The 117,638-nt window shown below is 35.8% G+C and overlaps 1 protein-coding gene across 8 annotated transcripts; it reads left to right on the top strand.

The window, feature by feature from the left end:
• Positions 1 to 20,700: 20,700 nt before the first annotated feature.
• UBR2 (ubiquitin protein ligase E3 component n-recognin 2) lies at positions 20,701 to 116,908 on the top strand. Of its 8 annotated transcripts, none has more exons than XM_032463086.1 (47): positions 20,711 to 21,129; positions 29,172 to 29,431; positions 44,098 to 44,176; positions 46,029 to 46,142; positions 52,582 to 52,712; positions 54,663 to 54,801; positions 55,407 to 55,469; positions 59,773 to 59,893; positions 61,687 to 61,794; positions 62,184 to 62,272; positions 63,214 to 63,312; positions 68,811 to 68,974; positions 69,064 to 69,163; positions 70,491 to 70,619; positions 73,140 to 73,323; positions 75,878 to 75,939; positions 76,900 to 77,010; positions 77,666 to 77,731; positions 78,948 to 79,070; positions 79,215 to 79,278; positions 80,284 to 80,408; positions 81,716 to 81,768; positions 82,801 to 82,903; positions 83,698 to 83,746; positions 84,336 to 84,490; positions 86,227 to 86,329; positions 89,981 to 90,090; positions 90,215 to 90,295; positions 90,550 to 90,728; positions 91,211 to 91,410; positions 93,407 to 93,500; positions 94,288 to 94,449; positions 95,944 to 96,047; positions 96,748 to 96,826; positions 99,157 to 99,305; positions 99,692 to 99,747; positions 103,293 to 103,389; positions 103,647 to 103,714; positions 104,978 to 105,113; positions 105,606 to 105,696; positions 106,757 to 106,887; positions 107,383 to 107,491; positions 108,989 to 109,045; positions 110,448 to 110,525; positions 111,261 to 111,431; positions 113,251 to 113,352; positions 114,670 to 116,908. In XM_032463086.1, exons 1-47 carry the CDS (start codon positions 21,052 to 21,054, stop codon positions 114,809 to 114,811), a joined length of 5,268 nt encoding a protein of 1,755 aa, XP_032318977.1. In that variant the 5' UTR covers positions 20,711 to 21,051; the 3' UTR covers positions 114,812 to 116,908. The 8 variants fall into 8 exon arrangements, 7 of the variants coding, with proteins under 7 accessions (XP_032318982.1, XP_032318981.1, XP_032318979.1 ...); XM_032463085.1 differs by lacking the exon at positions 63,214 to 63,312 and adding an exon at positions 63,383 to 63,481; XM_032463087.1 differs by lacking the exon at positions 63,214 to 63,312 and adding an exon at positions 63,383 to 63,481 and having other exon boundaries at positions 95,947 to 96,047.
• The last annotated feature ends 730 nt before the right edge of the window (positions 116,909 to 117,638 follow it).

Here is a 117,638-nt window from a genome sequence, read left to right on the forward strand (position 1 = left end):
TGCAAGCCGCATACATAATTTTAAAATTTCTAGTATCCACATTTAAAAAGGGAAAAAGAAACAGCTGAAATAAATTTTAATAATATATCATATTTATCCTCAATACATCCAAAACAGTATCACTTCAATGTGTAATTGCTATGAAACTTTATTAATGAGCTATTCTACTTTTTTTCTTCATACTAAGTCTTTGGAATCTGGTGCCTATTTTATGCTCACAGCACAAGTCAGTTCAGACCAGCCTTGTTTTAAGTGCTCAGTAGCCACGTGTGGTTAGTGGCTGCCTTATTGGACAGCACAGGGCTAGGAATAGGGGTCAAATGCAAATGAAGTAATTCCTCTAGGGCTCAGTCTCCCTAAAAATGGGGAGATGGTAGCTGCTCCTTGGCATTACTGTAAGGATAATGAAATGCCTATTATGATGCTGGCGGTTAGTGAGCTCTCAGCAATGTTTAGTTTATTTTGTCTTAAGGGGAAGAGACCCACCAAGTCAGGTGGTAAAGATGGACTGACTCCTCTTTTTCCTCTAAAACAGAGTTTTTTTTAACATTTAACCCATGTTCCCTTTTGCTAACCATTAAAAGCTCATGCTTTCTATGATATTTTTAAATTTCAAAATACAATTTTACAAATTCTAATATCGTGACCACAAATAAAAGAAAAGGTACCACGTATTGCTTTGTTTTCACTGTCCCTTCCCCCAACCTGAGAGCATGTGCCACCCCCATTCCCCTTTCTAGGGCGAATCCTGCTCTGAGACATCTTCCTCATTTCAAGGATGCTGTCTAATTTTCAGATGAGCCTTGCATTCATTTGGGGCTTTTAAATTTAAAATAAATTTTTAAAAGAATTACAAAAATAATACTTGCTCCCTGAACAAAAATCAGAAAATATAGAAAAGCAGAAATAACAAAATCGAGAGCACCAGGTTCGCACCCTCCACAGAATCAGAACTCCAACAGCTGGGGTGTAGCCTCACAGCAGGTATTTCCAACCCTGGCTGCACCTGAGGATCACCTGGGAGTTCTAAGATATACGATGCCCAGCCCCACCCCTAGAGACTGAGATTTAATTGGTCTGGATGCTACCTGGGCATCAGGATTTTTCTAATGCTCCTGAGGTGAATTCTGATGAACACCCAAGACAAGAACCCGTGTTGCAGAGCAGGGTCTCAGACTTTACCGTGCACACCAACCATGTAGCAATCTTGCCAAGATGCAGATTCTGATGGAGTAGGTCTGGAGAGAGGCCCTGGATTCTACATGTCTATGAAACTCCCAGGTAATGCTGATGCAACCAGTCTGCCAAACATACTTTTAATATTCCGGATCCTTAGCTATTTGTAGACAACTATATGTACTTTTTTTATACGTACTTTTTCTTCCTCTAAAAATTCCTACCATCACGTCCTGTTTTATAATCTACTTTTTCAATTCAATGATCCATCACGACCTCCTTTGCATGTTAAAAAAAAAATACATGTCTGCAAGATCATTTTGATTGGCTACATGAGATCCATTTTAAGGATATATGACTATAGGTCACTCAGCACAGTGCTTTTTGGAATGGGGGTTGCAGCTGGTACTATAGTCTGGGAAATTCAACCTCTGCCTCCATTCTAGTGACAGAGATCATTCCCCAAACAATTCTGACATACTGTCCCTCTCTCTCTTCCCAGACCTTGAGAACCACTGATTTAAGAAGTTCCTATTTCGGAGGCATTAGATTTCCAACTGTTTTTCATAACAAACAGCACACTCAAAAAAATTCTGAAAAAAAAAATGATCACATCAATCTAATGAGATAAGTGTTATTACTGTCCCCACTTTACAAATGAGTGGTTCCCCAAGACTGACGTTTGTAAAAATTTGCCCATGAGATTCTGCTATTCATTTGGTTTGAGAATCATCAAAATTCCAATTTAAGTCTTTTGTGCTTATAAGAAGGACAACAGTGTTTCCTGGATAGAACCAAGTGCACAGCACTGGGAACACCCATGGCCCTGCCACATCCCTGTGCAGAGGAGCAAAGCCCCAGACAGAATCACGTGTCTTCCAGGGCCACAGATGAATGGACCAGAGGTGGGAAACCAATGCAAGGTCAGCCAGTGCATGGCCCAGCCCGCAGCTCACAAGGAGCTATGCTATGAAAACTTTTGCTCATCAGATGGGAGGCAGTACCATGAGGCCATAGAAGCCACAGAGGCCCAGAACTCCTGATAAGCAGAAGCTTGGAGAGAAGAGAAGCCATAAGACAGAGAAAAGAAGACAGAGGTAGGCTGGTAGGAACAGAAGTGTGAAAAGCAGAGGCAGAAGGGGGCTGTGTAACCATAATGCCAAGGAGTGGGCAGTCTTCTGCCCAGGTGGGGATACGTCACTGTTCTTTGAGCTCTGGGGCCTGGACCCCATCTGGTCTCTGAGCTGTGTTCTAATTCCAGTGAATTCCAGCTGGGAAACTCCTATAGGTGCCTGCAAAGCCCTGATTCTGACGGGTCAGAAAGAGGCCCTCAGCTTCCATTTAACTCCCAGATAGGCCTGGATTTTACCCCTCTCTCCAAAAGCTCCTATTTAGTGGTATAACTGTCAGTCTCAGAAGGCTTATAGGATAATATTAACAGCAACAGCAGTAGCTCCTATGTAATAAGCCCTTCATGTGGGCCAGACACCATGTTAGAAGACTTATTCTCAATATTTCATTTCACTTTCACATCAGCCTTATGAAGTAGGTACCTTGATGTCCCCTCTTTATAGATAAGCTGACATCCAGAGAGGCTCATTAATTTGACCAATGTCATACAACTAATTAGAACAGAAGTAGGTTTCACACTGTGTCCGTCTGAAGCCAGAGTTTCTGTTCTTGGTCACTTGAGATGTACTGACTCTCTCATCAATTATGACAGTTAAAGGGAGTGTAGCGATGATCTAAGTGCAAAGCCCCATTTAAAAATACGAAGTCATCTTCAAAACACTCCCGTTTCATAGAGCTGTGGACCTTGGAGATTTGTAAAAGTCACCCAGTCACCCTGTTCAGCCACTGATGGTAAAGTAAAGCCACTAGAGGCAGCAACTTCCATTTGCAAACATAGCCAGGAGTTTCTCATTCATAACATACTGAATTCTTTCCAGAATCTTCCACCTCAGCATTTTTCCTGGTGGTAAACTGAAAAGCCATTAGGTCTTGAATCAGACAGCCAAATCAAGCTGGCAGAATGTATCAAACACCATCTTTCATCAGAGAAAGGGGTCCTCAAGTCACCAAACCAACACAGAGCTTTTCTGTTTGTCAGCATGTGGTTCCAGTGGCACAGAGAGGGCCTCATGTATTCCCTCTGGAGAAGTGTCTACAAAGGTGACTAGGGAGACCACGGAACTGTGGGGCCAAGTCTGAGGACTGTGGAGAAAGGAGCAGTAGAAATTCCTTTCACTTTGTCCTCTGTTATCAGGCCCTGCTGAAGAGAAACACAGTCTGTTGAACTCAATTCTTATCCAAACAATACAATTAACTTCCTCCTCCTCCTTTTCCTTTTCCTCCTTTTCCTGCTCCCTGAAGCTTCCAGAAAGTAAATTTTACATCTTTCATTCAGTATTACCTCTGCAGTGCCTGCCGGGACTACAGCTTAACCGGGTGCATCTGCTCAGAGGCAGGCATCACCCTTCAAAGGCTCATCTGACCTAAAGGGATGGTGGAGACCCAATCTGTCCAGGTACAGAACACGGTTATTTTAAAAATTTACTCACCAGATAGTTTCAATGCTGCTAAACGTTCAAAAGCATAAGAGAGAGAACAAGCTTTCAGACTTCGTTTTATAAAACCAGTATGACATTGATACGAAATCCTGAAAAATACAGCAGCCAAAAGAAAACTACAGGCAAATTTCAGTCGTGAATACAGATGTTGTAAGTCTGAAAGATTTGACATTAATTTCTTTTTTTTCCTCAGTCTGAATCTTTATTTTTTAAATTGAAGTACAGTCATTTATAATGTGTATATCTCTGGTGTACAGCACAATCAACATTAATTTCTGATAAAAGTTTCTTAATAGAAATGAGGAATATTTCGGGGGAGGGTATAGCTCAAAGTAGTAGAGTACATGCTTAACACTTTAGTACTCCTCTAAAAAGCAAATAAATAAATAAATAAATAAATAAACAAATAAATAAATCTAATTATCTCCTCCCAAAACCTATAAATAAATAAGTAAATAAATAAAAAGAAATGTAAAAAATAGAAATAAGGAATATTTTCTTAACATAATAAATAAACACAGTCAAACTAAAACCAGTGTCATACTTAATGGAGAAATATTAAAAGACACCCAGTTAATCTAGAAAAAGACAAAGATGCCCACGTTGCCTCTACTATTTCACGGTGTACTGAAGGTGTAAGTCAATGCAACTATAGAAGGGAAAGAAATAGAAAGTGTAAAAATTATTAAGGGAAAGAAAATTTTCATTCTTTGCAGATGTTATGATTGTATACTTTAAAGACTTAAGAGTAAGAAAATGTACTATGGTGTCTAATCGCAAAATAAATGTGCAAAAATGAACAGCTGTTCTATAAGTAAATGACTCAGGCCTGAGAAAATAGAATTCTAAGGGAGCTATGGGAAACATAATCAAACCAATTTGCATTACAGAATCCTCCAAAGGCTCGGGACTTGGTGAAACTAGTTACCTTTAGGGGTTGAAGGAGGGATAAAACAAAGAAAACTGGTTGAAATACTAAAGAGGCAGTTAGAGCCCTAAACACTCTCCCAACTACCTGTCCCACCACAGCAGAAGACTGGAGGTTTAATCTCTGTAAACAGAAAACCTGGGTGAGTGTGGGGAGGGGGGTTCTAATCTGGAGGACATTAGGCACACTTGAGGGCAGGGGTACCAGACAGAAAACAGGATTAAGTGTATGTATTGAATGCTGAAACCTCTGCCCTCTTCTGCCTCTGCTCCTGCCTGCCTTTCACTATCCCACAAGACTGGAGGAGACTTATGTAGGGAATCTGTCCAGTTCACAAGGAAAGACATAAAGATATATCAAGAATTCCTCCCATGAAACCAGCCAGCCAGAACACCCTACAAATCCTTCCTTACACTGTCAAAGCTTCCAATCAGCTTAAATAGGAGCCGATGACCAAAGATCACCAGACATCTGAGGAAAACTTCTAACATGCGGCATAGAAACCAAAATGTGCAAATAGAAAAAGGAACTTGGAGGAAGTGGATTATGCCATTATACAAGGAGGTGAAAACGAAACCAAGCCAAACAAAAACTGTTATTAATATCCTTAGGAAAATGGAAAGCTATTATGATATGGCACCCATAAAATAAATAGAATGCTATAGAGAAAAAAATATGCATCAATAAAAAGAGTGAGAGAGAGCTCTTGGAAATTAGACATAATACCAGAGATTTGTTTTTAATCTACAGAAGGTCTGGAAGATGATGTTAAGAAAACCTCCCAGAGTGCAGAGTACAAAGACCAGGAGATGGAAAATAGGAAAGATAAGAAAATTAGAAGCCTGGTCCAGGAGGTCTAATACCAAAACAATACGCACTCCAGAAAGAGTAAACAGTGAACATAAAAGAGAGGAAATAGTTATAGAAATAATTCAAGAAATTTTCCTAGATCTGGAGACTGTGAGTTTCCAAATTAAAATGATTCAGCACGAAGAATTAAAACAGACCTGTAGTAAGGCATATCATTCTGACATTTCAGAGCAAAGGGAACAAAGAGAAAAATTCCTCCGAATTTCTAGAGAGGAAAATAAAAGACCCACATAAAAGATCAGGGGTAAAAATGGCTTCTAATTTCTCCAAGAGGAAGCTAGAAAGCAACAGAATAATGTCTTCAAAATTCTGAAGTAGAGTGGTTTTCCATCTAGATTACCATGCCTAGCAATACCATTACTCAAGCATGGGAGTAAAACAGACATTTTTTAGATGTTAAAAAATTGACCTCCAAAGCACCCTTCCTTGTGAAGCTATTGAAGGATATGCTTTACCAAAACATGATAGTAAACCAAGAAAAAGAAGATCTAATATCCAAAAACTGGGGCTGTATCACAGGAGAAAGGCCGAGGGAATCCCCAGGACAAATGACAAAGAAAGACAAATATGCATCAGGCTTACAGGCAACAAGTCCAGATTTTTTTTTTTTTCAGGAAGATAAAACTGATAACATAGTTAATCTTGAGAAGACATTTATAAATTGGAAAATAATTTGAAGTGAGTTAATGATAAAGACATTAAGAAGAACAACTAAACAGATGTGGTAGGGGGAGGAAGTAGCAGTTATTAACTCCAGGGAAGACAAATATTGAATACTAAGCCACATTACAAATCTCCCATATTTGAAATAATTTGGTGCTGGTTCAAAAATACACAAACAATTATAACAGATTAAAGAGTTCAGGAAAAGTTCCATGTACAAATGAGGATTTAAAATGTGATATGGGTGGCACTTCAATAAATCGTGTTCACTAGTCATTTTGGGCAAAAAAGGTAGATGTTTTTCTTACTCTATTCCCAAGTAAATCCTAGATGGCTTTAAATAGACAAAATAGAGCTATAAAAGGCACTAGATGAAAACATAGATAGTCAGCTTCTAAACATTGTGAGATAACAACTTTTTAATAAAATACAAAATCCAGTAGAATAAAGGAAAATATTAACAACTTTGATTACATAAAAATGTAAAACACTTCTTCAGGGGAAAAAAGCATTAAAAAGTCAAAGGACAAACAAAAATATCAGGGATAATCATTGCAATACATATAACAGCCAGAGAATCATTTTCCTTAATATATAAAGAGTATTAACAAATCAATAAAGACCAACAATCCACTTGACAAATGGGACTAGGGAATTTACTTACAGAAGAACATACTGCTTTATAAACACATAAGATGTGCTAGGACCAGGCAGACTACTGTACATGCAGTGTGGGTCTGTGTTCCACAGGAGGGACCCTCATGCCCTGAGGGGCTCCTTTCTTTTGAGGCAAGCATGAGAATCACCTTATCAATAAAGCACAAGCTTGGACAATGTGCCACCTGGATATGGTGCCAGCCAGAGTTTAGACATAGGGTGAGGCACATGAGGCACTCATCTCTGATGCAAAATTTAAGACGGCACCAACAGACTCAGTAATCAAATTATATTTTTTTCATGTCAAAGTAGTTATTTTATTCAATAGGGGCTATATTTTTGACACAGATTTTAAACCTTAATCTTTTTTTAATTTTTGAAATTAATTTTTATTTATTAAAAAAAATTTTTACAGTCTTTTTATTGAAGTATAGTCAGTTTACAATGTTGTATCAATTTCTGGTGTACATAATGTTTCAGTCATACATATACATACATATGTTCTTTTTCATATTCTTTTTCATTATAGGTTACTATATGATATTGAGTATAGTTCCTTGTGCTATACAATATAAACTTGTTGTTTACTTCAAATTATATTTTAATTAAATATTTTAAAATAAAATTAATGTATAATCCACTAGGACTTGGCATTGCACAATTACTGGTCCTATCTTCATTTAAAATTTTGATCTTTTGATCATCATGGGTTTTTTTTGGCAATTAACATTAATTTTTAAAATATTGCATCAAATATTACTTTCCTTGATTACTGAGATCTGCATGCCCTCTTAATTTTGCATCCAAGCACCCTAGCCTCAGCCCTTTTGCCATTGTTTACTGTGTTCTCTGGGAAAGCCAGCTGCCAGCACCTGGATAAGGGAGTTCAGTTGCAACCCTGCCCACTGGGAGAAGTAGGTGGAGGGAAGCTCCAATTTCTGACTGGCTCATTGTCTAGACTACTTTTGGACAATCCTTGCAGCACAAAGATGTTCACTGAAGCAGTAATCAGATAGGAAAGTGTTGAAAGTACCCTAAATGACCATCAGTAGAAACTAATTTTTTAAAAGGAATTCTATGCATCTGTGAAAAAGAATATGCAAGACACAAAAAGTGAACAAAACCAAGGTCTAGAACAATTCATACAGCATGTCTCCATTTGAATTTTGAAGACATGATACATGATATTAATGATTAATAATGATCATAATTGACAACAAATAATCATTCAGTGCCTTCTGTGTGCCAGACTCATTTAACCCCCCTCAACAGTCTATGAGGTAGATATTACTGTTAATTCTCCCCATTTTACAGATAAGGAAACTAAGATCCAGAGAAATTGGATAACCCTTCCAAGGTCACCCAGTTAGCAACTGGAGGAGCCAGGATTTGGGCACATGGATAGTATATTCATGAATAGTTTATGGAAAGACATAGCCAAAAACCCTTAATGCTGGTTATCTCTGCCCAGTGAGTGTCTAAGTTCTTTTAGATTGTTTGAACTTTCTTTCTACAGTTAGGGTTGCCAGATAAAATACACAACACCCACTTACATCTAAATTCCAGGAAAAAAAAAATTGACCTTTACATTTGAGATATATTTATACCAAAAAAATTATTTGTTGTTTCTCTGAAATTTAAATTGAACTGGATGTTCTGTATATTTATTTGCTAAATCTGAAAACCTACTTATAGTGAGCCTTCATTTTGCAAGGCGAGTTATTCCCTAGGTCCTGCCACCATGAAATATCAGTTCCCCAGCAAAGTGCCATATCTGATAAAGCCAGATAAAACAGGTGACTATTCATAATTAAAGTTACTCGATTAAATTATGACATAGGGAAGATTCAGAAACCACTGTGCCCCTGAAGCTCTGTCTTTCCTTGATTTTTCAACTGAAAAGGGATGTGATACCAACCAGGAGAAAATTCAGGGGCCCCTAAAGATACAGTTTGGCTCTATGTCTGGATGTAGGGGAACTCACCCTGGACCAGGCAGAGACTTTTGCTCTTCAAGCCCCCTGCCACTGAAAAGCAGGCATAGATTTTAATGGGCATGTTGAGCTTGGAGACAGCAGCCCCACCCTTGGGCATTGTGGTATTGTATCAGCATCCGTATAGGGTCTGAACCACACACTGACTCGGAAACCTTACAGAGAGCTGACATGCTGCCTTTCCTCTGGGTCCCTAGCACCGATCATAACAGAAGGTGTGTCTTCTTGGTGGATGGAGGCTGGAGACTCTTTGGGATTCCTGTGGGAGAGGAAGGAATTGGCCTCAGACTTCCTGTCCTGCAGATGCTGAACCCAGTGCTCCCTTTGAATGCCAGTTACCCGCTGCTTATTGAATCCAAAACAACAAATGGACATCAAGTATTTCTGCGTCCCAAGCTGTGCAACGGGAACCGGTCATGTTCAAACAAACGCAAGCTCCATTGTTAAAGAAGAGGAACCCCAGGGATAAGAAAGCCCAGCTCCACCAATGTTCGGCCCTCCTCCCGGCGCTGCAGAGGCCAGGCCTGGGCAAGAGTGCCCCCTGCAGACACCCAGCATCAACATCAAGGAAGCACTGTCTTCCTAGAGCCGCTGCTGGGTGTGGAAGACTCTGCCACCCTCACTTCTAAAACCGCCCTGAGTAGCAGTCATCCCACACCTAGTCTGAGGGGCTGTTTCGAGAGGAAAATGAGGGGTCTCATCCCAGTGCAAGACTAAAGGCAGTCCCATGACATGATCCTGGGCTCTAGAGACAAAACAGAACATTCTCTCATATATTCAAATTTCCTGGAGTGTGAATAATGTTTATACCCTTGGCTTGGCTGCCTGATTCAACTGACCAGCAATTCTGACAAAATTAAATTCTTAATTCCTCTTGTGGCTGCCACTAAATCCCTGGTAAGGAATCCTGCTGGAACAAAGCATCTTGTTCTGACAAGATGAGGGAGGCAGGCAAGTGGACATAAGAACAGAGTGATCACAGAGGGATGAATGCTGTCTTGACAAGAGCAAGGGTCCAAAATATTTAACAACCAATGTGCTATTTTCAACAGCCCTATGAGGTTGGCCTTACTTCTGTGCCTGGAGGTAACACCCTGACCACTGCTGAAAGGTAGATTATTTTCCTTGCTGTCCAGCCCGTCAAGGCCAAAAGACCAAACAATTAATGCTTAATTATGTTATAAAGGCCATTATGGAATTAATTCTCAGGGAGCTTACTTAGAAAGTTGAACAGAAATAGGACATTCCTGATTCTGAATATCTGGTGATGCCACCAATGAAGGGACCTGGTAAGTACAAATAAGGAGTTTTAAACTTACCTTTGATAAAGCACAAGTGAAGGACTGGGGCAAAGAGTGGGAAAACAACTATGAGATGGGAAAAATAACAACTAAACATATGAGTCTAAAATGAAATTTCCCTCTGCTTTTTGGGTTTTACACAATGTGGGCGACCAGTCTGATGATAATTCACTGAGTAATCTGGGACAGGGAACTTATGATTTCACAATTCACCAGAAATATTAAAGTAAGAGTGAAAACCTCTTTTAACCAAATGGTAGGTAAATTATGAACTTACTATCTGGCAATCAAATCATGAAGGTGAGAAGGAGGGAGGCCCCAAGTCATATGAAGAATGTTTGATTGAATTTTCCTTTTCTAGCGTAATTCCTCTGATCTTGTTTCTTTTCACGAGGGCTCCTGCTGGTCAAAGACCAGCCTATGACGTATGCAGGATTATCCTCTCTGTTGGGAAGCAGCATAACCTACAGTATGAAGTGGCTCCTCATGCACCAATTGTGGACAAACTGAACACATAAGAACCTCCCCAACCAGAGAGGGATGTGTAATAGAGAACAGCCACTTACTCTAATTAATAACACTCAATTATCCAGTCTTTGCAGATAGAAGATTGTATAGGTATAAGCTCAGCAATGGAAGGAGTCAACTGCTGTAGCCATTGGCAACAATAAGTAATGGACTGAAACAAATGCCAATAGTAATTGGTGTATGTAGACCCTAGATCACTGGGTATAATTTTTTTTTACAAGGATGCTAGTGTCCTTTTAGCAGTAAAAAGTAAACACACCTACAATGTGTTCTTCTAGTCTACAATGAGTTTGTTTAACTGACTCGACTTGGGAGGCTGGGAATTCTGTTCCTGCAGGTTCTGACAGTGGGTGCCATACTGAATTACTCCACTGACAGTGGGATAAGATAGGACCATTTATCATCCAGGCAAGAGACTAAGTGTCTTCTATGAAAACTCTGACTAGACTAAGAGGAAAGACCTAAATATACTGACATCAGAGGTTTCCCAGCAAAACATCCCAGACAGATCACCCTACAGCAAATTTCACAATTGATAGGTCCTACCCATGCTTTCAGAGCATCTCGTCAGATTTTTAGTCTCCCATTCTTAAAAATGACCCAACAACCACAGATTACAGCCTCTAATATGCGAAACAGAGACCAAAACTAACAGGAAAGAAGGAACCTGGATAAAACAGAAGCTATACAGGAGGGAAGAAAACTCTTCTTCCAGCAACAACAAAACAAAACCAAAAACCACACCTATAATTGCTATCCTAAGAGACACGCTATTGAAACCATAAAATAAGTACCAAGTGTTGTTTAAAGGAGTCAATGAATAAAACTGAATTCCTTAAAATTAAAAATAGAAAGGAGAAGTGAAAAATTCATTAAAAGGACTGAAGAGAAAGTTCAGGAAATCTCCCAGAAAGAAAATCAAAGAGGCAAAGAAATGGAAATAACAGAGAAAAGATACGAGAAATAGAAGACTAGCCCTGGAATTCCAGGCAGAAGGAAAAATAGGAAAGAACATTATTTTTAAAAAAACAAATTCTTTAAAATTTCCCAGGCCTTAAGGGCATGAGTTTTCATACTGAAAGGGCCCACTTAGTGCTCAGCATCAATGAATGGAAATTGACCCACATCGAGTCACATCATTTTCAAAACTCTAGGGATAAAAACAAGATCCTTTAGATTTCCAGACAGAAAGCTGAACAGAAATAAAGAATCAGGGGAGGGCACAGCTCAGTGGTAGAGCACATGCTTAGCACGCTAGAGGTCCTGGGTTGAATCCCCAGTACCTCCATCAAAATAAACATGTAAATAAATAAACCTAATTACCCCCCAAAACAAAAACCAAAAAATAAGCAAAATAAAAAGAAGTAGAGAATCAGAAATAAGAATAAGCAATTTTTACATATACATAGTACTGTTTTTAATATAGCTACAGGATTAAGCAGAATTCTCATAAATTCTATTTATGTTTCCTACTAAAAAGAAAAACTGTAATTAACACAACAATGTAAATTGACTACATTTCAATAAAAAATATTAAAATTAAAAATTAAAACAAAACAAAAAGCTATGTACATTTATATTTGTATGTGTTGCATTATCCCGTATATTCCTGATAGGAGAAAACTAAATTGCTGGGAACTGAATTCATCACTTACAATTTCCTATATCTGATGAATGAAAAAAACTTTTCCACAGACTAACTTCTGGCTTTTGACATTCAGACCTTGTTTCTCTGCCCCTGCTCACCTACGTCCACTGCCAGGCACCATAGCACACTTTCATACCTTGTAACCTCTGACCCTGCACCTTCATGTTACAAACCAGGGTGAGTTAGCACAGTAGAAGGTAGGAATATTCCAATAGCAATTCCTATGGGGATGACTTTTTACAGATGTGACTGCAAACTACATAAATAAATCTAATTAAATCCAAACTGAATGGATCTCTAAGTTACCTACTCTTAGCTGGATCCCAAAACTGCAATTTGAGAGACAGTGTGACAGAAGGAAAGTTGGATGGGAAAGAGACAAGGTATTTAACCAATCACAGTTAAAATACCTTACTTTGCAAATTTTACAGAACTCATGATCATGTGGACACAACGCTAAGGCAAATGAGGGCTCCTGAAGCTTAAGCCTCATTAACTTCACAGGAAATGCGCTGCTGGCTCCAGGCTAACAGAGAGTAGGTCAGAATACTCCATGAGAGATTTCTACAAGATAAAATTTGTAGACACTGGATGTGTCTCAGTATAATGAGAGATTTAGACAATTGGTGGAGAACTGTGGGGATGAACATTCTGGTGAGTTCAGAGAAAACTATGAAAATGAAAAATAAGACAATTATTACTCCATGGAAATTAAAATGTTGTTCAGGAAAAGAAAAGCCATCGTAATTTACTGTATGGCTCAACTATAAATGACTTTTACAGTATAATAACGTAAAGTCTGAAAGTGTGCCTAAATTACAATATAACTACATCGGGAGGATGGGGGAATACAAAGGGTATATAAACATGGCAGGAGGCAGGGGCTGAAAGACTGAAATCCTCATCTTTCATAACAGGAAGTGCGTAAGTGCTGCCTAAAATGGAAAAAAAAATCAAGAAGCAATACAAGGAAGCTATTTTGAGATATAGAAGCAGCTAAAATAATTCAAAGTGATTGCCTCTGAGAAGGCAGAAATCGGGGGAGAGGGACTAGGGATTGCTTTGCTTTTTTTCCTTTTTCTTTTCTTTCTTTTTTTAAAAGAAAATTTCTTTCTTTTTTTTTTTAAAAAGAAGGACATACAAGAAAATGGAAACAGCAGTTGTCTCCAGGAGGGGGAACTTAATGGCTAATGGAAGGGGTTAGGAGGGTGACTTACTTTTCATTACTATTCCCTTTCATAATTTTAGAATTGCAAACCATGTGACAATATTATCTATTGAAAAATAAAATTTTAATTTAAAATATTAATACAAAGTGGAAAAATATAGAATTAATTAAATGAACCCAATTGGCTGTCATCACCATCAGTTATCTCAGTATAAAACAGGGAAGTAGATAACCTTGTCCCCAAGAAAAGCAAGAGTGTGTATCCACAGACTTAACCATAGATGGACCTATGTTGGTGTAACACTTCTAAGATAGGAAGACCTCAGTTCAGTGTTTTGAAACAATTCAAGAACAAAAGTTCTCAATCTTTTTACCCATGGCCTTTAAGAAGAGTCAATTACTTAAGGATCTGTCAAGGAAAAGGGAGACTGGATTTTAGCACTCTATTCCCAAGCTTGGTCACTTTTATTATTAAAGAATAATAATAATAAATTAATTTCCCTAGAAGTCGGTCCCCAGGGGGGAAAACATGGCATGGAAAGAATATGAGACTTGGAGAGGGGAGGGTATAACTCAGTGGTAGAGCATGTGCTTAGCATGCACAAGGCCCTGGGTTCAATCCCCAGTACCTCTATTAAATAAACAAATAAATACATAAACAAACAAACAAATTACCTCCTTCTACCCCCAAAAACTAATAAAATAAAAAAAGAATATGAGCATTGGAGACCTTGGAACTCAGGAAAGAACTGAGTTCAAATGCCAGCACTGCTACTAATCTACGTGACTGAAATGATTAACTGTTTCTACATGTAAAACCATGCAGAAATTCAATGCCTTAAAAATTCAGTGGCTTAAAACCACAATCACTTAGGTCACAATTCTGCAGGTCAGCAATTTAGGCCTGTTCTGCTGGTCTCCTGGGACTCCCTCAAGAGCCTGCAGGTGCCTACAGGTCAGCTAGGTGGCTCTGTTTCCAGGGGCTGGCTGGCTGTTAATCTGTGTACCTGTTTCCCTTCCTGTGCTCTCTAATCCTTCAGCAGGCTAGCCCAAATGTGTTCTCACAGAGAAAGCAGAGGTCCAGAGGAGGGTGGAACTGTGGAAGACCACATCTAGGGATCTATGTATGGCACTCATGTACTGTCACTTCCACCACATTCTGTTATCTAAAGCAAGTCACAAGGCCAGCCCAGATTCAAAGGACAGGAAAATATTCCACTCAAAGACCTGCAGAGTCACATTGCAAAGGAAGTGAATACAGGAAAATCATTAATAAGGGCCATAAAGCTGAATCATTCTACCACAGTGACTTTGGGCAAGTTACTTTATCTTCATGACCCTCAGTTTCATCATGTTAACTGAAAATAATAACATCTATCTGAAAAGGTTTTAGTAAAGAACAGAAGTAATAGAATGGCTACTATCACTAGTGAGCATAACATCTATTAGTTTATCAGAAAAATTTCTGTCATAAAGCTGTGGTTTTTTTATTCTTCTTGATCCATTTCAAGTCTATTTCAGCCTCAGTGCCTTTGCACTTGCTATTTCCTTTGTCTACCGTGTGCTTGTCCCAGATCGTCACGTGGCTAGTTCTTTCTTTTCACTCAGGGTTCAGCACAATTCTCCCCTCCTCAGATATGCCTCCCTGACCACTCTATCTGATGACTGCCCTCTTACTGTGAAGAGACACCAGACATACCTTTTTCTTCACACACACACACAGAGGAAATGCCATGGGAGGACGTAGTGGGAGGGTAGCCACTTGAAAGCCAAGGAGAGAGGCCTCACCAGAAACCAACCCTGCCAATCCATTGATCTTAGGCTTCTAGACTCCAGACTGTGATAAAATAAATTTCTGTTATTTAAGCCACCCAGTCTGTGGTATTCTGTAAGGCAGCCCAAGCAGTCTAATATAGGGTCCCACACCTCTGACAGATTTTCTTTCTTTTGGGCTGCTCAGTCTCTCTGGAGAAGACTCTCTAAACTCCTGCCTGGGAGGTGTAAGCCAGCCACAGGTATGCTCAGAATCAAGGGGGAGAAATACACTGGGGTGAACCTGTTTAGTGTATAGACTTTGAACCAGTGCCCTAGTATTCAGTACAGCATCCCTGTCCTTAGTTGTGTCTGATGTCTCCCAGTACAAAGACCCTAAGGAGCAGCCTCTTCAGAGGAGAAACTTCCAGTCTTCTTCCAGGTTGGGAGATGAGGTGATCTAACTGCTTGTTATACAGATTTTCAAACAACATTCTTGTGTTTAGCACCATCCTCACCCACTTTCAGAGTAACATGGTGCTTTATTTTTCCAAGCCTTCTGGAGTTCTGGATATACAGTAGCTTGAGTCTGGGTTGCTCTACTGCTGGCTTGGGTCTCAGCATTCTCTGATTGCTAAGTCATTTACTTCTCATCTATTTGCTGCCCACCTTCCAAAAGTTTGGCACTGCCATCCCCACACCTACTCTTTCTTCTTCTCCTCAAACTCCCTCTTTACTGTCATTAGGTTCAATATGCTATGTCTAAGTTGGAGCTTAGGTTTTAATGCCCACATGGGAACATAAGACAAGATCTTGGGTCCAAGAAACATGAATTGAAAGTGAGATCCTCATGTCAAGCCAGAGCTTTCAAAGAAATGTAACATCAGTGAAAGGACAGACTAGAAAAAAACTCACTGACTGCAGAGGAAAATGACAAAGAAGCTTTTAAACATGATTCTGTGTAGGAAAAAGACCTCTCCCTTAAGAATTTGTAACTAAGGACAATGCAATGCCACACAAATAAATTAATACTATTAGGGAAACCCAAGCCAAGAAACTGACATAAAATTTGGTCCTGGGTATGTGATACTCCTAGGGAGCCTGGTCCCAAGTATATAATATTCCTAGAACACCTAGCTTTGTAGAAGCAAATGGAAAACTCCTTTGAAGGTACATGCTCTTAACACAAGCTTCTCAAGATTCCCATGGCTAATGCTAAATGAAAATGATCTCAAATTTGATAATCACAAAGCACAAGGGAAACAATCATTTGTTCGTCAGCACACAAACGAAAAGATTCAATTTCCAAGGTCTTTATAAGTACAATCTACTGACCACTACTGAATAAGCATTTTCCTAAGTATTAAAGATATAAAAGAAAGATTCAGAACCATAAATAAGACATTATGAAAGAAGACGAGGAATCTTTGAAAATGAATTAAATATAATTTCTAGAATGAGAAAGAAGTCATTAAAAATACAAACTCAATAGATAGTTAATATCCATTGAGGCCTTCACAGGTCCCACCCTGTCCATGGTTTAAGGTTGCTATCTGCTTCATAAAGCAAGGTAGAGGGTTTGTCTCCTAGGAAGACAAAATCATCTTCTCCTCTGATAAAGCCTGTCACGTAGTTGGCTTTGGCATCTTCCAGGAAAAGGAGTTCAGGGATTGAGGTCTCATGCATCTAGGTTTTCATTTGAGATAGAGAAGGCAGTGGTTATAATCAGAACGTCCTGAGTAGGGTATAGTGACCTCCAGAGCTTGTCATTATTAACCCAGCCTGGGCTTTATGACGGTCATAGAAGTGGATTCCTTAATAATAATAAGATAATAATAATTTCCAAAAAATCATTAATATTAGATTAGACACAGCTGAAGAGAGAATTTGCATAAGATAAGATATATCCAGAATGCAACATAGACAATCAAAAATATGGGAAAATGAAAAAGAGATTAAAGTCATGGAGAATAGAAAAGGAAGTCAAACGGAAGTTCTGAAAAGAGGAAATAAAGAGAATGGAAGGATGGTAGTATTTGAAGAAATAATGGCTTTGGAGAATTACTTGACCATATATCCTACTCCACAAAGCAAATGTCATCAAATACCGAAGAATCTATATCATACAGACTCTGTTCTCTGCCCACAATATAATACAATGAGAAATTAGTAACAAAAGATAGCAATGTCAGAAGTGGCCAGCTTGGCAGAGTAGGAAGACCTTGAGCTCGAGCTCACCTCCTCCCATGGGCACAGCAAAATTACAAAAAAAGAGCAACTATTGATAAGAAAGATCAGAAGACCAACAGAAAAGATCTTCTACAACTAAGGATATAAAGAAGGAACCACACAAGACAGGTAGGAGGGGCAGAGATGTGATACATAGAGTCAATACCCATACCCCTGAGTGGGTGACCCACAAACAAGAGAATAATCACAACTGCAGACTCTCCTCAAGGAGCAATGGATCCATGTCCCACATCGTTCCCCAGCACAGGGGTCCTGTACTGGGAAGATGAGTTCCTAGAATGTTTGGCTTTGAAGGCAAGCAGGGCTTACTTCCTGGAGAACCAGAGGCTATGAGAAATAGAGACTCCACTCCTAAAGGTGCACACAAAAATCTCACACTCTGGGACCCAGGACAGAAGCAGTAATTGGAAGGAAACCTGGGTCAGACCCACCTGCTGATCTTGATGAGTCTCCTGAAGAGGCAAGAGGCACATGGAACTCACCCTAAGGACACAGACACTGGTGACAGCCATTTTGGGGAGCTCATTCAATGACTCTGGTGCTGGCAAGCGCCATTTTGGGGAATGCAAATCAAAACTACGCTGAGATATCACCTGTCGAAACAGCTATTATCAAAAAAACAATAAATAACAGGTGTTGGTAAGAATGTGGGGAAAAGCAAACCCTCATGCACTGTTTGTGGGAATGTAAATTGGTGCAGCCACTATGGAAATCAGTATGGAGATTCCTCAAAAAATTAAAAACAGGACTACCATATGATCCAGAAATTCCATTCCTCAGGATTTACCCGAAGAAAATGAAAACACTAACCAGAAAATATATATGCACCCCTATGTTCATTGCAGCATTATTTACCATAGCCAAGATATAGAAGCAACCTAAGCACCTATCAAGAGATGAATGGATAAAGATGTGGTTACATATATACAATGGAATATTAGCCATAAAAAAGAATGAAATCTTGCCATTTGTGACAACATGGGTGGACCTAGAGGGTATTATACTAAGAAAAATGCCAGATAGTGAAAAAATACTGTATGATTTCACTTATATGTGGAATTTAAAGAACAAAACAAATGAACAAATATAACAAAACAGAAATAGTGTTATAGGTACAGAGAGCAAACAGGTGGTTGCCAGAGGTGAGGGAATAGGGGGAGGAAAGACATAGGTGAGGGAGATTAAGAGGTATAAATGCCCAGTTGCAAAATAAATGTCATGAATATGAAAAGTTAAAAAAATAGATTACTGTGCTATACACATTTGAAAATTTAAAAAAAATACTCCATGGATCAAAGAAGAAATCAAAATAAATTAGAAAATACTTAGAAATAAATGATAATGAAAACACTACACACCAAAATTTGTGTAATATAATTAAAGCAGTATATAATGGAAATGTATTGCATTAATAAATCTATGATCCTTAAAGTTGGCCCCCAGGCCCACAGAATGACCGAGGAACTTGACAGAAATGCAATTTTTAGTCTCCATCCAAAACCCATTAAATCAGTAATTCTGAGAGTGGGGTTCAGAAATCTGTATTACATCAAGATCTCTAGGTAATTCTGATGCATGCGCAAATCTGAACACTACTACCTTAGATGTACTTACTGAAAAAGAGAGAAAGGTTAATAGCAAACATCCAACTCAAAAATTTAGTAAAAGGAACATTAAAATCAACCCAGAAATAATAGAAGGAATAAAATAATGACGTTAAGAGCAAGAATTTTCAGGGCATGGGGTTATAGCTCAGTGGTAGAGTATATGCTCGGCATGCACAAGATCCTGGGTTCAATCCCCAGTGCCTCCATCAGAGAAGGAAGAAAAAGACCTCAAAATACAAGAAAATAATTTTTTTTGAAGAGCAAAATTTTTCTTTACAATGTATTTTAATGGCTTTAACTCTACATTAGGACCCTTAAAGAGGCATTATCTTTGCTTCTGGGTTATAACAGCCCCCGTTTTCCTCCAGGTTGAATCTGACTAGCGAGAGTATGAACGCAAGGAAGTTGAGCAAAGAAGAAAGTAACATACAGAAGAACATTTCAAGATGTCTCATTCTCGATGTCCATGCAGATATATGTATACAATTCTTTTTCTGGACAGAATCATAAGAAAAGTATTAAAAATGCTTTTCTTTGGGAGGAGGGACTTGGGATAAGGTGAGAGGCACAGTTTTAATTTTTCCCTTTAAAAATCTTTCCGTTGAGTTTGAATTTCTAATCTTATACATATATTATTTTTATTTTTAAAAGTGGTAACAAAGCTTATTTGGGCTGTGAGATTAAGGGTAATTTTTATTTCCTTAAAAAAAACTTGGTTAATATTATAGTATTGTTAACAACAATAACAACAACAAAAACATGTCCCAAACCTGGACTGGATCAGAACTTTTTTTGCCTAATGTAATCCACAATCTCTGTATGGGAATAAATTAGCACACTTAATAAAACGAGAAAGCAATTTTCTAATAAACTCTAAAGGAACTGAAGACTTGTTCTAAGAAACCCACGCACCTAACTGTTATTCAGGAGTCTCATTATTTCTATCCAAACATAATTTTCTTTTGAATCTAGTCTAACAAAGATTATCTATTTCTATAAACTGTCCCTATCAAGAGTAAATTTTTGTTCCCTTTTCCTGTGCAGCTAGATTCGTAATAAACTTTAATAAATGGTCACAACTAGCTCAGTTGGAAACGTTTCCTTTAACAGCATTTTAACGTGTTTTTAAACCTTCAAAAACCTGGGAAATGTACACCTCCGTTACCAGTGTAGAGAATGAGAGTTTGATGGATGACAGGGCCATAGAACTATAGGGATAGAATGCAACTCATCCGTTCTACAAGTATGTGAGTGCGTACATATGCCAGGCTTTGAAAAGTACTCGCGTTCTACCACATACCAGGCAGCGTTCTAGGCTCTGAGGATACAACGAACAAACGGTGTTGAGGGAATAAAAACTACGGTACCCCACAGTATCTCGCGCTTCTGCCTCTTCTCAGGTAGGTGCTTCTCGCCACTAGTCTCTTCCCATGATTCTACCGGTACAGAAAAGCCCCACCCACTTATATGCCATTTGCCAATTCACTTTGAAGGAGATGGACTACAACTCCCACAATGCCAATGGTGGAAGAACTCCTTATAAGGGCTCCACCTTTTCCCCGGCGGTGCGGAGGATGACTACAGTTCCCAGAGTGCTCTGCTTCCTCTTCTGGGTGTTACTGCCCCTTTCCCGGTGCAGGACGCGGTAGAAGCGGGCAACAGTGCCAGGCCCTGGGTTCTCCTTGTCTGTCCCCGGGGCAGGGACGAGGCGGTGATTTGACTCTTGGGCGGAGAGCCCGGGAGGGAGAGCAGGGGGCGCCGTCCCTCCTGTCGGGCTCACCTCACGCTACTCTCCGTCTTCTCTGCCCGCGGCCGCCTGGACGGCTCCGGACCGCCCGCCCGGGGCAGAGGTGGCGGTCTCGGCCGCCGGGGCTGTGGCGAGGCCGCGGCCCTCGGGACGGCGGTAGCGGCGTCAGCGCTGGGGAGGCGAGGGAGGGAAGATGGCGTCGGAGCTGGAGCCCGAGGTGCAGGCCATCGACCGGAGTTTGCTGGAATGTTCGGCTGAGGAGACCGCGGGGGTGAGTGCCGGGACCCGGACGGGGACGTCCAGCGGTCGCAGGCCGCGCCCCGGGGGAGGAACTGGCTCCTGGAATTCCCGGAGCGGCCGGGCCCAGACTTGGGGTGATGACCGCCCCAGCCCCTCAGGCCTCGCCTTGTGGGTAGCGGCCCGGGGAGGCCCCAGATCTTGCCCTCTTCTCTCTTTATCCACAAATAGCCCGCAGTGCTGCTGGGTGCACCAGCCACCTTAACGTTCCCTTATTCTTTTTTCCCTCCTTTCCACCACACACCCAGTAAGCCCCTAATACAAGGGCCTTTGCCCTTTATGCCAGCTCTTGGAAGAAAGGAGGGGAAGACGCTTCCTGGTTCTTTGGGTACTTTATCTTCCTGATTCCTTTTTCCGGAGCTAAGCGGAGCCTTACTTTCTCCACTGAAACCTGCTACCTTACTTTGTTTCTGGGACTGCCCTAGGCACTAAAGGATGCAAACGACACTGTTGTGTCTCTTTACCTATTTCTGTGCATTTTTGCACTGGTTTGGTCAGTCGACAACATTGGTCAATGTGCCGAAGTTAGTGTCTTGACACGTTTACTGGGTGTGAGAAAGTAGTAGTGGAGACTGGGAGATTTAAAAAATAATTTTTCTAGGAGTTAGGGGTAGTTGGATGAAGGACAAATATTATATAACTTTGAGAGAGCAGCTCTCAATAAATAGAAGCTAATAATCTGAGAGTTGGTCACAGCATACTGGGAGCAGCTATGCCCCAAACTTAAAGCACTCAAACCCAGTATTGTACTGAAACTGTAGTATGAATATGCTCGTATAAGTAGCAGAGTTGTAAAATGATTAATAAACTCGTTGGCATCTTTCCTTAAGAAGGACTGGAAACAGCCATTGGAACAGGTTGTCCACAATGATTATGAATGGGCCAGAACGGCTTAGGCCCCACCTCTAAGGCCTCCAATTTAAAAAGCTGCTAGGAAGGGAGTGACCTTTGAACACAAGTCAACAATCTGAATGTTATGAACAAAATTTTACGGACACTGTGGGGCTGTTGGTTAGTCAGGAGTTATTGGGGATGAATTGAAGAGGACCCTAAAGTCATAGCAGAAATAAATGGCAGGAGTAGAGGTGAAAAGTATAAAATACGTGTTGAATAATGAATCTGTTTATTTGCTTTTAAACCAACTTGTTTAATCTATTTCTGTTTTCAGTTTACTTTCTGCTTAGTATTTCAACAACCCAAGAATTTTCCCCATTTACCTTTCACCTATCAAGAGCTTGAAAAAGAAAATGAAAGCAGTATTAAAGTAAATAGTAAAATAGTAATGTCAGCTATTTCCTGTGCATGTCATCCTATCAGTATCATTTTCATATCTAATGTGTTATTTACCTCAAAAATTGTTTTCTTTAGTCCCCCCAAATTTTGTGTCTGTTGACCCAGTAATATAGAGTAACACAGTAATACTCTATTTTCCCAAATCTAAAAGTGTCAGTTATCAAGTGATTAGAGCTGCTCCAATTTATTGAGGCTTCTGAGGAAACTAGTTAAGAAACCATTGCTACAGACCAATGTTCCTAGTTCTTATGCAGTGAAATTCTCTAGCAGGTGTAGTGGCGGAAAATAAGGGAAATGGGATAAAAATGTATTACTTGGACTTAATTTTTGAGTTTGCGAAGATCACAGTCAGAGCTACATTTTAGTTTTGCTCTGTTTACTTTTCAATGGCTTTCTGAACAATAAGATGAAAAAAAATTTAGTCTGAAGGCCAACAAAATTTCTTAAAGAAGATTTAAACTCATTAAAATAGAAGATTCTTCCAGCAGTATAATTTGGACTTACTTTGTGAGGGGTTTGTTGTCGCTATTTGGGTAAAACAGAATAACACTTTACTATTCTTAAAGATTAGGCTCCAGCCAGCCTTTTATCACAGATTAAAAATTAATAAAGTTTTCTCAGGTTGAAGTAAACTTTAGAGAGAGAAAGCAAGTAAAGCAGTTATTGCAGGCTTTAGACCTCTGTTACTGGTGACTTGTTGGGATCACATCCATCTAAAATTACTTAATAAGCACTAGTGTCATCTTTCCCACACTTTATTTACACGCTTGCTTTTCTTACTTGTGTTATGAGGGAGAAGGACTTTTTGTGATTCCCATCTACCCTAACTAGAATGCCTAAATAAAAAAAATATAATACTTGCTTCAATAATTATAAGTTTATGATGATAAAAGTGGCCCTTGTTCTAGTTTTCTCTTTTCCTTGGTACAGGTACGATTTTTCTCAACTCTTCTTGAGTTTATCTGCATTTCATGCTCCACAGATTTGATTGTATGTTCCAATGGATGATTATGATTTAAGAAGTACATATATTGTTTTTGCCCCAAGTATAAAAGAAATACATCCTCATTTTGGAAGTTTTATGTAGTTTTATATTTATATTGGTTATTCTTTGCTTTAAAATATTCAACAGTTTTACATATAATTCACATATCTTACAATTCAATTCACTGGTTTTTATTATATTCACAGAGTTGTGCAACCATCACCACAGTCAATTTTAGAACATTTTCATCACCCCAAAAAAGAAATCGTATACTTATTAGCAGTCACTCCCCATTTTCCCCTGACCTCCCAAACTCTAGGAAACTGCTAACCTTTTTTTTTTCTTTTTTTAGTATTTATTTTACATTGTTTTTGTGGGGGGAGGTAATTAGGTTTGTTTTTATTAATTTACTTTTTTTAAAAACCAGGACGTTTTTTTCAACCCAGGACCTCATGCATGCTAAGCATGCACTCTACCACTGAGTTATACCCTCCCTGCTCTGCTAACCTATTTTTTGTCTCCATAGATTTGTCTATTCTGAAAATTTAATATAATATGTTGTCTTTTGTGACTGGCTTCTTCCACTTAGCATGTTTTCAGGGTTCATCCATGATGTAGCTTATGTCATCAATACTTCATTCTTTTTTATTGCCAAATGCTATTCCATTACATGGAATGGAATAGACCATGTTTTATTTATCCATTCATCAGTTGACGAATATTTGGGTTGTTTCCACTTTTTAGGTACTACGAATTGTGCTACTCTGAACATTTGTGTATGGTTTTTTGTGAGGACATAAAGTTTTCATTTCTTTTGGGCATATACCCAGGAGTGGAATTGCTGGGTCAGGAATTGCTAAACTGAAGTGGCTGCATCATTTTACCAGTGGATATGAAGGTTTCAGTGGGTTTCTCCACATCCTTGCCAATACTTGTTAATTGTCTGTCTTTTTTATTATAGCCATTCTATTGGGTATCAAGTGGTATTGCATTGTAGTTTTGATTTGTATTTGCCTCATGACACATGATGTTCAACATCTTTTCATGAGCTTATTGGCTTTTTATATATCTTCTTTGGAAGTGTCAATTTAGATCTTTTGGTTATTTTAAAATTAGATTCTTTTGTCTTTTATATTTGAGTTTCTACATTATTTTGATTTGTGAATGCTTCTACTTCATTTCTGTAACTCTTAATATGATTTGTTTAAAATTTTTCTTGGCTCTAAATTTTTCTTAATATAGTCTCAAAAGCTCTATTTCAGCATTAGCAATTGTTTTAGATTGTTGTTTTATAATTAATGTACATGTTGGTTATCCTTGTTTGAAAGCAAAATCAAATATGGTTAAAGAATATAATTTTAATTTGGTGTAAAATAATAATTAGATTCTGTGATAAAAGGCTAACCCCTAGGGATTCTTTCATTTTTGTGTTTATTATACTTGCTCTCTATCCCAAGGCTGAACTTTAGCTTTCAAAAAAGGAGAGCTCCTGGAAACATTGTCGTAATGTATTTACTGTAATGGAATGAGTTGACAGTTTCTCTACTTCCCTTGTGGAGAACTTCTCATAAGGTAGTGCTTATTACTGGTGTGCACATTGGTGTGACAGCCACAAGTGTCTGAAATAAGGACAAATTAACATGCAGCCAAATTAGAGATCTCAGTAATTCTTCATGTTGAAGAAACAGTTACAGTTAGCTTATGTTGGTGAGAACTAATACGAAAAGCTATAGATTTTATTCTTTTGAGAAATATGTGAGCCAGTATTCCGAAAGGCAGCCAGAAATTTTTTCCTCCTGCTCATTTTCTCTTCACAATTTTTTCTTGAAACCTATACTGTTGTCAGTCACTAATTCAGTATCTCTGGTATAGAATTCTCATGTAAAGATATTTTGCTGTATTATTAAGTGTTAAAATTTAATAAAATTAAAATGCCTGTAATAGAGCCCAAATCTGTTAGGTAGTTTTAAATTTGGAGCATAGACCTGCCTTACTTGAACCAGATTTTTGTATCTTGTCAATAATTTATAATAATATATGATAAAAAGATATTTAGAATGAAATACCTGTTTTACTAATATTTAAATAAGTTGGCTGATTTTTTTCTTAATGAGAAGCTGATTTTTTTGTTTAAGAAATCTATGAGCAGACTTGACCTGTCAGTGTTGTTGAAGCCACAAGACAACATAACTTTTTTTTTTAGAAAGCATCACCTTTTATCTTCCTTGGATTAAAACTCTGTAAGAATCTTAAGAGAAATGAGAACATAAAATATAAGAAAAACAAAAAATTGCTTTTAAAATAAGACCTTTAAATGTGTTGTAAGTTAAAACTGAAGCATAGTTTTCTAGGATCATGTAGGTGATCATGTAGGTGAATCTTAATACTTAATTTTTCACCCATGAACAGTAAATTGCTTAGGGTAATTTGACTGCCTTCATTTCATATTTTGGAATAGGGCTACTGACAATGGGTGAAAAACCCTTGGATGTGGCCCCAGAAAGTGTTTTCTAGCTCAAGAGAATTAGATTCTGGTTTGCTTTTTGGGTGACTCTGCCTTTTACTATTGACAGACTTTTTTTTTTTAACCCATCCTTTTTATAATTAGTGAACTTTGTGTGTGTGTGTATAATTTTTTTTAGAGTCACTTTTTTTGGAGAGAATCCTTAAACCCATGGGATTGTACTGTTGTTTTAAGAGTAATTTAGTCTCTTTTCTACTTGCATAAAGCAAACACAACAAAATTAGTTAAATTTGAAAAGGATTGTTTCACTTCAGTGGTGAAAACTTTTTTACTGTTTTCAGTTATAAGCTTCTTAATTTATAAACAGCCCCTTAATTTATAAACAGAAGTTTTACATTTTTAGAAAAAGTTCTCTGAAAAATTTACTGGAAAGTTAATATATTCCACATCATGAATATTTAAAATTTCTCTCTATATATTATTTTTCAGAGGACAGAAGGGGGCTGAAGATTGTAAAAGTAATAGTTAAAATGAGGACCTTGTATGGTGTTAGATTTCACTTGAACATAAACTCTTTTAACAAGGATGCAATTTGAAACTTAGGTTGTAATCTATAGGTAAACATTGGACCTATGAGTTAGTAGTTGAGTTAACTGCATTTTTGTAAAAGTGAGTTGTTTCATGTTTTATCATTTGACATTTTTACTTTTTTTAGAGCCAAAATGAGTCAGTTGTAATTACACAAAGAAGTATGGAGGACAAATAAACATATAAATGGAATTGGCATGGGAGGCCATAAATGTCAGGGAAAAGTCTTAAGACTTAAGGAAATAGAAAGGGAAGAGGAGGAGGTTTGAAGGATACCTTATTTAGGGCTTATTTGGTTTGGTTTTTAAAGACTGCAGGCCTAGATCTGCCTTATTTATGCTTAAATTAAAGCCAAGTGGAGCATCTTTCTGTAATGTCAGTGTTACGTGACAGTCAGTAGTATTAACATATTTGTAGTCATTGTGGGCATTCAGCCCACTGGGGCTTAGTTCTGTTTCAGACCTGGCGGGGTATGGGAACAGGAAGTGGTGGGAAATGAGCTGAGAAGGCATCTTAGAGAAAGTGAAACAGAAACTAAAATCTGAAGAATGAGTAGAAAATAACCCTGTTTAGCAGAGAGAGGAGCAGTGCAGGTCAGGAGGAGACTGGAGAGTAGGATACAAGGCAAAGGACCCTGTAAACCACGTCAGGGTACGTGACTTGTTCCTGAATAGAAGGGGGAAGCTGAATGACATGATCAGATTGGCATTTTGCAAGAATCATTCTGGTAGCGAGATTGGAAAATGGACTGTAGAGGGACAAGACTAGTGGGGATTACCAGTTAGGACATGGCACTAATCCTTGTAAAAGACAGGAGTGAGGAGTTTAGACTAGGGTGGTGAAGGTAGTGCCAGTGGAGATGAACAGAAAGAAATGGATGGATCCAATAGATACTAAGGAGGCCTGATAATAAGACATAATGATTAATTGGATGTTGGGGTGAGGAAAAGGATGATTTCTAGGTTTTTCTTATTTGGATACATGGGTAGCTGCTGGTGTCTACAATAAGGAAATGGAGAAAATAGCAGGGGTGTTTTTGGTGTGGTATAGGAGATCATGAGTTCAATGTCAGACATATTGAGCTGTTATCTGAAAGGAAAAACTATTTCTTCTGTTTCTCGCTATACTCACACCACTACTTCTGGCTACCAAAAGTGGAGGTGGGGGGGTCCCACGCCAAGCAGTTCTCTCATTCTCTGCTGACACCAACTGGGTGTCCTACAGCTCTGTTGATTCTGACGCTATACACCTGGAGTAAGCATCAGATCCCACAGATTAAGGACTCAGTCCCACAAGACTGCCCCCCACCACCACTTCAAATGCCAGTCACATGCAGTGGGTCCTCAAGTTACCCACAACTTACATTGCAAATGAGGGGATTCACACGACCCCCTTTTTTGGGTTTGATAATTTACTAGAATGGCTCACAGAACTCAGGGAAGCAGTTTGTTTGCTGGATTACTTGTTTATTATAAAATGATACAACTCAGAAACAGTCAGGTGGAATAGAACACGGTATATGGAAAGGGGTACAGAGCTTCCATTCCCTCTCTGGGCATGCCAGCACCTCTGTGTGTTCAGCAACCAAGAAGCTCTCCAAACCCTGCCATTTAGGGATTTTTATGGAGGCTTCGTTTCTCCATAGGCATGATGATCAAAGCAGAGGTCATCGGTGGTTAACTCTACCTCCAGCACCTCTCCCTTCCCCAGGTTGGTTGGGGGCAGAGGCTGTAAGTTCTGACCTACTAACCACAAAGCTAGTTCCCCTGGCAACCAGCTCCCCATCCTTAGGGGCTTTCCAAAAGTCACCCCAATAACATCAACTCAGGTCTGGTTGAAAGGGGCTTTTTATGAATAACAAAACACAATCCTTTTATCTTTATCTCACTTATCACTTAGGAAATTTCAAGTTTTAGGAGCTCTGTGCCAGAAATAGGAAGAAGACCAAATAATGTATTTCTTATTATAAATTACAGTATCACAGTATCTGTTAGATATCTAAGTATAATTATCACAGGTAGTAGGGCATGAAATTTTGGCAATAGGAAAAGTGGCTTTTTAAAATGTTTTCAGCAGGGACAGCAAGGGAGAAAGGGCTTATCGAGAGGTTGAGCAGGGGAAAAAAGGCACAACTGACATAACAAAGTCTCTTGTGGACTGACATCCATAAGAGACTGGTGTGACATCTCATTTATTAATCAGTGAAAAATACAATTAGTGTATTAGCTGTCCATGTTCACTGTATGCTCTTCCTATCAGCAAACTGACAAGAGAATCCAAATGACAATCAGAATGCCATTTGAGCAAAGCATTAGAAATTGGAAAGGAAATCAGAAGGGCTCAGTGGCTGGTGTCTTATCTGGTGATTTTTTGTAGTTGTTTTCCTGTACTACCTATAGAAAATTGTTTCAGGACTCATTTTGAGAAGATGGGCACATTTACATTTACCTTTACTTTCACTTTAAGTAAAGTAGAATTCTAAAATACTAGGCATTTTGGTAAAATCCTAAATGAATTTTAGTCTTTTTGGAAAGAAGTCATTGATGAATGTTGCCAATAAAATAATTTATAAGACTCTTTTACCATTATTTTTGTACCTAAAAGAAAATAGAATAAGTTTATTCAAGTTAGCAGTTTATTGACATTGTTTAAAACTGGTTTTTTTTCTTTTTTTTTTTTTTTTAAGAAATGGCTGCAAGCAACTGACCTTACTAGAGAAGTGTACCAGCATTTGGCCCACTATGTACCCAAAATCTACTGCAGGGGTCCCAACCCTTTTCCACAGAAAGAAGACATGCTAGCACATCAAGTTTTGTTGGGACCAATGGAATGGTACCTTTGTGGTGAAGATCCTGGGTTGGGATTTTCAAAACTTGAACAAACAAACAAACCTTCTCATCTTTGTGGTCGTGTTTTTAAAGTGGGAGAGCCTACATACTCTTGCAGGTAAAATATTATAATTTCTTTTGTTTCTTTCTTGTTTTTACTTGACTTTTTTTCCCCTGAAACCTTACATTTTTGCTTCTAAATTATGAAATATTACATATTTGTATATATGTATGTAAGTCTATATTCATAAATAAATATATACAGTTTAGTAAGTGATTATAAACAAATATTATATGATTATTTTCCAGGTCAAGAAATAGAACATCAACAGCATTCTAGAAACCCATTGTGTGCTTTCTTTCTCCCCCATAATTAACTGCTACTTGACTCTTATAATAATCACTTCCTTGCTTTTCTTGATACTTACAGTGATTCTTTCTGATGTTCAAATTATCCCACAATTGTATATGTGGAATCTAAAAAAAGGACACAAATGAACTTAACTACAAAACAGAAACAGACTCACAAACATAAGAGAACAAACTTATGGTTACCAGGGGGTAAAGGGAGTGGGAAGGGATAAATGGGGAATTCAAAAATTGCACCTCTTGGGGAGTGATGGAAGTGTTAGCTGTCTTGATTGTGGTGGTGGCTTTATGGGTGTGTATACATCTATCAAAATTCATCAAATTGTACATCTGAAATATGTGTAGAACCATACCACAATAAAGGTGTTTAAAAAATTGTCCCACATTCGGCCTTTGCGAGCCCCATCACACTAGCTTCTTTCTCTTTTTCACATACCTTCATCAGGTTTTGAGTGCTTCTTTGCTTTCTGGCACAAGGTATCAACACCTCACTTTGTGCTTACTCTCACCCATATGTGGAATCTGCCATTTCTGCAGGAAGTTTCCTTTTAGTTGGGAATGTTAGTTAGGAACCATGATCTGGGTGCTATGTGTACTTACTGCTGCTAGGATGACTTTACCCTTCTTTTTTTTTCTTTTTTGATTTCTTGTTGGGAATTGAGTATATATAGATAGAAGATGGTGAAGAAAGTGCTCTGTCTCCCTTGTGACTGCCTACTTGTATTTCTCAGAACTAATCATTGTTATGTATCCTTCCAGAAATTTTCTATGCATATATGGGGTTATCTTAAACATAAATATATGCAGACATACATAGAAAGGGGAACATGTAGTGTATACTGGGCTGTTTTCCTTTCTCTATATAACAAAATCTTGACATTGACATCTGTCCATATCAGCCGATATAGCTAGATAATATTCCATTGTGTAGGTAATACTATTGATAGAGGCATTGTGTAACATTTTTTTCCTTAAGACATTTTCCTGTAGAATTTAAGTTTAATAAGTTTAATTTTGGTTAAGGCCTCTAGATGTCTGTGATAATCTTTCAGCATTGTTAGAATACCAGTAGAGATCTTTTTGTATATTGAAAGGCTGTTAGATACAGTTTTTTGTTTTTCTATGCAAAAACCTCTTTGAGTCCTTTATTGATGTCTGGAGCTATAGATCTAGTTTAACCTCATGATTTACAGACAAGGAAGTTGAGATCCAGTTGTTCCAGTAATGTCCTTTGTAGCAACAGGATCCAGTTCCAAAGCAAATTGTATGTCTTTTTTTTTAAATGAGAGTACTGGGGATTGAACCCAGGACCTTGTGCATGCTAAGCACATACTCTGCCACTACCCTCCCCCTTGTCCTGTCTTTTAATCTTCAGTCTGAAACATTTCCTCAGTTTTTCTTCGGTTTTTATGATCTTGACAGCTTTTGAAGATTACAAACCATTTTTTTCTGTAAATGTCCATCAGTTTGAGTTTGTCTGATACCCAAATTGTTCAGTAACTCTTTAACTTTGATCACTTGATTAAGGGGACGTCTGCAAGGCTTCTCCACTGTAAAGTTACTCTTTTTCCCTCTGTAATTAGTAAGTATTTTGTGGGAAGGTACTTTGAGACTATTAAATACCCTGTTTCTTGTCAAATGTTCAGTTTATTAATTTATTTGTATCAGTATATACTCATGGAGTCCCGTTATTCTTGTGCTCAAAACTGTACCAGATTTGACCAGTGGGAGGCCCTTCAGGCTATCTTTGTTCCTTTTCATGTCCTAATCATTCTTTGAGCACCTCCTTCTCTTTCTGACACAACATGTTTTGGGCACATCTTAGACTTTTCCCTGCCCCAGTCCTAAAATTAACCATTTCTCCAAAGAGTCTGGTTCCTTTTTAGTAGAGATTAGTGTTCACAAATAGGATACTAAGTGTGCTTGTTGCTGTTCGTAGGTCACTAATCCCAGGCCCTGTTAGTGGGTCTGTATATCTACGGACCATGTGTTTATAGTGCTCTCTCTAATTCTAGTCCATCACTGTGTTCTTTCTTATTTCCTCCCTTTGTATGTTTTAACTCCCTTCTCTAATGAACATGATTCTTATTATCCTAAAAGTACTGACTTAATTGATTATTCTCCTGTATGCAACCATTCTGCTGCTGTTGTTGCTGTTGCTACTTAGCTCTGTGTAGCTGCCCTCCTTATCCCATTTGGGCTCCACACCCTGAGTTGGGCCGTGGTGGCCTTCCCCCTACCCCTTGTTAGGGCAGATCTAAAATAAGTCTTACTTCAGGATGCATGGTCCTTAATCCAAGTCATGGCCTTTCTGGTATCTTAGCTGGATGTCTACCTTGTCCAGAACTCTAAAGTCCTCTCGTACTGCGTGTTAGACTTCAGGTATCCCTGTGATGCTCTGAACTCCATAGCAGCAACTATCCAGTGAATATGAAGAATGTCGCCCCATGTGTGTGTAGCCAGGAGCTCACTTACTGGTGACCCCTACATAGACTTCTACCCTTTTCCAGCCCCTCCCATCCTGCAGCCATTCCACCTCTCTGGTGCCCTGACCCATGGCTTCCAGCTATTCCACCTGCCCTGGATTCTGATTGAGTCTCAACACAGAAGAATCTTCCTGCTCTGCTTAGACTCTAGCTTGCTATGCCATAGGTGGGAATTTATTTCCTTGGTGAGAGGCAGGGCTGTAATGGGACTTACCTCATGAATTTCCCTTTTCATGGTGGCTGCAGTCTAGTGCTGCCTGTTCAGTGCCTGGAAATAGTTGCCATGTGTATTCATCTGGTTTTATGTTTGTGTACAGTGGCAGGGCTAGTTCAGTACAGCTATTCTGTCATAACCAGAAGTGGAAGTCCCCAAATTTATTTTAAGAAAGCAAGTTGCTTATGCTTGTTGAGCACCTTCTAGGCACCAGATTTAATGTTAAGCACTTTATATACAATCATGTTTAGTCCTTCTGTAAACTTCTGAGATAATATCCCTAAGGCTCAGCATGGTTAAGTGACTTGCCTGCAGTCATAAAAATTGAAATCAGGGTGCTCTGACTCGAAAGTCCATGCTCTTTTCATTTTACTTTTTTAGATTCTCAAATACTAGTCTCTAGTGAATTTTTCACTCATACTCAGTAAAATGAAAAAACTGGGGAAAACATGCTAAGTTTTTCTCACAGCTGAATTTGTTTAGTTTCCTCAATTCTCACAGATGACTCTTGTTTTTAAAATATTAGTTTATGATATGAAGGCAATGAACTGAGTAGTTTAGTTTTGTTTTTTGATGTTCTTAGAAAAAAAAAATTAGCAGCCCTTGTTTTGGTCATTGGTCCATGAAACTTGGACATCTGGTTACTACTACACAGTAGCACTTTAATTCCTGAGCAGAATATCACATTGCATTGTGATACTGTCTTCTGTACCACAAAGAATATGCAAAGAACATTAAGTAAAAATCATACTTGAGCTGGAGAAGGAGCTTTTGGTGACTCAGAAGTGGGACTTGGCCTAAATACTTTTCTCCTGCATTATTCCCATTTACACTAGTTTATAAGATACTCTTTTTCTATTACAGATTTTTGGCACATATCATAATGCCTCAGACATACTAGGTGCTCAGCAAATATTTGTTGAGCAAATGTCTGTTACAGTGTTCAAAGTACAGAGGACAGTTTTAAAGATTTTATTTTGCTGCTCTACTTTAATTAAATTGCTTGAGTATATTTTGCACATTTCCATTCTTGTCCAGTGGTTTATTGTGAACCAGCTACTTTTTAGGCTGTTACCCATGATTATGTACAGGTAATCCTTCCCCCCCCCCTTTTTTTTTAATGGGGTACTGGGCATTGAACTCAGGACCTCATGCATGCTAAGCACACACTCTACTGCTGAACTGTACCCTCCCCTCTAATCCTTCCCATTTTAGATTTTACGACTTCAAACATTTGCTCTTGTACCCAGCCAGTTAATTAATAGGGCAGCTGGTGTTATAGGTACACAGTACATTAATCTCTGTTATGAACCTAATTGCCATCTCATTTTATCTTTAACCATAGGTACAGTATTCAAGAATGTTTTTAGTCCTAGGAATCCCATATGTGTCTGTGTGTGGATCCATCCCAGGGAAGAAGAGGTTGGGTGCAGATTTGAAGGGAGGCTTTGTAGGGAGGCCTTGATTAAATTGACAGAGTCCTGAAATCTTTTATTACTAGGAGAAGCAGAAGTAAAAAGAATCTTGTTTTCAACAGTGATCGTGAAATAGGCTTTTTGGGAGTTGGGAGGAGTGGAGGTGGGATGACAGGACGAGGAATATATTTATCCCCTCAACAAAAGTGGTACACTGAAAAGCTGTTTGTAATCTTCAAGATTAAGTGTGCCTAAAGGATTTATGGGTAAAACTGAGTCAGGGATGATCTCAGTAGGGTTTTCCTCTATACGCGTTGTGGAATTTTAACTTGGATATTGTCAGTCTGGAGTTTCTCTGCGATATAAATTCATTTCACTAGAGTGTGGAGGTACAGGTTAGTCCATTCATACCTATTCTGGGTCTTCTAACTGTATATTTAGAAGATGTAAGGAATCAATGAAAAGGAAGGCACCTTGGGTAGGGGGATTGCCTCATGGTGTGAGAAGAGAAGTTTCACTTTCATGACATCATCTAAAGGGTCACAAGGTACATATATTAAGGACAGAGAACACCAAAGCAGCATTAACCACTGCTTTTTAAAAATTGGCTTGAAAAACTAATCTAATAGGCAAAACATGCATTTGGTTATGTCGTTCAAGAGGTACAAAAGTGTATGCCATGAAAAGTACCCTCTTCCAGTCATCCCTTAATTTCCCTGTCCCCTTATCCAGAAGTGACCAGTATTATTAGCTTCTTGTATATTTGTCCAGATATTCTATGCACATGCAAGCGTTTATACCTTTTTTAGTAAATGCTAGCATGCCACATAAACTCTTTTCACCTTGGTTGTTTCATTAAAATTTGTTCATAAGATTGTTTTATAACATACATATTGAGAAAGCTGACTTTGTCTTACTGGTTTAATGGCTGATTATTATTCTCTTGTATGGGTGTTCTGTTCTTTACCTCCTAACCCTCTGTTACTAGACATTTTAGATTGTTTCTGGGATTATAAATAATTAATTATTATACTTTGTGTTCATGTAGAAGTATATACACAGGATACATTCCTAGAAGTAGAATTTCTGGGTGAAAGAATGCATGCCTTATTTCCTTTTAGCGGCCAGTAGTAAAAACTTACAAAATGAAAAGGAGATAATATGCTAGTTGGAGGAGGAAAGACAGGGTAGGTGACAAACAACAGAAACTGCTATGGGTATGAAGGGATAGATTGGAAAATCTGTCTTTTAACTAACCTTGTGGGGAGAAAGACCAGGGAGAAGAGGATAGGCCGTGGCAGCCAGAAAAAAAGAGACAGACTGACTAATTCCCTGAATTACTGAAGAAAGAAAGCAGTATCTGGTGACCTGCACTGGGACAGACAAGAAGCCTGGAGTAGGGGAAAAGGGTTTAATATATAAAGGCTTCACCAGGACTCAAGTTTGGACTAGACTCTTAGAGGCTATTTCTAAAATTTGTTGTTAACTTGAAGTTGGCCAACTCCAGGTTAAGGGCCCAGACTTCCACAAGACTGTCTAAAATACAGCTGCAAGTTTGGGGATCCCCAGAGCCACCCTCAGTTCTGATCAGCTGGCTACAAATTTCAGGCATCTCCATAGACTACCTTAGTTTAGTGATTCGCTAGAACAACCCACAGAACTTAGGAAAATGCTATACTTATGATTAAAGTTTTAGCTTAGCTAAAGGATACAATCAGAACCGGCCAAAGGGCAGGATTTCTAAATGCAAAGCTTCTGTTGTCCTCAGGGACTTGTTACCCTCTTTGCACGTTAATGCGTGACAATACGCAGAGTATTGCCAACTAGGGAAGCTCACCCAAGCTTTGGTGTCCAGAGTTTTTACTGGGGTCTCATTGCGTAGGAATGATTAATCGAGTTATTGCCCACGTGACTCAGTATCCAGCTCTACTTCCCTTTCCAGAGGTGGGGCTAACATTGAAAGCCCCAGCCCTCTAATCACATGGTTGGTCTTTCTGGTATGACCAATCTCCACTCTGAGTTATCTCATTAGTATAAACTTTCAGATATGTCGGGGTGGGACGGGACATGAATAACAAAGACGTTCCTATCACATGGGAAATTTCAAGGGTTTAGAAGTTACCTCCCAGGAACCCCACACAAAGGTCAGCCAAATTTTTTATCACACAGTTGTTGAGAAAGTAAATGAAATCCTTTGTGTAGTCCTTTCCACAATACTTGATACATAGTAAACTCTTAGTAAGTGGCCATGCTTGGGTCCTGAGGATGAATGTCTTATGTTAAAAGTAGGTATTCTCATGAAACCCAGTACCCTGGTAAAATGGCATGGAGTGTATTATTTGGAAAGATGAAAGATGTTTATTGGAATTCTGGGGGAGTTTCTTAACTAGACCCATCAAGCTAAAGATGACTTACATCTATGGGGTGGTTTTCTTTAAGAAAAATAATATTCGGGAGTCTTTTATGTATAGTAATTAGAAAAGGAATCTGTGAAAGGAATTAGGTTAGTTTTTCTGTTATTTGTTCACAGTTTCTAAAATTGTTTAGGTCACAGATTATCTTGCTGAAGCCTCTGTGATGTCAGAAGAATCTGTGTTTTCAGGCAGTAGGCTAATTTTTGTATTTGTCTATACTTAGTTCTCTGTTGGAAAAGTGTAGTCAAACTTGGCACTTGTTAATCCTTTCTGAATAGAGATGTTTGTTCTTAGGGGCAATAATCTTAGTGTTTTTTTTTTTTATCATAACTACATATATTTTGACATTTCATAGCCATTAAGAAAAGTTAAATATTAGTAGAATATGAAATCATACTTTGATGTGTCGTTTAAATTTTGAGTTAACACTAAGTAAGATTTAGTTCTACCATTTTTGTTGTATAGTTAAATTAAGAACATTATTTTTCAATATTTAAAAACTTACTGTATGAATGTTATAGATAACCAGAAGCTGGAGTTGGGAGTTTGCTGCCCATCAGTTAGGAATACTCTTAGTGTATGTTTTCAGATAGTAGTTTATGGTGCTTTATTATAAATTTTATTAAGCAATTTTGCTTGTTTAAATTTTTTTAAATTTTGTCAGTAATGATAGATGAGGTTATGCTAAAAATAACAAATGACCCTACAATCTCAGAGACTTTAAATACCCAAAATACATTTATTACTCAGACCGTGTGACCAGTTCAGTTCAGTGAGGCTGATGGCTGGAGGGTTCTGTTCTATGTAGTTCCTTCATACCGTGTTACAGTCCATTAATTTAGCATAATGCTTTTAGGGTTCACCACAGCAGGGAAGAGTAATGCTGCAGGGTCTTGCACAGCAAATAAATTGCTGTCGCTCAGAAATGAAGACCATGCCCTCATCCCTTTATCTAGAGCTAGTTCCAAGGCTTCTGTCAAACTGCAAATCAGGGCTGGGAAGTGTAATTCTCCTGTCTGGAAAAGCCGCAGACTTCCAAGTGTATGAACTTTAGAAGTCTTTTCAATTTTTTAGGGTTTGGGGATTTATTTTCTTCCCTCATAGAGTTGTTAGGATAAACTGAGGTAATGTATATAAAAGCGCTTAGGAAACTATATGGAATTTTCATGTGTGACATTTTTTAAGCCGAATACTCAGTTTTAAAATAAGTTACTAAGCCGTGAGTGATAAATAACTTAAGCAGAGGGGCAGAGATGGTTTCATTTCTTTTCTGTCTGAAAATATAAAGCTCTAATGTGGAAGAACTGCTTATTTCCAGTAAGAAGAGTTGTTTATTCAGTTTCTTGCTTTTTAAAAAACTTGAACACGATCTCTTTTTAGCACAGTTCTATTTTAAGACTTTCTTTGTAACATGAATAGTCCAGAGATTGAAATCAGTGCTGTGTTAATTTTAAAAATATTGGTTACCTCTAATTATGAATGTGATACATGAATGAAATTATACTGTACGTATTGTAACTGTGGCTTTTTTTCATGAAAGTTTGTTTTAGAGATCTTTCCCAGTCAGTATATTTAAATCTTCATCATTCTTTTAACTGCTGTGTTTCCATGGTAAGGACAGGCCATGATTTATTTGATTGCTCTATTAATGAAATTAGAAATGGGGAATTTCTAGGATTTTTGTTCCTATAGCAAACTGTGCTGCAAAGAACACTCTGTACCTATTTGTAGACATCTCTTTTTATACACATTTCAGTATTTTTCAAGGTAGATACCTAGAAATAGAAAATTTATTTTTAATATTTGGGGGGATAATTAGGTTTGTTTATTTATTTATTTATTTATTTATTTTTAATGGAAGTACTGGGGATTGAACCAGGATTTTGTGCATGCTAAACATGTGCTCTACCACTGAGCTATACCCTCCCCCTAGAAATAGAATTTCAGTGCTGTGTGTTATCACCGTGGTCTTCAATATATTGGAATTTGCCTTCTCTACATTGCTATCTCCAGCCTGGGAAAATAACAGGCAGTGGGTAGCTGATATCTCCTAGATAGTTTGGATTCCTCTAGTTGTCTAAAATGAATCTTATATTCTTGGTTTGGAGATTTGTGATCATTTTTATTTATTATGCACCAGTTTGGTACAAGATTGAACATAGTACATGGGATATAAAATCAGCTTTACATGTATGCCTTTGTCCATATGTTAGGAAATAGTAAAGCTAGGAATAGATTACTGTGGGGTAATCATTTCAGGTAAGGAAACTCGGATTTATATCACCAAAATTTTCCTTTTTTGATACCCTATTTGAGTTCTTTTTTTTTTTTTTTAGGGAAAATTTGCATATTTCTAAAGGCACAAATCTTAATTGCACATTTATGACAATAGTTAAACTCATGTAATTCACATCCTATCAAGATAGAGTACATTTCCATCTGACTGGAAATTTCCTTGTTAATAGCTCCAGCTCCTAGGTAACCACTATTCTGATCTTTTCACCTTAGATTAGTTTTGTCTGTTCTAGAACATCATCAAAATGAAATCATACTCTTGTGCCTGGCTTCTTTTACTCAATATAATGTATATCAGATTCATCCGTGATGCTATGATTATTAGAAGTTGTTTCCATTTTTATTGCTGAGTAGCTGTCCATTGTATGAATGTAGTGTATGAACATTTGAGTCATTTCAGTTTGAAGCTATCATAAAACTTCTATGTCTTTTTTTTTTTTTTAAATCAACTCATTCTACTTTTTAGTGGAAATTTTAAACATTTAAAAGAAAGGAAGTGGGGTGGGAATAGCTCAGTGGTAGAGCACATGCTTAGCATGCATGAAGTCCTCCTGGGTTCAATCCCCAGTACTTCAATTAATTAATAATTAATTAATTAAGGGAGCGAGAAAGGGAGAGAGGGAGGAAAATGGTAGTGTATTTCAGAAATCATATCAGCTTATGCTAACATTATTTTAAATACAACATATTAAAAGTATTAGGCATTATTATTCTGTACCTAACTATACTTCTGTGTGTTTAAAATACCAGATAATAAATCTTGCACTATTAAAAATCTTCAGCTTTTTATGATACATTTTAGGAACATTAAGACAGCATTAAGAGAGGCTTTTCTAGATTGTTATCTAACAGAGTAAACATTCTTCACTGATACAGTAGTTGCTGGCTATGACCATTTGTAAACAAGTCTTTTTGTGGACATGTGTTTAATTTTTCATGGGTAAATCCCCAGGAGTGGAGTTGCTGCATCAAAGGGCAGGTGTATTTGAACTTAATAAGAAACTGCCAAAAGTTTTTCCAAAATGGTTTTTCATTCCCACCAGTAATGATGTTCCACTTGCTCCATATCCTCACCAACATTTGATGTTGTCAGTCTTTTAAATTTTAGCTGTTCTGTGTAGTGGTATCTCATTAAGTTTTTAGTTTTCCCTTATGACTAATGATGTTGGTGCAACTTTTCATGTGCTCATTGCTCATTCATCTAACTTCAGAAGTTTTTGTTAAAGTCGTTTGTTTGTTTTTCATTGGCTTTATCTTTTTATTATTGAGGTTTCGAGTTCTTTATACATTCTGGGTACAAATCCTTTGTTGGACATGATTTGTGAATATTTTCGCCCAGTCTGTGTCTTGCCTGTATGATATTTTTTGATGGCAGTGGTTTTAAATTTTGATGGAGTTCAATACTCAATTTTTGGTTTTATGATGATTGTTTCCTGTGTTAAAGAAATGTCTGCCTTCTCCCAGGTGGCAAAGATACTCTTTGTGTTTTCTTCTGTAAACTTTGAAATTTTAGACTTAATATCTGGGTCTGTGATCTGTCTCAAAACTGATTTTTTTTTTTTTTATGAGTTCAGATGTAGGGGCTGAGCTTCATTTATTTACTATACGTGGGTATCCAGTTGTTCCGGCACCATTTATTCCTTTGCCCTTTGAATTTGCTTTGGTACCTTGTCAAAAACCATTTGACCACATGAATGTGGGTCTGTTTCAGAACACCCTAATCAGTTCGATTCATTGATGTGGCTATTCTTATGCCAATGACTATATTAGCTAAATTACTGTAACTACAGTAAACCTTGAGTTGATTACATTTTTGTTCCTTTAAAGTTTCTCTTGTCTATTTCAGATCCTTTGCATTGTATAAGATTTAGGGTTAGCTTGCCAATTTTTGTTTTTAATAAAGACTGCTGAGATTATGATTAGGATTGCTTTAAATCTATAGATCAGTTTGGGGAGAATTGACAATAAAAATAATCGAGTTTTCCAATCCATGAACATCTTATCTCTCTCCATTTATTGATGTCTTCTTTAATCTCTTTTAACAGTGTCATACAGTTTTTATGTAGAAGTTGTGCACACTTTTTGTTAAACTTATTCCTAAGTATTTTATGATAGTGTTTTTTTCTAAGAAGTAAAACTGTCTTTATTCATAAATAGCATGAATCTTATGTACAGAAAATCCTAAGGAATTCACTCAAAAAACCAGTAGAATAAACAAGTTCAGCAAAATCATACAAGTGCAATATACGGTCAATTATATTTCTATACACTGGCAACAATCTAGAAATGAAATTAAGAAAACAATTCATATGATGGTGTTTTTTTCCCTTAGTGTTAGACTTTCAGTTTTTTCCTGTGAGTGTAAAGAAATATAATTGGTTTCTGTTACTGATCTTGTGTCCTGTGGCCTTGCTAAATTTAAATTCACTTAGTAGTTCTTGTTTTGTTCTGATTTTTGTTCCTTATGATTTTTACATAATCATGACCTCTGAATGGGGATAGTTTTATTTGTTCCTTTCCAGTCATTCTGCCTTTTATTTTTCTGTGCCTTATTGCACTGGTGAAAGTAGGACATCTTTGCCTTGTTCCCAGTCTTAGGGGAAAGGCATTCAGTCTTTCACCATTAAGTACAGTGTTAGGTAGTTTTCTCATATACACCATTTATCTCAATGAGTATTCCTAGTCTGCTTCAATTCCTAGTTTGCTGAAATTTTTTAAAATATTATAAATGACTATTAAATGTTGTCAGGTGCTTTATTGCATCTATTGAGATTATCATAATTTTCCTTTTTTATTTCATTAGTGATTGCATTGATTGATTTTTCAAATGGTTTTCATTACTGAGATAAACCTCACTTGAGTATGATATATTATAACATTTATATATTGCTGGATTCAATTTACTAGTGTCATATTAAGAATTTTTATGTCTGTATTCCATGAAATATACCAGTCTGTCATTTTCTTGTAATATCTTTATCTGGTTTTGATATCACAGTTAAGCTGGCCTTATAAAATGAATTGGGAAGTATTCCATTTTCCTGTATTTTTGAAGAATTTGTCTGAAATCAAAGGGTTTCTTCCTTAAATGTTTGGTAGAATTTTTTAGTAAAACAAACCAAGTCCTACTGTTTTCTTTGGAGGAAGTTTTTGATAACAAATTAAATTTATCTGATACTTAACTAGAGTTATTTGGAACTTTATTTCATCTTGTGTCAATTTTGGTACATTGTACTTTTCAAGAACTATTTCATTGTATAATGTCAATCTATTGGCATAAAGTTGTACATATTTCATCTTTTTAAAAAAATTTCTGCTCTTATTCTTCTTTTTACTTTTGATTTAATGTGCTCCTATTTTGTTCCTTAATCCATGGGTTATTTAGAAAGGCATTGTTTAATTTTCATATATTTGGGGCTTTCCTCGATACCATATTGTAACTGATTTCTAACGCAATTGAATATTCTGTAAGGTTTCAATCTTGAAATTTATTGAAACCTGTTTTGTGACTTAGTAGCATGGTCAATCTTGCAGTCTTGTATATTCCATATGCACTTGAAAAGGTGTATTTTGCAGTTGTTGGACATCATAATCTATAAATATCAATTAGGACGAGGTGGTTGATTGTGCCATTCAGGTCTTTTGTACTGGCTAGTCTTTCAGTTACTGAAAAAGGGATATTAAATTCTCCATATGTGATTGTGGATTTGTTTACTTCTTTTAGTTCTATCAGTTAATGTTTTGTGTATCTAAAAGCTCTTTTATTAGCCACGTACATAGATACTTATAATTGTTATGACTTCCTGATATATTGACGCCTTTACCATTATGGAATATCAATGTCCTTTATTAATTCTGGTCATTGTCCTTGTCTTAAGGTCTATTTTATCAGATGTTAAAATAGGTACTCTTTTCATAGCGTATCAGTCTGTTATACATATTTATCTTTTTCGGTGGTTGCCCTAGAATTTGATACTTAACAACTAATCCAGGTCCACTTTGTTTACCTTAGAAAGTTTTTATTTCTCCTTCACTTTTGATGGATAATTTTGCAGATACAGAATTTTAGGTTGATAGAGTTTTTTTCTTTCAGCACTTCAAATATTTTGCTCCACTCTCCTATTGCTTACATGGGTTCTGAGAAGTCAGATGTAATTCTTACCTTTACTCCTCTGTAGGTTAAGATGTTTTTCTCCTCTGGCTTCTTTCCGCCTTTTTTGTTTATCTTTGATTTTCTGTAGTTTGAAAATGACATGACAGGTATATGGATTTTTTGGCATTTATTTCACTTGGTGTTCTTTGAGCTTTTCTCAGTCTGTGGTTTGGTGCCTGACATTCATTTAGGGAAGTTCTCAGTAAATATTGTTGTAAATATTCTATTCTTTTCTCTCTTTCCCCTCTTTCTTGTATTCCCATTATACATATGTTAAACCATATAGTTGTCTCACAGTTCATAGATACTCTTCTGTTTTTCTTCCAGTCTTTTCTCTGTTTCTTTTCCAGTCTTAGAGCTTTCTATTGAGATATCCTCAGGCTCAGAGGGTTTTTTACTCGGCCGTGTTCAGTCTACTAATAAGCCCATCCAAGGCATTTTTCATTTCTGTTTTGGTGTTTTTTTATCTCTGGCGTTTCTTTTTAGTTCTTTCTTAGGATTTCCATCTTTGCTTATAGTGCCCATCTGTTCTTGCAAGCTGTCTATTGTATCAATTAGAGCCCTTAGCATATTAGTCATAGTTTGGTAATTCTAATATCTAAGACTGATTTTGTGCTTGCTCTGTCTCTTCAAATTTTATTTTTTGGCCTTTTAGAATGTCTTATAATTTTTTTCTTGATCTTTAAGCATATAATATACTGGGTAAAAGGAACTCTTGTAAATAGTCCTTTAATAATATAGTGGTAATGTTGGAGAGGGGAAGCACTCTGTTGTCTTGTGAATTAGGTCTCAGTATTTTAGTGAGCCTGTGCATCTGGGCTGTGAGCTTCACAGTGTTTATCCCTTCATTTCCCCTTTAGCTGGGAGAAGTTGGCTAGAGTGGGCTGGAATTGGGTGATTTCCCTTTTCCAGGTCAGTTTGACTGATAATACCCTAGCAGGTTGGGCTCCGATTAGTTTGTTCTCCTGGCAGACTTTCTTAAGAACAGAATGCTCTGGCATATTTCAGAATGGTTCCTTTTACCCTTCCTTTGCTGGAAGCATACAGGATTTTTCTCTGATATTCACTGTGAGAACCTAGTAGAACTCCAGGAAATAAAACTCACCAAAGTGTGGGGGGTCCCAATGTATGGGTCCCCTGGAACTTTTAATCTCTCAAACTTGTCAACACTAAGCCTCCATCAATTCATTAATTACAGTTCAGGTTTCCGTACCTCAGCGCTGGTTCCTGTGGAGGTTTGTGCAAGTGGGTTTCTGCTCTCATAAGTTGTGATTATCTGTATTCACCTGTTGGTCTCCCCAGTTTGGGGTAGCAGTTTGCCCTGTGACTTCACTATTCTGGCTCTTCTAGGATGGATTCCGATTTGAAATACTATGTTGTAAAATATACAGTTATTTTATGACACTCTGATTTTTTTTTTTTCCCTTTAACTTTACAGAGACTGTGCAGTTGATCCAACTTGTGTTTTATGCATGGAGTGCTTTTTGGGAAGTATTCACAGAGACCATCGATATAGGGTTGGTAATATCCAGATAATAACCATACCTAGTACTGAACTTTATACTAGATATCTTTTCTTCCTTTTTAAAGTTCCAAGATTTAACACTGAAACAGGGGAAGAGTGGTTTAAGAAATGTGTTACTTAAAAACCGTTCAACGTACAATGGCAGTGTAGAGATGAATTATGAATCCAGATTTCGTGGAACACATGGTTTAAGAAAGACAACACAGATAGCAGCTCTTCCAGTATTGGTTTTCAACTAGTTTGTTTCACTATTTTTCAGTGTTTGTTATCCTCATAATTCTAGGTTTATGAAACAGATTATCAAAAAGAGGATAGAGGTGAGAGTTAAAATGTGAGAGGGAGGTTCTGAAGGGAGGAAGTGTGAAAAAAGTAAGGAAAAGTAACAGGATTGTACATTTAAGAAATGTTCTATCAACTGGTGTACAATTCTACAGAAAGATTTGTCATTTCTTAATATTAAAGAAGCATCTATTACAGTGTAGAAGAGGGCCAACTCCAGAACATAAGACTAACCAATTTTATTATTTTTCTACTGCTGTAATGCAATCAGCACTTTTCCAAAATACAAGTACGTTTGCTTTTAAGTCAGGGATACGAAATACAGAGGCAGATTATTGCTAAGCCTGTCCTACTTCTTCTACTGGAAATTGAAGATAGAGCCATGAACATTCAGAAATTTAGGGAACTGTTAATAACTGGAACTTTTCACCCTAATCTCAAATAAAATTGTAGAGAAGGAAATATTGCAGTCTTATAAATTCAGGAGCCCTGTTGGACTTTTCCTCCTGTTTGTTTTTATTCACTCTACTCAAGTATTGATAACAGTGACCTAAAGCAACTGCAAAATTAAATACATATTTTTGCATGTTCTTTTTATTTTCATAAATCAGTAGGAGAATCCTAGTTTCCTTTAAGCTGTTCTACCTATCTTTGGTAATCAGGACACACATAAAAGCGGTAAGGTGAAGGTATCATTTTCCATATGGCTGCTTGCCCATGTTTCTTAACATATATCTTTGCAGTCCCTAAATAATCATCATTCATAGGTTTACAGTAATTACCTTGTGATATGTAACACAGAGATACTTTCTTTGGGCAAAATATAAAAGGCTCTTTCTAAAATTTGCATTCATAAACTCTCTCATGGTATTTTTTGAAAAGCAGAATTTTTAGTCTACCAATTATTAAATAGTAGGTTTGTCTTGCCAGATTCCTTGAATTATTGCTGTATCTTAAGGAAACATGAATAATTCTTGAACCCCACAGGTGGTAAAGGTTTTATGACCAGGCAGTCCACATTTGTATTTCCTGAGCTTCCTTCCTTTTCAAAGAATGCTATTTAGAGAGTGCTAGAAAAGAAAAATAAACAATTTCTGTAGTTTTTATTGGTCACTTTCTCTAATGCAAATGAAGTACTCTTACTAGACTCTTGTAGAAGATGCAGCTATAGGAATCTGTTTTATTATATTATAGCACTATAACCTGGTAGCATAGATACCAGCATTATGCCAGTTTAGCCAAAACCTCACAGGAACACCCTCAGATTTTCCTAATTAAGGGAGTCATGTAAGTGGACATATTTCACCTCTTTAAAGTAGCTGTAGCTTAGTAGACATTACAAAGTAGCTTATATTATTTTGAAATTGCTTAAAGTAACCTATAGGCTTATTTAAAATAAGCTTTAAAACATTGAGAGATTTGGCATTTTATTCAATTTTATCCCTCCAAAAAGATTAAACACTTTAGCAATGTTATTTCCTTAAGCACTTGATAGTCTTAAATTTATAATCTGATAGCCCTAAGTAAATAGTTATTGACAAGATACTTTACAATTTTTTTTCAAGATGACAACATCAGGAGGTGGAGGTTTCTGTGACTGTGGTGATACTGAAGCTTGGAAAGAGGGTCCTTACTGTCAAAAACATGAACTTAACACCTCTGAAATTGAGGAAGAAGAGGTAAAAATATTTTCACAAAGTTGTTTTTAAGGAAATACTGTTTTAAGTACAAGTTTGAAATATTTCAGACATAGGAATTAGGTTATAATATATAAATGGATAAATAAAATAGTCCTCTCACTATTAGCAGTGACCAAGTATACTTCAAAAGTTTTTGCATTTTGTGGATGCCATATTATTACTAGTAGTACACACTTGAAATTCTGGAAATTTAATTTAATTCAGATCTTTTCATTTGTTTTATTTTAAGCATATATCAAGTTTTTTTAAGTCCTCATTTATTATTAAAGGGATTATTTTTCTTATACATGTATACCAGTTAACTTAGTTGGTTTTTGTTTATTTGTGTTGTAACTAAGACTTTGTAGGCCAGATACCTTTCTTTTCTATAGCCATACATGACAGCCAGTGCTAATCATCATCTCCTGATAAATCAGTCACTGGACATGTAATAGGACCAAGGGGATAGCTCAGTACAAATTTTACTCATTCCAGCTGTAAATATGTGCTTTCTAAAATTGTTGTTTATCCTTCATTATTTTTCTCTGAATGATATTTGTAATGATACAGTGGGCTCGCTCTAAATAAATACTTGAAACTCTGTTGTTTGTGACAATTTTATGTTTAAGATCCTTATTTTAGATTTTAATTTTGAATGTCAGAGAAATGGGCACATTTGAAGTACTTCTGCACTGTTAGTAGGTCTGATATAGATGTGGGGCAAGTGGACATTAGTAGTCCTTCGTGGTGCACATATCTTCAGGTCTTAGGTATTTTAACAGAGTGACCAAATCCTTTCTCATGTAGGACAGTGTCTTTTAGACTGTGTTCCACTGTGTTTTGGACAGAAGAAAATTTGTGCAAAATGATTCAGTGCTAGAGAAAACATATGTATTTGTGTTTCATTTGTTTTGTGCAAGTATTCTAGGATTTGCTGCAGAGAAATGCCAAGTGGTTAGTATTTCAGATTTCTCCACTTCAACTGGAGCAGCTCCAGTTTTATCTCTTATATATTGGATTGGCATTCTATATATAAAAATACAAACAAGACAAAGATGTATTTTGGAAAAAGGGTTTTGCTTTTTTAAAAAATTGAAAGCTAGTATAAAACTTAAAGACTATGGGAGAAAATTCTTACAAATCTTATCTAATAAGTGTCTAGCATCCACAATATATATCCTACAACACAACAACAAAAAGACAATGCAATTGAAAATGAGCAAAGACTTGAATAGACATTTCTCCAAAGGTATAATGCAGATGACCAACAAACACATGAAAACATGCTCATTAGTCATTGGGGAAACGTAAATCAAAACTACAGCCACTGGGATGGCTATAATCAAAAAAGTGGCAAGTGGGTGCTGAGGAAGATGTAGAGAAATTGGAACCCTGTACATTGCTATTGGGAATGCAGAATGATTTAGCACTGGGAAAATGTTCTTCAAGTGTTAAACATTGCCATATAAGCCTGTAATCTCATTTCTAAGTATATACCCCAAAGAATTGAAAACAAGTATTCTTGCAAGGGGGTAGGGCGTAGCTTCGTGGTGGAGTGCATGTCTAGCATGCATGAGGTCCTAGGTTCAATCCCCAGTACCTGCATTAAATAAACAAACAAACCTAATTACCTCCCCCCATTAAAAAAAAAAGCATTAAAAAATTTTAAACATAAATAAATAAGTACATGCACACGAATGTTAGTAGCAACATTATTCACAATAACCAAAAGGTGGAAACAGCCAAAATGTCTTTATCAGTGTATGAGTGGATAAACAAATTGTGGTATATACATTATAGTGTAATATTACTCAGCTGCAAAAAGGAATAAAGTACTGATAACATGCTGTAAGGTGGATGAACTTTCAAAACATCATGCTAAATGAAAGAAGCCAGACACAAAGGGTCACATGTTGTATGATTTCAGTTATATGAAATATCCAGAATAGATAAATCTGTAGACACGGAACACAGACTGGTATTGCCAGGGGTTCCAGATGGGAAGGATGGAGGAAAACTGCTTAATGGGTAAGAGGGGTAAGAGGTTTTACTTGAAGTGATAGTTTTGGAACTAGATAGAGCTAGTCATGGCTCAGCATTATGAATGTACCAGCAGATTGTTTGCTTTAAAATGGTTTCTTTTATGTTTGTGAATAAATTATTTTCACAGGTTAAATTATATTTCACTTCCATAAATTATTTAAAAAGAAAAACTAGGACTTACGTTATCTTTTATCCTTATTCTAGAGTAGACAAAATAGTTTTCCAAGAAAAATTATGAAACTCTCTGCAGTTACTCTTTTGGTTTTATCCTCATACATTGGTGAAGTAGCTGTCAAATAGTGAAGACTTTGGTTAATTTCCTGAATTTTAAGATGCCAGCAGAATTAACCTGTCTGAAATTATATGGTCCTGCCTGGAGAATATATACTCCAGCAACCTGACAGAGAATAAAACTTCCAGACTCTGCCATTTAATTCCTATTTAAGAATTCAGTTAAGAGAAGTGACGTCTTCAAAAATAAGACTGTAAGATATTAAAAAGTTAGCATTATGTTTAGCATACCTGGTCCCCACTTCTAAATTTATATATTATCTAGGTTTTCTATGTTTTGTGCTTGAAATGTAAGAAAGCTATATAATATTTGTAATGTACTTTTTTAGTCTGTCATAGAATTTTTATTGAATATAATTTTTTGTTATACATTCAGCCCTCATCTTAAGAAAAAGTTGGAAAAATTTGGTTATATACTTTTGTTGGGATGTTTAGAAGTTCCACAAGTCTTTTTAACTCTTGACATTTGTGATGGGATATTTCTTTGTTGTATAGGCCAGGGATCAGCAAACTCTGGCACCACCGTAAGCCAAGAATGGTTTTTATATTTTTAAATAGTCAGAAAAATCAATGGGATAATAATTTGTGGCATGTGAAGATTATGTGAAATTCAGATTTCATTGTCCATAAATAAAATTTTATTGCAACACAGCCATGCTTAATTGTTATGTATTGTCTATAGCTGCTTTTCTACTAAAACAGCAACATTGAGTAGCTATGACAGAGACCTTATAACCTGCAAAAACGAAAATGTTTACCCTCTGACTCTTTACAGAAAATTTGCTGACCCCAGGTATACACTGTCAGAATTGTGTTTATTATACCTGATTCCTACTCATTAAGTGGCAATAGCATCTTGCATCACTGTGACGATAATAAATGCCAACCAGATTTCCATATGGGTCCTTGAGCATGGGGGTGTGTAGGGAGGCTGGTGGGATGGTACCTTTCATAGTTGAGAACCACCACATACTATGTATAGTATTTCCTTTGTTGATCTTCATAAAAACTGTAAAAAAAAAAATTCTCTTAGATCTCTGCATTACTAAATGTTTTACTTCTCTTGGTGTGAATCTGAAAACTGATTATGTTTCCTTTGGTTGGGGGCCTCTGGAAAACAGCTTGTCTGTAGTAGCTGTATAAGAAATTATATGATCTGTATTTATAAATAGATGTTATTTTGATTTCAATTTATTTTCCTGCGTTTATTTTCATTTTACCTCCTTTGTACATCCATTTTTTAAAATACTGTTTTATTACACTGAATGTATTCTTAAGTTGCTGTAAATCCTTTTTGGAATGAAATTTTATTCAATAACAAATGTTAACTGAATTAACAACTTCAGTGAAAAATTTTTTATCTGAAATTTTCACTTAGAATGCTGCTTTTCAATCCCTTTTGAATGTAGATCAATGGTTATTCACAGCTAAATATCAGGCTAAGTACTATACTTGGTTTATCTCATTTAATTCTTAGAACAGCTCTATACGATAAATACCACTGTTACCAATATTTTATAGCTGCAAAAGCTTGAGTTTTAGAGAGATTAAGAAACTTGCCCAAAGTGTCTCACACAGAAAGTCCTGGAGCTGGGCTTTAAACTTAGTATAGACAACTCTTGACAGTACATTATACTGGTTTTTAAAAACGTATTTTTAACAACGGAATTGTTATTTTCAATAGCGTTCTAATTAAGAAATCCCAATACTAAGTTTGAAATTTGCACCTCTTGGAGAGTGATGGAAATGTTAGCTATCTTGATTGTGGTGGTGGTTTCATAGGTGTATACATCTATCATAATTCATCAAATTGTACATCTGAAATATGTGTAGTTAGCTGTACAGGAATTATACCACAATAAAGGTGTTTTTAATATATAAAATTTAAAAATGGGGAAAAAAGAAATCCCAATAATAAAACAGTATTATTAATGAATTAATTTTTTTATAAGTTGAAATATATATTATTTATTTGTTATAAGTCAAATTCATGACTGACTTAGTTTGGTTTGGTTTGTAGTTTATTTCTAGTTTTAGTTGGGCAGTATGGAGGAAACTCTCATTCATACCTTATTTGTATATGATAATGGTTAAATTCTTTATTATAATACATGCTTACATTTTAAAAATTCAAACATTATAGAAATGTATCACATAAAAGATTAAAGTTCTCCATAATTCCCACAGTCTTCTAAGATAACCACAGGTAACCTTTTTAACAGCATGCTGGTCATCCTAGTTTGAAAGAAAAGTAAATCAGAGTTGGTTCACTGACAAAGGCTTGCATTCTCTGACATAAATGTCATCAAAGAATAATTATTAGTCATAATAGATAATACAATGTAGGATAAGATGGACATTTATTTACTTATTCTGATTCATGCTGTGGTAAGAGCACTTTGAGCAGAAGTCTTTTCTAGGGTTTAATTTTCCATTGTGCATGTGAGTAGGCTTGCACAGCTTAGCATCTCTTCACTGGAATGTTTCTTAATCAGTAACTATTTTCAAGAAGTTAATGTGTATACAAAGATGCCAGAAAAATCTATATTCCTAGGCCTGCCCCAAGCTGGGTTAATGTAGCAACAAAATTACCAATTGGTGATCCCCAGTATGTAATATAACACATTTTAGAGTGTACTTTATATTACCATTTTTAAAATACAGATAATCATATTTTTTAACTGATGTGTTTTTCAAATAGGAAACATTTTTACCAGGCCCTGGGATTTTGTAGAACAGAATTTGGACACTACTGGCTTGGATTCTCAAGAGTTGGCCATTTTTTCTGTCCTAGGACCATTTAATCCTTATAAACCCTGTTTATCATAATTCTTTAATCCTTTAAATATCTTGTATTATGGGTATAATTATAAGAAGTAGAATGACTATATAATGAGATAATATCACCACGCAAACTGAGTTTTGGTTCTACTTTCTATTTTGGTACAGTGTGAGGTTCATATTATGATTAATAGCCACTCTTTTATGAATCCCCAGAAGGTACCAGTTCTAGTACCTTTTTTGTAACAGGTGGTTTTACTGTGTAAACTTCTAAAGTCTCCAAGAAATAGTAGCAAACCTTGCTAGCTGGATGAAAAAATTTTTTAATGGGACATATAAAGCAGTCTTGAAAAAAGTTGTAGTTAAAAGGGACTGTTAGACTTCGAAAAATCTTTTTCTTACTTTACTTTTCCTTATATTCTTTAAGCCCTAGATTTGTCTCCTTTAGGAATTTTTGTCCATTTTCCTTCATTCTTGTTATTCTCCTTCTCCATTTGTTTTATATTAGTTCCACTAAGCTGATCTTTGGTGAGGATGTACAAATATTTTCTTTATCCTTATGTATATTGGCAAGGATATACTGGTTCCCATTCCATGTTGTTGGACTATATTGATTTTCTTATTGAGAGATGAATATAACACTATTTAGCCATTAAGCTAAATAATGTGTTTAGATTCAAGACAAAGCATTAAGATTAAAGACTGTGTAAATTTTTGCCAACTTTGACTGACAGGTACCATGATATCCTTAGTGTATGTTTATATTAATACTTTTTTACATTAACCTTGAAATTTAGTGACTCATTCGCTGTTAAGTCTAATGTGCAGAGTTCCCTGTTATGTGCATACACAGCTTGTCCTGCTAAAACTGAGTGATTCTTAACAACATCAAGGATGACTTCTCCCCTTTAGAACCCTCAAATTCAGGCTCTCCTTTATACCTGTAAAACTAAATGTTGCTTGTCTGCCCTTAGATAACATTCCTTTGTTTATTCTGGATATCGGGAGTTAGAGGGATATGAAACTGTAAACATGGTTTGATGTTGCGTTTTAAAGATCCTGGAATGCCATTCTAAAATTTCAGATTTCCTCATTAGGCATTGGAGTGCCATAGAATATTTTGGTTCAGTCAGTTCAGTCATTGGGCTTATTTGGAACAAAATGTTTTAGGAAGCTTGATTTGGTGAGATGTAACATTGAAGAGAAGCTGAAGTTAGATCAGCCAGCTTTTTACAGTAGTATTTTGAGGGGTGGAGGCAGAATGTGACAAAAGAATACGTGCATTTAACATGGTTGCATTTTTCTCCCCTGTTCTTTCTTTCAGGATCCTCTTGTGCATTTATCAGAAGATGTGATAGCAAGAGCTTATAACATTTTTGCTATTATGTTTCGGTATGCAGTAGAGATATTAACCTGGGAAAAAGAAAGTGAATTGCCACCAGATTTAGAGATGGTGTAAGTGCAACTCATTTATTCTTTGTATTTGTATCTGCACATACTCAGTTTAACCATTTTGATTCTGATTCCTCATATTAACTTTAATACAATTGGAAAGAACATAATCTTTTTTAATAATTCATTTTCAGCAAAACAATAACCTTGAATTTATAGTTTTTAAATATGTGTGGACCACTTAATTGGCAGCAGTTTTTCCCTGTTGGGTTAGTTGACATATAGCCATATTTAAGCAATATCAATGGCTCTAGTAGCACTGGTTGTTCAAGCATAGGCACATTTTCTCTTCTTTGTGTGATAAAATTGATAAATTAACTCTTCAGTTCTTTTTGTTTCATCAGATTTGATTAGGGAATGAGCTCTTTGGTATAAGTGAGTTTTCTGGTTTGATTAAATGTACAAATTAAATTTTAGCCATTTTGATTCTAATTTTTGCAAAATTTATTCTACACTTTGGGCTTCTTTTAGTGTACATCTAACATTGTTACCATTGGTACTTAGACTATTGAGGAGGTTGCAAATTTGTGACCAGAGAGCTGGATTCTACCATAGCTGTATTAAGGTTAAGGGCTTTTCTGCATGAATGTGCTTGCCTCAAAGAACCTTCTGTTTTACTTTGAATTCTAACCAAACTTGTTGGAATTGTATTCATAGTTAAGGTTGAATACAAGTGAGGATCAAAGGACATTGGTGGTGTTTGTTTTTTGCTTTCTCAACAGTATTCAAAATAATTAGGTTGTGGGTTACGTTTTTTTAATAAAATGAGGTGTTGGTATTCCTTTTTGGAAATGTTGAAAATGACTTCGATACCTCATGACTTTATCTTCATGTATTTCAAGTTGGGAACCAACTAAGATCTAAATCTGAGATTTAAATTTAGACCTTAGAGAATAGAAGTCCTTAGAGAAGAGAATTTGTTTTTATTTTTTGTTCCATTGTAAATTTGGGACCACCAGCAGAAGAGAGAAGAGTCTAACTTGCTTCTCTTGTAATGTTTTTCTACCTTGGTAAATGATATTTCATCGACCAAAAAACCTGAATTGCCTTTATCTACTTAGATTTCAGTTTCAGCTGGTTCTCCCTCTGTCAGATTGTTCTGTTTCTCTTCATCTCCCATTACTAGTCCTAGTCCAAATTACATTAATTTCATCCTTGAACAGCGTGGCCTCCCTAACTGGGCTGCCGTATCTACTCTTGTCCCTCATGGTTCATTCTCACACTGAGCCAAAGTGAACTTTAAGGCAAATCTGACCATAGCTCCTGTTTCATTGTGTCAAATCTTTAATTGCCCTTAAGATGGCAAAATCAAAATCCATTTCAGGGTCTTTAAGATTTCTGCCTCTCTCCACACTATCTTCTTTCCTCCCTATGCTCCAGCCCCCCAGTGTTTACCTTTGCTACCTCAGGGCCTTTGCTTTCACTTTCTTCTAGCCTAGCATCTCTCAGTCTTGGAACTATTGGCTTTGGGGCCAGACATTAAGGGTGCTGACCAGTAGATTGTAGAATTTTTAGCACCATCATTGTCCCTTACCCACTAGGTGACAGTGGCACTCCCACCCGAGTCATGACAACCAAAAATGTCTCCAGACTTTGCCAAATGGTCATGTATGGAGGGTAGAGAAGAATTGCACCCAGTTGAGCACCACCAATAGCTAATTCTGACTTTGAATCTCAAGTTACTTCTCTGGAAGTTCTCTGAACTGCCAGACTGATTTTATCCCACTCTAGCATTCTACTCTTCTTGATAAAAGCCAGTTCACATAGAATTATATGTCCAGTATCTACAACACATGATGTAGTAGTGTCATAGAGCAAGGGGACTAGGGATGACTTCGTTATACATATGTGCCCAGTACCTAGCATGTTCCCTAAAACAAAGTGTGCTTTTAATCAGCCTGGAGCAAGATAATATGTAAATAGATAATACATAATTAATGTTTTATCCCACAGAGAGAAGAGTGACACTTACTATTGCATGCTGTTTAATGATGAGGTGCATACCTATGAACAAGTTATTTATACTCTTCAGAAAGCTGTTAACTGTACACAAAAAGAAGCCATTGGCTTTGCAACTACAGTAGATAGAGATGTAAGTAATTTCATTATACTGATGTCACATAATAAATTAAACTGTTAATACAGACCAATTAACCTAGAAAATTAAGTTAGAGGTGTGTGTATATATATATATATACACACAAGTTTTTTTTTAACTTCATATGAATATGTATATGAACTTCATATACATTGGGCATAACTGTAAGCTGTTGTCAGAAAGTTTAGGAGAAAATGTAGATACAGTTGCCCTCATCCTACCCAGTGATTAGAAATAATTCAATTTTGGGGAGTGGGTATCAGTAGAGCACATGCTTAGCATATTTGAGGTCCTGGGTTCAATCCCCAGTACCTCCATTAAAAAAAAAAATTCAGTTTTGAAAATAGAAATGATAGCAGCCTACAAGAATAAACGTTGTGTTATTCAAGGAAATGTATTTATTAATGGCTTGAAAAATGTTAGGATAACTTAGAAGGAAAATACTTTAATTTACTTTTTAATCAGTGAATAGAATGAACATTATGAATAATAAAAATTGGCCAGAGTTGTTATGTGCTCAAATGTATTTGTCTACTGATTGAAAAATTATTAATATTGAATATAATACTTTTACAAGCTAATTTCAGATGTCTTTATAGGGACGTAGGTCTGTTCGATATGGAGACTTTCAGTATTGTGAACAAGCAAAGTCAGTAATTGTGGTAAGTAATTTAAAGCATGTCTACACTATTATTTTTTATTACTTTAAAACTAGTCTCACATTTTGATGTTTATGAACACATTTTTCTGCCTTCCTGAATATAAAGCCAGCATCAGCTAAAAATCATATTTAAAGCACGTTTCTTCAGCATTGTTTATTTATCTTGTTTTTCTTAAGCTTTGTAAGATTGATATAGAAAATGAATGTTTAGATGAGATATAAATATACTTTCTGTCTTCCTATTTCTCCATCAGAGACGTCTTAGAAAATTTTTTGCTTTATGTTTTGTTTTTGATAGGGTTTCACATTACTTTTTAGGAATTAAACTGGCCTTTAGCACCAAGATTAGAATTCAAGGCAAGTTGTTTCTTGGTACCTTTACAGCAAGGTATGCTGTATATCCTAATGGCATTTAGTGTATAATTTATCTGAAAGAAGACTATTCCCCACATTTAGATTTATTTTTAAAGGTTAGAATTTATTATTTTTAACTATTCCATGTAACTGAATTTTATGTAAGTGTCCTTTTAAAAATGATTTTATACATTGTGAAATCTTTTAAATATGCATATAAAAAAAGAGATAACACAATGAACGCCTGTTTGCCACATTATACCTTATTTTCTTCATACTTAATTTTAAATAAGTATAATAGTATAGTGACCCCCATATTATCCTTTCTGAATCCCTTTCCCCTTCCTCCTTCCCAAGAGATAACTACTTTCATTAATTCATTTTTCATTTTCATGCATGCCTTTTTATGTCATCTATTAAATATCTGTCAATATTCTATGTATTGATTTGAAGGTCTTTAAATATAAAAAAGATTCATACTGAATGTGTTGTATTGCAACTTGCTTTTTCAGTGTTGTTTCTAGATTTATCTATGTTGATACGTATATCTGTAAAGTATACCATTGATAACTATACCATATTTTTTCCATTCTCATGTTGATGGATAATTAGGATATTTCTAGTTTTTTTCTGTGACTATCAGTCCTGCTTTTGCACATTCTTTTGTCCTCTTGTGGCATGAATGCAAAAGTTTCTCTAGGGTATATACCAAGAAATGGAATTTCTGAGTTATTAGAGTATGAACATTTTCAGCTATACTAGATTTTGCCAAGTCAATCTCCAAAATGGTGATACCAGTTTACATTCTGACCAGCAGGTATGTGAGAGTTCCCATATCTCTACCACTTTGTCATAACTATATATTGTCAAATTTAAAAATTTTTGCCAACTTGATATATATGAATGGCATCTCATCAGTTAAACATGCATTACCTTAATTACTGAGTATCTTATATCATGTTTTTGTATTGCATTTAAGTTTTCTGTGAATTTCTTGTTCATACCCTTTACCCATTTTTTTCTATTGGGTTATTTGTCTTTTTCTTACTCATTTTAGGTTTTCTTTGCATAATCTGAATCCTGATCTTTTGTTGCAAATATAGTTTCCTAATATGAGACTTATTTTAAGCTTATTTGTGGTAACTCTCATTGAGCAAAATCTTTAAATTTTAATGTAGCAAAATGTATTTTTTATGATTTTATATCTTATTTAAGAATTTCTTTTTGATATCTAGACATGTTCAACTTAATAATACATCAGAAATTATAATAATGCATCAAAAGCCATACAGTGGTTGTGCAAAAGAGCATTCCCATTCTTAGGAAATGTATATTGAAGTATTTAAGAATAAGGGGACATAATGCATGATGCATATAACTTACCTTCAGTGGTTCATTTTTTTTATTTTTTACAATACATGTGCATGTATTTGTGTATGGAGAAAGAAAGATAACGTGCAAATGATAAGGCAGTTGGGGTAAAATGTTTATAATCGATGAATCTTGGTAAAGGAAAGGGCATTTTTTTGCCTTTACGTTTGTTGCTTCATAGTATTGTTTCAGTTTGGTCTTAAAATATTAGTATTTGTAATCTCTGGTAGTGTCTGCATAGATGAACTATATTCATAATATAGAAATAGAAAGTCCAGAAATAGATACTAGTATAAGGAAAATCTAAGAAACTACAAATATATTCAAAGAGAGGAGGAGAGCTTCTTAATTAAGACTAGAACCCCAGGAATTAGGAAGAAAACTTATTTTTTGGCTACATAAAAAGTTTACATAGCAAAATAGTACATAAACAAAGTCAACAGGCAAATGGTAGATTTAGAAAAGTTATTTCTAACACAGAGGATAGACATTTAATATTTATGGTAAACAGCATTCATCGATTATCAAGTAGAGAACAGACAACAAAACAGAAAAATAGACATAGAATATGAAAAGACAATCACAACAGAGAAAATCTCAGTGGTTAAATATATATGAAAAGAGACTCCACCTCACTAGTAATCAGAAAAATGGCAGAGAGATTTCATACCCAACACAATGGAAAAATTAAAGTGACAAAATACCTTGCTGGCAGAAATGCAGAGAACAGAAATACTCGTGTGAAAATAAATTGCTACAGCATTTTGGAAAAACAATCTAGTAGTATCTATTAAAAGTTTTACCTCTCCTAGGAATGTATCCCATAAAAATATAAGCGCCAGTAGAGTATGTACAAAGATGTTCAGCCCTACTTTTTTTGTGGTCACAGAATACTGAAAACAAAGAGAATATGAATGTCCATCTCTAGAGAATGTTGAAATAAATCCACACCACAGAATATAACGAGTTGTTAACCAAAAAAGAAAAAAAAAGTTAACATAAAGATGCAAAAGAGTATGTGTAGTATCCCATTTTTGTAAATCAAATAAAAATCTCTGTAAATGTTTACATATATAATACTTATAGATTCATAAAATATGCAAAGATATACTGTGTTAATGTGGGTTATGGAGATGGTGGGTATAAAGATGATCCAAGCAAAAAAGAAAAAGAGAGGGGGGAACATGTTAAATAAAAATTTTGATAGTCTTAAATAGACATTTCTCCAAAGAAGATATGCAGATTGCCAAAGCACATGAAAACATTCTCAACATTACTAATCATTAGGGAAATGCAAGTAAAAATCTTGAGGAGATGCCACCTCATATCCATTAGGATGGCTCTTAAAAACAATAGTCATTTATAAATTTTTGTTATTTTTATGGGAGAAAAAACTAATCTTCAGCTCTTAAAAGTAAAAAGTATGGAGGAGGATATAGCGCAAGCAGTAGAGCACATGCTTGACGCCATGAGTTCAATGCCAGTACCTCCTCTAAAAGTACAAAAAAAAAAAGAAAGAAAGAAAGAAAGAAACCCAGTATCAAAATCATACATGTTGGCAAGGATATGGAGAAATTGGAACCCTTGTACACTGTTGGTGGGAATATAAAATGATGCAGCCACTACAGAAAACAGTATGGCGGTTCCTCTAAAAATTAAAAATAGAATTACCATATGAGCCAGCAGTTTTGCTTCTAAATATATATACAAAAGAATTGAAAGCAGGGTCTCACGTTCATAATAGCATTATTCACAGTAGACAAAAGGTAGAAGCAACTTAAGTGTCTATCGATGAATGGGTAAACAAAATCTATATACATACAAAAGAATGTTATTCAGACTTAAAAAGAAAGAAAATTCTGATACATGCTAAAGCATGGATGAACTTTGAGTGAAATAAGCTAGTCGCAAAAAGATAAATAACGTATGATTCTGCTTGTATAAGATACCTAGAGTTTGATAGGTACAGAATTTCAGTTTTACAAGAGGAAGAGTTCTGGAGGTTGATTATACAGCAGTGTGTACTTAACACTATTGAACTGCACACTTAAAAATGGTTAAGTTGAAAAGTTTTATGTGATCTACGGCCATACCACCCTGAACGCACCCGATCTCGTCTGATCTTGGAAGCTAAGCAGGGTCGGGCCTGGTTAGTACTTGGATGGGAAAAGTTTTATGTGTATTTACTACAATTTTTTAAAAAGTATGGATAATGTGATCACATCTGTGCAATGAAGTAAATCATTTAAATAAGTGTGTAATTGCATTAAGAAATTAAAGACATAAAGCCAATTTTAAGTATTTAAATAATTTTTAATTAGTGGGACAGATTTTCAAATATAGGACCAAAGATTCAGGTTGCTCATAAACTGTAACTTCTTAGTTTTTTGTAAGAATCCTAAGATTCCTTGTAGAAAATTAGGATCTGAGTAATACCAAGTGGTACTTTTTCATACACACATACATGAAAAACTCCCTTATGATGATGAGAGTGTAGTTATATTAAATAGAAATATTAACTTTTTTCCTTAAAATAGCCTTTTTAAGTTTGTTTTTTCATCCTGCCATTTCTTTTTAAGAGAAATACCGGTAGACAGACAAAGCCACTCAAAGTTCAAGTTATGCATTCGTCTATTGTCGCACATCAGAATTTTGGTTTGAAACTTTTGTCTTGGCTGGGAAGTATTATTGGATATTCAGGTAGGTTCATAAAAGCTTGTGCTAATTGATTTAAAAATGAGCTCATATGCCCTTGCAAAACTGTTTTGGAAAAAATAGCAAGTATCTTTATACACAGGAAAAACCTGTGTTTCCCAAATTTTGATCCACAGGATCTTTTTTATATGCATACAGAGGAATCTGTTCAAATAAAGGCAGGAAACAATGGGTTAAACAATTGTAAATGACTGTTAATGAAATCTAAATCTTACAAAAGATAAAAGAACTTTTTTTTTTTAATATAGCATCCTGTGGAACTCTGTTCCGCTGAGCAAGCTGGAAAACACTACTGTAGCTAAAACCTAAATGATTAGCTGTTTAGAGGATGTTTTTGTTTTGATTTTTACAACTTGTGGTTATTGGTTATTTGCAACTCTGAAAATTTGCTAATTTGAAATTACTGTATATTTGGTTTTTTGTTTTCCCGCAATCTACAAATCAGATAATCTTTTAAATGTAATGGTAACAGAATTAAGAACCCCCATGCCCCATGTCAAAAGTCGAAGTTTGTTGTATAACACTGAAGAGTAAAATAGGAATAGTTCTAAGCTATCTATCGTACTGTTCTTTAGGCAGATCAGGTGGTTTGAATAAATTACATTCCGATGTTTGCTATAAAGAAAATTTCTAAAACATTTGTATTAAAAGGCTATTAAAAAGAATATTGCCACACTGTGAACTGACAGGTGAAAATATGGAAGTGTGAAAATTTAGGAGAACATGTTTGCTTGCCTTTCAAATGCCTTTCCAATTATTTTTCCTGTCCTCATTTTTTTTTGGCTCTGGTGTTTTCCATTGAATATCTGTATGCCAAGTACTGTGCTGCAGTATTAGTACATAGTATCATGGAAGCAATTTTCTGCTGGAAATTTTCTTTGAGAAAATTTACCATGAATAATTTAAAGATTTTATCATCTGTTATTTAATACTTGTATAAGGTTTTTATCTTTAGCCTTGTAAACCATTTCTGTTTGGTGGCTCTTATAATTAAATTACTGGGGGTTTTGTTTTGTTTTTTTGTTTTGTTTTGTTTTGTTTTTTTCAGATTATTTTGCATGCTTGTAGAAAGACTTTAAAAACAATGATTTTATATATAAAATATATAACTAAAATACATTAAAGTTCTGGTTTTGTTAATACTTATATTAATATTTGAAGTTTTTTAAGTTTAACATTTTGAAGATGTAGGAATTTGTCTTCCAAAGCCTCTTATAAATAGTAGGTATACATAAGTACACAGTGTATTTTTGTTTAATGAAGAATATTTTACATAATATTAATAAAATGGACTGGCATATGTTATAGTACAGAGGTCTTACATTCTTTTAAATGGTAGCACAATTTTATATTATTACCTATCTTCAGTTATCATGGGATATGTAATGGTTTTACTATAACCTGATTTAATTAGCATAGGTGCTTAAAGAATGATGTTTATTTTAGTGGCTTTTGGGTTCTTTGTTATTTATTTAAATTCTTTATGCATAAGAAGTCATTGCCTTTCTGATAGGCATGTATTTTGGTATTCTGGATTAAGCGTTAGTATATAATGCAAGATTTAGAATTTTCTTCCACTCTATGAAAATGTTAATAAAATAGTTAATATGTTTACTTTTTCTGAATAAATTTGACCTTTAGTAAAAAACATATAAACTCTGTAGTAGATCCATTTGAATATTTCTTTTTTTTTTCCATTTGAATATTTCTACTAATGTGTCATTTTATTTTAATATTTGAAGTTACTATTTCATGACTAGTTTTCTTCCTGTTTTAAGATGGCCTTCGCCGAATTTTATGTCAAGTTGGTTTACAAGAAGGGCCAGATGGTGAAAACTCTTCTCTAGTAGATAGGTTGATGCTTAGTGATTCTAAATTGTGGAAAGGTAAGTATCTTAACTACTTTTAAGGTATAGGGGAATTTACATAGGTAACTGGGATGTTAAAGGTTTTTTTTTTTCCATTTGTGAAGGCATTTAATAAATAAATGGTTTTTAGAATTAATGCATGCAGTCTTATTCTTTGGCCAAAAAAGCAGATTTGGAGATCCATTACCCAAATTAAATACCCCCCCCCTTTTTTTTTTTTTTTTTTTTTAGAAAACATATTTAGAAAATGATATTTTAAGCAGCAGATTGTACATATTTTGTATTAAGGAACACATGTAGAGTTTTGCTCTTGAGACTTAAAATACAGTTGATCATATAAAAACTGGAAATGTAATTTTTGGCTTGTTTGATATGTCCTCACCTTACATCTGCTCTTTTGGTAAAAGGTGCTAGGAATGTGTATCATCAGTTGTTCATGAGCAGTCTACTTATGGATTTGAAATACAAGAAACTGTTTGCTATTCGATTTGCAAAAGTAAGTAGTTTCTCACTTTTGAAGATTAATAAAATAGGTTATATACAGAATAACTATAGTCAATGATTATATATATCCAGGCTTTGTAAAATTAACCTCTAATAGTAATATGTCAGGGTGTTAATTTTAAGTTCTAAGAAACTTCATAAATGATTGTTTTATCTTTTACCAATAAAATAACATTCTAGCAGTGAGACTTTTCTTATCACCTGCCATGATAATACGAATATCCATCTATGCAGTGGGTGTGATAAGAAATGATAAATGAAGACTTTAAACCTATGCCATTGTGAATTATGGTATTTTTTCCTATTAAATATTGTGTAAGGAAAAGATAATCTTAGTTGAAATGACATGTGTATGTGGATGTGATTTAAGAATCATGAACTCTAGGTTGCTGATATTGTTGAATTATGTTCTTCTCCCTTTCAGCAGCGTGTGAGTAAGCTAACTACTTTTTTTTTTAACCTGAATTAGGAGTTATTAACCAAGGAAGTATATAAGAATCATTTGAGGAGCTCTTTTAAAATACATGTGTTTGCATTTCCTTCTCAAACCTACTGAAAGAGATTCACCAAGAATGGGGCCCAAGCATGTGTAGTTTGAAAGAGCCATCAGGTGACTCTGATAGGCATCCAGAAGTAATGGAAGTCTGGTTTCATCAGAGACAGTGTAAAGCTGCTGTGATTTAGCTCCACCTGTGTATAGTGATGTCCCAGGATTTTAGTAGCTGTTGCTCCTGTTTGAGCTCACAAACTGCCATTGTGCTCAAAAACATTGTATAGTGAATCAATATTTGTATATAATTTAATTGGTAGAGATCATTCCAATTATCGTTCTCATAGTATACCTTATTGACTCCTCCAGCACTGATTTTTCATTATAATCCTTAAACATTTGGTCGTTTTGGATTAGAGGTGCATCTCCCCCTTGTTGTTTAGAATTACCAGCAGTTGCAGAGAGATTTTATGGAGGATGATCACGAGCGAGCAGTGTCCGTGACTGCTCTGTCTGTCCAGTTCTTCACCGCACCTACTCTGGTGAGTAGTGCTTGCCTTTTCTTTGTAACTGATAGCTGGCACTTCTTGCCTTTTTTTGCCTTCTTAATAGAACTATGAGCGTTTGCAGAGTGATTATGTGACAGATGACCACGACAGAGAGTTTTCAATCACAGACCTCTCGGTTCAGATATTCACAGTCCCTTCACTTGTAAGTACCAAAAGACTAAGAAGAACTTTCTTGTTTTCCATTAACAGAAGTAAAGCCTTAAAGTAATAGAAAACTGAGATCTGAATATATTCCTGAATAGAATACTGTTTTCTTAATGAACGATTATACTTCAGACTCTTTCAGTCATACTAAACATGTATCTTTGAATGTGTAATCTGGAGGAAAAAGTCATTTGAACTTAACCTGTACTTTCTCATAGTACTTCCCTCAGGTCTTGAACCAATGAGTTAAAATTAAGCTCATTAGTTTAACAAATCTAACCATTAGAAACAACATATCGTATATAATCTCACATTTTGAGAAGTCTCCTTTTCCCTACTAAAGGAGGGGATGACTAAGGCAACTGAATCATGACGATTGGGTGATTTTTGTACTAAGTTTCACTAGTTGTTTCAGAAGGCATCACTATGTTTTAGTTCAGTTCAGTAATTAAAATTCATATTTAACAAAAATTTACTGAGCACCTGTTACTTATCAGGCATAGTTCTAGGCTTTGGGAATGCAGTGGTGAACAAAAACAGACATGATCCTTGCCTTCTTGAAACTTACAGTAGTAGGAAAAACTCACATAAATGGTTAATTAAAATTATAATAAAAACTGGAGAATTTTGTTGTTTTGAGAGAAAATAGCAGAGATATCTGACCTTTTTCCACAGTTCAGAGGGGATTCTCTAGGGAAGGTAACTTTATGCAGAATTGTTAAGAGGAATCCATGTAGAAGAACCAGCACTTGAGAAAATCCTAAAGTAGGGAAGTTCCTATAAAGGGAAGAGAAGGAAAGCTGGTACAGTTGAAGATCCTTGAACACAGAGTGAAATGAAACCAGAAACATAGGCAGGGGCCTAATTATGTAGAGTTAAGAGTATTCTACAGTTATTGTATTAACAAGGTGTATGTTCCAGCTTCTTTTTTTAGTGACTGTTTTTTCCCCAGATTACTTGTATGTTCAGCAATATATTCTGGGACAACTGAAGCTGTCTGAAGTCTATTTATCCACTAATGAGATATTTTAGACCAAATTAAGGATTTTTGGTTTTTATATTAAGAGCATTGGAAGGCACTGAAGAGTTTTAGGTGGCACTTAAATCATCACATTTGTGATATTTAGAAGATGATGCTTTGTGTAATTTGGAGAACAAATTGGCAGGGACAGTAATGAAGGTGGGAAACCTAATTAGAAGCTAATGCAGTGATCCAGACAGGAATTGGTGGTAACTTGAACTGGGATCGTGGCAATGGGTGTGGAAGTTGTGAGAGATATGTAGGCAATAAAATCTACAGAACGGCCATGTGTCGGGTTCAATGAGTGGTTGGCTGTTGGGTTTGAGGGAAAAGTGTAAAGTTGATTCCCAGGTTTCTGACTTGTAACCAAGTAGATGTTGTGCCACTTGCACAGAAGTTTAGGAGAATGAGTAGAACTTGTAAAGAGGGAAAGCGGTGCTTGCAGTTTAGTCAGGGATGAGTTGGAGAAGCCTCAGACAGTCCCACGTGTATTCAAATCTGTGTTTCTCTCGACTCCATTGATCCTTTGTCCATTTCTGTGCCATATCCATTTTGTTATTTTACAGAGCTAAATCTCCTTTCATTATTCTTTTCCAAAAATTTCTTAATTATTCTAGGTCCTTTTATCTTTTAAGAAGAACTAAAATCAGTTTGTCAATATCCAAAACACATCAGGATTTTTGACTGAAAAGGTACATTGTATTTATAGATAATTTGGGAAGAATCAATATCTTTGCAATATTGAATATCTCCATCTAGGAACATAATGTGTCCTCTTTTATGTTCTTAGTAAAAGCTTCATAGTTCTCTTGTGATGGGTCTTACAGCATTTTTTTTCCCATATTTTAAAACGTAGTGATTTATTTGGGATCAGGTGAATATTGATTTTTTTTTCAGTTTTCAGTTTTATTAGGTAGAATTGTTACGATTTGACTGCACATATACAATATATTGCATGTAAATACGTATACACAATATACTGCACATACTTTTTAATTTACATATATGTACTGTTCATTGTTTCCAAGAACATTTAGAGATTTAGCTTTTTTAACTTACATAGTTATCAAAGGAATAAAGCTAACCACGAAATAATAATTAATTCAAATAGATACATACCCTGCTATTAACAGCAACATTATTTATAATTGCCAAGATATGGAAGCATCCTAAGTGCACATCAAAAGATGAATAGATAAAAAATATGTAGCATATGTATGTAATGGAATACAACTCACACATAAGAAAGAAGGATATTTTGCCATTTGCGGCCCTTCATTCACTCCCCCCCCCCCCGGGTCTTACACATTTTTAATTAAGTCTTTGTGTTTTATATGTTTGATACTGTAGTAAATCATTCATATTTTTAATCTCACTATGACTAACATGTAAGAAAACTACTGATTTTTATATATCCATCTTGTATCTATCTGGTTTTCTTAATATTTTTTTCTAATATTTTGTGTTGATTCCTTGGAATTTCTAGTAATCTGCAAATAATTTTTTTTCTGATATTTCACCTTTTTATGTTTGTTTCTTCTCTGACTCCTTTAGTTAGAAACACTAGACAAAGAGCATATGCTATTCATTTATTCAAACCATATTTATTGGGTACTTTTATTAAGGTACTGTTTGGGGCTCTGTAGACAAATATAGCAGTAAGCAAAACAGAGAAAAATCCCTGTTCCCTTGGAATTTATAGTCTAATTGGGGAGAGACAGATATATAATACTGTTTATTATAAATAAACATTGATAAGTGCTATAAAGTAGGAAAGCAGGTTAAGGGGCTAGAGAGTGATAGTGGAAGGGTCATATTTTATACATTATCAGAAAAAGCCCCTCAGAGAGTTATTGTTTAAACAGAGCCCTGAAGGAAGGAAGAGAGTAAGTGATGTGACCAACTGATGGAAGAGCCTCCTGGGCAGAGAGAACACTAAGTCCAAAAGTTCTGACATCATTGTGCTTTGGACATTTTGGAAGAAAGAACTCAAAACAGGCTAGTGTTGCTAGACTGAGTGAGGAGGAGAATGGTCCATGGGGACATTGAGTTTGGGAATGGGAGGAAGGTGGATTTTGATAGTGCCAGACCTGAAGGGCCATTGTAATACAAGTACTTAGGTAAACAAAGTAAATGTAGAAAAAAAAGTACCAAAACTTTTTTTCATTGAGAAAAACAAAAAAGGGGTGGAGGATAGATCTCTGGAAAGTCTTAATTTTTAAAAAATAGAAGAATTTTAACTTAAAAAGGATCACAAAGAACTACAGATCTTATAGATATTAGAAAACAAGGCAGTATTAGGACCAAATTAAATCAATGTAATTGGAAATTTGGATGAAATGAACGAATTCCTAAGAAAAAACATAGATTTAATTATTATAAAGATCTTATAAAGAAATCCCCAGGCCCAAAGGCTACCCTGGGGAATTCTTCCAAATGTTTAAGAAAGAAATAATGCCTATATTACATAACTTTTTCCAGAAAACAGAGAAAGAGAATATACTTGTCAATGTATTTACATCCTCTATAATCTTGATACCAAAACCCAACAATTAAAAAAAAGAAAATTACCATCTAATCTGTGTCATAAATAAGGTTATACAAATTGAATTAAGCAATACAGAAAAAGGGTAATTACATCACACCCAAGTTTGGTTTATTTCCTTAATGCAAGAGTAGTATAACATTTGAGAAAAAAAAATCAATGGCACAATTCAATTTATTAACAGACAAAAAGGAGAAAAAATATCATATGAGATGCTTTTTTTCCTGAATTAATGATTTAAATTCATAGCAAATGAAATAGGAATGAATTTTTTTAATCTGATAGAGTACCTAGAAACAAAACAAAAAGTGAAAATCCAAAACAAACATTATGCTTAATGATGAAATTGCAAAAGCTTTTCTCCTGAGACCAAAGTTTTTTCCTTAGGCCAGTGATTGCACTCATTTAATTTCCTCAAAATTAACTAATACAGCAAACAAGAAGGAAAACTCTTGTACTTAGCCTGTCAACACCTCCCCTCCTTCAAACCTGAACTGAGACTTCACTGTCTAGGAAAATGAACATAAATTGATCCTATTGGCTTTTGAGCTTCTAGGGGCCTAAGTTCTGGCAATGGGATAAGATTTAAGAGTTTTTCAAAGGTACGTTTAAATATATAGATTTTCTCTTTATCTGATGATCTTAGAACTTAACCTCTACATTAGAATACAGCTTTACTGTATTCTTAGAGTCTCTCTTCTGCATTATTTTGTCTTCTTTGAGGGGACAGTTTGGTGATACTAGTCAAGATTTATAATGTATATACACTTTAACCCAGTAATGACGCTTCTAGGAAATTATTTTATAAATATCCTTGCAACTGTATAGTGTAGATATTTGTTGCAGCATCTTTTGTGATAAATAGCACAAGACTGGGAAAACCTCCAATGTGTCACCAGTAAGGTCCTGGCTAATAAAGTATGGCATAAAAGAATACTGATGATAGTTAAAAAGAATGAGGGATTTATATGAACTGATAGGAGACAATCTCTAAAATATATGAAGTGAAAAAACCAAATGCAGAACAGTGTTTATGTTATCCTTTGGAAGGAAAAAAATCATTATACATATCCATACTTATATCTACTTAATAACATTTATTCATGTATAATAAATGTATGTATGTGTGTACATATGCATACATGTATATATTATATACACGTATACCATGTCTGAAACTATACACAAGAATACTGCTAACAGAGATTGCCTTCACAAGGGGAACATTGGGAGCTAGGAGATTTAACTTTTTACCTGTTTTTTGCATCATTTAAGTGTATTTGCTTATTCAAATATATATATATGTATTTCTGTACATGGAAAGAAAAACAAAAAATAAATTTCAACTAAGATTAAGAGGAAATCTCGTTTCATACTGAATTCTACAGAATCTGTGATATAAGCCTGTGGATCCTAGAATAATTATACCGTACCATTATAGGTGTCTAAATGTCTCAGTTAAGGAAAATTTGCAGCCTGGTTCAGATCCCCCACCCTGAATTGTCTTTGAATAATGAGCCTTGGATCTGTCTCCTTACATTCTGGCATCTTTCTTCGTGATATAATTGTTGCTTCATACACGTGGCAATTGGAGTAAGTAATTGTTATTCAGAAATACACAATAATGCATTTATGATATTATATAGCTGTGTTGAAAGGTCTAAACTAAAAGAGCTAACCAATGTTGGTGACTTTTTTTTTTTTTAAGCTTTCTGGTAAATAGCTTTTGGTTACCATATACTCTGATACACTTTGTTGTAGGCTCGGATGCTCATTGTAGAAGAAAACCTGATGACCATTATCATTAAGACCTTTATGGATCATTTGAGACATCGAGATGCCCAGGGCAGATTTCAGTTTGAACGATATACTGCTTCACAAGCCTTTAAGTTTAAGAGAGTTCAGAGCCTTATTTTAGATCTCAAGTAAGCTTTTGTTTAGTTATTAAACCAGTTGCAATTTGTAAAATGTCAGTGTTTATTCCTATATTCATTACTGTTTTTATCTTGTTCAGGTATGTGTTAATTAGCAAACCAACGGAATGGTCAGATGATCTGAGACAGAAGTTCCTAGAAGGATTTGATGCCTTTTTGGAATTACTCAAATGTATGCAGGTATATATAAACTGACACATTTTAAAAGGAAAGCATTCACCTTCCTCCTTTTTTGGTTCATTGAGCTATACACCTTTCTGTCTATGCCATCTTTTTTCATTTTGGGCACATTTCCAAAAGAATAAATTGGATGGCTTCAATTTGGACCAAGAGGCTCCTCTTAATTGAAAACTCTTAGAAAGGTGTGGAATGAATGAGGTCCCAGCAGAGGTTCTGGCATCTACTATTCTTTTGTATTTGGTTATTCTTTTGGTTACCATTAATGTTCTTTCTTTGAGGATTGAAAGGTTTTTGGTTTTTTGGTTTTTTAATACGCTTATGTGAAAGTATTGTCAAGCTATTTATTTAGGAAACAGTAATGTTTGCGGGTTTTTTTTAATGTTTCCATTTTTTTTTTCTAATTGATATCACATTTATATAATACAGTATAGAACTTTCCCCTCTCTCTATTTAATTTTCTTTTTGGAGACACCTGTATGGAAAATAGAGTCTAGAAGCAGAAACAAACTGGTAAAGTTAAGCAGTTTTATCTTTATAAAGATAAATGACATTTAAAAAAATCTGAGTAGTATCGTTACGATTTCTTTGATAGCCTTATAGCTTTCTTAAGAAAGGAATAAGCAAAGTTAATGTATCATTTTTAGGAAATATTCTAATTCCTGTGATCGGTGGTGGTTCATCAATGTTTATTATAATATTTGTGTGTTTTTTCTTGTATCTATAGAAACAATGCCTGCCTTGGTCATTTTGAATACTTCAAGTATCCTGTATTTTCTAGTATTTAATCAGTTCTGATACGCCAGGATACTTAGGCTAATTTCTGAAAAGTTACATTCTTTAGTATTAAAAGCTGTTTATGTTTTTTTTTGTTTTGCTTTCTTTCAATCTCCATGAAAAATTTTAGTTGCAGATTACAAATAAATATAAAAATTATATTTTAGTGTATTATAAAATATATTTATAAATTAGTAACATTTTAAAAGCCAGTCAGGTTTCTTCTAGCAATTTTTTCTAAAATGATGGAGCTAAAAGGGATTTGAAGGATTATTGCAGTAAAGTATATATTTTTAATGTTTAAAACATGTAGATGATTGCCTCTAAAATAATTTGTTCTATACTGGGATTTTTAATTTATAAAACGTTAGAGAATGTTGTATAGACGTGTAATTTAAGAAGTTGGACTTCTCATACTACTCAAAAATTCCAGTTAAAAATTTTACTTTATATGTTTTTATAATCAGTATATATTCTACATTATTTCTTAAGTTTCAGTGTGAAAGAACAAATGTGATTTTAATTTATTTAAAATCTTTTCACTTCTTTTAAGGGAATGGATCCAATTACACGTCAAGTAGGACAGCATATTGAAATGGAACCAGAGTGGGAAGCAGCCTTCACGCTACAAATGAAATTAACACATGTCATTTCAATGATGCAGGACTGGTGTGCTTTAGACGTGAGTCTCTTCTGGGGTAGAGAATGGGAGATCAATGGAGGAGAGGCAGAGATAAACAGACTCCTAAGTAAAATGTGAGGTAGTTTGGAGAGGATAGTGGTGATATGCTCATAAAACAGATATTTTCCTCTTTTACGTATACATTCAATAAAAGGTAAAATTCTGAAGCCTTGGAAAAAACTTGGAAAATCATCAAATAGAGGAGGATATAATCCATACTCTCTCTTCTCTTAATGTTACTCTCTCCTTTTTTTCCCCCATAATCCCATCTAGATTTTGAGCATATAAAAACAGTTTATAAATTAATCCAAAAATGAAATTTTACTATTGGTACATTCGTCCTGTGTCCTAAAATTATTTTGGCCTTCCTTTGGCAATAAAGTCTAGATGAGAGCCTGTGTAAGTTGGGAGGTCAGAAAAGGCTTCCATGAGATCTGAACTATGTATCTGATCAAAGAGTAAGTAATATTCCTGACTAAGGAACTGCTGCATCATGCTCTCTGATGAGAAAGAGTACAGTTGTTCCAGGAGCTGTGAGAGAGCTCTGGTTGGAGCAGAGGTTGAAGGTAGAGAAGTGAACAGGTGTCTGACTTTGCAGGGCCTTTGAATTTTATTCTAATTGAAGTGGGACTCCATTAGAGACTACCAGGCAGAAAAGTGACATGATCCAATTTATATGTTTTTAAAAATTACTGTGTGTGGAGAATGGATGGAGAGGGGCAAGAGTAGAAGCAGGGAATTTAGTAGAGAGATGATGGCTTTCCTTTGAGTTACCGGAGATAATCAGTGGCCAGGTTTGAGGGAAATTTAGAAGATGAAATTGTCATCTCAGTAATAAATTGGACAATGGGGGATGAGGAAAATAGAGCCTAAAAATAAACCCACACACTTTTGGTCAGTTAATCTACAGCAAAGGAGGCAAGAGTATACAGTGGAAAAAAGTCTCGTTGGTAAGTGATTTTGTGAAAACTGGACAGCTACATGTAAAAGAATGAAATTGGAACATTTCCTCGTGCCATAAACAAAAATATACTTAAATTGGATTAAAGACCTAAATGTAAGACTGGAAACCATAAAACTCCTAGAAGAAAATATAGACAGAACACTCTTTGATGTAAATCATGTCAGTGTTTTTTTGGATCTGTCTCTTAAGGCAAAAGAAACAAAAGCAAAAACAAACAAATGGGACCTAATTAAACTTAAAAGCTTTTGTGCATAGCAAAGGAAACCATCGAGAAACAAAAAGATAACCTCCTAAATGGGAGAAAATATTTGCAAATGATATGACCAATAAGGGGTTACTATCTAAAATATATAAACAGATCATACTACTCAATATCAAATAAACAAACAACCCAATTAAAAAGTGGGTAGAAAAACCTAAATGGACATTTTTCCAAAGAAGACATATGGGTGACCAAAGGCACATGAAAAGATACTCAACTTTGCTAATTTTCAGAGACATACAAATCAAAACCACAATGAGATATCACCTCCTGCCTGTCAGAATGGCTATCACCAAAAAGACCACAAACAACAAATGTTGGCAAGGATGTGGAGAAAAGGAACCTTTGTACACTGTTGGTGGTAATGGAAGTTGGTACAACCACTGTGGCAAACAGTATGGAGGGTCCTCAAAAAACTGAAAATAGAACTTCCATAGGATCAGCAGTTTCACTCCTGGGTGTATATATCTGAAGAAAGTGAAAACACTAATTCAGAAAGATTCATGCACCCCAGTTGTTCATAGCAGCATTATTTACAATTGTCAAGATATGGAAGCAGCCTAAGTGTCCATCAATAGACAAATGGATAAAGAAGATGTGGTATATACATACATGTGTGTGTATATGTATACCTCAGCCATAAAAAATGAAATTTTGCTGTTTGCAACAACATGGATGGACTTGGCGGATATTATGCTAAGTGAAATAAGCCAGACAGAGAAAGACAAATACTGTATGTTATCACTTATATATAGAATCTAAAAAATAAAACAAACTAGTAAATATAACAAAACAGAAACAGATTCACAGATACAGAGAACCAACTAATGGTTACCAGTGGGAAGAGGGGAGGGACAAACCTGAGGGTAGAGGATTAAGAGGCACAAACCGCTATGTATAAAATTAGGAAGCTACAAGAATGAATTGTACAGCACAGGGAATATAGCCAATATTGTATAATAACTATAAATATAACCTATAAAAATTTTGAGTCACTATGTTGCACACCTCTAACAAATACAATATTATGTCAGCTATCCCTCAATTTAAAAAAAAACGGGGAATGAGGGAAAAAAGATATTGGAATAACTTCTAGATTTCCACAGCTCTATAGAGATGTCATTCTCTGAGACAGGACCCTGGAAGAAGGACCAAGTTGGGAAGGGAAGATTGAGTTTGATTTTACCTATATTAATATTTGAGGTACTTACACTACATTGTTGAATTTGAGGGGCTTATTTAATGTTGTAGAAACCCAACCTTTGAGTAACATACAGAAAACCCTCTTTTTTAGGAAAAAGTATTAATTGAAGCTTACAAGAAATGCCTTGCTGTATTGATGCAATGTCATGGTGGTTTTACTGATGGTGAACAGCCAGTCACATTAAGCATTTGTGGACATTCAGTGGAAACTATCAGATACTGTGTTTCCAAAGAAAAAGTTAGCATTCATCTCCCAGTTTCTCGCTTACTTGCAGGTAAAGCATTTCTCGCCAAAAAAGAACTCTGAAACTGTCTTTTAAATTGTTTGTGGTTAATATTTATTGAATACCTACTATGCAATATTTTGAGAGTTTTTAAAAATCGTACTTATTTTTGGTGTTTTTGTTTTGGAGGGGGAAGTAATTAGGTTTGTTTATTTACTTATTTATTTTAATGGAGGCACTGGGGATTGAACCCAGGACCTCGCGCATGCTAAGCAGGCACTCTACCACTGAGTTATAGCCTTCCCGCTATTCTGAGAGTTTTACATCCATTAACTTATATAATTATCACAGCCTGTGAGGTAGATATTGTTAAGTTCACTTCACAAATGGAAAGACTGAGACGTGGAGGGGGCTCAGTGTCATGCGACAGGAAAGAGAATAGGAATTTTGAGGTAATCTGGCACCAGAAACCATGTTTATAATGACTGTATCATAGTGCTTCTTCAGACTTCTTAACTACAGATACCACAAGTTTTATTGTTTTACTCAATCCTGATTCAAAGTTGGCGGTGTTATGATTCAGATCAGTATATCACTGAAGTCACTGCTAATAAATTGAAACCACCCTAGATTTCCCCTCTCTCTGAGCTGTTTCCTTCTTATTTATTGATAACGTTTTTAATCAGCAAGTCAGAGTAAGTCCTAAATTGGGGTGATAGGTTTTTTTAATGTAAGTAGTTGATTTACAAGCCATTTACACTTGGTAGAATATTTGAAGTTTCTACATTGCAGCAGCCAGAAACTGAATATGCACTTGTCCATCTCTGCAGACTCTGCAGCTTCCATGTTTCTTGATTGTAGAAATTCTTAGCCTGCTCACGTACTGTTCCCTTTGGTTCCATTTTTAATTCAGAGAATAGAAGTTATAAAGGTAGATACTTTTACTTATGTAGAACTTATAATTTATCTTAAATGTGTGACTCAGTAACACATTTACTAAGATGTGAAAGTGCTTTGTGTGTAAGAGTCAGAGACTGTGGAGAGTTGGCATCATTTCTTCCTTAAATGTTTGGTAGAATTCACCAGCGAAACCAAATGGACCTGATGCTTTATCTTTTTTGGTAGGTTATTAATCATTGATTAAATATCTTTAGTAGATAGAGGCCAGTTCTGGTTATCTATTTCTCCTTGTATGAGTTTTGGTAGTTTGTGTTTTTTAAGAAATTGGTCTATTTCATCTAAGTTACTAGTTTGTAGACACAGAGTTGTTTATAGGACTCCTCTCTTATCCTTTTAATGTCCGTGGGATAAGTAGTAACATCCCTCTTTCATTTCTGAAGGCTTTTTTTCTCCCCATTGTTCTCAGCGTTACCACATCCTGCCCATAGACCCTAGCATTCCGACAGTCTTTCGGATTGTTACTGAAATTGTGATGACTTAAGGTAACTTTAGTAGTAAACAAGTAGAACAACAAAAAAGTACCTGGAATGAAATTGTGATTATAGGCAGAAATCTCTTATTTCTCTAACTTGTTCAGGCCAAGTTTTGTTTTTGTAAGTGCTTGGAGCACACTGAACCGTTGATCCTCAGGACAGGCAAGTGATGGCATGGTAGTGTGGGAAAGTATTCAGCTAGAATGCAGGAAAGTGAGTCCTGTCTCCAACTCAGCCACTAATCTTTTCTGCCTTTGAAAATCTGGGAGAAAGCTGATGCTGATAATTATGTACAGGGAAAACAGTCAGTACTCTAAAAATGTACTTATTTTGCCTAGGTCTTTACCTCCCTCAAATCTTCTCAGTGTACACTTTGGGCATTCTGTCTCACTTTGACAAATCTTGGCCTGAATGCTTTTAATCTAGTTGGATAGCTAAGTAAATACACACAAAGCCCTTCAACTTGGAGTCTGTAATAATGGAGCTTGAGTGGCAGCTGTTGAGTACAGATTATCAGAATGGGATTCATAATGTGTCTCATCTTGAATGAGGAAAGCCTCAGACCAGGCTTGACTAAGTGGCCAACATCTATTGATAAGATTGAAAAATGCATTCTTTGTTTAGACAGCAACATAAACGGGACAATTAATTCTTCGCTAACAGAATTAACTAAGGTTGAGCTATAAAAGAGCCCTTTGCAGTTCAGGACATTCTGGGGAACTGAATTCTAAGGTCAGGATCAGTGCAAACCATGAATTCCACAGCCAGTTTCTCTGTTCAGTTGCCAGAAGGCTCTCTTGCTCCTATACTTTAAATGGGAACAAACTTCGTGTGAAATATGACTCTTAAAGTTAGTATAATGTATAAATTGCTTTGATAGTTATTTATCTGCTTTTGCTGTGTTTGTATGTCTGACATTTATTTCTATAAAAATCGTCAGTTTATGTTGGGACATGTAATTAAGACTCTAGTTCTCAGGGTGCCTTTAATACAGAGGTTCATGAGCATAACAATTGAAAACCTTTATGGAGGCAGTTCATTTTATATCTTGATTTGTAACATAAGTTCTCAAAGAGAAACAGAAAAGGTTAGGTGTAAAGTTAAATGAATATTTTTTTTTGTCTAAATGACTTTCACTTATAGAAATACTTTTTTATTTGTTCTCCATGCAGGTTTGCATGTATTGTTAAGCAAAAGTGAAGTGGCATATAAATTTCCAGAGCTCCTACCTCTAGTAAGTAGTACTAACGTTTAAAAGTAAATATTTATTATAAACCTTCAGTTATATAATAAATAAGTCATGGGAATATAATATACAGCATAAGAAATATGGTCAGTAATATTGTAATAATTTTGCATGGAAACAAATAGTTACTAGACTTATTGTGGTAGTCATTTCATAATGTATGCAAGTATCAAATCATTATGTAGTACACCTGAAACTAACAATACTGTACATCAACTATACTTCAATAATAAATAAATAAATAAATAAATAAATAAATAAATAAATAAATAAATAAATAAATAAATAAATAAATAAAAGTAAATACCTCATATGTTCCTTGTACTTGAAATCACTTTGAAACAAACTGTTAGGGTTCTCCAGAGAAACAGAGCCGAGAGAGAGAGAGAGAGAGAGAGGGAGAAGGAGAGGGAGAGAGAGAGAGTGTGTGTGTGTGTGTGTGTGTGTAGAAAAAGAGATTGATTTATTTTAGGGAATTGGCTCAGATAGTTATGGGTCTTGGCAAGCCTGAAATAAGCCTGCAGGGCAGCTTGGTAGGCTGAGTTGATGTTACAGTCTGAAGTCCAAAAGCAATTCAGAAGCAGAATTTCTTCATTCTTGAGGAAACCTCAGTCTTTTCTCTTAAGACCTTCAGCTTATTGGATGAGGCCCACCTACATCATGGAGAGTAATCTGCTTTACTCAAAGTCTACTAATTTGAATATTGATTACATCTACAAAATCCCCTTCACAGCAACATCTAGACCGGTGTTAATCAAAAATTGGGTACCATAGCCACACACACACACACAAAAATTGGATACCATGGCCCAACCAGGTTGACGTATAAAATTAACCATCACATAAACATACCTTCAAATAATTTTCATTTGTGTTTTATGTAAAGCATCTATCCATATAAACCAGTCTTCACAGAGTTGAGATTTTTGTATTTTTTTGTATACACAGAGTGAACTTAGCCCACCCATGTTGATAGAACACCCTCTTAGATGTCTTGTTTTATGTGCCCAAGTACATGCAGGAATGTGGAGAAGAAATGGGTTCTCTCTAGTAAACCAGGTAAGTGTTTTTTAATTCTATGAAAAGTTTTCACTTCATTCCTTAGCTTCAATGAAGGTTATCATTTCAACATACTTACATCATTGAAAGTCATATATATTAAAACTGTTTGACAAGGTAAATGTAGTATTAAACCAAAAAATTTATTAGAATTTTTATTCATATTTTGTTAAGAAACAATATCAAAAGTAGAAATGAACTTAATTTTCACTTGAAATCATTTTTAGGACAAAGTTGGATAGTTTAAAAAACATAGTAAAAATCTAAATTGCACCTACTTAAATTGTGTTAAAAGATAAAAGTTCTATTAGTATAGCTCTAAAATTGAGGTTTTAATTTTTAATCCTCACCAAGGCTTGGTATAGGATTTTCCCCCATTTTTGGTAACTATAAACCTCACTGAAATAACTTTGTTAGGAGATCCAAAAAGTTGGCTTGAAAATATGAACCATAGAGTGACTACTATAATCTAGAAATTTCTAATTAATCTCTACTAAGATAATATTAACTGCTGGGGAAACCACATTGTGTATGGGCATTTGTGTGTTCATGCTTACATGCACAAAAGATATGTGACTTTTGGATGACTGGAAAGGGGAGGGAACTGCACAAATAAAAACCTATTTACCCAATATAATTACTTTTTTTTTTTTAGATTTATTACTACCACAATGTGAAATGCAGACGTGAAATGTTTGACAAGGATATAGTAATGCTTCAGGTAATGAATTACAAGCATTAAATTTAAAGGTTGTGAGGAGTTTTTATTCTTGTTATTTCCACAGAACCCAATCACTTATAATCACTCTCAGATCTGTAACTCCGGCCTAACCCTACTTACTAAGCTCCAAAGTTATATGGCTAACAGCCTGTAGAACATTTCCATCTAGTTTCCTGGTCCTCTGATTAAAGACCCAAATCCCTTAAATTGATTTTCAAGGCCTTCAGTATTTAACTGTGTTAAAACACCCTGAATTTGTCATACTCCCTTAAGTCTTAAAATCTGCATGTTTATTTCTTTTGCTCCCTAGATTGCCTACCCTATCCCTGTCCTTTTCTATTTGCCTGTTTATCTTGTTTTCCTGCATGTCTTAGTGGTTAGTTTAGTGTCACTTTCTCCAGGAAGCCTTCCCTGACACATTAAAACATGGCTATATATCCCTTTTGGCCAGGCCAACAGCATGATACTTATCCCCACCATATCATTCATAACTCTGGACTGTAGTTGCCTATTTCCTCTTCATCCCTATACTAAATCCTGGCAACTCTATCTTGTTCCTTTTTTCGTCCATTGTACATAGTACAATGTTTGTCACAAAGCAGTGTTTCCATATTATGCTGAATGGATTTGGAAATTAGAAAAAGTTACAAAATGTAAATTTCCCCAAAAAATTATTGGTTCAAAATAAGTTAATATTCAAGTTAATTTAGAATCTATACAAATGGAATTGTAGGATAATTTAATATTTAAAAGCTGTCATTTCAGTCAGTATAGCTTTTATCACTAAAAATTATTTCAAGTTCTTGATAAGAATTTAATATGATGTATTTAAAAAATACTAGAAGTTTTATTGCCATACCACATTTCTCTTAGAGTCCATACACCTGGCAGTGATAAGAGAACCCTGACATAAAATTTTGAACTGAGTTCATAGGGATACAACTGATTCAAAGCATTAAAAGGGAAAAGAATATGTGGTTATTCTGATGTGTGGGTTTGGGGAGTTTTTGTTTTGTTTTACCAGCATAGATTCCTGTCCACACTTGTAGCTACCACAAGTAGGGCTTGAGGCTAAATGATTGGTTTTCATCTTTTATTGGAATTGATGAACAAAGTAAGCTGCTTTCTTTTGAGCAAACCAAAATCTCTCTCACTAATTGTTTAGTAGCCCTTTTGACCTTCCTCTTTCCCTTTATCTCAAACATTTTAAAAAAAGACAGGTGTCTCCATGATGGATCCCAATCATTTCCTGATGATAATGCTCAGCCGCTTTGAACTTTATCAGATTTTCAGTACTCCAGACTATGGGAAAAAAATTAGTTCTGAGGCCTCTCATAAGGTAAGAATGTGTATTATGAGACCACAACACATTGTTAAAGAAGCATCTTTCATTCTTCTTGATTATGTTAATTGTCTGAAGTAATACAGTATTCTTATTCTTATCTCTGAACTTTATCTCTCCCACTGCTCTCGCTTGTTACAGGATTTAGTTCAGCAAAACAGCACTCTAATAGAAGAAATGCTATACCTCATTATAATGCTTGTTGGTAAGTTTGGATTGTTTGGAATATTTATATATTATATTGACTTTTGTGATAGCAAGTAGTTTAGAATCTGTACTGTTTCTTTTGTTTCAGTGGTTTCTCAGTTTTGGGAGAAGGAGATTAGAATATTTTTTTCTCCACTCTGGTTTCTGTAATGATGGGAGTCACAGCACTGTGATGCTTTGGAAGGAGAGAGTACAACTACTTAAAGCAGGAGAAACTGGAAGATTCATTGTGTTGGGAATAAAACAGGGGACAGGAGAATATAGGAAACAAGAGAAGGATATTTAGGAGCTATTTTCTGTTACTTTATATCTTAGCTGTGTTTTCCTCCATGGTTTTGTGATACAAAAGTGTCCTCTGGATTTTCAGATAATGATCATTCCAAGTTGAAAGAGACCTATGGCTAATAGCTAATAGACACATTTTTTTTTTTCTTATAACCTGTACTTTCAGTCCTGTCGCCTTAATCTTTCCTATTCTTTTATACTTTACCTTCTCCTACTTCCTGTACTATTTGACTCAACAGTCCATAGAGCAGAGAATGCTGGCTGCTGTCAGGAGGTAATAGCAATGAAAGAGGTCTCAGAAGGTGATATCTCACTTGCCACTAGATAGAAGGACAAAGAAAGGCTCTCCCTGCCTCTTACTATGTGGCAGATGGCATGAAACAGTTCCCTAGGCTGCTGGAACATCTACCGCTATACCAGTTCTTTACTACATCTGACCCCTTTCCACCTCGTGATCCCATTCTTTTAAAATATCAGCCAAAGTTCTCTGACCACTGCCTGAGGCCTGCACTCATTGGTTGTATCTGAGACCCAAAAGATGATTGGGGGCTGCTCTCACCCTAGCTTGTTTCCCATTGGGAAGAAAGAAATACACATTGTGTTGCTTGGATTATAAATATATATCACATATATATATTAATAATTGTAGGATATATCCTACAATTCTGTATCACATGATTATTAAACGTGTGTATATATACTTATTCATTGTTGACAGGAGAGAGGTTTTGTCCTGGAGTTGGACAGGTAAATACTGCAGATGAAATTAAGCGGGAGATTATCCATCAATTGAGCATCAAACCTATGGCCCATAGTGAATTGGTGAAGTCTTTACCTGAAGATGTAAGTACCTACATTTTTAAAAAAGAAAATTATGGAAATTCTTCCCTACCTATCAGTCTAGTATGTGTAGATTTACTTCTCTATACTTTTCCACAGTTCTGAAAACTGTCATTCTAGGACATGTACAACTCTAGTCACTCTTATTAGGAATAATTAGAAAAAGAGGATACTAGGGACTGGAAGTAGAAAGCAGCATAGGAATGGAATCATTACAGTGAAGCCTTGAAAGAGATGAGGACACTGAATAAAAGTAAATCTGGTCCTTAGAACTGAATTTATATATCCATTAAAGAAGGATTGTTATAGAGTGTTTAGGACAAAGTTGCCTTGGGTAGAGATAATGCTTTGTAACCTAGAAATATCTACTTAACTGTGTTGAGTAAACTAAATAAAGTTTGCTAGAGTTTTATTTTTTCCTTCTGAAGCAGTCCAAAGACTCTCCTTAGCCATCTCTCGCATTTTAGTGAGTGTAAACTAATATTCACATAGGCATTGATAGGTTAATTGTAACTATTTTTCTTTCCAAGATCTTAAGTTCCTCAGCCACCTGTTTTTCAGCCCTGGGGCTTTTCAGAAACCCAACTTATAGATGGGAAAAGACTTTTTCATTGAGGCTTTTCAAAATGTTTTCCTAAATTTGAAACATATATCAAAACTTTCCTTCTGGGATTAGGAAATAATCCTACATGTATTTGTTGCATTGTAATACTTCTTTTAGACTTTGTATTATTTCAAACTTGAAAAACATCAGACATCTATAGAAATAGAAAAAAAATAATGAACCCATCCCCAGCTTCAGCAGAGGACCAATCTTATTTTCTTTATACCCCAACCAATAATCCTTACACCCTCACTGGTCCCAATTTTGTGTAGAATACCAGGTTTACCATTTCATCTATATACAGAATTATATATATCTAAAACAGTGGTTCTCAATCAGGGACTGTAAGAAATTAGTGTAGCTATTTCACAAAATATTGCAAATATATAAATTTTGTTTAAATTTATATGTACTTTGTGTTTTTATTTCATTCCTTTTGAAATCTGTCACCTTTATTCTATATGGTAGTGACTTGTTTTTAGTTACGTTAGTCTGAATGAATGTTAGCTTACCAAATAAGTTTCCTTAATAATTAATTAATTAATCACTATGTTTACTATGGAATCCTCTTCTGTAAAAATCTGAATAATTATATATCTGCTTTGTAGAATTGCTGTATGAAGCTTAATGAGATAAAAACACAATGCTGAGTGCTAGCAGATTAGTATTAACATGAAACACACTTAATTATTTCTTATACCTTTAGGAGAACAAAGAAACTGGCATGGAGAGTGTAATTGAAGCAGTTGCCCATTTCAAGTGAGTTTACTTTTCTGTTTTTTCATGTTCAATTTTATTTTATACATTAATTTTTCTTAAGAGTGTTTCCTTTGATGGAACTGAGAATAAAATTGTTGTTTTCAGAGCGTGACAACCCATTTTCAAATATATAATACTGAACTAGGTTTCTCTGACTAGATTTCACTTTTATGATCTAGCCCTAGGCTCAGCAGCTTAAAGTAGCTTTATGAGGATTTTCATTGTATTCAAAATAGGTATTCGTAGCTGATAGTTTCAGGTAATTGAAATTAACCTGAGCGTGAGATCTGAGTAAATGCATTGTGCTTTGTTTCTATTTGAATGTGCCACCTAAGTTGTGGGGTGACCTCTGAATTAATGCTTTCTTCAGTGTCCAGTGGTTACCCAGTCAATAAACTAGTATATCCCCTTAAAGTTTTTGAGGCAGTTTCTTAATCCTGCTTTTTCTTTGTTCCTCACTGCAATGCCAGTGTCTTTATTTTTGTTGACTTAAAAACAGTGCATATTTTTAGAGAAAATATAGAAAAAATGTAGAAAAGTTCTCTAAACTCTAAAATCGCACCTACTTTTTTTCACTTGGTTGAACTTATCACAGACATCTTCCCACGCCAAAATACAGAAATTAATATCACTTTTAATAGTGTTCAACTGTTTGGAGATGTCATAATATGTGTAACCTATTTCCTGTTGTTAGACTTTAAATTTTTGTCACTACCATGACCATCACATTCACTTGTTTACTTATTTAGCTGTTTATTTAATGGAGGTACTGGGGATCGAACCCAGGACCCTCGTGCATGCTAAACATGCTCTACGACTAAGCTATACCTTCCCCGCCACAGTCGCATGTGATGGTTTGAATCATAGTCAATCTAGCATGTCTAGCTAGCATGAATAAATTCAGAGTGGACATGATGGATTAAATGGATGCATAAAGCTTTGTCTGTAGATTACCAAATGAATCCACAGAGTGTAGTTTCAGCTTACATTTACCAGCAGCATATGAGATTTAAGGATTTTTTTCCCTTAAAGGAAACCTGGATTAACAGGACGAGGCATGTACGAACTGAAACCAGAGTGTGCCAAAGAGTTCAATTTGTATTTCTATCACTTTTCAAGGGCAGAGCAATCCAAGGTAATTGGGGAAATTAAAAGTGCACTGGAAAGTGATTACTTGGGGTCTTTTTGGTTTTGTTTTATTTTTTTCTAAACAACTTTTATTGCTTTTCACAGATTGAAAAAGGATACATTTTTATTGTAGGAAATTAGGAAAATATGGAAAGGTATAAAAAAGAAAGTATAGATTACTTATAATACCACCACTTAACATTTGGAGTTTTCCCCTGAGTATTTTGTGTATAGTTATGTAAGGTCTGTATAATTATATACATACCTACACATATATAATTTTACATATTTTATTGGCTTTTGAAGGCAGATTGTCAACCTGTATTATAATCAGTTAACCGATTTTACACTCATTTCAGAATTGCTAGTACTTAACAGTTTGCTTTTCCATGGTGATATATGAAATTTTCCTGATCATTCTTAGCTAGTTAAATTTTGACTTTTAGCAGTCTACTCTTAAAAATAAGTTTTCAATAAATGACATGAAATTTAAACATAAAGTTTTTGTTTATTAGTTTGTGATGCATGAAGTAGAGCTCAGACGTAAATAAGTTTTTTAGTTTTGGTTGGTACATGTTTTCCCTGCATTTTAAATCAAGGAAGAATCCACGTGGGGGGATTCTTTTAGGGGAGGAGCAGAATTAACCTTGATATCAATTTGAGGGAATTATAAAACTAAGAATAAAAGTCTCCTAAAATTTAGAAGTTAATATGACAAAGGTTAATTTACGTCAGTAGTTTTGGGTAGTAAGTTGGTTTGAGTTACTAATTGCCTGTCCAAATTACATTCTTTTTTATTAGGCAGAGGAAGCTCAACGGAAATTGAAAAGACAAAATAAGGAAGATACAGGTATTTTTACTCTTTTCTCCAAATCTCGTGTCAGTCTCTTACTTGTTAAACATTATTTTCTGTTGGAGGAGAATATAGCCCAATAGTAGAGTACATGCCTAGCATACATAAGATCCTGGGTTCCATCCCCAGTATTTCCATTAAAATAAATAAATAAATAGATAAATCAATCAATAAATCTAATTCCCCCTTTTCACCTCCCCCCCAGAAAACAAACTTTTTCCTATTGACAGTGCTGATGATCCTTGGTGAAGTGGAAGATTAAAATACAAGCTTTCTGAGTGAACATTTAAAAGGCTAATAAATATGCTAATATAGACATAGTCTGTACTGAGTCACCTCTGGGTTAATGGTTTTATTTCAGATCTTAAGACATTTCTAGGGAAAAAACTTTCCTTTTTACTGCTGCTGTTTATGTAGTTGGTTTTATGCATTTGGCTGACCTTGAGAAGTAAAATATAGCTTTAAGATGTCTATTAATGAATATTCTTTGAAGGCTATTAAAAGTATATAATAAAGGGATAGGTTTTTTGTTTGTTTATTTTTAAGCATGTTCTACAAAAGAAGCCAATAATAACTTTATTTTCAGCACTTCCACCTCCAGTTTTGCCTCCATTCTGCCCTCTGTTTGCAAGTCTGGTTAACATTTTGCAATCAGATGTCATGTTGTTAATCATGAGAACAATATTGCAATGGACTGTAGAGCATAACGGATGTGTCTGGTCTGAGTCCATGCTGCAAAGGGTAAGTATGAAGATACTTATTATTTATATTTTGGTGTTTTTGTAGTAAAAATGAAAATACAAAATACTCTTGTTAGTATCTATACACAGAAAACAGGATAAAACTCATAGTTACCTTAATTTGAAATAAATTTTGTTACTGTTTCTGTGTCTGACTATGAAAATGAGAGCCTGGCAGATTTTTTATACTACATGGTTGTGATTACCTTGATCCTGTTGGCCCATCTGCCTCTCTGATTGGTCCTGATATGTCTTTCTTTATGCAGTACTCTGATACTTGTATAGTATGTTATCTTTGCTTTGTTTTTCACTTAATTCTCTTTAAAAATCTGTGAGTTCATTAATATATATATTTTGCAGTTAAAGAAATTAAAACTCAGAGACTTATGGTTCTATAGCTTATAAGTGGCAAGTCTAGAACCTTCTTTGTATTTTACTTTATAGCTTTCATGTAAGTCATTCATAAATTAATCTTGCATTAAAAGCATATAATACCCCTATGATTAGTTTTTCCACTGTATAGATGATGAAGGCAAGTTTCAGTGAGATTCAATTAATCTTGTCCATGTTACCCAACTAGTAAGTAACTTAATAAAATACTCAGTTAATAGCATTAACCTACCCTGTGCCATATTCTCTGCTAGGCATTCTTGTATACAATAAAATATTTGTAACTCCCAAAACTCTAGAGGGAATCTGTTTTTTTCCATTTTAAAAATGATAAAATTAGGCCTCAGAGGGATTCCCTTAAGGCATGTAGTTTGAAAGCACTGAAGCCAGAATTCATATGAAGGTGAACCTTTCTCCGGAGCTTTCCTTGCTGTTCTCCTTACCGTCTGAGCAGGCTCAAGTGTCTCATTGGCTAAGGTATTTGTATACTTATACCCCCTCCTGTTTATAAACATACACTTACAATGTAAAAGCATGGAGTTGTGGTATACTAGAGATCATCAGTATTATATGAGCAAAAGATCTGTGGGAAATGATAGAGAAAAAGAGTGAACATTACTTATGTGTATATTTGCTTTATGTCATTCAGGGTAACTTAGTTCTACCAAGTCTCTGACAACCACAGTTGCCCTGTGTGTACAGAAAGATACAAAGACACCACACACATATCTCCTTCAAAAATTGGGTAGAAGGATAAAGAACAATAAAAGTGCAGATAGATTCAGTATAGTTAAATATTTTCTTAGAAATCTGTTAAGGAATTTTTGGAAGATATGCTGAACATTTTTCCAAATGCTGTGGCATTAGAAATAAAAGTGTGTCTCTTTCTGAGATTAATATTTTTAGTCCTTAGAGAAACTGAACTAGGAGTATTATAGATAGATAATTACGTAATAGATGCATTCAGCTCTAATTATTTGGCTACTGATTCTTAGATTTGGTGATTTTTAAGACTGTTGTGTAAGGGTGGAATAAAATTGAAAATTTTTGTTATACGGCTATCTGGTCACAGCTGTTAGTAATTTAAATTTACCCTAAGAATTTGCAATTGAATTTTCTTCCAAGCTGAAACAGAAATTTTTGTTTCCTTGCTGAGAATTCTGTGTTAGAAAATGAACTTTAGAGTTTGAATTTAACAAAAATTAGTACTTTGAATTGTTTTTATTGCATTTAATCTTTAATAGTTTGATTTATCTTTTTTCAATAGTGAATTGTTTTATTATTTCTTAGAAAAATGTGTACTTGATTTTTGTTTTACTGAACGTTACAAAACATATTGTATTTTAGGTGTTACATTTAATTGGAATGGCACTACAAGAAGAAAAACAGCATTTAGAGAATGTCATGGAGGAGCACGTAATAACATTTACCTTCACTCAGAAGATATCAAGTATGTATACACTTTTTACTAAATTAACTCAACATATCAGTGATTTTAAAATGTATATAACCTCTTTCACTTGGTCATATAGGTTTTAAATATATTGAATCTTAATTTCTGAGGCTGTCTGTATTCACCTGTGTATTAAAGGTACTATATCAGATCCTAATAAATACTTTTTTATAAAAATACTTGGGGCTCACACAACTTTGAAAACATAAATTTTAATTCATAAACAGAAAAAACTAATGAGGAGTCCTTAGTTTGAAATCAGTATAGCACATACATTTAAATTCTAGGATATACTTTTAAAAATACAAAGTATGCTGTTAGAATTTCACTTTTTAATTATTTCTATTATAAAAACATAATGAAAATTTTTAAATTACCTATAGAGGATTAGATTGTCAATTTATATAAAGTAATGTGACTTTCTTTAGAAGACCAAGGAAATGTTTTTTCTAGCTTTTTATTATTAAAATTTCAAACATACAAATTGGAAGGGTTATACAGTCAACATCTGTATACCTACTACGTAGATTCAGTAGTTAGTGTTTTGCTATACTTGCTTTATATTTGCACATTTTTTGGAACTACTTGTTTTAGATGTTGTAGTATTTGATCTCTAAAGAAAAACTTTTTCTTTGTTAATTTTCAGAATAAGCAGTTTGTCTGATAGTTACCTGCAGTTTGGTGGCAACGGAAATCTTTTTTTGTTTTGCTTAGGGGGTTTTTTGTGGTCTTTTTGATTTTTAATGTTACTCGTTGGGTTTTTATTCATTCATTATTTTTATAATCAGTTTAATCAGTTTTCAGTTTGATGCTCAAACTGTGCCAGTTTTGGTCAGTGGGAGTCTATTAAATCGGCTCTGTGTCTTTTTGACCCAACCCCACTAGTATCAGAGCATCACCTTGCTTTCTGGCACAAAAGGTGTCCCAGGCTTATCTTGTACTTTCCCTGTTCCAGACCTGCAGTCAGCAATTTTTTGAAGTGCTTAAATGGATTTATGGTGGTATAATAGGAGTTTATGAATTCCTTGATTGGAAAGGATTATTTCTATAACTTTGTTTAGTGTCATGGTCTCTACCATTTCTTCCTAAAAGATAATGACTGTGAGAATACTGGGTTCTACTGGGGAATGAGGAGGAATAGTCCTGCTAAATCTCTATTTTTCCCTTTTTGCCCTCATCCTGGTAAGTGAGAGGAAGAGTCTTCCTCACTGAAGACTGTATTCTTGGGTGCCAGCCTTTCCCTACTCTTTTCTCTGCCACTATTTCTTTGGATGGATTAACATTGTATCTTCTGCCCTCTTTATCTCCAGTGATTTTACTTTGGGATAACCAACATAGAAAACTCCCTCATGTCATTTGATTTCAGGTTTTCTTTCACTTCTTTCTTTCTTTCTTTCAACAATTATCATTTTCTCTAGACAGTCCTCTTATTTCTCTTTAAACATTTTACATAGTTAAAACAAACTATTCAGAGTCAGATCTCTAATCTATAGCCCCAGAGTTTTAGATCTGGAAGAATATTAACAGATCACATAGTTCAATTTCTTCCTCTCTTAGAAAACAGGAACATTTTGCCAGAGTGGCAGCACTTAAATCAAGAAAATTAATAATTGTACATTTCCAACTATAAAACTAAATGAGCTGATATTGGGTTAAATGTACTCTTTTGACACTATGGACTTGACTTTTATATCTTTTTCTCAAATAAAGAATTCATAGACAAAGTTTATTTTATTTTGAATCTAGATTTTTATTAAAGAAAAAGTCAAAACAAATAGATAAATGTGTACGCACATGGACCCCTGCAATCCTAATTCATTTTCTTAGACTTATAAAATCTCAGGTAGGCCTTTCAGCTGGGTTTTTATTTCATTTTGCTAGAGGCTGTGTTATTTGGTGGGAGGTAAAAGAATTATACACAGAAAACTATAAACCATTAATGAAGGAAATTAAAGAAGACTTTAAAAAATGGAACGATATCCCATGCTCTTGGATTGGAAGAAACAATATTGTTAAAATGGTCACACTGCCCAAGGGAATCTACAGATTTAATGCAATCCTTATCAAATTACCCAGGACATATTTCACAGAACTAGAACAAATCATAATAAAATTTATATGGAACCACAAAAGACCTAGAATTGCCAAAGCATTACTGAAGAAAAAGAGGCTGGAGGAATAATTCTCCCAGACTTCAGACAATACTATAGAGCTACAGTCATCAAGACAGCATGGTATTGGTACAAAAACAGATATATAGACCAGTGAAACAGAATAGAGAGTGGGAGAGGGAAGCAAGGAAAGCCACTGTGGAAAACAGTATGGAGATTCCTCAAAAGACTAGGAATAGACTTACCATATGACCCAGGAATCCCGCTCCTGGGCATATATCCAGAAGGAACCCTACTTCAAAAAGACACCTGCACCCCAATGTTCATAGTAGCATTATTTACAATAGCCAAGACATGGAAACAGCCTAAATGTCCATCAACAGATGACTGGATAAAGAAGATGTGGTATATTTATACAACAGAATACTATTCAGCCATAAAAAACAACATAATGCCATTTACCCCAACATGGATGTCCCTGGAGAATGTCATTCTAAGTGAAGTAAGCCAGAAAGAGAAAGAAAAATACCATATGAGATCTTTCATATGTGGAATCTAAAAAAAACCAAACAAAACATAAATACAAACAAACAAAATATAAATACAAAACAGAAACAGACTCAGACACAGAATACAAACTTGTGGTTGCCAAGGGAGCAGAGATCGGGAAGGGACAGATCAGGATTTCAAAATGTAGAATAGATAAACAAGATTATACTGTATAGCACAGGGAAATATATACAAGATCTTATGGTAGCTCACAGAGAAAAAAATGTGACAATGAATATATATATATGTTCATGTATAACTGAAAAATTGTGCTCTACACTGGAATTTGACACAACATTGTAAAATGATTATAACTCAATAAAAAATGTTAAAAAAAAAAAAAAGAACCTAAATGATTTAATATTGGGTTAAATGTACTCTTGACAATATGGACTTGACTTTTATATCTTTTTCTCAAATAAAGAATTCATAGACAAATTTATTTTATTTTGAATCTAGATTTTTATTAAAGAAAAGTTCAAAACAAATAGATAAATGTGTTTGCACATGGACCCCTGCAATCCTAATTCATTTTCTTAGACTTATAAAATCTCAGGTAGGCCTTTCAGCTGGGTTTTTATTTCATTTTGCTAGAGGCTTTGTTATTTGGTGAGGGGCAGGGGTAGTAATTAGGTTTATTTGTTTATTTTAATGGAGATATGGCATTGAACACAAGACCTCATGCATACTAAGAACACATTCAACCACTGAGCTGTACCCTCCCCCACCCCCCTTAGAGGCTATATTAAAATAATCATTTGGTATAGAATATTAGTTTTGAATGATTAAAGCATTCTAGTTGTTAACTTGTTTGTAAAGTACAAATATGTCACGTTTTGAGAAGTATTGAAAGTTTCTGTCAAGGAGAGCTGTAACCAAATGATGGGCAAATGATGTTATAAGCAACTTTATTATCTTTTTGTGCATTGTAATAAGCACCTTGAAGGCTTAGCTATTGTCCCTATGCCTTTTTTTCCTTCTGTTGTAGAACCTGGTGAAGCACCAAACAACTCTCCTAGCATACTAGGTATGCTGGAAACACTACAAAATGCTCCCTACCTGGAAGTCCACAAAGATATGATTAGGTGGATATTAAAGGTAAAATTTTCTGCATCATTCTGCTTTTTGTAAGAAATATTAAGTGTTTATCTTTACATTTTTATAGTGTTTCATAGCTTCAGAATAACTGATAGTTTTTTTCATAGACTTTTTTTTTCCGTAGACTTTTCATGCTATTAAGAAGATAAGGGAAAGTTCATCCACCAGTCCTGTGACAGAGACAGAAGGAACTGTAATGGAAGAGGTATAAGATGTAGAGTGTGGTAATACTGAAAGATTGTAGCAAGCTCACTATAAACAATTAATTTATCTGCAATAAGTTGGTAGTTGATATTATTCACAAACACGTAAATTCCAAAAAGTGTGCCACTATTTGTTAATTTTTGTAGCAATCTTTTTGGTCTGCTTGTTTTTTTCTTTAACATATTAGGTAGGTTAAGAAAGATCTTTTATTTAGATTAATGAGACAAGTGCTTGTTTATATGTGCCTAATTTCAGAGTTCGAAAGACAAAGACAAAGCCGAGAGGAAGAGAAAAGCCGAGATTGCCAGACTGCGCAGAGAAAAGATCATGGCCCAGATGTCTGAGATGCAGCGGCACTTTATTGATGAAAATAAAGAACTCTTTCAGCAGACGTTAGAACTGGATGCCTCTATCTCTGCTGTTCTCGATAATAGGTAAAAAATTATCACGATTTTAAAATCTAATCAGTCATTCTCAACTGAGGAAGATGTTGCTTTTCTTCCTTTATAAGTACATTTAATCCTGAAGTAATATAGAAGAGTTGATAGATAAATTTTGCAGCCTCTTAGTTAGACAAATCTAACTTAGAAATCTGAATTTGTTTATGAGCATATCTCTGACTATAGGTAGGATAATTCATGTGTATGCTTAAAATATAAATTATTCAGAAAAGCTTTGCCATTCTTTTATGAATGGCAAAGGCTCAGTTAACCTAGTGTCTGGCTTGTGTGTTGCATATTGGATTGCTATGAGAATTGAGGGAGATGGCTTTGATACACATGAAAGACTTGTGTCTTTCAGATCAAGTCATCTAAACCATGTGTTTTAAATATGTACATACCTAGAGTCTTCTGTTTTATGATTATATAGAAACTTCTTAGGCTCATTAATTATACTCAGAACCTTTTTCTTGCAGCCCTGTGGTTTCAGATATGAATCTAACAGCACTGGGTCCAGCACAAACTCAGGTGCCTGAACAGAGACAATTTGTTACCTGTATATTGTGTCAAGAGGAGCAAGAGGTGAAGGTGGAAAGCAGGGCAATGGTCCTGGCAGCATTCGTTCAGAGATCAACTGTATTGTCAAAAGACAGAAGTAAATTCATTCAGGATCCAGGTAGGTCATAGCTAGATCCTCATCCTCCGTATTAATAATGACTGCCACTTAGTATGGTAGGGGATACTCAGAGATTTTATTAATCTAATAATAACTCTATAGGCATAACGATGTCTTGGGCAGGTAACTTAGAATTCCCCACTTGACAGATGTGGAGACACTCCAGAAGGTTAAGTGTCATGCCTGAATTACACATCTGATAAATGCAGGGATTCAAAGGAAAGCTGTTGTTTGTGATGTAACTTTAACATACTTAACAGTCTTTCCCATTTTTCAGCACATTTGTAAAGTCCTAATAATTAGTTGACACACTGAAATAGCAATAATTATTTTATCTCATAGACAGATCCAGGGTAGAATCCCTTAAGAATGGTGGTGTGAGCTACCCTTGTGAGAAGTAGTCCTTGAACCAGGTTCTCATTTAGATGATTGAGATAGAGATTACCAGGCAGTGCAGGACATTATTCAAGAGAGCCTTGGGATCCACATCTGTGGGATGGAGGGGAAGGAAGCAGGTTTGGGCAAGAGGAAGAAGTTGAGCTTTGATGCAATCCCCAAAAGACCTTAGCCACCCCTATGGGAGCTCTGGAGCTGGATGGCCCTTCAAAGCTGTCCTGAGTTGGGACAAGGGGGCTGGATCTTTATACCCTGGCGCTGATCAGTGACTGACTGTGGGCCACCTCTGGAAAGAGGTGTAACCTTGAACAGAGCAGTTGTCCCTTAAAGAGGGCTAACAGTTGAGTGCCTCTTCTAACAGCTGAGGGAGTATGTCACTCATTCCTGCAGGGGCATCAGAGCTGCACATTACATGTCCACCACAGATTCTTTTATGTTTCTACTCTTACGCTTATTTATATGTGCCTGTGCCTCAGTGATACCAGTAAACTTCTTGGGAGGAGGAACTGTGTCTTAGTTTCCAAAGCACTTATTTAACCAGTGCCTTTCACACTGTATGATTGGAAGGAGGTTTGAGAGTCCACTGGTAAGACTGCTTTTTCTCTATAAGAAAAGTCTTCCTAGTATGACTCTCAAGCCAAGAAGGATTGGTCTGCTTCATCTTAAGAAATGATCATTTGAACTAGGCAATTTACAAATTTCATTCCAGGCTGAAGATAAAGTCACCAATTGTATTCATTTTGTTACCTTCTTGGAAAAGTTGGCTGGCTATAAGCAGATTTTTTTACGTGCTTTCGTAATTTATATCATAAAAGATTTTCTTTATGCTGTGAAATTTGCACTGTTCTAGTACATAAAGCAAATTGAAACTTGAGTAATTCTTTATAGAATGTTAGGGAATTTTTGAGTTTTTACTGATTTATGTAGAGAATTCCAAGAATTCCCAAAGAAGCCAGCTACCCACTTTATGTTAGTCTTCATTTTTCATCTCCTTTGAATATAAAAATTTAGAACCAGAGCAGAAGACTGTCTGAATTGCCCCCTTTTCCCTACTCTGGTCTGGGCTGCCTTCCTGGATATTTTGCTGCAGCTTTGACTCTGGTGCAGTAATTGTGGCTACTCTCTGCGTGAGTGTCCTCAGGCCGACCCTCCTCTAGGGAGCGCCCTATTACTGCCAGTACATCGTTTTGTTAGAGATCATTGTGACCCAGCTGCCCTGAAGGTATTAAAGGCAGCTCCATGAACAATATCCCTTTTACCTTGAGCTCAGGGTATTTGGGGGGAATGGGAAGTTTCTCAGTGCCCTGAAAATATGCAATGTTCAAAATATTAGATGTTCTTAAATATGGGATTCCAGTTTCAGTTAACAGTTCAGGGATGTTTCATTATTTTGCTCAGGGTAATGAAAATTAGAGAGTCTTGTTTTCTAAATAATCCAAAGTCTTGCATAAATTATTGGTATTGCAAATCAAAGGAATAAAATAGCATTTCATTTGAAGTTTACAAGGGCTTATCATGGATTTCACACTTTAAAGTTGTACATTTGTTAAAGGAATATTAAATGCTTGGTTTTTCATTTTGTTTTTGTTTTATAATGCAGAAAAGTATGATCCATTATTCATGCACCCTGATCTGTCTTGCGGAACACATACTGGTAGCTGTGGGCATGTTATGCATGCCCATTGTTGGCAAAGGTAATTTATATTCTTAATATTAGTCAAGAGAAGCTTATCCAGAGGCTCAAAATTAAATTTTTTTAATAAAGGAAATTCCATTCTAGAAAAAGGGGAAAAGTTCTAAAGATATTGAAGAAAAGAATACCATATTACTGCTTAATAAGTAACAATTAATTTGCTTTGTTAGTGCATTTAAAGGAGTGACTTAGAAACTTCATAGTATATTAAATACATTTTTTGATGTGGGGATCTGTACTAGCTTAAAGACTGGATGAAGAAAAGGATCTTTACAGTGGGATAAACCTTAGAAGAATGTCTTTCTTCAGGTCCAAGGTTAACGACTTGATACTGAATGTGTTAGCACTTGCCTGGTTACTTCCCAAGACTGTCAGGGCTCCCTGAGCTTCCTATGCTTCTGCAAAACCAATAAATCAGTGCTGTTATTCCAGTACCCTGCTCATTGAGTTGTCATGAACTGTCCCCTAGCAATTAGGAAGTAGCCACCAGCCCTGGGAAGGTAACCACAGAGCACTGGGACAAAGAAATATGCTACTTTGTGAATAATTGTTTACAAGACAGTCTCTCTTTTTTTTTTTTTTTTAATTTTCCTGTTTTAGAATTCTTAATCCATTTTGGTAATTACCATCAAAATTAAACCATCAGTGTTAAAAATAATTCAGGTCATTTTAAGATTTTAATTTTTAGATTATTTGTAAAAACAAATTATTTAAAATGTTGAAGCTTATGGCTCTCATTGAGAAAAATTACCATTGTTTTTGATACCTCATGTTCTCTAATTGTAAAGGTATTTTGATTCCGTTCAAGCTAAAGAACAGCGAAGGCAACAGAGATTACGCTTACATACAAGCTATGATGTAGAAAATGGAGAATTCCTTTGTCCCCTTTGTGAATGCTTGAGTAATACTGTTATTCCTCTGCTGCTTCCACCAAGAAATATTTTTAATAGGTAAGTTTTGACTCATAAATACTTTTATATGAAAGAAGTCTTCCTTTGAAGATAATGAAATAATAAACCAGGGCAGGGAGGGAGATCACTCTAGGTAGTTACATAATGTTTTCCAGATACTTTCCAGACTTTTTATTTAATCATTTCTTCTAGCAGACCTGTGAAATATGATTTTGGTTTTTAGAAAAGAATAAGCCAAAATGTAAGTTTCTTAATCACCCTTAAACACTGTAGAAGATGTAAAGTTCCCATGTGTTCATGAAAACTGTCTTAATTTCTAGGACCCCACTTTAAATATCTCCCTCATGCTTTTTAAGAGCTGCATAGTAAATTGATAGGGGAAGAAGGGAGAGCTCTAACTGACTTTATTGAACATACTAACAAATACAATTTTTTGCAATTTACTGGCCAATAATAGCGTCAAGAATTGGGCCAAAAAATGAAAATCTGATAGTGTATTTAAATTGTAAAATTTTTGTTATTTCATAATTTTTAGGGTAATTTTAGTTAATAGGAGTATTGGACATACTCATTTCAAATATAAATTTGATAATGTCTCCTTTTCAAAACTGACCTTTGTCATTTCTCAGTTTAGAATTATGTTATTATATATCTTACATTCACAAATGCTAATTTAAGTTTTGTAACTATGAATCGTTTAGTTCTGTGGTACTATTTGGGTTTAATTCAAAGCAGAGTCAGTTTTTCTCTCTCCAATTTTAGGAGTTCAAACTATGATGTCTTAGTCTATGCTACCACAAAATGTTCTTAAAATACTGTTAGATATGCATTTAAGCTCATGCTTTTTAATTGTAAAAGAATATTATGGTGCTGACTTCTATCTGCATTTGAACTGATAAAGAAATTAGTAACTATTAGGTTAGGAATTCACTGCATGTAAAGAGAAAAATATCACTTTTGTGGTTCGGGTCTTGTTTTTTTCTCCCCATGAGAGTCAATTATGGCACAGTCATTAAGAACACAGGCTTTGGAGTCTGATACAGTTGGGTTTGGATGCCAAATATCCCATATATGGCCTTAGTCAAGTTACATAGCTCTAAACCTCAGTTTCCTCATCTGTAAAATGGGGATAATAAAATAACCTATTTCATAACAATATTTTGAAGATTAAATCTAATACTGTAAAATGCTTTACTAAGTGCAACATGAGAAGCACTCAGTAAAGTAAATAGTGTCATGATGTGGTGATTATGGTATTTAAGAAATACTAGCAAACTCCAGTACTGAAAAAAGTGAAAATCTTGACGAATAAAAAATAAATAGCATCAAATTGACAAGTAATGTATTTTCATTTCCATTGGCAAATATCTATTCTAACTTTTTTTAAAGCAACAAATTTTCCCCACCCTTTTTAATTTTATTTTTTAATATTCGAACTGTGTTTAAACTATGCCCTTGATCATTTAAGGAGTCTTTTTGTATCTTAAACTAAGCAACAACAGAATACTAAACACTCTCTATAATCTTTTCTAGCAGGTTAAATTTTTCAGACCAACCAAATCTGACTCAGTGGATTAGAACAATATCTCAGCAAATAAAAGCATTACAGGTTCTTAGGAAAGAAGAAAGTACTCCTAGTAAGTTCTGATAACCTGCTTTCATTTTTCCGTAAAATCTGAAACCATTGGAAAATATAGTTCCAGAAGAAATTGTTTTAAAATATTTTAAAAGTGAAACCTCTCACTTGAAAATTTGACTTACTCTAATTTTCTTTGTCTTACTGAAATAAATTTGAATTTACTACATTACTCGTTACTTCTTGAGAACACACAAGCTCATGTGAAGTTTATAATAAATACTTCTCACTTACTCCCCCATTTTATTGAAGAGCTTCTGGGGGTGGGGGAGATGTAACTGAGTATTGAAGAGCTGGCTTTATTCTCAGTGGGCTGCCTCACTTTATTGTTGGCATTACCAAAGGCTTCCCAAGTTTCATAGACATGCACTGCACTTAGGACCTTGAGGGAAAGCAACCTGAGCAGAATGTATATCATTGGTTTTTAAGGAAACAAAATAGCATACTCTTCTTACCCTCCCTAGCTGCATTCTAGTGTCTGTACTATCAGGAGGAGCACAGGTCACTGAAGAAGGTGCCTAAGTCGTCCAGAGCAATAGTATTTCCATGCTTTCAGTGTACGTTACACTGGTTTTCATTAATGGGAATTTTTCCTGTTGTTTTTAATTTCTTTGACCTAAATTTAGGATGAAATTTATGACTAAGATTTATAGAAATACTGTGGACTGAAGAATAATAGTATAAAATGCTTGTTTCTGTAGATACTTCCTTATCAAAGAATTTAGAAAATATGGATCAGTTGCAGCTCCCTGAAGGATTTAGGCCCAATTTTCATCCTAAGTGAGTATATTATTTTATTCCTTTTAAATTTGGCCAACTTGAAATGAAAAATTAAGTCATAATAAGAATATCACTTGTCAAGCTAGGGAGCAAAATATTATAGGACATTGAGCTTGAATTCTGAGGCTTAAGAATATTTATTACAGGTATGTTGGTAAAAGCCTAAGAACTACATGGCATGTTTAATTTTCATAAATCTCTCCTAGTCTGCATTGCTGACTCCCTACTACATCCCTTTACCTGGCTCTCCTTGACACCACCTCATCAGTACATCTAAATCCAAGCTGCTCAGCTCCCCCACCAAATCCCATGCTCCCCTCTGACTTCTATATTTCTGCCTATGGCCCTACCAACCTCAGTAATCCAGGATCAAAACCTGAGTGTTTTCAGCCTTATTTTACTCCATAGCCAGTAAATTACAAAGTGTAGCACAGATTCTATAGCTAGACTGCTTTATTCAGTTTCAGCACCACTGCTTATTAGCTGTGCAGCTTTGTGCAAATTGCTTGATCTCTCTGTGCCTCACTCAGTTTCCTCATCTGTAAAGTGTAGATAGTAATAGCTACCTTGTAAGTATTATAAAGTGACATAATACACATAATACATTTAAAGTTACCTGGAAGCTGTGTCTGGCACATACTAAATAACTCAATAAAATAGTGCTGGAAGGCTTACACAACAAAAGTATCAGTCCTGTGCCTCCCATATTCCACATCCCCACCCCCAGACATCTCATTTTGTTTCTTCTGCTATTTCTTATTTCTAGTTAAAATGCTTAATCAACTGTCTCAATTTATCATTTTTTAAACAGTATCTTTCTGTTGGCTAGTAATTTAGGACTCAGCTTTTAACTTTATCCTATCCACTGCTCCTCGCCAGTCTCCCTGTAAAGTTATTTCACAATTTTTGGTTAAGTCAGTTGTCAGTTTTTACATTTTAATTGTTTCTACTGATAAGCTGTGTTTATTTTCTTGTACAATTTTCTTTTCTGTGGTTAATAATTATCTTATTTTTTTTCATGTACTTGGTTTTCTATGTGTATAATACCTTTTACCCCCTAAATGCTGTGATAAATCTGTCAGATGCCTAGCAGTAGCTATCAGTACTCAGATTCATGAGATGACCTTCTTTCCTGGAACCCTCTTCTGGCACCAGGACAGGGCACAACTGTCACCCTGAGACTTCCCCTGGCCATGCTCCTCTTGTTTGCCGGCTCTTGTATCCTTCTCTTTCTTAACTTACTCTCTCATGTTGCATCCCTCAGCAGATCCTTAAGAAGAGGTGCATGGGTGTTAAATTTTCATGTCCAAAAATACATTTATCACATCCATGTGCTTGGTGGTTGGTTTGGGTATAGAATTATAGATCAGAAGTCATTTTTCATCTAGATTTTGAAGGAACTGTTTTACTAACTTCTAGCACTCATTGAGCAATTAACGCCATTCTGAGTCCTGTACCTTTGTAACTATTCCTTCTGGAAACTGAGAATTGTCTCATTAATCTGCACTGATCTGAAATTTCTCTATAATATTTCTTGATATGTGAATCTTTCTTCATTTGTTTTGCTACGTTTTCAAGAAGCTCTTGGATTCTGAAGATTCGTGTCCTTCAGTTCTGGAAATTTTTTATGTTGTTTCTTAGATAATTTTCTCCTGTTCTTTGAGATAGTCCTACTGTTAGCTCATTGTTGGCCCTCCTGTTGATCCTCTAATTTTCTTATCACTTTTCAGTTTTCTACACTGTCTCTGTTTTCCTGAGTTCCTTTTTTCTGCTTGTTTGTTTTGATTTGTCCCTTTAATGTTTGACTCTTTCCTTAAATGTTTATTGGTCCTTGGGTGACTATTTAAGAATAAGGCAAAGAAGCTCACTGGATACCTGGTGTGCAGGATAGAGCTTGCTCACCTGTGAGCCTCACAGTGAGGTCATCAGGCCCCTGCCAGTCTTTCACTTGGGGTCCTCAAATGTCAATGTGTAAAAAGGGCTTCTCCCTGAGAACTCTTCACTGGAGAAACTAAAAATCTCTGCAGTAGATATACATTGCTGATGTTTTCAAGATAGGGAAAGAAGTCCAAGGTCCCGTAGTTCAGTATGTAGAATTTCAGCTAATACCTTGTCTTCAGGCCTGTGCCTCACCACTGCCAAGCCAAATAGAGCATAACTCCTCTCAGGCAGGGTCTGTTTGCATGTCTTTAACTCCCCCTTTGCAGGCAGCTATCTTTAGATAGTTTAAGTGGTTCAGTTCCAGCATAGAAAATAGCTGTTAAGAAACTGAACCAGTTGATTGATGTGAGCACATTGTTTTGAGCTAATCCTATACATGTTCACTTTAGGAACCCTTATTCTGAGAGCATAAAAGAAATGCTAACAACTTTTGGAACTGCTACGTACAAGGTAGGACTGAAGGTTCATCCCAATGAAGAAGATCCCCGTGTGCCCATGATGTGTTGGGGTAGTTGTGCATACACCATCCAAAGCATAGGTAAGAGATTTAGAGTTGTGTCTTCTTTAAGTCTCAAGCATACATTGACATGGATTGTGTGTAGAATCCTATATTTAAATGAGATGTTTAAAGTGGGCAACAATATGAACAAATAATATAAAGACTTTGAAACAGAAAATACAGTGTACTGATAAGATATTAAATTGAAAATTTACAAATTAACCACAATAACAGAGAACTCTGTTTTAGCTTGTTGTCAGTTGAGGGAATGTGTTTTCATTTTTATTTCATCCAAAGTTAATTCTTGTGAAATGACTTAAAGATTTTAAAACCTGACAATATTGTGCTTTCTGCAGAAAGAATTTTTTTTACTTTTTTTAAAACTTGCAATAAAATTTACCATCTTAACCATTTTTAATCTGCAGAAAGAATTTTAAATGATGAAGATAAACCGTTGTTTGGTCCTTTGCCTTGCAGACTGGTAAGTTATTAGTTTACTCAAAGTCTCAGAATGGTGACATAGAAGTTAAGTGGTTCTGTTTTTTTTAATCTGAAGACCTAAAGTGGTTATTTAATCATAGGTTTACTCCTTTTGTAGTAAAACTCATTTTTTATAACAATATTGAAGAAGTAATATTTATAGTTTAATTTTTCATGATTTTTCTTTTAAATAGACTCATCTCTTTTGGTTAAACACATGAAAAGACTGGGACTAAAAACAGAGTGTTCTTGAATTTTTAATCCTATAATTGGAAATAGAGAACAGAACATACACTCTAACTACTACATTTGACTGCTTTTTATAAGCAACATGTAAATAAGTACAAATTAACGTCACAGCAGTACGTTTAATGCCTAGAAAAGTGAAGGAATATACACTTAAAGCTTCTAATTTTTACATTGTAGCTAGTGTCAGATAGCAACATCTATTATATTTACTGTTCAAACTTAAAATCATGAAAGTGCCTGTAAGAGAAAAATTATATAATTTTATTCACATGGAATCACCTGGGGAGCTTTAAAAATGCCTAGGACCTACCTCAGGTCAGTTAAATCAGTCTCTGGAGATGGGCCCCAGGCATTAATATTTCTTAAAAAGCTTCCCAGGAAGCCAGGATTGAGAACCACTGATGTAAGGGACTTAACTCTTTGGAGCTTTTTAAAAATACAGATACCTGGGTCACTTGGGACTTACTAATTGGAATATCTAGGAGTAGACGCTGGTGTTAAAGCTGCTCTGAATTGTATCTAGTAAATCAGCAGAATGGCAGTTCACTTTAGTCTTGACTATGATATATGATAGATAGGATAGGATAGGACAGGACAGGAGTCTCAGGGTTGACTGTGATATTTTTTACTGTCGTAAATAAGAGTTGGTAAGGATGCTGAGAATGAAAAGGCAATCACAAATTTATAGAATGGAGTTGATTTTGTCTGGTTTTTAAGGCAGTTCTTACACATTTTCTTGATTCTGTAAACTTCACACAACCTCTTGAGCACAATATCAACTCACCTGTTTTTCTGCCAATATGGTTTGGTGTATTCAGTTTACATTAATTGTTAAACCATCCTTGCATTCCTGAAATAATCCCAACTTGGTCATGTAGAGTATCTGCTTCATATATTATTATATTTGATTTGTTAATACTTTATCTAAGGTTTTTTTCTATGTTCTTAAGAGAGATTGGTCTGTTTCTTTCCTTTCATGTAATGTTCTTGTCAAGAGTTGGTATCAAAGTTATGAAGGGCTTATAACATGCAGCCTTTTCTTTAAAAGTTTCAATTTAATTTTTTTAAGTATGTAGCCACTAGGGATGAACTCCTATTTTCTTGACTCCTGTTCTTCAGACTTACACACATCTCCACTGACCTTTCCTTTGTCAGAGGATAAGGGACCTCCTGGTAAGGTGGCTTATCCTTTCACCTGTTATCTGGAGTCCATCCCCCTCCATGAATTATTCCTTTTTCCCTCCTGGCACTTACCCTGTTCACAAGCGTGCTCCATTATTCCTGCTATTACTCTTGCCCTCCCTCAATGTTATCTTCCTTCCTTCCAGCGCCCTAGCTTTATCCTTCCTTTTTATGACCAAACAAGCCATTTTAAAGCATATTTCCTTTATTTCACCATGCAGTGATAAGTGTTTAAATACGGATAAACAGTACCTACAGTTTTTAATTTCATTTCACATCTTGAGAGAAAGAAATTGTATACACAGCAAAACTTCTTTAGACAATAATGTATACGCTGGCTCCAATTTTTTGCTAACTCTTCATTTTTCAACTCCCTGCAGTTTGGCTTCACCACCACCACCCCTTGCCAACACTGTCACTTTTTGGAAACAGCTTTTGCCAAGTTCACCAAATAATCTCATTATCATTGTGGATGGGCATTTTTCAGTCCTTATTTGACATTTGTATTTACTTAATTCCTTTAACTACTTCCTTCTGAAATTCATTTTCTCTCCTGATTTGTGACATTCCTGATTTTCTCTGTAACTCTCTGGCGGCTCCTTCTCAATCTGCTGTCCCTCCTTTGTCCTGTAAATGTTTTAAACCCCAGAGTTTGGCACAAGACTCCGTCATCTGATACTCTTTCTTGGTCAGCCCCATCTGTGCCTCTGATTTCAGTTATATCCAAATGATCTCCAGACCATATCTGTTCTTTCATTTCCCACTTTATTTTTTTCACCTGGATCTCCTAAAGGCTCCTCAAATTGCATAATCCAAATTAATTTTTCTTCTCTATTCAGTGTCTTAGTTAATTTCACCACTGTCCATCCAGATGACCAAGCCAGAAACTTGGAAGTCCTTTTGGACACATCATTTGGTCTGGATGTGCGTATCCAGCTGGTCAGCAGAGTTTGTTGAATTCCTCTCCTGCGTATTTGTCCTGTTCCTTCCATACCTACTTCTATTTGTTTGGTTCAGCCCCATATCTTTTCTTGCCTAGATTATTGTAACCAACTCTACCTTGAATTTCACTCTCTCCTGTTATCAGAGAGGTTCTCCAAAAAGTAACCCTTATCATATCTCTTAAATGTTGTTTCTCCATTATCACTCACCTCCTGCCAATCCCCACGGCAGTGGTCCTGGATTGTAGAATCATTGCTGGTCCTCAGGTGCTAGTTCCCACGCTTTGCCTCTGCTAGAGTGCCCTAAGCAGGTGACTCCTCTTTAAGAAGCTCTTCAGTCTTTGCCTTCCCTGGGAAATGTCTGAGTTGTGAGTGAGGTATCCACTGTCTGTGATGCCGCCTCCTTTAGTTGTCCCCTCCCTCCGTTTCTTTCCTTTCCCACCCCCAAGGCTGTGAGCTCCCTGAGAGCAGAAAGGGTGAGCAGGGTGAGTTTTCATTTAAAGATCTTGAAAACCAAGACTAGTACATGGTAGGTCCTCAATGCTTATTAAACTAAACAACATTACAGAAAATTTGGAAAATAGAGAATTGAGCAGGAAGAAAAAGCTCATCACCCATCTGTCTTTTTTTCATTAGCATGTTTATACTTTATTATAATAGATATTTACATGTAGTTTTGTTCACATTATATTCTTCTCTTTACATTAAATAAGGGTTTTCTCACTGTTGCTGCATAGTCCCCATAACAGTTTTTGATGTTTACACTGATTTGAGCAACCATTTTCCTGCACATAGTTTCCCCAATATGTGGAGTATTTCCCACATTTTAGAGTATCTCTTTCGAATAAATACAAAGAAATACTGCATCACATTCTGTTGTTTGCTGTCTGTCTTAATGCATGTATCCTTCTTAACTTTCGTAGAGAACCAGCAGCATGGCAAGGAGATAGCTTCATTTTATTCAGTGTACAATTAGATATTTTCCATTCCATTCATTCCACGTTAGAGATAAGTCATTAAAGGTGTCATAGATACAGTTCCATACCAGCTAGAGAGATTTCATTGTGCATTCAGCATTGCTTCAACTAGCTGTACTTTGAACCAGCATTCCTGAAAAACGAGAACTACTAATCTACTGGCCTCTTTGTTAATTATGTCCGTCTCTTTGTTTCAGGATGACTGTCTTAGGTCACTAACAAGATTTGCTGCAGCACATTGGACAGTGGCATCACTTTCAGTGGTGCAGGGACACTTTTGTAAACTCTTTGCATGTGAGTATTAATATATGTCCCATATGTTGTGGTAATTTTTCATCTTCTGTAGTTTTGTTTTTAGTGGTGAAACTTCCCTCCACCATGAAAGAAATATTTTGGTGATATTGTTCATCTTATATACAAGTTCTAGCTTATGAATTCATGTATAGCTTGCAAAAAAAATAAATTTAAACTAAATTATATGTATTTTTAAATAATTTAATACTAATGTTAACCTATAAAATATGCTCATTTATTTTTCTTTAAATATTTAGCATTGGTGCCTGTTTACAACTTCGGAGACCTTCCATGCATATTAGATATCGACATGTTTCATTTATTGGTGGGTATCTTGTAATTTGTGCTTGAAATTCTCTTTATCATACTGTATAATTTTATCTTAGACTTAATGAGTAATGTAGAGGCAGGCAGGAGGAATTGTCATCTATTCTTCTTACCATTTCTGAGTACAGTTCTTCTCTGAGGATCCTCAAAAAGAAAATGTTAAGGAATCCAGTTGAGAGACTTGACTTGGGTGTCTAATCCGAGCTCTCTTATTTTTGCTTTGTGACTGAGGTTAGTAATGTAACCTCTCTGTACTTTTTATTATAAAGAAGTAAAAATAACACTAGTAATGTAAGGGTTCCTGCCAACTCCTACTGTGTTTTGGGGCAGATACAGCCCTGTGGTCACACTACTTAGCGACAGACAGTCTCTTTGTGGGATTTACGGAAGACGTGATTTACGGAAGACGTGTCTCCTGAGCAAGTGCAGTCTGCGCCAGGACCCAGGACTGGCCAAGCAGTATGACTGAACCTCAGCCCCACTTCAATCGTATCCCCTTATGCAGGACACCGAGTGTACTACCGTGCACAGCAGCCCCAAATGCTGCCCCCTTAACCCCTTTGGGCATCAGATTCTGTGCCTTCAAGTTGGTTAGTATCTTCCTAATATGATTGTGTCAAAATTCAATATGATAATCAATGCAAAGAGCTTAAAGCAATATGTCCTTAGTGAATGTTAGCCATTCTTATTGTTCCCATTGCTCCTGGGAAAACCACCACCACTAACACCACCATATACGCATCAGGAGGCTAACGAAAGAGCTAGCCCTTTTTGTGTACCTGACTGCTTTCACGTTCATCTTCACTTAGTCCTTACATCCTTACTACTAAGGTATTGAAAACACATATATATTATCTCCAGTTTACCAACAGGGAAACTGAAGCTCAGAGTACTTGTCTGTAAGGCTCATAAGATGTTCTGGGATTCATATCTAGATCTTTGTGGATCCAAAACTCAGGCTTTTTCCACTGCTCATTATCTAGAAATATTTCAAGTGGTTTTTTTTTATTATTAACAATAAATTATAAATAGGGGAATCACTGGGTAAATGAAGTAATAATACTGATCAAGACCCCTCCAGCTTTAAGTTAAATTTTCTTTAGTCAATCCTAGTGGAATTCCTAACATGTGTACCAGTTAAGACCAAAGATTTCTTAAGGGGAGGGACTGAGCTCACAGAGGAATTACATTAAGAAAATGGAAACATGTTCAGCTGGGAAAGGGAAGGCGCTCTGTCTAACCCTCTGTATTTGGTATCTAGGTGGGCTTGGTGCTCGCCTTCCCTGCACTGCAGTGTCAGGATTTTTCAGGGATCAGCCTTGGCACTGGGGACCTTCACATCTTCCATCTGGTTACTATGGCACACATCGTACAGATCTTACTTACCTCGTGTACAGGTAACTCCTTTTGTCAGATTCTTGAAGGAAGTACTTGAGTTTTCTCAGTTTAAAAAAGAAGTACTAAAGGAAAAGGTTCTTGGATGAGAACAATATATAAATTATAGTTAGGTTACTTGTAGTAGTAAACAGTAAAATAAATGGTAAAAACTTGCTTATCCTCATGTGAAAAATTTTGAAACAACTTCCCTTCCGTTAAAGTCCTTTAGCAATGTGAATGTTTTTACTTACTTTTTATTTTATATGTTTAGTAATATCTAAGTACCGCAGACTGTTTAGCTGATTTCACTCACAGGTTGCTGCCTGGCACCTTGAGGCACGTTGGCTTCCTCTCCCTGAGGCTCACACCTGAGGGATTAAAGTTCAGTGTGTTTTGTGAGAGTATTTTTATATTACATTTGAGTGTGTAAATATATTTGAGTGCTTAAAGATACGGTCATCAGTCCACTTAGTGGGCAAAGTGCAGAGTACTAATACTGCCTTATCTTTCAGAAGAGAATGGCATGGATCAAGAAAATGCTGCTGGAGAGGAAGAACTAGCAGTTCTTGCTTTGTATAAGACAATTCACCAGTGTACAGGAAGGTAAGAGCACAATCTCTACATGATGGGCAGGTCCCCGACATTAGGAAGTGACAGCAGGAAAAAGGACTTCATTGGTTAAGTAAGGGAAATTGCTGCCTGTTAACATGTTTAAAAAAGAAGATGGAGGAGTGATCTGCAGGACTGCTGAACTTTTAATATGCTAACATGATTGGGAATCTCAGAGAGGAGTGATGTGCAGCACTTCCCACGTTTATTTGGCCACAGAATCCTTTTGTCTCGGAGGATCTGGCATGGACTAGTGGAAACATGGAACTTGCTTTAGAAAGTGCTATTCTGGAACATATGTTGTCTCACTAGGAATTTGAAAATGCAAATTAAATTGATATAATACATTTTTAAGGTGATATCCAGAACTGGCAGGAGTACAGTGACATTCTTAGAATCTCACATATTGTTGCGGTCATTGTGATTGGTTACAACAGTTTCACTTAGCTTTTTAACAGTATATGTCAAGAACTATAATGTTTGTTCTTTGAGTGTTATTTCTGAGAACCCACACTAACAAAATAATCCAACATATGGAAAAATCTATATATATACATCTATAAAGACGTACACTAAGATTATTTATATTCACAAAGAATTTAAAACAATGTGTTTACCTGCAGGGGAGGAATTTAGTGTAGGTTATGATTGATATTATCCAGAATATCAAAATTCCAATAAAAATTATGGCTTATAGTGTTCTGAAAAACATGTTAATTTTAAATCTCATACATAACAATTACAGCTATGTAAGACAGATGAACATGAAAATAGCTTGCCAGAATAATACCTGCTGATAAAAGGTTGTAGGGTAGTGGGTAGTTTTTTTATTTTCCAAGTTTTCACTCTATGTAGCTATATTACTTTTATAAATTTTAATAACAGCATTGGAGGCTGTATCACCAAATATACCTGACATCCTGTGATAGGGCTACCCACTTCTTTTAAGCCTGTGTGCCATCAATTTCAAAAAACAGTTTTCTGTTTTCATGCTGTACTATAACTAGAATCTTTTCTTATTAGATTTCCCAGATATCAATTTTCTCTTTTTTAGTGCCTTGAAAGAAATACCCTCCGGTTGGCATCTGTGGAGAAATGTCAGAGCTGGAGTCATGCCTTTCCTGAGGTGTTCTGCATTGTTTTTCCATTACTTAAATGGAGTTCCTTCTCCATCTGAAACTCAAGGTAATTTCTAATTTCTTTCAAAATATAGGAGATACTTCACTTCAGCAATTTAAGAATTAAAGTGACTTGTAAAAATGAAAACTGGTTAAAAGTTTAGAAAACAGCTAGTTGACTACAGTGATGTACATAATTATAGAATTAAAATGCATATTTATGTTATGTATCTGATTTTATTTGGCTCTCAGTAAATGTAGTGTTTTTATATATGTACAAAAATGTTCTGCTTTCAGATGTTAAAAATGTTCAGTTATTCATAAACTGGGTTCTTCAGATTTGAAAAAGTGAATTGTGTCATTTTCTGTGGAAGCCTTCCATGTGCCATCTTAGTAACTTCCTATAAGTTATATACCTAGCAAAACTGAACTCTTTCATCTTGAGTTTTTGGGGTTTTGTTTGTTTGTTTGTTTGTTTGTTTTAAGCGCTGCTATTGCTTGCTCTCATATAGAATCTACTCTTAGTTGTTAAATGCATTACTCTTTTCTTCTCTATTTGCAGCTTCTGAAACGAGCCATTTTGAACATTTATGTAACTATCTTTCCCTGCCAAACAACCTCATTTGCCTTTTTCAAGAAAATAAGGAGATAATGAAATTACTGATTGAAAGGTAATGATTATGTACTTTGCTTTATATTGGAATATATGTATGTATGGAAACAAACCAGTTTATCACATATTTTACAAAATTCTCAGATAATAAACCTGGCAGAATTCAATCCATGCGATTCAAGCTGTAATGATTGGGTCTTCTTAGTTAAGGATTTACCTTTATGGTAAGATTTTTACCAAGCTAGTGAATAGCATGAGCAGATTTGCCTGGAAGGGGAGTAGTGGTAGAAATGTTTATTTTCTCATATTAACTTACTTGTTAAGGGCTATGTTTTGTGGATTTTGGAAGTTTTGGAAAGAAACCTTAAGGATTATCTAGTCCAGTACCTTCACTTTATATTTGAGAAAATTGAAGTCTAGAGATACATGCGTGGCCAATAAACACATAAAATATGCTCATCATCACTAGTCACCAGGGAAATGCAAATAAAAATCACGAGATACCACTTCACATACATTAGAATTGCTATAATGAAAAAGGCAGGCAATAATAACATATTGGTGAGTATGTCAAGAAATTGGAATCCATGTACATTGCCGGTAGGAATAGAAAATGGTACGGCTGCTCTTGAAAGCAATGTGGCAGTTAAACAGAGAATTACTGTATGTTCTAGTTGTTTCACTTCTTGATGTGTATTACAAAAGAATTGAAAGCAGGAATGCATAGAATTTTGTTCATAGCAGCATTGTTCACAGTAACCAAAAGGCGGAAACAACCCAAATGTTCATAAACGGATGAATGGATAAATAAAATGTGTTATATACCTGCAGTGGAGTATTATTCAGCCTTAAAAAGGAAGGAAATTCTGACACATGCTACAGTGTGAATGAATCTCAAAGGCAGGCTAAGTGAAGTAAGCCAGTCACAAAAGAACAAATACTGTGTTTCTACTTATAGGAGATACCTAGAATAGTCAGATTCATAGAGATGGAAAATAGAAATGTGGTTGCCAGGGGCTGGTGGAGTGGGGAGAAAGAATGGGTTAGTGTTTAACAAGAACAGAATTTCATTTGGGAAAGGTGAAAAAGTTCTGGAGACAGAGGTGGTGATGGTTGCCTAACAGTGTCCGTATACTTAATGCCACTGAACTCTGTACACTTAAAAATGGTTTAAATGGTTAATTTTATGTTATGTATATTTTACCACAATAAAGAATATTTTTTATATGACTGTTCTAGGCTAGACTATAAGAGCTCATTAATTCAGATTGGTTTTTCCAGAGGGTCCAAATTAATGTGGTAATAGTATATGTAGCCACAAATTTTAATGTATTGAGCCTCTTGCTTTTAGAAAATCAAAGTTCATATAAAGTCTTCTTATTTTAAAAGTTACAGGCAAAAATACAGTATATCTCCAAGCTTCTTTTGATGAGGTAAATAAATATAATAAGCCAAGAAGATTGTTTTTCTCTTGGTAGATTTAGAGAGGAAAATATTTTAGTTCTAGTCCTTCAAAAGTAAAAATGTGGTTTTTTTTCCCCCATTTACATTAAAGTTGGTGTCATAACACTGAAGTTAAAAGATACCTGGAAGGTGAAAGAGATGCTGTAAGGTAAGTTAAAGATTGTCAGAGACTTGGCTGGGGGAAGGAGGTGGGGAGGAGGCAGGATGTAAGTGCTGTGTTCCTCCCAAGCCTTCAGTTATCCCAAGAGGTAGGACATCTTGCCTTCATAATTTTTTCTTGTTAGTCTAATGATAGTAGTTTGTAAGAGAATCAGAATTATGAGCATAAATATAGAGCATTATCTTGGCAGAGAAAGCAAATAACAATTATTTATACTTTGGAATGTTTACTTTAAACAAATATAGCTCTTTTTCTTAAATTGTTCTTAGCTCTATCTTTTTTCTTTTATAATAGGAAACTTAATACTATCCAAAAGTATAAAGAATAGTATAGTAAGGTTCCACATACCTATCATTTAGCTTCAGTAATTATCAACTCATGGCCAGTCATTTTTTTTTATCTTTTTTTTATTCCTTTTGACATTAGCTCTGTTGTGATTCTGTGATAAAGTATGCTATACCAGCTGATAACAGAAGTAGTTCATTGTTAATATCACTTTGGTTTTGCTAAATACTTCATAAAAATCAGAGGGCTACAGATTATCTGTTCTAATTCTTTGATTTTTATACATATCCTGTCCCAAATTTAGAAATAACACCCGATAGGGTTGAACCATATGTAATTCCAGTTCTTATAAGTCAGAAATGGTTGACTATCACCCATTTCATATGTCAGCCCTGAAGTCTGAAAACTACATGGAGCACTAGTTCACAGCCTGAAGAATACATCAGAATAACTTTGGGAACTTTTAAATAATACTCAGGCTCCTACATGCCAAATCTAATTTCTCTAAAATTGGGCTCCTAATGTATATAGCCCCCAACTCCAAAATTTCCCCCATGTGATTCTGGTTTAAGAACTGCTGTCTGAGTAACTCCCCCCTTGGTTTTAGTTTACTCCTGTCTCTATAATAGGTGAAGTTGGGAAAGGTTGCACCACTTCGCCCAGGTTGGTCAGGTGTGGGCTCTGAGAAATGGTCCTCAAATACCAGTTGAATTTGGATCTGAATTGTGTCTGAATTAATTTGTCACAGAATCTCCATTGCCTAGTATCTCTAATTGAAAGAAAATCTTATGTGTTCTACTGTTCTCTCCCCCAACTCATTTCTGCCTTTAGATCATCCCTAATAAGCATATCTCCCCTGTCCTCTCTATGCCAAGTTCTGTGGTTGGGATGTCTCATTAGTGTGTTGTTATGATAGAAGCCCAGGCATGAATATCCTCCTCTGCCCCTCCCCTTCATCCCAAAGCTACCAAATTCTCACTTAATGGAGCAGGTACTAAGTTCAGTCTACTCTCCTGATAACTTATTCTGAGCTCTTCGAGTGAAAATGTGAACCCTAACGCTTTCGTATTAACTGGTTTTTTGGTGTGGTTTTTGTTTTGTTTAGCTATCCAAGAGAATCTAACAAACTGATAGACCTTCCAGAGGATTATAGCAGTCTCATTAATCAAGCATCTCATTTCTCGTAAGTTTTGATTTTAGCTTATTGAGCAGTTCCTATCACTAGAAACACTTCTTTCCCTACATAGAATTTGAAGGATTTGTTGTTCTCCTTTGGTGGGTAGGGATATCATAAAATCAATACTACTTTATACTACCTAACTTGTAAAAGCGTCATTCCACCATGTTTCAGAATAAGACATAAGAAAGGGGTTAATGGGAGGCAAGTTTGATTCATTAGAGGTTATTGCTTATCTAAACAATTTGCACTTTAAATGACACATTAACTACAAATGCTTATATTCCTAAGCAATATATATTATTATTTTGCATATGTTGTTATTATTTTAAGCTTTAAAATAGCATTGCACATATTCTACAGCTTTTTTTCACTCAGCATTGTTTGTAAGATTTATTTAGACATTTGGCATATGTAATTTTTAATTCATCAGTTTTTCACTGTTGTATAGTATTCCATTATGTGACAGTAGCAGAATTTACATATTTTTTTCTCCTCTTGATAATTTTATTTCTCTTTCTCTTTTCTCTGATTGTTGTTTGAGTGTTTCCAGTACATGATGTTTGTGTGTATGTGTGAGATGTTCCCTGTTCTAGAAATAAATTTTCCTGGGCCATAGTCTTGTATGCATTTTCACCTCTACTGGATATTGCAGAATTTCTTTCCAGGGTGATTCTACCAATATCAGCTCTTTAGCCACTCCTCTAGAGCCTTGACTTGTGCTTTTTTTATCCCATGGAGGTGCCCCAAATCAGGTGGTGATAAAAGCAGAGCCCCAACTCTGTGCCTTGTGTGTGGAGCCCTGCTCTGCTCCCAGAGCTACTGCTGCCAGACAGAACTGGAAGGCGAGGACGTAGGAGCGTGCACAGCTCACACCTACTCCTGTGGTTCTGGGGTGGGCATCTTCCTGAGGTAAGGCCCTGGAAGGAGCTTTCTAACTCTGGATCTGCCACAGTATATGCCTGTTGAGTGGTGGCACAAGAAACTACTACATTGCAGAGAATTTGAGGCTGCTGTTTAATTCGTTCATGGAAAATAAGGAGCTTTGTCTCCACACATCTCCTATTTGGCTCATGCTAACTCTTTCCTGGTTCCTCCATTTTCATTTCCATCCCCATGACAATTCTGTTCTTCTTTCTTTATGCCTCATTCTCATGTGAAACTTCCAGCTGTCCTTGATTTTCTACCCAGGCATAGTCAGAATTACCCCTTTTGTTGCATCCTCATAGTTTTGGATTCATACATACCACAGGTTGATGTATATAATTGTGTATATTCAACAACATACAACAAATACTTATTAGTGACTGCTGTCTACTGGGAGTTGAGAATGCAGTATTCCACAAAGCAGACGAAAATCTCTGCCTTCGTGGAGCTCTAGGGAGGGAGATAGAAAATAAAATAAGAATTTAGAAAGTGATCCATGCAGAGGAGAAAAAAATAAAACAGGGAGGAGAATGTGAAATGGCAAGAGGGGAGTTAAATTTCAGATAAGGAACCAAGGAAAGTTCCTGGGAAGGTAACTTTTGAATAAAGACCTGAGGAAGTGGGGAGAACATTCTAGGCAGGGAGGAGCAAGTGAGGAATTGCTGAGGAGTGTGCCTGTGTTCAAGAAACAGCAAGGACAGAATTCATCAAACTTTCCTCTAAAAATGGATACATTTTATTTAAAAATTACACCTCAATAAAATTTATTTTAAGAAAGAAAAGAAACAGCAAGGAGGCTGATGCCTGCTGGAGTAGTGAGCACAAGGGTGAGAATCGTGGGCCTGGTGTGTCCTGGTGATGTCTTTGAGTGATGGACGTCATCACAAGGGCTGAAGGAGGGAAGTGACGTGAGTCTGGGTTCCTCTAGGTTTTAGATCATATCCACATCTTAGTCATCTTAGTATCCCCCAGTGCCTAACAATTTCTTGTGTAATGGGGTACGATAGGTTCTTAATAAATGTTGAATTGAGCTGAATTAGTAACACCAGGAAGTCCAGCAAACCTCTCAAAGAGATCAGGAGACACATTATTAAATAGTCCTTAAGAGAAATGTAAAGTAGCATTTTACCTTGTCCAGCTTATTTCAGAATTCTTTTGGTCATATAGAGCGTTGCTTTGTGTTTTAGGTCAACCTAATTCATAATGTTTGTGTACTATATTTTTATTGAGTAATTTCCTCATGATAGTGGTTAATGTATCAGTAACTATTTTATGTTTAGAAGTTAACTTTCTTTCTCACACTTAATTTTTTAAATGCCACTGTTATATGAGCCATCAAATCCTAATCCTAAATACTCTTCCCCCTCCCCATATTGACTTATAGTACAGTCATTACTGATTACAATACAATCCTTTTAGTTATGTTTAAAACTTAGGCAGATGTATTGATGCTTTTTCAGGTGTCTCTGCTATAAATGCTGTTGCTTCTCTTCTGGTTTTGTTTATATTTATTTATTGAAGTATAGTTGATTTACAATACTGCATTAGTTTCAGGTATACGTTATAGTGATTCAGGGAGTTTTTTGTTTTGTTTTTTTGCAGATTATGTTTCATCATAGGTTATTAGAAATTACTGGGTATAATTCACTGTGCTATACAGTAAATCCTTGTTGCTTGTCTATTTTATGTATAGTAGTTTGTATCTGTTAATGCCACACTCCTAATGGTTTTGTTTATTTTTTATATGACCATTTGGAACTGAATCCAAACCTTGTTTACTCATGTATAAACGGTCTCTCTACAGAGTACGGGAATGTCAAGTGCTATTTTTAGCTGGCAAAACCAAAGGCTGTTTTTATTCTCCTCCTTATCTTGATGACTATGGGGAGACTGACCAGGGACTCAGGTAAGGCCCGTCCTGGGGGTCTGGGCTGGCTGACTCTGGGCCTCTAGAGCCTTCAGCACAAGGTGAACAGGATGAGCCTTGTGGCCCTGAGGCCTGCCCGCTAATCTTACCCAGGAGGTTAGCACTGGTGGCTGTTGTCTGAACTCTTCCAAGGAGGCCACCCTGGCTGTCTGGTTTGGCATTCCCATTCCCAGCCCTCAGAATGTCATTAGGGCTGTCAGGATAGAAAGGGGAAAGAATGGGACAGAGTGCACTTTTTTCCATTTCTCACTCCAGAGAACTGTTTGAATTGCCCTGTGGCATCCACAGCAACAGAGCACTGCAGGGATAGCGCCTTGTAACTTGTGCATCTTTGCGTGGGAGACCTGGTGTTCTTCGAGGGATGTAAAAGAGCAAATCTTAATTGATAGGAGATACGCTTATAAGAATCTGAGGGACAAAAATTTAGAACATATAGAGCAGAGCAATACAACAGTAATTGAGGCTTAATCGCTTCTTTTCTGGTAGATTCTATCACATAAAAAGCAGAATGCTAACAGCAGTTCCCTCAAGCACTATTTAAGAACTTTCAGACTATTTCTTTTTGCCCAAAGTGGATGAAAGTCTTAACCTAGATATAACTCTCCAGCCTTGGAGAATGGAAGTTGAAGGCCCAGAAACCAAGGCAAGATAAGTACATGGGCTCCCCAGGCTCTTGACTGCAAGGTTATGGGCATGTGCCCCTGTTGATGGTTCTTCCCTTTACTCTGAGAAGTGTGGGCTCTTAGGAGGAGGAGCCCTGGCCAGAGGGTGAGAGGCCTGGTGCCCTGAACCGAGAGCCAAGGCCCCAGGCATGTGAGCTCATCAATACCTGTACTTTGGTTAAATTAGACCCCGAAATTATTCACTTTGACTGATTTGCTTAGACTTTGTGGCTGAAAGACAGTACTTGGCAAAGCATTTTTTACCCCTGTAATTCTTCCATCCTTTCCCCTGCCCCCTCCCTGTTTTACATTTTGCCAACCAAAATGGACAATGAATGGGTAGTTTTAGCATATCAACCTAGATCCTCCAGCTCAACCCAGCTCCCATTCTCTCACCCCAGTCTAAGGGTAGCTTGTATTCATTTTCCTCTTCTTTTCAGCACTTAATTCCCTTTCAGCTGCTGCTAGCAAACCTTCAAAGCTGACATATTAATAGTCAAAGACGCCTGCCAAAGAGAAATTTTGCGGAGGATCTAAAACCAATAAATTGTAACTTTTCCTAAATCAGGAAAGGTTGGAATATAATAGATGAATAAACCAAATGCATCCTGAGTGACATGTGTCTTCTTTCTAGACGGGGAAATCCTTTACATTTGTGCAGAGAGCGGTTTAAGAAGATCCAGAAGCTCTGGCACCAGCACAGTATCACAGAGGAAATTGGACATGCCCAGGAAGCAAATCAGACACTCGTTGGCATTGACTGGCAGCATTTATAATTACTTCACTACCAAAAACATAACTTGGAGTTTTGTAACCCAGTTGGCTTTTCAAGAAAGAAAATAGGAAATAGGTTCTACTGAATTTGAAAATAAATTCTTTACTTAAGCCTTTCTCCCAGTTTTATTTTTAGTTTCTGGCTCCAGGGACTGATGAAAATCATCTTTTGTCAGCAGATTTTCTTGCATCGTTTGCTGTGTCCCTCAAATGTAACTTCTTGAGTTTTAGAATCCAGCAAGGACCTTCTTTTCCTGCTCTGGACACAGCCTCTTTGTGGGCATCTGACTGCATTTGACTGTTCCCAGTAGTCTGAGCCGTGTCATATTACTGAGCACATGGAATTCCAGGCCTGAAGCTGATTCAACAGTGGCAGGAAACAAAGTCTCTGGTCTTTTGGGGTCATACTTCCTGGTCCCTCTCAGTGACTCTCCACATTGGGACTGGGTTCTTGTCCCTGCAGCTGACAGGACCCTACCTCTAAGAAAGCAGTGGATTTTGAAAGTGGCATTCCCTTGTCTCCACTGGCTGTGAAGGGGTTGTAGGCGCTGGTGCCAGAAGAGCCTGTGGGAAGAAGGGGAAGAGGTGATAACTTTGTATACTGGGTGATTTTCAGGGCTGTAGAAGGTTGGGTTGTTTTTCCTCTTTTTTTTTTTCTGGACAAGACTTTGGGCTTTGAGGGGAAAAAAACAACTCACTTTAAAGGGCTTTTTGAAAACTTAAGAGTATCCTAATTTTTCAGACGATATATTCTCTTATTTCTAAGACTATGTTGAGAGAGTGTATGCATCTAAAATCGAACACTAGCAAAAAAAAAAAAAAAAAAAGAGAACTCAGTGTTTTAAAGTTCCCTCACCCCGACCCCTTCTAGCATTTCCTGAAGTAGATGAATTGCTATTTACCTGCTGGCTCACTTAGGATATTCCTGGGGTAGCCTGTGCGCCCAGGCTTTTTATTATTTTTAAACATTATTGTTCTTACTAAGAGGTGCCTTCCTAGAATGATAGCCGCTTAGTAAAATAGTTTATAACCATGACATACTACACCCTACTCTCATGTGATACACAGGTGCTGAGAGCTTGGGTACAAGGAAAGTGATGGCAGATTTGGTGGAGGTATAAATCCGGAGTGTCTCTGAGGTGAGGCTAAGGGACAAATGAATAATAAGAGGCTCTTGGATTTTTTTTTTTAGCCAATGCAAGTAACACTTTCACTCAGTTTTCTTTGAACTGCCTCTGAAAGTTCTGTCCTGCTCAGCTTTGCATGCTCCACACAGTACACCCAGGAGGAAGCTCAGAAATCCAGACTTTCAGCTAAATTAAGTGGGGATGCCGAAGCCACACTCCCTGCTTCCTCTCCAGGGTGATGTGTGAAGAACCCCCTTCTCTGAAAGGATGACCTTCATCTTTCTTGCCTGGGACTGACTCATTCAACTGAGAGGAGGCGCTTCTCACCCAACAGGAAGAAAACCCACAGTAGAACGCAGAGCTCGCCTCCTTTTTCTGGCCTATCTTCCATTCATAAGATCCAGGGGTGTGGCTGGCATCATGATTTTAGTTTATTTTGGCCTCTGTCACATCCCTATTCCCTCAGCTTTTAAGTCCAGCCTCTTGGCTTTTCTCCAGATGTTCACCAAGCTTAAATTTAGAATGATAAGACCAGTTTTCTCCCTCTATAGATGGATTATAAACATCTTCAGCAAATCATAACAACACTTCAGCTTTGAAGACTGACTTCATAGAAGCCTGTTGTTAGCAGAGGGTGGCCCTGAATTCCATTCTCTGAGAATGTCGGAGAGTCTGAGAGAAGATGAATTTACATGAAATAGCAACACATGCACCCTTTTATTTTCTGGTGTGTGTATCATTAAGCTAATTGTCTTCCCTACCTAAAGAATCATCTTAGTCTTATGATTTGTTCCGCATGTATTATGTTTATTGTAGAAATGTTTATATAATGCTCTCCATATCAGGGAAAATCATATCTGTTTAATAAGTTGGCTATAACTTTAATATCTGTGGACAACTTGTAAAATTTGGAATGTATCATATGTAAAAAGTTTAAAGATATCCAAATAAATGCTACAGGTGTTGGCATTACTTTGTGTCTGCTTACATTTTCTTTCTGTTTTGTTTCACACAGTTAAATGCCATATAAATGTTCCCTGTGTCACCTTACTCCAAAGAAAGTGGGACATCTGTATTAGCTTGAAATTTAAGATGCTTATATTATTAGTGTCAACCATGGCCGTTAGCCAAAACATCTTGACCTTCCAAAGAAAGCTTGATCATCATCTCAGCTGATTAAGTTTCATATTCATTGACTATGACAGCTTAATGACCTTTCTGAACCACGTGGACCTCAAACCACTGGGAAAACAGGGCGCTCAAAGTCTCTCCCAGCTACAACTCCTCTTTTCAAGTTTAAATTCTTGCTTATCCTTACCTGATGATCTTCAGGTCCTCATTCTTACCCACTCCCCAGACACTTTCTGCTTAAGGGAGACACATGTAGGAAGGAAGCTACATCCTATAATTGAAGGAGAGACATTCTCTACAGAAGTTCTGCTGTGCTTTTCAAAATCCTCTTGAAAGCATCAAACAAAAAGCAAGGTTACATTGTGCTTTCTCTGACTCCCAGTCATTCATGCTGCTACCACCTTACTCCCGTCCCTCGTCCTGATGTCAGTTCCAGGACTCATTAAGCCCCTCTGACACATTCCTTGCTTTGTCTCTACTCTTTTTTTTTTTTTTTTATAAGTCAGGTTTATTGAGGCTGATTTTCCAAGTAGTAAAAATCATCCTTTCTAGTGGGTGGTTTTATGCATTT

This window comes from Camelus ferus, chromosome 20, assembly GCF_009834535.1.
Source record: "Camelus ferus isolate YT-003-E chromosome 20, BCGSAC_Cfer_1.0, whole genome shotgun sequence".
Lineage (NCBI taxonomy): Eukaryota > Metazoa > Chordata > Mammalia > Artiodactyla > Camelidae > Camelus > Camelus ferus.

Excerpts from the sequence above, each read along its gene's own strand:
- UBR2 (XM_032463086.1), top strand. The coding sequence starts at position 21,052 with ATGGCGTCGGAGCTGGAGCCCGAGGTGCAGGCCATCGACCGGAGTTTG. Across the intron at positions 59,894-61,686 it reads AAGTATTATTGGATATTCAG|ATGGCCTTCGCCGAATTTTA; the intron begins GTAGGTTCATAA and ends TCCTGTTTTAAG. Across the intron at positions 99,748-103,292 it reads GTCCTTTGCCTTGCAGACTG|GATGACTGTCTTAGGTCACT; the intron begins GTAAGTTATTAG and ends TCTTTGTTTCAG.